The sequence below is a fragment of the Pongo abelii genome, chromosome 4 (assembly GCF_028885655.2).
Source record: "Pongo abelii isolate AG06213 chromosome 4, NHGRI_mPonAbe1-v2.0_pri, whole genome shotgun sequence".
NCBI lineage: Eukaryota > Metazoa > Chordata > Mammalia > Primates > Hominidae > Pongo > Pongo abelii.
Window position 1 is genome coordinate 64157815 of NC_071989.2, and position 141672 is coordinate 64299486.

General features: G+C 40.1%; 3 protein-coding genes across 11 annotated transcripts; 2 read left to right on the forward strand and 1 right to left on the reverse strand.

The window, feature by feature from the left end:
- Positions 1-27235: 27235 nt before the first annotated feature.
- Positions 27236-121393, reverse strand: CDC20B (cell division cycle 20B). Of its 7 annotated transcripts, none has more exons than XR_010139956.1 (15): positions 119457-121393; positions 118680-118698; positions 117311-118078; positions 116962-117024; positions 91225-91453; positions 88175-88305; positions 84954-85047; positions 78092-78208; positions 73107-73303; positions 71950-72044; positions 69507-69732; positions 65146-65271; positions 64535-64640; positions 36106-36384; positions 27236-30262 (listed from the first exon to the last, which is right to left on the reverse strand). XR_010139956.1 is itself a non-coding variant. In XM_063724102.1 (15 exons), the coding sequence occupies exons 4-15, from the start codon at positions 117371-117373 to the stop codon at positions 58570-58572; spliced, it is 1560 nt and encodes a 519-aa protein (XP_063580172.1). In that variant the 5' UTR covers positions 117374-117475; positions 117570-118078; positions 118680-118698; positions 119457-121393; the 3' UTR covers positions 55429-58569. The 7 variants fall into 7 exon arrangements, 5 of the variants coding, with proteins under 5 accessions (XP_063580172.1, XP_063580173.1, XP_024103212.2 ...); XR_010139955.1 differs by having other exon boundaries at positions 64523-64640; XM_063724102.1 differs by lacking the exons at positions 27236-30262; positions 36106-36384 and adding an exon at positions 55429-58670 and having other exon boundaries at positions 64523-64640; positions 117311-117475; positions 117570-118078.
- GZMA (granzyme A) lies at positions 47313-54594 on the forward strand. The gene is made up of 5 exons (XM_002815558.3): positions 47313-47437; positions 50123-50267; positions 52144-52285; positions 52475-52744; positions 54363-54594. The coding sequence occupies exons 1-5, from the start codon at positions 47371-47373 to the stop codon at positions 54522-54524; spliced, it is 786 nt and encodes a 261-aa protein (XP_002815604.2). The 5' UTR covers positions 47313-47370; the 3' UTR covers positions 54525-54594.
- GPX8 (glutathione peroxidase 8 (putative)) lies at positions 104254-109129 on the forward strand. 3 transcript variants are annotated; one of them, XM_002815560.6, is made up of 3 exons: positions 104254-104762; positions 105359-105620; positions 108424-109129. In XM_002815560.6, the coding sequence occupies exons 1-3, from the start codon at positions 104559-104561 to the stop codon at positions 108585-108587; spliced, it is 630 nt and encodes a 209-aa protein (XP_002815606.1). In that variant the 5' UTR covers positions 104254-104558; the 3' UTR covers positions 108588-109129. The 3 variants fall into 3 exon arrangements, with proteins under 3 accessions (XP_002815606.1, XP_002815607.1, XP_024103214.1); XM_002815561.6 differs by having other exon boundaries at positions 104396-104609; XM_024247446.3 differs by lacking the exon at positions 105359-105620 and having other exon boundaries at positions 104517-104762; positions 108424-108492.
- Positions 121394-141672: the final 20279 nt, after the last annotated feature.

The window sequence follows — 141672 nt, forward strand, 5'->3', positions numbered from 1 at the left end:
GGAAAGCTGGGGTTTTCCTGTTTATTTAGTTCTAGGAAGTCAGTGTGAATCGGCCTTAGGTTCCCTGCCTCCAGACCCTATTCTCCTGCCTCACAGAGAGATCACACGAAGCAGGTAGACCCACAAGAATCACGATGGCCAAGTCTCTCAGTCTGACCTACTGGTTATGAACAGAGCCTTTTGTCATTCCTGACCACAGCTTCAATGTGGAGAGGAAACCTCTCTGAGCCAGACAGTCAGCACCAGACAGACTATGCCAGTGACCCAGAAGCAAAACCTCTGTGTGTCTCGGTGTCCTGGGATCCCAGTATGCTGAGGTTTGCAGCCAGTATGCTGGGATCCCAGAATGCTGAGGTTCGCTGCCTTGACCTTCACGATGACCCCCAGATCTCGGTGAAGGTGAGATGGAAGTACAATGCCCTTGAAAGCATAGCAGTCAGTGGTGGGCTGGTAAAATGGTTAGCAACCAGCTCTTGGAAGAAAAAGCCTTGATTTGTATTGTTTGCTGATTTCTGTTGTGTAAATATTCCCACCACAGCCAGTTTCAGGCTACTGATGTGACGTCACTAAATGTGATGCTGGGAAGAGATGCTGAGTAATACAACACTATATAGTGCCGACACAACAGACATAAGTGACCTCAACAGTATAGGTATTAGGAAAATGTGATAAAATAATTAAGAAGTATAGCTGACCCCTGAATAACATGGGAGTTAGGGGCACCAACCCTCTGCAGAGTCAAAAATCTGTGTATAAATTTCAACTCCCTAAAACCTTAACTACTAATAGCCCACTGTTGACAGGAAGCATCACAGATAACACAAACAGCCAATTAACACATATTTTGTATAATATATATATTATGTACTGTATTCTTACAATAAAGTAAACTTGAGAAAAGAAAATGTTATTAAGAAAATCATAAGGGAGGCCGGGCGCGGTGGCTCACGCCTGTAATCCTAGCACTTTGGGAGGCCGAGGCAGGAGGATCACTTGAGGTCAGGAGTTTGAAATAGCCTGGCCAACATGGTGAAACCCTATCTCTACTAAAAAAACAAAAAATTAGCTGGGTGCGGTGGCAGGCACCTGTAATTCCAGCTACTCAGGAGGCTGAGGCAGGAGAATTGCTTGAACCCAGGAGGCAGAGGTTGCAGTGAGCTGAGATCATGCCATTGCACTCCAGCCTGAGCGACAGAGCGAGACTCTGTCTCAAAAAAAAAAAAAGAAAGAAAAGAAAAGAGAAAGAAAGAAAATCATAAGGGAAAAGAAACACAGTCCTGCACTGTATTTCTCAATACTGTAAGTTTATATTGTCGGCTTATAAGATGAATCATGTGTCTGAAATGGTGAGCAAATGCAGCTACAGATCTCATCTATGGTACATATTAAGCAATTTAACTTTTTCTTGTAACGTCATGACTTTTCTTTGCTACTTGGGGGCACTTCCACCATCGTTGGTGACACTTTCTATGGGTCTCATGGTGTTATTCAAGGTTTACAGTATTGCATTAAACACATTGAAAAATATAAGAGAACAACAAAAGATCACTTCTTACTGCAATTTGTAATTTACTGGAGAGATGAACTGCTCACAAGAAGATGATGAGTGGCATATGCATTTTAATATTTATTTATTTATTTATTTTGAGATGGAGTCTCACTCTTTTGCCCAGGCTGGAGTGCAGTGATGTGATCTCGGCTCGCTGCAACCTCTGCCTCCCTGGGTCAAGCAATTCTCCTGCCTCAGCCTCCCAAGTAGCTGGGATTACAGGCGCCCACTACCATGCCAAGCTAATTTGTGTATTTTTAGTAGAGACGGGGTTTCACCGTGTTGGCCATGGCTGGTCTTGAACTCACGACATCAAGTGATCTGCCCGCCTTGGCCTCCCAAAGTGCTGGGATTACAGGCGTAAGCCACCACATCCAGCCAGCACATGCATTTTAAATGGATACTTGCAGCAATTGAAATCACTGCAATTGCAACAGGCGGTGACTACAAAATTATTACAGCAGTACACTGTATAATACAGTTAATTTTATGTAGTTATTATTTAATACTGCACCTTTATGTTTGGTGAAATTTCTGTCGACTGCAAATGGCAACATAAACAGTCTATATTTGCATGCATAAGTTTTGATAAATTTTAACTTTTTATAATATATTTGTGTATATTTTATAGTAGTGAGTGATAAAATAGACTAGTATCTACATATATTTTATGAATTCCTGACTTTTTTTTAACTTTTCAACATTTCTAGGCTATGCAGTTCATCTTTGGATTTTTTCAAATTGTTGCAAATCTCCAAAAAATTGTCCAGTATATTTATTGACAAAAATATGTGTATAACTGGACCCGCAAAGTTCAAACGCATGTTGTTCAAGGGTCAACTGTTGTTTTTATATGATTTATTTAATTGTAAGTTTATCTAACTTAATTTTCAATATTGGCCAAGTAAACAAACAACTGGCTTTCAAAATCCCTAAAAATTTAACAGTTGGCTCTTGTGAGCTAGGACAAGCCAGCTCCAGCACACCTCTGAGCCAGCGTTTTACTTTATGAAGAATTATTGACTAAAAGGTGAACTAAGGAATGGGATTTTTACAAAGGGGCAAGTCATCCAAGGAGGTAACATAAAAAAGTAAAGAAGTTTTAAAGCAATCTTAGAGGGCTTTTTCACTTTCACCTTGTCAGTGTAGGTTTGCAAATTTTTATCAAAATTTGCCATCTATTGGTTTCTTCAATGTTAATAATTTGTTGAATTGCAACTTCTGTTGTATAGTCACCCCTCTATACAATATATTAAAGGTCTAACTCAGTCTTCCCCTGTAATAAAATATAATAGGTATCATTTTTATAGTTGTATCTTCTCAAAAATAAATTTAGTGGGAGACAGAGGGTGGACGGGGGAAGACTGAAGATGAAGAAGATAAATTGGTGATTTAGCACCACTTCACTGTCCACAAACTCATATTACATTTAATACTGCTCCCCAAGATCAAAGAAGCAAATGGATAGGTGAAAATCGGCAGGATGCACTTGAGCATTTAGGATCAAAGATACAGATAATCCCTGCTCTTGAAGATTTTGTTCATCAGGGTTCCCCAGAGCCCACCATGGTATTTGGTATGTGTACAATAGATATCAGGTCCTTATTTATTGACTATTGGTTCCCCCAACCTTCAGAAACAAGCTAAGTGTCCTTGGATGCAGTAAGACCTATCTAAAGAAGAGATTATTAAACAAAATGAATTTACCCTTTCAGAAAATTCAGCTCACCTGCCCAGAGTTCTAAGGAAGAGCCTGTTAGGAATGTTTACCCTGTTGGAAGGTTTACAAGGAGATTTAAGTTGTACACCTCACTTCTAAACAGCCTTGAATTATTAGGGAAGATCAATTTGCTGCCATCTATTTTGTAACAACTAAGTGAACAATGACAGCGAGGTCAGTTTCCCTTAGAATAATAATGGTGTCACCTATGATGGGTTGAGTTTCTCTGAGGAAACTTTCATGTTGGTTTATAGGATTGTTGGCCACAAACTGAGGCTGCCCAGTGCCTGACCCCAAAGTTTTGAGGGAAATTGCATTTTCCCAACAGAAGTTACCTCTTTAGGGCTAACATTTCTCCCTCTGTAAGACCTCTTTCCCTAAGCTCCTGGCTACACATTTCATCTGACATAGATGTTTGTACTGAATCTTCTGTGAAATGTTTAGACTGCCAAAAACACTAAAAACTCAGAAACAACTCCTTGCCCACATACTTTTCATCTTCCACATAAATCCTCACTTAAGAGATACAGAGTATACAACATATGGTGAGTCCTGTTCTCAAATAACCAGAAGTAACTTGAATAGGATCATTAAACTATCTTCCTTTCAGACACTAGTGAAAGTAACATTTGGGAATAGGAAATTCAAAAGAATGATCTATCACAAGAAAACTAAAAATATTTCCTGTTACAATGGCATAGATTTGATTAGGTGAGATTTCCTGAAGTTTTGCAAATGAGATCTATTGGCACAAAAGGAAAAGGAAATAAATATTTGTCTGCATTTGTAAAGCTAAGAGAGTAGGACTTCGAACCCTATTTACCTTTTAAAATTAAGCATAGCTGGAAATAATAATATACCCAGGAGCGAGAAGGAAGCCATCTTTCCACAGTAAGGCACTGTATGAACCAGAAACATGCCGTGTAACTTGAACCATCTGGGAAGGACATGGGTTGTACTCTAAGGATAACAGAGACATGACATTTTCAAATGTATATACAACGATGATCAAAGCCTTGAAATGCTTGAGGAAACTCATTTCTGTTATAATACGTAAATAACTTCACCAGGAAAACACACATAAAATGCCTCCACTGAAAATAAAACCAGTTTACATAAATGTATAGTCAGTTCTGAAGCTTATTTTCACATAAACGTAATTTTAATCTAGATGTAGTCTTTTTTAAATTTAGCATTCTTTTATAACCTCTTTACCATGTAACAAAAAAGTCCACATAGTCATAATCATAACAACTGTCTTGGGTTGGGTCCCTCCAAAAAGCAGGTGCTGAGACATGGATGCGAGTACAAATAGTTTTTTTAGGAGGTAATCCCAAGAAATACTTGCAGAAAACTGGGAAAATGAGGAAACCAGTGAAGGATACGTTATTGGGCAAGTTACCACTGTGAGTCACCAGGGCTCAGTCCCCACTGGGGAGCCCTGGGAGACAGTGTGGAACACACCTTAGAGTTAACCCAACCAAGGGGTGAAGCAGCTGGGGTATTTATTCACTAACTCACATCAGCAAATGGCTGAGAGATGCTTCCAGGGGGAGTTAATCCTCAGCACTTTAAGGCTGCTCTGCTAAGGGGCTCAGAGGGCTTTGGCACTCAGAGAAAGCTCATTGGCAAAGATTTGCAGGTGCTTACAGTTGGAAGTGACTGGATAGCAAGCATATGAATGGGAAGTCCTGAGGTTGTGTGGTTATGGCACAAGTGAATCAGGTGAAATAACTGTATAATATTTCATCATATTACTATACTACCGTTTTTCTATTTGCTTTGAGAACAGACTTTAATTGTCCAAGTTTTAGAAAGAAGTCAGTTAGTATAACACTCATGTGAAACTTAGAATAGGTACCTAAGAGATGTATTAAATTGTTTTATAATTAACATTGTAGAAAGATGAATGCATTGTTTTTGTTCAAAAGTTGTTCATTCACTCTGCACTCATTAAGATGGCTATAATTAAAAGAAAGAAAGTGGCAAGTATTGGGGAAGATGTAGACAGATCAGAACTCTTGCCCACTGTTGAGTGGGAATGTAAATTGTGCAGCCACTGTGGAAAACAGTACAGTAGTTCAGCAAAAAAATTTAAATTGAATTAGCATATGATCCAGCAATTCCCCTCCTGGGTATATACTCAAGAGAATTAAAAGCAGGGACTTAAACAGATAAATATTTGTATTCCCCTGCTAAGAGTAGCTTTATGCACAGTAAACAAAAGATGGAAGCAACCCAAATGTCTATCAATGTGTGAATGGATAAAGTATGGGATGTACATATAATGGAATATTATTCAGCCATAAAAAGGAAATATGGCATATTCTATTACATAGGTAAACCTTGAGGATATTATGCTAAGTGAAATAAGCCAGTCTCAAAAGAACAAATACTGTCTGTATAATTCTACTTATATGAGGTACCTAGAGTAGTCAAATTTATAGAGACAGAAAGAAGAAGGGTAGTTTCCAGGGGCCAAGAGAGTGGGGAATGGAGAGTTATTGTTTAATGAGTATACAGTTTCAATTTTGGAAGATGAAAAAAGCTCTGGAGATGGCTGGTAGCAACGGTTGCCCGACAATGTAAATGGACTTAATGCCATTAAACTGTACACTTAAAAATGGTTAAAATGGTAAATTCCATTTGCATAAGTCTTACTTTAATAAAAAGAATCCTGCAAAAAATTTAAAAATAAAAATAAGCAAATGAACTATTACAGGCCACAACATGAAGTTTTTTAAGCAAAAAAGAAGATGTACATTAATTTCCTCAATATCTGCCATGCTTTACATACTTAGCTTTTTGAAATAGCATCTAGAGCCTGTGAAAATAGCAATAGACATTTTGGGGCTCTCTGATGTTCTTGCCATCCTTACTCTAAATTCATTCACACCCAAAGTCTTCCTCGTGCTAGAATAAAGCCAGCATTTGATCCAAAAATACAACAGTTTGACCTGAGCTCTTCCGCCAAGATACAGTTCACTTGCAGTTGTATGTTTCTAGTGCTGGTGAAGAAAAGCCAGGAGCCTTCAATGTCCAGAAAGAGTTGGCAACACGGGTTGGCCAGTGGTGTCTATGTTGAGAGCTGGTTCACCTGCCCTCTTCAGAATGGTTGTCAAAATCTGTTCAGGAAGCCCTCAAGGAAGGCAGTTTTCAGACTAGCCTATTGGTGCCCCAGAGTATGTTAGTTCAGCATCTTTCTCAGAACAAGAACTCAGTAAATATCTCACAAATTAATGAATAAATAATTAAACCAATGAATAAATAAATGAACTTCTACAAGAAAAGTCCAGCAAGCCTGGAAAAAAGCTGTGTCACCATTAGTTATTCTAATACCCCTGCTCCCCCATCACTGAAGGAAATAGATGCTGCACTGGGAGGACATGTCATCTTCATCAAACCCCTGCCTGGTGGAAACACCAGGCAGGCAATAAGCCCCACAGAGCCCTCTCTCTGCTCACTCCCATCCCTGTGCTTCACAGTCCCTTCTAACATGGGAGCCTGAGGATAGATCACAAACTTCCCAGCTGTTCCCTGGAGCCCTATCACCCAAGAAGGAGAAGGAGCTATGAGGAGGAGGCTGGGGTGGCAAGACTTGGGACCCCCACACGTATACACACATACTCAGTCAGAGCAGCTCTGACTTTCGTCTATTTTATATTTTAGTTTTCCACAGAAGATTCAATGAGGGGGGCAAGTTTCCTCTCAAAAAAAAAAAAAGATATTTGAAAACACTGGTCTAGCCGCATGTTACATGACTATAATCTCCCAGAGGGCAAGAGACTGGAATTGTACCACCATCCCCTAATACCTGGTACAATGCCATGAACTTGATCGGGAAGTGTCTTGGGGCATCAGGCAAGAAGTGCCAATTACTTGGGTCCTAGTCCCAGCTCCAACATAAACCAGCTGGGCAAGCTACATGATAAATACTCTTCCATCTTTACTCTTTAAAATAGTGCCACTCTGGAGATTTTTCTACACTAACATCTCCTCATGAATACCTCATTCACGATTTTATCAGCTTAGTTGAAATGTTTTATTTTAGCTGAAGACATCTGAATCGAGCCTTCACTTTCACATTGGGTCAGCATCCTGCACACATGCATATGCGCACGCTCTCACCCGCTCCATTCCCCAACACCGCAACCCACATCCCACCGCACCCCACATCCCATCCTGCTGCCCAGGGCACCCTAGGACTCCACTGCATCCCTCTCTAGATGCCAATTAAGAAAATAAATAGTTCTCATTATCCACTTACCCTTAAATACCTTCCTTGAGAAGTACTTACATCTTTTTTAATGAAGTGATCTGGTGGACAAAGCAAAAACTATAACCCAAATTGCCAAGTGCCCGGAGAAGTCCCAATAATTAGTTCTATTCTATTCTCCCATAATGTAAGATATGGTTTTTAGCCTCTAAATATTTACTATTTATTATAGTAAGATGTGGTGGTGTATCTAACTCAAACAGCTAGGGAGCTACCACTCTGCCCAACAGCTGTGCTTTCAAGTGGCTCAGTATATAACCACAAACACTGTGGCTGTATTGCTCTCTGTAAACACTATAAAAAGTCAAATATGCCTATATGCTTCTCAAGTTCACTCAGACCAAAAAAAACTCACCTGCCCCATATACTATCAATAAAATAACTCCAAAAAGTCCAAATAAATACAGAATAAACATTTAAAATACTCTAGGCTGGATATCTTTTTACATTGTAATTCACCGTAATTAGTCAAATCCTGTCAGAATGTTGATACAGGATATTTGGTGAACTGGTCAAGTTTAATCATCTCTCTAAATACAAATGGCAAGAATATATTAATATATTACAAGGTCACTCTCCTGTCAAAGGTACAATTAATATAGACAGCACAGGTAAGCCACCAAGGACTCAGTTTTTTAACATCCAAAAGTACAGAGAATAATGTAGAAACCTTTCCATATCTATCAGCCCCTATCACCAGTTAACTATCAAATTTTGCCAATTCAACTACTTTTGAAAGGCCAATTTATAAATGTCTTATACTATAATCTTTTGTATGTGTGTTCACAAAAAAAAATCAAACAGGCATGTGGCTGTTTGGGGGTAGAGAAATTAGAAGAGAGCACTATCCCCTCTGACGGGGCAGGTACTGCCTCATATGTTGCCTTGGGCTAAAACCTTGGGTCTCTAGGTGCTGAGAGAAGCTAGAAGGAAGGATGACAAAGTCTTAACCCCCTGTAATTCCTGGGAAATAAGACAGGCAGCATAGCCCATCCAGGCTCTGACTCACTTGGAGACCTTCTCTCTTCTGACTCCATCCATCCCCCACGTCAATCATAACAAAGACGAAATCAGCTTTGCCCTTGGGGATGTATCTGGCAACAATTATGATTTGGGGATGAGTCCAGGTTTAGTTAGGGTATAGGAGGTGCACTGACATTTGCTGAGTGCCAACTATGTGCCATGCAACACTTTACCTTAGTACTTCTCTACCCTGACAACCAGTTCATCGTCACCTGGAAAACAGGAAGGAAATGTGGGAAGGCCTGGGACCACTCCAAACCAAGTATTTCACAGTCAGAACAATTACTTTACTGTAATCCTCTCAACAGCCTCATAAACTAGGTACTGCTGTGCTCAGATATGACATAGATATTAAACAGTACGGCCAGAATTTAGAGCCATGGCTGTCTTCTTTCTAAAGTCCTACTCTTTTCCCTGACCGCAGCACTAGAGACTAGCTACTCTGGTCCTCATTTAGACCACAAAATCAATTCAGAAAGTAACTAGATACTTCATAGGTATTTTAAATGGAATAAATGAATATATCATGTTCTAAAACTTGAATTAGAAAGGTAAGTTTGTCCAAGTAGATCAGATTAATGAAACAAAGAATCAAACTGCAAATGTAGGCCCAGGTTAACAAAGAAGAGTGCAAAGCCTTTCATTCCTTCACTATGGATAAAATGTTCACTCTATTCATCATCTCTTCAAATATTCTTCAGTCTCCTTGCCTGTTTTCTGACTGGGATTCCAATTACATTACTGTTAGTTTGATATTGTCCCACAGCTCTTGGATAGTCTGCTCTGAGTTTATTTTTGTTTTGTCTTGGTTTTCACTTTTTTTCCTTTGTTCTTCAGTTGGGGCAATTTCTACTGACTTGCCTTCAAGTACCCTACTTCCTCAGCACAGTCATGTCTACTACTGAGAATAACAAAGTTATTAGCTTTCACTGTGTTTTTCATCTCCAGCATTTCCATTTGGTCCCTTTTTGTGGTCTCCATCTCTCTGCCAACACCCTTATATGTTCATCCATGCTATCCCCTTTTTCCACTGGACACTTTAATATATTAATCATTACTACTTAAATTTTCTTTATGATAATTCTAACATCAGAGTCATATCTGAGTCTGATTCTGTTGGTGCAGGACAGGGGCAGCCCTACCCCCTGCATCTGGTGAATGATGTGTAGGAACAGGATTTCCCTGAAGTGGGGTGGGTGGGAGAAAGGTAATTGCAACTTGCTTGATTTTCTGACCTGTGGACTTAGAATGAACTTTGTCATGAGAACAGGCTTTTATGGGTTTCCCACCAAATCTTTCTGGTTGCAATTTGGTCAGTTAGATGTGGTCTAGGACTGGAGGTTCCTATGTGGTGGGTTTTCTACGTAACGAAGCTGCCAGACCATTCTGCCCACCCCTGCTCCCCAGCCCAATGGAAGGTCTGCATCTCATGTCATCCCACGAGGCCACTCACTGCCTCTCACTATTCTGCGCCTCTCGTGATCACTTGCAGTCCCCTCATTTCTTTTTTATTAACCACTTTATTGAGATATAATTTCCATACCATAGAATTTACCATTTAAAAGGTACAGTTCAATGATTTGGGGTATATTACATTATTAATTTGAAAAGTTGTTGTAAATGTAGATAGCGAAATTTGCCATTTTAACCATTTTTAATTGTATAATTCAGTGGCATTAATTATATTCACAGTGTTGTGCAACCATCACTACTATGTATTTCTAAAACTTTTTCATCACCCTAAACAGAAACTCTGTAATCATTAAACAACAACTCCTCATTCCCCTCTCTCTCTAGCCCCTGATAACTTCTAACCTACTTTCTGTCTCCATGGATTTGCCTATTCTAGGTATATTATGTAACTAGAATCATATAATATTTGTCCTTTGATCTGGCTTATTTCACTTAGCACAATGTCTTCAAGGTTTATCACATTGTAGCACGGATCAAATTTTCATCCTTTCCTATGACTGGGTAATATTCCATTGTTTATCCACTCATCTGTTGAAGGACATTTGGGTTATATCCACATTTTGGTTATTGAGAATAATGCTGTACAAGAGTCTGTTCTAGTCCTGGCTTTCAGTCTCTTTGGGTATGTTCCTAGGAGTGAAATTGCTGGGTCATATGGTAATTCTATGCTTAGCTTTTTGAGGAACCCTCTTGTTTTTTGATAATTTAAACCTTAGCTTATTGCTACTTTTTCTATCACTATTTTTGTCTTAATAATTGGTGATTTCAATATCCTTGCAGCATCCTGGCCTTTCAATTCCTTAAACTCTTCTCCTTCACCTCAATAGCTTGTCCTTCACACTATTTCACTTATCTCCTACTCCCCTCCACCCTCTGTGGTCATTCCCTAGACCTGTCATCAGCATTAAGGGCATCTCCGTAATCTCCATTTCAGTCGTCTCTCTAGTACCATGTAGTGCAAATCCTTCAACTCTGCAGGAACTCCAATTCTTTGACCCTACCACCTTTTCACACTTCCTTGGTCTTTTCATGTCTTAACTTCCCCCCACTCACCAAGCTTGAATTCTATAATCACTTATTTTCTTCTTTATTTATTTATTTATTTAGAGATGGAGCCTTGTTCTGTCACCCAGGCTGGAGTGCAGTGGCGCAATCTTGGCTCACGGCAACCTCCACCTTCCAGGTTCAAGCGATTCTCCTGCCTCAGCCTCCCAAGTAGCTGGGATTACAGGCGCCTGCCACCACGCCCAGCTAATTTTTGTACACAATCACTTATTTTCAATCACTGCTGTGCCTACACTTTCAATTCCAGTGTCCCTTTATCACTTGGTTGTGTTTGCTTAGAAAACTACCACCCTAGTTAAAATAAACTCTTCACCTGTAACTCATCATAGGCATCTAAGAAAAATCACACAACTCCTTGGCCTTATCTTAGTAAATGACCATGAACCTCAAATGGGTCTTGAATGCCTCCTGGCAATCAGTATTACATTTCCTTAGTTCTTTCATTTTCCGTGTTCTTCTAAATGACTGTTTCATACTTTCTCCTCTCTCCACAAACCTGCAATATCCACTCCACGTTCTCACTTTGAGCTGATGACCTGGCTCCCTATGCACTGAGGAAATTGAAATAGTCAGAATGGGACTTTTGCAGACTCCCTCCACCACATCCACCCACCTACCACCTACCACGTCTGCACTTGCACACTCCACTTCCCATCTATAACTGTAGATAGACTCTCCGCGCTCCCATCCGGGACCCGCTCCTCCACTTTGCACGGGACCCATCCCCCTCACTTACTTAAGAACATTATACCACCAATTCTTCCTTTTTGTAAACCTATCTCAGTCAAATTTCCCTTTCTATAGAATCAGTCCCTCTAGCATCAAATACACTGTTACTCCTCTCACCTTAAAAATAGCCTCCCCTTGCACTCCAGCCTGGGCGACAGAGCGAGACTCCATCTCAAAACAAACAAAAAAAAGCCTCCCTTGGCCTCACTTTTCTTTCCAATTACTTCCTGCACCATGAGGCAAGACAAGTAGAGAAGCCCACTGCCAGCCCCACACTCCAATCCAGCCCACTCTTTCCTGGCCCTGCCCCCAAATTCCTCTTGTCTCTTTGTGGAAACTCATTATCACTGAACAAACTAATTTTAACCCCTCTTATCTGTTCCTTCCCTTCCATCCCCACAGCCTCTGTTAATTCAGATCTGTTCTATAATCTCCTAACTAATTACCCTGCTCTAGTCTCATTTCCTCCTCCATCACTGGAAACTTTCAGCCTCCCCCTGCTAATATGAGTTTCTGTCATTCCCTCCCATTAAACACTTCCATCCTTAGTAAGCATTCACTCTAGGTTAAAATTGGGTATTGCTATGAAAACACTGCAAGATAATTTCCAAATTCCCCCTTCCAACAGATTGCTGCTCCTTAAACCTCCTAGATACAGACATTCCAGAGCTGCCACTGCCTCCACATTGGCGTCAGAGTGGTCTCTCTAATGAAGACAGAATCCTATGCCTGCTTCAAACTCTTCACTGGCTCCCCATTGTCCTGTGAGATTCTATCTACCTTATCTGCCATGGTGCTGAAAGTTCTCCATAATGTTCCTCTCTCTCTAACCTCATCTCTTACTTCTTCCACACATAGGCTCCTGAAACACTGAGCTAGGTATAGTTCCCAGGTCCTGTATATAATCCAGGTCCTTAGGCCCAGATTTATCTATTCATCCAACACCATACCAGCACATAAGAAGCACCTGAGCAAACACATGCTGAGTGAATACACTTATTGAAATCATATTCTATACCAATTCCATATGTTAGGAAAATTATTCCACATCAGCTTCAAGTGCCCAAGATTCATTGCGATAAGGCAACATCTACTTTTCATGCCTTTTGCAGTTTGGAACACAATAGACCATCATTAAAGACTGAGTGAGTGGGTAGATGGATAGATGGATGGATGGGTGGATGGATGGATGGATGGATGGATGGATGGAGAACTGTGAGAGAAGATAAGTAACATCAGGAGAACTTCCCCTCTCAATGGTGAATTCTTGAGTACAGAGAACATGTCTTAATTCTTTGCATTTTCAATGCTCAAAACACAGTCTAACACAAAAGTTATTAACAAATATGAGAAGAATAAATGAATGTGAAATTACATGAATTATATACATATTATTTCAATTGTAAACCTTAATTTAAGAGATATAGTGTTCGATTAACTATCTTATGTGAAATCATGTTTCAGATATAAAAAGTCCAAATATAGAAATTTGTACTAACTAGAAAAAAGTTTCGATCATTAAAATAAATCTTCACATCTGAAACAACATGTAAATATTATAACTGCTACTGTCACCTATCTTTAGGGGTATCAATACTCTAAAAAAATGGCAAAATAAAGTATACAGTAGATCATATGTAGGAAAAAATTTCATCATTAATATTTCTTAAAAACAAAGTTCTATTATTTTATTAACAATTTTTGTCCTTTAACACATTCATTGTAAAATGTTAAAGCTATAGAACTATAATTAAATAAAAGGAAGAAAATAAACAATCACCCATAATCGCCAGGAATAACTCTTGTTAACATTTGGTATTAAAATATGTTCTGGCATGGACACAGGGAAGGGAAAAAAACACACTGAGGCCTGTCAGTGGCAGCAAGGGGAGGGAGAGCATCAGGATAAGTAGCTAATGCATGCTGGGCTTAGTACCTAGGTGATGGGTTGATAGGTGCAGCAAACCACCATAGCACACTTTTACCTATGTAACAAACCTGCACATCCTGCATGTTGCACATGTATCCCAGAATTTAAAATAAAATAGATTTTTTTAAAGAAGAAAATAAATATGCTCTAGTATTCTTCTTCCTGTGTGTTTAAATGTATATGTGCATGTACATAATATAAACAAAATGAGAATAGTATATAACCTGCTTTTTTTAGCAATTGTTTCTGAAAAGCAAAGCCTGAAGAACAAGCTGAGATGCTACTATTTTATTAAGCACTATGATACCAGAGAAGCAGGACAAAGAAGGAGAGAAGCAGGGAAGAAATCTCTAGAGGGTGCACTGCCATGATGGCTGCCTCTGGTATGAGGTGCAGCGGATGCCTGAACTCATGGAACCACCCTCTGAACTGAGCTGCCCTGTCTCAGTCTAGTCCACCTAGGCAGGCAAAGGGGAATGTTTACACTAGCTTCTGTCTCTCATTGGTCAGCTTTTACCCTGAAGGGCATTTACCGTCCCATCTCCACTTCTGAATTATGTGTGGGCACTAGGAAGACCTTTGGCATCTGACACTCCAGTGGCCATGAGGAAAAGAGGTGGAATATGAGAGATACGTTGTTAGGGCATAAGCTAAGGTGACATTGGGTGATGTCTATGTGAAGTTGGTTGTAGCCCATGCAGCCCAAGGACTAAGTGGCCTAAGAACAGATGAGGCAGAGATCATCTGGTGTATACTTAAAGATGTGGGATATAGATTCATTAGTGCTGTCCCATTACAACTGGCCTCTATAGTAAAATATGACATCTCCATTTTCATGAGAATAGCCCTGTCCTCACTTCTTCCCCACAGAGGTTAGGTTGGGAGTGGAGTCAGCGTCCCCTCCAAGTTGGTGGCCAGCCACAATTTATAAAATAGCTTAAGGCAAGAGTGTTAATGAAAAAAAGCTACAGTCTCTTCTACCACAGTTATTCCCACATTGAAATATGTCATCTCCTTTCTCTGCCACTCATTCCAGAATTTTCTCAACTTTGGCCAGCAATTTGACTGCTCTTGGATTCTCTCCTGGTATAATCACCCACACTTTCTTCCCCAGGGAGCCCAAGCCCTTCATTGCCTTGCCTTTATCAGGTCATGATCGCTGCAACTGCTCATTTACCATTGTCCTTGGGCACAGAAAGTCCAGGCGATACCCAGTGAATCCTCTGGGTTCCATATATACTCCTCCCTGTTCACAGTGTGTGACAACACCCCTAGCTATCCTCTGCTTTCCTTTTGGTAAACAGGGTCAAGTATAATCACCCCATCCCAGTATAATAAGTCTGTTCTTTGCTTTCTGGTCTACTGATATGAGGGACCTAAATTGGCCATATTAGTCCCATCTTCCAGTTGGATGGAACTCTTACTGTCTTACTTTGTTCTGGGAAGAAGCAGTTCCCCACCCTCCCTGATCCTGAACCGAGGCCTCTGTACCCATCAGAACCTAACATTACAGAGATGAAAAGGACAAATTGACAAATTGTACAAAAGAGTCACAGGGAATCTTTGTAAGAGGGACCATTCCTGCTCCTTTGCCCCTGTAGCTTTGCATAATCTGGTTTTGGGAGACACAGCCCCATAATATTGGCCGTTGCTTCAACATCTCAAACCACCAGAAGTTTTTTCTCAACTGCCACCTTTCCTAAGCCTCTGTTAGGCTACTCTGCCCTTCCATTAGGTTGGCTATTTTTTCGGATAATGGATTACATGGGACCCAGTGGTCATTATCCCTGGTTTCACTTCCTCTGGGATAAAATATGTCCCTTGGTCTGAAGCTATGTTGTGTAAACATCATGTCAATGGGTCAATCAATATGTTCCTAGATGCATTGCTAGCAAGGAAGGTAAACCCACATCTGGAGTAGAAATCAATTATAAGAAATGAGGCCTAGTGTGGTGGCTCATGCCTGTAATCTTAGCCCTTTGGGAGGCCGAGGCAGGAGGATCACTTGTGGCCAGGAGTTAGAGACCAGATAGGGCAACATAACAAGACTCCATCTCTACAAAAAATAAATTTTTAAAAAATTAGCTGGGCACAGTGACATGTGCCTGTAGTACCAGCAACTCGGGAGGCTGAGGTGGGAGGATCACTGGAGCCCGGGAGTTGAAGGCTGCAGAGAGCTATCATCACACCACTAGAGCTCAGCCTGAGCTACAGAGCAAGACCCCATCTGTAAAATATATATATACAATTTTTAATTTTAGAAAAAAATAGTTGTTGCCCCTGTCAGGGTGTAATTGAAATGGTGCCATACTAAAAGCTGAGCATGAGTCTCTGCTGCCAGAAAGGGGGCACTCAGCCGTGGTGGTAGCTGGATTGCCTTGGTGATAAGGAGCCCCTACCACCAGGCACCTTGGTCTGAGGACAGGTTGTGTAAATATCATTTCAATAGATCAATCCCTCTCTCGAAGCCTCCAGCCCTACTACATGACCTCTTTGGTCATGGCTCATTGTGTCAGCACTAGAATGGCAAGGAAAGCCTGAATGATAGCCACTTTATGAGTTTCTCTATTCATACATTGGAGAGTGGAGTTTTAAGTTGTGTAAATAGAGGAGAGAGGAGAGAGTGAGAAAGAGTGAAAGGGAGGCATGAGCAATGGTTTCGGTGTCCTGGTGGGATCAAAGGATCAGTAGTTGAAGCTACTAAAGAGAGTGAGCTGGAAATAGGGACAGTAATATAGAAGGATCCATGAAAGTGAGATGAGGGAGGGGGTGCAAATGCTGGAGCTATCGAGGTCTGGGGTATGACCACAGGAATGAGCGGCTGAGGGAGGTTGGATCACCTTGGTCTCAAGGCTAGCACCCTCACGACGCAATTGCACATGTGTTCTCTCAGTTTGGGCTGGTACAAATCTATCAGGTCCTGTAATTCCTTTGGCATATAAGCTACTTCCTCCCAGAGCAACAACCATAGTTCTCCACTCAGGTTATGCTGAGATTTGACTCCAGTTGTCAGTCTGGAGTCAATAGGGGTGGCAAGGGCAGAGCCTTTCAAAAAGAAAACTCCTCCTTCTGCAGATGCATGCACTGCATTGTCTCCAAGCCAAGGAATGCATACAGCCTCTGGGATCTGGAAAGGGCAAGGAAATGGATTCTCCCCAGAGCCCCTAGGAAGGAACACGGTCTTGCCAAGACCTTCATTTTAGCCCAGTGACACCCATGTCAGGTTCCTGACCTACTGAACTGTAAAATAATAAATTTGTGTTTTTTAAGCCACTAAGTTTGTAGTGATTAACAACGGCAGCCATAGGAAACTAATACTCTTAACTAATTCCTTGTTTGGGGGCATTTTGATTATTTTCAACTTTTTTCTCATTATGAACAATAATACAATGAAACTTCTTATAGCTTAGTTCTTTCACATGTCCACAATTTTTCTTAGTTTATAGATATAACTTGTTGGGTCAAAGACTCTATAAAATTTAATAGCCATTTATATGTATTGCCTTCCAGAAAGACAATAGTAGTCTGAAATACCATCAGCTCTTAAGAATTTCCAACCACAGAAAGTGTCCTTCTTTTTGGGTTTTTTTCTTAGCAAGTTGAAAAGCAAAAATAGTACCTAAGTGTTTTAAATTGTATTTTCATTACTGATAAGCTTGTGCTACATGTTTAAGCATTCTTCTATAGAACAGGCACATAGCAGCCATTTTAATTTCTTCTTTTGTAAATTATTTCAAATCCTCCATTCATTTTCTTTTCAGGTGTTCATCTTTTCTTACTGCTTTGTAAAAATATCCATTTATGTCACACATATTGAAAATAGCTTCAATTTGATTTTAATGTTTGATATTTTAAGATACAGAAGTTTTAACTTTTTATAATCAAATCTATCAATCTTTTCCTTTATAATTTCTGCTTTTAATATCACATTTAGAAGTACCTTTCTCATTTCTACATTTGTATAAATATTCATCCGTATCTTCATTTAGTGCTTTTATGGTTGAACGTTGTGAGTTAAGAATCTAACTTCAGTTTTTCCTCAATGATTACGAGTCTCAATAAAGAATGCATCAAATGTCTATCCTTTCTCTACTATAATAGATTTGAAGATGATATTTCAAAACAAATTGATACAGACTTGAATTCTCAGCTTTTAAATAAACTCCTACTTGAAAGTGAAAAAGTTGTCAAAGAAGAGCAATTTATTTTAATGTTTTAGATTCTCCATCTCACAACTTCACATTTACATTTATGTAGCAGACCTCTAACCCCTGAGGAAATGATCTCACTTGTGAAACAAGTAACCACACCACAGACAAAATAGGGTTATATTTTCCAGTAATAAAACACCCAAATCTTCAGCAGCACAGCAGAGAAAGAAAAATCCCACATCCTTTGTGTTTCATTGTATATTACTAATGTCATACCTGAAACTGAAAGATCTCCATATGTGAATCACAGAAGCCAGGAAATTTTTTTGTCCCTTGTCTTTCCCTACTACCATGCTTCTCCTTCTAATTCCTGGAGATAAGACATGTTTTCATAGCTCTTCAGTATTGCTCATGAGAAAGAATTCTGTATTGGCTTAAATAATGTTTCACATCATGTAAAAAGGAAAAAGTAATCATAACTTAATTTCCAATCATTTTTAATGTTACCATTTGTCTTTCTAAAAGGAACATTGGCTTTTTAAGAAGAAAATATGCCCTATGTGTCTACGGCAAAAATATGAAAGCATCGACTATATCTGGTGGCTCTCATAAATTCATGTCAGATCGACAGAGCAAAACCTTTAAGTGAAAAACTGACAAAGCCATTAAATCAGGGATGTATAAATTACTCACTAACTGGATCTTCCAGTTATACAAATCCAACTGAATGGTCATAGTCCTCTATAAATCTTTTAACTTTTGGTTTCATGGCTGGGTGCGGTGGCTCACACTTGTAATCCCAGTACTTTGGGAGGCTGAGGAGGGTGGATCACTTGAGATCAGGAGTTCAAGACCAGCATGGCCAACATGGTGAAACCCCATCTCTACTAAAAATACAAAAGTTAGCCAGGCATGGTAGCACACACCTGTAATCCTAGCTACTTGGGAGGCTGAGGCAGGAGAGTCGCTTGAACCCAGGAGGCAGAGGTTGCAGTGAACCAAGATCACACCACTGTACTCCAGCCTGGGCGACAGAGATTCTGTCTAAAAAAAAAAAACTTTTGGTTTCAGAATTTGTTTTTGACTATTTCCAGTGGTGAAGATGACAAAGAATATAACATCAATGTGCACATGTACCCTAAAACTTAAAGTATAATAATAATAATAATAATAATAATAATAAAATGAACTGTATGTACTATATACCTATATATATTTGCCAACACTTAATAAAACTTTAAAATAGAAGTATTCTAAGTACTTCATATATATTAATTCATTTAATCTTCTTAAGTATTGTTGTTATCAGCCCCATTTCACATGTGAGGAAACTAAGACACAGAGAGGTTAAGTAAATGTAATAAGATTTATCATCTGGTAAGTAGCAGGATTAGTATCTGAGCCCAGAGCTCATATTCTTAACCACACACTGTGATATAATTCAATGATACCTTCAGAGCCAGGGTTGTTCACGTGAGATCCACGAGCTAATTCACAGCCATGGGTGGGCATCAGGAAGTCTGTGAATCTCCCAAAACTGTATGTAAATATTTACATGCACATGTATATCTATACTTCATCAGATTCTCAAAAGGCTCTGTAATTAAAAAAAAAATGTAAAGAGCTACTACTTTAGGAGTCAGTGCTTCATAATGGAAACAGTAGGGGTTTTGCCTGATATGAAACTGGTTAGAACACCACTTTGCCATTTATCAGCTGTGTGAACTAGGACAAGTTAATTGCCCTGTCTAAACTTCATCTTCCTTATCTCTACATGGAAATAATAACACCTACCTTGCATTGTAATAATTAGAGCCAGTGTCTGACACTAACAGGTGCCTGATAAGTCATAGCTGCTTTCATTAGTGTTGTTCCTGTAGTTGTTGACTTTTTCCTTTGATTTTAATACAGCTTACTAAACTATCATCCCACATAATACTCTTGCCATTAAATATTATGAGTTTTTTTTTTTTTTTTGAGACGGAGCTCAGTCTGTCACCCAGGGTGGAGTGTAGTGGCACACTCTTGGCTCACTGCAACCTCCACCTCCCAGGTTTGAGCAATTCTCCTGCCTCAGCTTCCCAAGTAGCTGGGATTACAGGTATGCACCACCATGCTCGTCTCTACTAAAAATACAAATATTATAAGATTTTTAAGGCCCATAACATAGTGTCCAACTGAGATTGAGACAATCCAGTCTAAAGTAGGAAGTGAATCGCAAGGAGTTAGGAGGAGGGGCCCCTTCGCACAATACCCTGTGATGGTGGGTCTCTAATCTTTTCTTTCTTGAGCTTAAAGAAATTTCCTGACATTCCCTAATTCCCAAGGATAAGAAGGAGATATATATTAGAGATATACATTACGTTAAAGGTGCTTTGAACTCTTAGGGAAGAGAAGTACTGTTTAAATTCAAGATACTATTATCCAGAGAGATTATGGAAAATTGTAGAAGCTCAAATAAACTTAACCTGAACAATTGAAGAATGACAGCAAATCAAGTTGGAGCTTAAAAAAATCACTTTGCTAACAGTTAAATTTTATGGACTGTCTGTAAGATACATGTCAAGTCTGCACTTCGAAAGCTTTAAACATAATGAATCATTAAGCTCAATTTAATATTCCTCTGTGGGTGATCCATTTCATTCTCATAACCCTTGACCATATTGCCTTTTTTTTAAATTATACTTTAAGTTTTAGGGTACATGTACACAACGTGCAGGTTTGTTACATATGTATACATGTGCCATGTTGGTGTGCTGCACCCATTAACTCGTCATTTAGCATTAGCTATATCTCCTAATGCTATCCCTCCCCCCTCCCCCCACCCCACAACAGGCCCCGGTGTGTGATGTTCCCCTTCCTCTGTCCATGTGTTCTCATTGTTCAATTCCCACCTATGAGTGAGAACATGAGTGTTTGGTTTTTTGGCCTTGTGATAGTTGGCTGAGAATGATAGTTTCCAGCTTCATCCATGTCCCTACAAAGGACATGAACTCATCATTTTTTATGGCTGCATAGTATTCCATGGTGTATATGTGCCACATTTTCTTCATCCAGACTATCATTGTTGGACATTTGGGTTGGTTCCAAGTCTTTGCTATTGTGAATAGTGCCGCAATAAACATACGTGTGCATGTGTCTTTCTAGCAGCATGATTTATAGTCCTTTGGGTATATACCCAGTAATGGGATGGCTGGGTCAAATGGTATTTCTAGTTCTAGATCCCTGAGGAATTGCCACACCAACTTCCACAATGGTTGAACTAGTTTACAGTCCCACCAACAGTGTAAAAGTGTTCCTATTTTTCCACATCCTCTCCAGCACCTGTTGTTTCCTGACTTTTTAATGATCGCCAGTCTAACTGGTGTGAGATGGTATCTCATTGTAGTTTTGATTTGCATTTCTCTGATGGCTAGTGATGATGAGCATTTTTTCATGTGTTTTTCAGCTGCATAAATGTCTTCTTTTGAGAAGTGTCTGTTCATATCCTTCGCCCACTTTTTGATGGGGTTGTTCGTTTTTTTCTTGTAAATTTGTTTGAGTTCATTGTACATTCTGGATATTAGCCCTTTGTCAGATGAGTAGGTTGCAAAAATTTTCTCCCTTTCTGTAGGTTGCCTGTTCACTCTGATGGTGGTTTCTTTTCCTGTGCAGAAGCTCTTGAGTTTAAATAGATCCCATTTGTCAATTTTGGCTTTTGTTGCCATTGCTTTTGGTGTTTTAGACATGAAGTCCTTGCCCATGCCTATGTCCTGAATGGTATTGCCTAGGTTTTCTTCTAGGGTTTTTATGGTTTTAGGTCTAACATTTAAGTCTTTAATCCATCTTGAATTAATTTTTGTACAAGATGGAAGGAATGGATCCAGTTTCAGCTTTCTGCATATGGCTAGCCAGTTTTCCCAGCACCATTTATTAATAGGGAATACTTTCCCCATTGCTTCTTTTTCTCAGGTTTGTCAAAGATCAGATAGTTGTAGATATGCAGCATTATTTCTGAGGGCTCTGTTCTGTTCCATTGGTCTCTATCTCTGTTTTGGTACCAGTACCATGCTGTTTTGGTTGCTGTAGCCTTGTTGTATAGTTTGAAGTCGGGTAACATGATGCCTCCAGCTTTGTTCTTTTGGCTTAGGATTGAGTTGGCAATACGGGCTCTTTTTGGTTCCATATGAACTTTAAAGTAGTTTTTTCCAATTCTGTGAAGAAAGTCATTGGTAGCTTGATGGGGATGGCATTGAATCTATAAATTACCTTGGGCAGTATGGCCATTTTCATGATATTGATTCTTCCTATCCATGAGCATGGAATGTTCTTCCATTTGTTTGTATCCTCTATTTCATTGAGCAGTGGTTTGTAGTTCTCCTTGAAGAGGTCCTTCACATCCCTTGTAAGTTGGATTCCTAGGTATTTTATTCCTTTGAAGCAATTGTGAATGGGAGTTCACTCATGATTTGGCTCTCTGCTTGTCTGTTATTGGTGTATACGAATGCTTGTGATTTTTGCACATTGATTTTGTATCCTGAGACTTTGCTGAAGTTGCCTATCAGCTTAAGGAGATTTTGGGCTGAGACGATGGGGTTTTCTAGATATACAATCATGTCATCTGCAAACAGAGACAATTTGACTTCCTCTTTTCCTAATTGAATACCCTTTATTTCCTTCTCCTGCCAGATTGCCCTGGCCAGAACTTCCAACACCATGTTGAATAGGAGTTGTGAGAGAGGGCATTCCTGTCTTGTGCCAGTTTTCAAAGGGAATGCTTCCAGTTTTTGTCCATTCAGTATGATATTGGCTGTGGGTTTGTGATAGATAGCTCTTATTATTTTGAGATACATCCCATTAGTACCTAATTTATTGAGAGTTCTTAGCATGAAGAGCTGTTGAATTTTGTCAAAGGCCTTTTCTGCATCTATTGAGATAATCATGTGGTTTTTGTTGTTGGTTCTGTTTATATGCTGGATTACGTTTATTGATTTTCGTATGTTGAACCAGCCTTGCATCCCAGGGATGAAGCCAACTTGATCACAGCAAATAAGCTTTTTGATGTGCTGCTTGATTTGGTTTGCCAGTATTTTATTGAGGATTTTCGCATCGATGTTCATCAGGGATATTGGTCTAAAATTCTCTTTTTTTTGTTGTGTCTCTGCCAGGCTTTGGTATCAGGATGATGCTGGCCTCATAAAATGAGTTAGGGAGGATTCCCTCTTTTTCTAGTGATTGCAATAGTTTCAGAAGGAATGGTACCAGCTCCTCCTCTTTATACATATGGTAGAATTTGGCTGTGAATCCATCTGGTTCTGGACTGTTTTTGGTTGGTAGGCTATTAGTTATTGCCTCAATTTCAGAACCTGTTATTGGTCTATTCAGAGATTCAACTTCTTCCTGGTTTAGTCTTGGGAGGGTGGATGTGTCCAGGAGTTTATCCATTTCTTCTAGATTTTCTAGTTTATTTGCGTAGAGGTGTTTATAGTATTCTCTGATGGTAGTTTGTATTTCTGTGGGATCGGTGGTGATATCCCCTTTATCATTTCTTATTGCATCTATTTGATTCTTCTCTCTTTTCTTCTTTATTAGTCTTGCTAGCAGTCTATCTATTTTGCTGATTTTTTCAAAAAAAACAGCTCCTGGATTCATTGATTTTTTGAAGGGTTTTTTGTGTCTCTATTTCCTTCAGTTCTGCTCTGATTTTAGTTATTTCTTGCCTTCTGCTAGCTTTTGAGTGTATTAGTTCTTGCTTCTCTAGTTCTTTTAATTGTAATGTTAGGGTGTCAATTTTAGATCTTTCCTGCTTTCTCTTGTGGGCATCTAGTGCTATAAATTTCCCCCTACACACTGCTTTGAATGTGTCCCAGAGATTCTGGTGTGTTTTGTCTTTGTTCTCATTGGTTTCAAAGCACATCTTTATTTCTGCCTTCATTTCATTATTTACCCAGTAGTCATTCAGGAGCAGGTTGTTCAGTTTCCATGTAGTTGAGCGGTTTTGAGTGAGTTTCTTAATCCTGAGTTCTAGTTTGATTGCACTGTGATCTGAGAGACAGTTTGTTATAATTTCTGTTCTTTTACATTTGCTGAGGAGTGCTTTACTTCCAACTATGTGGTCAATTTTGGAATAGGTGTGGTGTGGTGCTGAAAAGAATGTATATTCTGTTGATTTGGGGTGGAGAGTTATGTAGATGTCTATTAGGTCCACTTGGTGCAGAGCTGAGTTCAATTCCTGGATATCCTTGTTAATTTTCTGTCTCATTGATCTGTCTAATGTTGACAGTGGGGTGTTAAAGTCTCCCGTTATTACTGTGTGGGAGTCTAAGTCTCTTTGTAGGTCACTAAGGACTTGCTTTATGAATCTGGGTGCTCCTGTATTGGGTGCATATATATATTTAGGATAGTTAGTTCTTCTTGTTGAATTGATCCCTTTACCATTATGTAATGATCTTCTTTGTCTCTTTTGATCTTTGTTGGTTTAAAGTCTGTTTTATCCGAAACTAGGATTACAACCCTGCCTTTTTTTGTTTTCCATTTGCTTGGTAGATCTTCCTCCATCCCTTTATTTTGAGCCTATGTGTGTCTCTGCACGTGAGATGGGTTTCCTGAATACAGCACACTGATGGGTCTTGACTCTTTATCCAATTTGCCAGTCTGTGCCTTTTAACTGGAGCATTTAGTCCATTTACATTTAAGGTTAGTATTGTTATGCATGAATTTGATCCTGTCATTATGATGTTAGCTGGTTATTTTGCTAGTTAGTTGATGCAGTTTCTTCCTAGCCTTGATGGTCTTTACAATTTGTCATGTTTTTGCAGTGGCTGGTACCTTTCCATGTTTAGTGTTCCTTTCCATGTTTAGTGCTTCCTTCAGGAGCTCTTTTAGGTCAGGCCTGGTGGTGACAAAATCTCTAAGCATTTGCTTGTCTGTAAAGTATTTTATTTCTCCTTCACTTATGAAGCTTAGTTTGGCTGGATATGAAATTCTGGGTTGAAAATTCTTTTCTTTAAGAATGTTGAATATTGGCACCCACTCTCTTCTGGCTTGTAGAATTTCTGCCAAGAGATCAGCTGTTAGTCTGATGGGCTTCCCTTTGTGAGTAACCCAACCTTTCTCTCTGGCTGCCCTTAACCTTTTTTCCTTCATTTCTACTTTGGTGAATCTGACAATTATGTGTCTTGGAGGTGCTCTTCTTGAGGAGTATCTTTGTGGCGTTCTCTGTATTTCCTGAATTTGAATGTTAGCCTGCCTTGCTAGATTGGAGAAGTTCTCCTGGATAATATCCTGCAGAGTGTTTTCCAACTTGGTTCCATTCTCCCTGTCATTTTCAGGTACACCAATTAGACATAGATTTGGTCTTTTCACATAGTCCCATATTTCTTGGAGGCTTTGTTCATTTCTTTTTATTATTTTTTCTCTAAACTTCTCTTCACACTTCATTTCATTCATTTCTTCTTCCATCGCTGATACCCTTTCTTCCAGTTGATTGCATTGGTTACTGAGGCTTGTGCATTCATCATGTAGTTCTTGTGCCGTGGTTTTCAGCTCCATCAGGTCCTTTAAGGACTTCTCTGCATTTGTTATTCTAGTTATCCATTCATCTAATTTTTTTTCAAAGTTTTTAACTTCTTTGCCATTGGTTCGAACTTCCTCCTTTAGCTAGGAGTAGTTTGATCTTCTGAAGCCTTCTCTCAACTCGTCAAAGTCATTCTCTGTCCAGCTTTTTTCTGTTGCTGGTGAGGAGCTGTGTTCCTTTGGAGGAGGAGAGGTGCTCTAGTTTTTAGAGTTTCCAGTTTTTCTGCTCTGTTTTTTCCCCATCTTTGTGGTTTTATCTACCTTTCGTCTTTGATGATGGTGACTTACAGATGGTGATGTACAGATGGTGTGGATGTCCTTTCTGTTTGTTAGTTTTCCTTCTAACAGTCAGGACCCTCAGCTGCAGGTCTGTTGGAGTTTACTGGAGGTCCACTCCAGACCCTGTTTGCCTGAGTATCAGCAGTGGTGGCTGCAAAACAGCGGATACTGGTGAACAGCAAATGCTGCTGCCTGATTGTTCCTCTGGAAGTTTTTTCTCAGAGGAGTACCCGGCCATGTGAGGTGTCAGTCCACCCCTACTGGGGGATGCCTCCCAGTTAGGCTACTCGGGGGTCAGGGACCCACTTGAGGAGGCAGTCTGCCCATTCTCAGATCTCAAGCTGCGTTCTGGGAGAACCACTACTCTCTTCAAATCTGTCAGAAAGGGACATTTACGTCTGCAGAGGTTATTGCTGTCTTTTGTTTGTCTGTGCCCTGCCCCCAGAGGTGAAGCCTACAGAGGCAGGCAGGCCTCCTTGAGCTGTGGTGGGCTCCACCCAGTTTGAGCTTCCAGGCCACTTTGTTTACCTACTCAAGCCTGGGCAATGGCGGGCGTCCCTCCCCCATCCTTGCTGCTGCCTTGCAGTTTGCTCTTCGACTGCTGTGCTAGCAATGAGCGAGGCTCCGTGGGCATAGGACCCTCCAAGCCAGGTGCGGGATATAATCTCCTGGTGTGCCATTTGTTAAGCCCATTGGAAAAGCGCAGTATTAGGGTGGGAGTGACCCAATTTTCCAGGTGCCATCTGTCACCCCTTTCTTTGACTAGGAAAGGGAATTCCCTGACCCCTTGCACTTCCTGGGTGAGGTGATGCCTCATTCTGCTTCGGTTCATGCACGGTGAGCTGCAACCACTGTCCTGCACCCACTGTCCAGCACTCCCCAGTGAGATGTACCTCAGTTGGAAATGCAGAAATCACCCGTCTTCTGTGTCACTCACACTGGGAGCTGTAGACTGGAGCTGTTCCTATTTGGCCATCTTGGCTCCACCCCCCCGACCATATTGCCTTTTACTTATACCTAAACTTGAAATCTCCTCTAGCCCCACCTGTTGAAATTTCACACATCCTTCAATCTTTTTCAGGAAAAAAAAGAAATGCCTTCTTCATGAGACTTCAAGACCTCCCTGCCAGCAGCATTTTCTTGTGTCTCTGAATTCCTACAGTTCCTTATTTATGCCCTCTCAAGGCACTTAGCACACTGTTGGCCATTGTTTTCATTTGTGTATCCACAGCTTTGTTCTTTCTATCTTTCTACTACTAAAGCTCTTCGACAGCAAGAACAATGTTTCATTCATCTGTGCATCCATTTTAACAGTAGTTATTCAAAACTAGTTGTGGGATAATTGCATGGAAAAAGTTGAATGAATATAAAAGTTTTTTAGGAAAGAGATTCTATAGTAATTTCAGCCCGGAACTAGAAGCGTAAGCAGAAGTGCAGTTAATGAATTTGCTAATTCTCTTTCCCTATTGGAGACACTCATCAACATTTGTTCTTTAGCTACAACATATACTTTATAGTCTCACCCCTTTTTTTATTTTTTTATTTTTTTTGTTGTTGGCTCACTGCAGGTTCTGCCTCCTGGGTTCACGCCATTCTCCTGCCTCAGCCTCTCTGAGTAGCTGGGACTACAGGCACCCACCATCACGCCTGGCTAATTTTTTGTATTTTTAGTAGAGACGGGGTTTCACTGTGGTCTCAATCTCCTGATCTCATGATCTGCCTGCCTCGGCCTTCTCACCCCTTTTTAAAGCTCATCTACTTTGCCTTACTTTCTGCATAAGTACTAACAAAAAACAAAACAAGATAGAAATAAGTAAAAGCCATTAAATACCTACAACTTTAGTATTTATAAGGTGGACCATTGTATTCAGTGCAGATCCAGATAGCTCAGGAAGCTAGACTAATACTGGCTTCATAAAATCAAGACAATGGGTTGGTTTCTTTATAGACTGATGGCCCCAAAGGACTCTTTCTCTTTTTCAGGTGTTAAGACGCAAAGGTGCCTTTACTTACACAATACATGTTTTACTAATAGGGAATTTTTTCATCTATGACAGTCCAAACAGACTCTCAATGTCCTGTCCTCTGAATCAGAGGGTAGAGAATTAGTACCCATGCAAACTGAGGAGAAAAAGAGTTATATTTGGGAACAAGAGCCAAGTCATGTGTGTCCTGCCAAGAATGCTGCAGCCCCAACCCACCTCATTTCACTGCAGCCCTCAAACCTTTCATCACTTTGTCCTCCTGGCTACCTATTCATACCTCTTACCAAATAACTTACTTCTTGTTTGTAATGCCTGCACAAAGGGGCAAAAATTGGACAAATCACTGCTTTCCTAGACTTGGTCACAGTCTTACAAATCCCACAGATGTTCTGAGGACCACCTGTATCAGAATCACCTGGGGTGCTTATTTGAAATGCAGGTCTCCAGGTTCGAACCAGACCCTCTGGAGAAGGGTCTAGGGTATCTGCATTTTAAGTAAGCACTCTGGGTTATTATTATGACACTAAAGTTTAAGAACCATTGCTCAAAAAAAGAAGCATTCCTACAAATTTATCATTGTTTACCCTAACAATTTCAAAGAGAGGAGAAATTCATTTAGACATGTGGCCAAAAAAAAAAAAAATTCAAAATCTAACATAATAGTAATGTTTGCTTAAAACAAAACTTACCCAAAAACTGAGTACTAAACTCATCATGAGAAAACACCATAAAGCATATAAGTGTTTCAGGGAACATAATTGTAGATGAGAAGGCTGCAGAATGAGGCACAAACCCTGCACCATCTGGACTGCTTCAAGCTACTCTCCCTTGCATGGAGCACATGCCTGTGAACTCATGCTGACTCTTTTCATTATAGTCAAACTTTCTCAGTGTAAAGCGTGACTAGGTAAGATAGGATTTCACTCTGTATCACTCTTTTAGTTTTTCCAGAATCTCGTAGAGGAAATGAAGTGCTACCTCATGCAAGACGCTGCAGGACTCTAACCAAAGGGCTGGAAATCTGTGCAAGGGCCGTTGATGAAATAAAACTGGGCCCTTTTTAATTCACTTTTTAATTTAATGGCTGCTCACTGTGACCTGTAAGTCATTCTCAGCTCCTCTCATTCTCAAGGTTATTTCAGGGAGGTAAAAATGACTACCAAGTCCAAAACCAAAATTAGGTAGGCATGGAAAAGAAAGCAAAAAAAGCACATTCCATGCTATGTTCTAATATGATATTCACCTTATAAGCAAAGGCCAGATCCTATAGAATAAGATTAAAATGCATGATCATTGTCTCATAAAATTTAAAAATCTTTTTCACTATAAATAGCAACATTGTTAACATTTTTAAGAACAGGAAAGGTTAAAAACAAAGAACACTCACAATATCATCAACGCCTCACAATCACTGTTAGTATTTTGGTACATTTTGTTCCAGACTTCTTTCATCAGCATATTTTACAAAATCAATCATTTGAGCATCCTCTGTGATTACCACTGGTTTACATATTATTTTACCAGCAGTATTGTTACATGTTAAATTGTGTCTGGAATTGGTTCCTTTTGGTAGGTTCTTGGTCTTGCTGACTTCAAGAATGAAGCCGCAGACCCTCACAGTGAGTGTTACAGTTCTTAAAGATGGTGTGTCTGGAGTTTGTTCCTTCAGATGTTTAGATTTCTTCAGAGTTTCTTCCTTCCAGTGGGTTCAGGGTCTCACTGACTTCAGGAGTGAAGCTGCAGACCTTCGCAGTGAGTGTTGCAGCTCTTAAAGGTGGTATGACCGGAGTTGTTTATTCCTCCCAGTGGGTTTGTGGTCTTGCTGACTTCAGGAGTGAAGCTGCAGACCTTCACAGTGAGTGTTACAGCTCATAAAGGTAGTGCGGACCCAAAGAGTGAGAAGCAGCAAGATTTACTGTGAAGAGCAAAAGAACAAAGCTTCCACAGCATGGAAGGGGACCTGAGTGGGTTACTGCTGTGGGCTGGAGTGGCCAGCTTTTATTCTCTTATTTGGGCCCACCCACATCCTGCTGACTGGTCCATTTTACAGAGCCCTGATTGGTCCATTTTAAAGAGTGCTGATTGGTCTATTTTACAGAGTGCTGATTGGTGCATTTACAAATGTTTAGCTAGACACAGAGTGCTGATTGGTGCGTTTTTACAGAGTGCGGATTGGTGCATTTACAATCCTTTAGCTAGGCACTGATTGGTGCATTTACAATCCTCTAGCTAGACAGAAAAGTTCTCCAAGTTCCCCCTCAACCCAGGAAGTCCAGCTGGCTTCACCTCTCAATCCCCCTTCTAAACAGTACACCCCAAATGCTGTTGGGAATTGGTCGATGACTGCTCTAGCTAATTCCTGCTGGACAGGCATGAAGAAAGGGCCCTGCAGTGGTAGTGTCCTCCAGAGGGGAACTCTTTAGGCCAGTGAAAGGGCCAGCAGGTCAGTCCAGGGGTCCTCAGTAGAAGTTGTTGAGCTCATTTGGGGTTCCATTTGTAGGACCATCTGTAGCTTGATGGCCTCAATCCTAGAGGAAACAACTTTGACAGGGAGGTTAAAAATACAGGGCCCAAAGGAAAGTAATAGGAAGATGGCTGTCACAGGACCTAGAAAGAGGAGAAGCCATGTCGCCCAACTCCAGAGGTTGGTATAAGAGTTTGAAAGGCATTGTGTGACTTCAGAAGCCTTTTCCTGTAAATGCCAGGTGGCATCTTGTACTATCCTTGACTGGTTAGTGTAAAAACAACACTCTTCCCCTAAGAAGGTGCAGAGTCCTCCTTTCTCAGCAGTAAGGAGTTCTAGGCCTTGGAGGTTTTGGAGAGTCACTGCTGCCAAAGAGTCTATTTGGGATTGTAGAGTAAGGATAGATTTTGTTATTTTTTGCAAACTGAGAGTGTGTGGTAGTAGGATAGTACATGTTACGCTGTTAACTTTTAGCAAACTTTACTATCAGGCCTCTGAGCCCAAACTAAGCCATCATATCCCCTGTGACCTGCACATATACATCCAGATGGCCTGAAGTAACTGAAGAATCACAAAAGAAGTGAAAATGGCATGTTCCTGCCTTAACTGATGACATTACCTTGTGAAATTCCTTTACCTGGCTCATCCTGGCTCGAAAGCTCCCCCACTGAGCACCTTGTGACCCCCCACCACTACCCACCAAAGAACAACCTCCTTTGACTAATTTTCCTTTACCCACTCAAATCCTATAAAACGACCCCACCCCTATCTCCCTTCACTGACTCTCTTTTCAGACTCAGCCCGCCTGCACCCAGGTGAAATAAACAGCCTTTTTGCTCACACAAATCCTGTTTGGTGGTCTCTTCACACGGATGTGAGTGAAATTTACTTTTGTTGAAAACCTTGTAAGTCGGGTATTTTAATTTTTCTTTTCTATTAATAAAACCTCGTTCAGTCCATCCTAACTTAGAATTGGTATAGATGGCTCCTTCCTGATTCTGTAAGTACTTCAAGATTTGGCTGAGTGCCGCAAACTATCGCAAGGACAAAAAACCAAACACCACATGTTCTCACTCATAGGTGGGAATTGAACAATGAGAATACATGGACACAGGAAGAGGAACATCACACTCTGGGGACTGTTGTGGGGTGGGGGGAGGCGGGAGGGATAGCATTAGGAGATATACCTAATGCTAAATGATGAGTTAATGGGTGCAGTACACCAACATGGCACATGTATGCATATGTAACAAACCTGCACATTGTGTACATGTGCCCTAAAACTTAAAGTATAATAATAATAAAAAAAAAGATTTGGCTGAGTGCAAACAGCTACCACGTTTGAGCAGATCAATTATTAGGCAATTTTCCTAACTCTGCTTCTACAAGAGTTTCCTTATCACTTACTGAATACCCATTGTGTCTTTTTCCTTTAATCACCTGGGAGGAACCATCTATCTTCCTGTCCTGAAGGGAGTTCCTCCTAGATCTGGTCAGACCTTTATATGGTAATTAATTAAGATTCAGATCCCCTGTTAGGAAACCTGCTGGGTTAAGTATTTTTGATAGGAAGGCTATGGGTTGTCAGTGGCCTCAGTGCTTTTAGGCTACGCCCTTGTTTACACTGACAACAAGGTGGTATTGGAGTGTTATGGTGTTACAGAGAATACCTTCAATTATCAATTATAGGTTTTAAATTTACCCTGGCTTTTAAAGGAATAGGGTACACTGTTTTTTCTTTACTACTTCTATCTCTCTTTTTCTCTTTGACTTCTTCTTTGTCTCTCTCTTTCTCTGTCTCCCTCTTTGTCTCTTCCTCTCTTTCCTTCTTTGACTTTCTGTCTGTCTCTTCCTCTCTCTGTCTCTCTCTTTGACTCCTTCTTTGTCTCTGTCTCTTCCTCTCTCTTTCCTTTCTGCTGGTCTTTCCCTGCCTCTGCCAGCCACTTATGCTGCTGTTCTCCCCTCTCCTTCCCCTTTTTGATGGCTTTGGCAGTGTAAGACTGCCACCTCCTTGGGTTTTTGCACTGCGTGCAATAACTCCATGATTTCCTTGTGGTATTTAATGGAGGTTCCCCCAGAGGTTAGGAACTCCCTTTCTTTTCATATTGCAGAATGGGCATGTAGGATTAGATAAGCATACTTGCTATCTGTATACACACTTATTCTTCTTCCCTTTCCCAGTTCTAAGGCTTAGGTAAGTGCCACTAGTTCTGCTAATTGCGCACTGGTCCCTGGAGGAAGAGGCTTACTTTCAAGTGCTGTTACTACCTACAGCATAACCTGCCCTTCATATGCCAGTCTCCACAAACTTTCATTGGTATATAGGTTAAGGTCAGGATTAACTAAGGGGACTTCTAAGAGATCCTCTTGGGCAGCATAAGTCTGGACTATGTTTTGTTGGCAGTCATGATCAATTGGTTCCCCATCCTCTGGGAGAAAAGTGGCAGGGTTGAGGGCTGCACATGCGCATATTTGAAGCACCAGTCCCTCAAGGAGTAGTGCCTGGTATCTAAGTAGGTTGTTGTCTGATAGCCATAAACTTCCATTGGCACCTAGTAAGCCATTTACATCATGAGTAGTCCAGACAGTTAGATCCTTTCCTTGCATTATTTTGATAGCCTCTGACACTAAGACAGCCACTGCTGCAACTACCTCTAAACAGTGAGGCCAGCCTTTTGCTACTACATCAATTTCCTTACTTAGGTATGCCACTGGTATGGAGTTGTCCCACGAGTCTGAGTAAGGATTCCAAGAGCTATTCCTGCTCTCCCTGTGACATATAAAGAGAAGTTTTGTCCTGTGGGAAGGCTTAAGGCTGGAGCTTGAGTTTGTTCCTTCCAATGCCCAGACTTCAGGGTTGATTCCCTCATCAAGCAGGGGACAACAAATGAGTAACTTGTTCCCCATATTCGTGTAGATAATAACTCCAGGTTTGGCTAATATATCCCTCCCCAATAAGGGTGTGGGACTTTCAGGCATAACAAGAAAAGCATGTGAAAAGAGCAAAGTCTCCCAATTACAACTGAGGAGGTGGGAGAAATACCTGGTTACAGGCTGTCCCAGGATTCCTCAGATGGTAACGGACCTTGAGGACAGTCGTCCAGGACAGGAGATTAACACTGAGAAGGCCGTGACAGTGTCCAGGTGGAAGTCAATTTCCTGGCCCTCAATGGTTAAATGTACCCGGGGCTCAGTGAGGGTGATGACATGAGCTGGCACTTGCCCCAGGCACCCTCAGTCCTGTTGTTGGATCATCTGGTTGGGGGCTTCTGGCCCAGAAAACCTTTGTCCTCTGGGGCAGTGTACCTTCCAGTGATTGCCTCAGCATAGTGGACATGGGTGAGGGGGCACCTTATTTCTTGTTGGGACAATCTTTTTTAAGATGTCCTTGCAAACCACACTGGTAACAAGCCCTATCAGGTAATTGGCCTGCTCCATTTTCTGTCCTCTCCAAACCACCAAGATTTGTTTGTCTGAGGGCCATGACTAAGGCTGCGGCCTTTCTCTGATCTTGCTTTTCCTTTTTGGCCTGTTCCTCTTGGTCCCTATTATAGAACACTGAGGTTGCCAGGTTTAATAATGCCTCCGGATTTTGTTCAGGGTCCAGGGCTCACTTTTGGAGCTTTCTCCTGATATCTGTGACTGACTGGGTAATAAACTTATCTTTTAGGATCAATTGACCCTTGAGGGAGTTGGGTCACAGGGGAGTATATTTCCTTAAGGCCTCCCATAGCCACTCAAGGAAGACAGAAGGATTTTCTTCCTTTCCCTGAGTTATGGTGGACATCATTAAATAATTCATGGGCTTTTTCCTAATTCTTCTTAGTCCTTCTAGAACACAGGCCAACAGATGTTTGCAACTCCAGTCCTCATGATCTGAGTCGAGGTCCCAGTGGGGATCCATAATGGGGATGGCTTGCTGACTGGTAGGGAATGTGTCCTTTTCTTTGGCTGTCATTCTATCATTTACTTGACTAAGATACCAGGTATCTCCAAACTCTCGGGCTGCAGCTAAAGCCATATTCTTTTCATTAAAGGCCAGGGTTTGATCTAACAATAGCATGACATCTCTCCAAGTGAGATCAAAGCTTTGCCCTAGACCCTGTAGGACATCTGTGTACCTATCAGGATCATCTGAAAACCTCCCCAGGTCTACCTTGATCTGCTTTAAGTCAGAGAGGAAGAAGGGGACATGTACCCAGGTTGGGCCAAATTCCCCTCCCCCTACAGCTTGAAGGGGACATAACTGATAGCCTGGGGGGTTTTGTGGCCCTTTGGAGATTGCTTATTTCCTTCTAGGTGGGGGAGATTAGAGGAGGATTATCATTAATAGGAAGGGGAGCTACAGGGAGGCTAGGATATGGCAGCAAGCTGAGAGGTCCTCCTGTGGGATGTAAATTGCAAGCTTTGCATAGTTGTGTATTCTCCTTCAATGAAAAGAAAGCTTGGACATAAGGTATTTCACTCCATTTGCCTTCCTTCTTACAAAAAAGGTCAAGCCGCAGGATAGTATTGTAATTTAAACTTCCCTCAGGTGGCCATTTTTCCCCATCAGAGAGAGAATACTGGGGCCAAGCTGTAGTGCAGAAAAAAATGAGCCACCTCTTTTTCAGGGTTTGTGGGTCAAATTGGTCCCAGTGGCTTAGGATGCATTTCAAGGGTGAGCCTGTTGATACCTGGGTGTTTCCCATCTGAAAGACAAAACCACCTGCAGTTTTGGTTTGTTTGTTTCTCCCCCAGCCCAAGAACCTGCAAGGATCCCTGGACCCTGCTGATCAGAATAGTTGTGCTCACCAACGCAGCAGCAGAAACACCTCTTGCCCAAGAACCCACAACAGTCCCTGGACCCTGCTGATTGGAATAGTTGTGCTCACCAACACAACAGCAGAAACACTAGTTTTCCTCCTAGACCACAAGGAGGACCAAGGAATGTCAGATTTAGTGGCCCTTACCGACACATTCTTGAAAACCTGCACCCTTGCCTGTCCTCCTAGACCACAAAGAGGACTGAGAAAAATTGGATTTAGTGGCCCTAACCGACACATTCTTGAAAACCTGTTAGAGTTCTAAGCATTCTCCTGTTAGTATTGGGACTTTACTCATGTCCTATAAAGATGTTATGCCCCAAAAATGAAGTGGAGGGCCATACCCTGAGGGAGGGAAGAGATCTCCAGAGTTGGAAGAGTGACACCTTTTGTCCTCACTTGAATAGGAAGGATATCATTTCTGAAGCTCCCCATATCCTAGCCTCAGGAATAGTTTTTGTTAGGCCTGCTAGTCTGAGAAGGGATCCTAAAATTCCAGATAGTCCCCCGCCCCAGCGGGGCTTTGGGCAAAAATTATGTCTTTCTGATTGGTGAGCCTGAGTGCCTAAAGAAGGTAACAGAGTCCTGAAGTTTATACTAGAAATCATTCTTATAGGAGAAACTAGAAAAGCACCAGAGAAAGGGAGTGGTTTTTAGAAGCAGGACTAGCCTCAGAGAAAAGAGGCAAGAGGAAGTTTGTCTGACAGGTGCTAGGACCCAGGAGGCAAGGGTCAGGATAGATAGGATAGATAGGCGAGTCTCACTTGGGCAACATGACTTTGAGAGTTCCACTCATGGCCGCAGGGTCAACAAACTTGTTGTCAGGACCCCAGAGCTGAATGGCTTTCCTCTCTGTCAACCCTCGGCTCAGTCCAGAAGTACAGGAAAAGTGGAAGCTGGTTCCAGGCAAACCAACGCTCCCAACTCCAAAGAGTTGGGGATTGTTAGAGAGCCCTTTCCCAGAAAGCCTGACACCCGTGTCTTTAGTCTGGCAGACGTGCTAGTCGCTTTTAACTGGCTGACAGGTGCCCAGCATTTAGCCCCCAAATTCTAAGGAAAAATAGGATAGAATAGCAAGTGAAAGGGGTCCGATGGTACTCACCACTTGCCAAGCATTGATAGGCAATGGTCCCTTTGTGGTCACCAAAATGTGTCCAGAATTGGTTCCTTCCGGTGGGTTCTTGGTCTCGCTGACTTCAAGAATGAAGCCGCAGGCCTTCACAGTGAGTGTTACAACTCTTAAAGGTGGTGTGATCAGAGTTGTTTGTTCCTTCTGGTGGGTTTGTGATCTTGCTGACCTCAGGAGTGAAGCTGCAGACCTTCACAGTGAGTGTCACAGCTCATAAAGGTAGTGCAGACCCAAAGAGTGAGCAGCAGCAAGCTGTATTGTGAAGAGCAAAAGAACAAAGCTTCCACAGCATGGAAGGGGACCTGAGTGGGTTACTGCTGTGGGCTGGGGTGGCCAGCTTTTATTCTCTTATTTGGCCCCACCCACATCCTGCTGATTGGTCCATTTTACAGAGTGCTGATTGGTTTGTTTTACAGAGTGCTGATTGGTGCGTTTACAAACCTTTAGCTAGACATAGAGCACTGATTGGTGCATTTTTACAGAGTGCGGATTGGTGCATTTACAATCTTTCAGCTAGACACAGAGCACTGATTCGTGCATTTACAATATCTCTAGCTAGACAGAAAAGTTCTCCAAGTCCCCACTCAACCCAGGAAGTCTCATTATTACATATTCGGTTGATCCATAGGAAATTACTACCATTTCACTTTAAAAATAGCAGTTCCTCGTGGTTCAAACTGGTGGTTTTCCTAGTTATTATTCAAAAGGCAGAATAATGTTTATCACATGGATATGCTGCTGTTTGCTTAATCAGTACCTGTTGTTAGCAACCAGTACCTATTATTTCCGTATTCACTTTAACACAGATTGCATGAACAAAAAACAGGCCTAAAAACTAGCTTCTCACAAATATTTGAACATATTTCATTATACTGTTAAATGAAGTAAGAATTTGTCAAATAAGAACTTCAGCACAATTTGCAGTGAAAATAAAGCTAGCCACTGGGATGATTAATTAATGGAACAGCTCAATGCAGTCTGCCCAACAAATCAGAAAATATTTTGCCCTCCTCTCCTAGAATAGCTACATAAGGTGCATAAACTAGATTCAGGGTTAGCCCTAGTTCAGTTGTTTGCACATGCATGAGTGTGAGTGTATATGTGTGTGCGTGTGTATGTGTGTATGTGGAACTGGCTTTAAGACTACACTATAAAACCAAGGTTCATTTCTTCATCTCAACTTTTAAAAGCTTAACTGTGGTCAACTTTTCTCATCTTTGTAGACTTCAGCAAGGCACACTGTTTCCCAGAAGCAAGGGAAAGTATACCTGCTACTTCTCTAGTTCTCAGGTTTGGTCTCTTCCATTAGGTGTCAACAACTGAGAAGGCCACTAGGGAACGGGCTTTACTCCACAAATCCAAAGGAAGTGAAGAAATTGGCAGCTCCCCTTTCGGCAGGTGAATGGCAGAGCCCAGCTCCTTTACCCAGGCAGCCCCAGCTACCACTGGCCCAAGGGAAGCCCCGACTCCAGGTCCCAAGCAGACCTCTCCAGGCCTTTACAAGTCAGTGCTCTTGCCTCTGCCAAAACACTGGGACTCCCTTTCTGTTGCTTCTTCCTTGAAAAGATGTGGTGAAGTTGAAGCAATGTATCATAACACACATCTTGGGTATTTGGGGTAACAGGTGCTAAAACACCAGAGGAAAAAAAAGCTCCCTAAGTTCCTTCTGTCTTGCAGTGCTTGTTTATAAATCAGAAGGCATTTTAAAACACTGACCAGACTTGAGTAAATTAAGCCAATAGTTTAGTTTCATCCATTCTCTTACATAAGTTAGGTGGTGTTTTTTTCCAAGAGGGGCGAACTTCAAATTATTCTTGGGCCCACTCTACATCCCATAAACAGAAACTTGACCAGAAAGTTTCCATTAAAAAGGCAATTTCCTATCCATGCTATGATCCACAGCCATTCATATGGGATCTTTAACTCCTTCAGATAAATACGTAGGGGGGTTTTTATAACTATTTTGAAATAGTAAAAGGTCAGTGCAACCTGAAACTTTTCCTATGTAATTTTTGTCTACATATAAGTAAACCTGCAGAAGTAGCAGGTTTACTTTCCCATGCTTTTGGAAATAGTGTGCCTTGCTGAAGTCTCCAAAGATGAGAAAAGTTGGCCAGAGTCAAGCTTTTAAATGTTGGAATGAAGAAATCAACCTTGATTTTACAGTGTAATCTTAAAGTAGGTTCTACATACACACATACACACACACAGACACACACACACACACGCACTTGTGCTAATGCACAGAGTGGGCTAATGCCTGAAGTCTGGGGGTAGGAAGTACAGCCAGGCCCAGCACTGCTACCACAGATGTCCCTTCCCCCTTGTGAATTCAGTTCGTCAACAGCTGTTCATGAAAGTCCCTCTTGGCAATCTATAGTGGTGATGCCCATAAATACAAGACCGCTGGGAATTCACCTGAAGTCAAACAAATTTATGTTCATTGATGCTGGCTTAGCAAGGGAGACTGCTCACTATGTGAAACCATGGGCTGGCTCAGTGAGAGGCTGTTGGTTGGGGCTTTTCACAAGCTTGGAGCCTGTGTCAGGCAATTTGGGGTAGGATTCAAGGAAGAATAAGTTTGCTGTGAATTGGGTGTTGTCAGCAAGTGGAATAATTCTATGATTCAGTCTCTTAATAAACCTTAATTATCTAGGAGACAGAAAGAATGGAAAGACTCAAACATGATGCCAGAGAGGACTTGTTTTTTTCTCACTTTATTAGAATCACCTGGTCTGACACTGATGCTCCATGAGAGTGTTTATGAGTAGCCAGAAAATTTGAATGCTTAGCTGTTAGTGCCAGCCTGCCAGAAATCAGGACTTGCTCCCAGACAAATAAATCTCCAGCTCTGATCTAGTGGTATTTTGTCCATCAGCTACAGAGATAACTAAGAAGAGGGCTCTATCTTGAGTACATGGGGAAGCTTTCTGGAGAAGGACAGAGTCAGCCAGGAGGAAGGGAGGGAGGGTCCTTACCAGCAGGAAGAAGAGTCTGTACTGGAGGTGTCTTTCTGGACAATGCATTTGGAGGAATTGGGGAGAAAAGGGAGTTAGCATGAGATTTGAGAAAGAGGGGTAGGCAGGACACAGACCACAAAGCCAGGCCTTGCAAACCTTGGTAAGAAGCTTGAGATTTATGGGGAAGGAAATGGTAAAGTGTTTTGAGTAGGGTTGCAACATGATCAGCCTTGTTGTTAAATGATCATTCTGGCTGCCATGCAGAAAGTGGAGTAGGGAAAAATAGGTCTGGAAGAAAGAGTGTAAACAGTTCACACTAGCCCTAAAGGGCTGATGATGATGGTCACCAGCAGGAGTCAGGAAGAAGCCTGGCATCCTGGCATGGTGGCTCATGCCTATAATCCCAGCACTTTGGGAGGACAAGGCGGGAGGATCACTTGAGCCTACGAGCTCAGATCAGCCTGAGCAACATAGTGAGACTCCCATCTCTACAAAAAAATTTAAAAATTAGCCAGGCATGGTGGTGCATGCCTTTAGTCCCAGCTTCTCACGAGGCTGAGGTAGGATGATTGCTGGAGCCCAGGAGTTGGAGGCTGCAGTGAGCTGTGATGGTTCCACTGTACTGCATCCTGGATGAGCTGTGATCACACCATGACTCTTCAGCCTAGATGACAGAGTGAGGCCCTGATTCAAAAAAAGAAAAAAGAGAGACAGAGAAAGCCCAGGGGTTGGCCCACTCCCATCACTGGGAGTAAAGAAAGGCCTTTAGGGTTCTGTGCACTTCTGGCAAAACCTCCATGCTCCTTGCCCCCCACCAGTTACAGCCTGATTCCAACAAGGCGTCCTAGGCCCTGAAGGACACTCCCTTCCCCACCCCTCAGAGGGCACTCCCTGGCCCACTCCCCTGCTACATTTTCCTCCATGGCATCTAACACCCCCGCTATACTTTAGATGGTGTATGTCTGCCTGCCTCCCTCGCTGGAACCTAAGCTCCACGTAAGAGATACTTTTGTCTACTTACTTCTATGACCTCCAATACCTAGAACAACAGTATGTGATACATAATTAGGCCTTCGATAAATATTTCTTGAATAATTTTGAATAAAAGATGGAATTAAGCCAGACAGTGGCAAATGTAATCAAAAGCAGAGAAGGGATTCTAGACTCAGGTTTCAAGCAAGTGGTAGAAGTCAGGTCTCCTTCAGGACCTGAAAATCTTACCTTTAGAAGGGAATGGGGTGGGTATGGGAGGTGAGGGGCCCATACTGTTAGAGCTGGGAAACTCCTTCCCACCTTTGACACTATGGCCAATAGTGTGATGCTGCGAGAGAATCCACAAAGAAGGTGTCAAGACTTCACCAGGGATAGTTAACTCTCCAGGGCTAAAACCTAATTGTGCGGCCATGGTAGTCCTACGTGGTTGACCATAAGAGAGCTTGAATGGGGACTGCTCCTTACAAACATGTGCTCCCAGACTCTGATACACTCATTAAGCCCCAAAGTCCCTTTTGAAGTCTCCCTCCTCCTTGTCCTCAGATAGCAAGCATGCAGGCTGTGAGGAAGCATGAGTGGGTGAGAAGTCGGAAAGTTGCACATGCACATTTCAAGTCCTGTTCTATAGAAAGGCTCTCATCTGTGGCCATTTCACCTCACAGTGTTAGCAAGGTGGGGGGCAGGAGCTCCAATAATCAGAAGGAGCACCGAGGAAGTGGGGACACTCTAATGTCAGGAAGCATCGCCTGAAAGCAATGCAATCATAAGAATGTGACAGTGACCATTGCTGTGGTGCCCCTGTGTTTTTAGCAGTTCCACAATACCAGAAGCCCCTGCAGTTTCAAACTCAGCTTAAGGCAAGAAGAAATGAAAGAACTAGAATCGCCTCCCTCTACCCTCTATGCAACCTGGATCATACTCCATACTCTCCCTGCCTTGACTTTGTGGAAAAAGAGAAATCAAGGTGGTGAGCAAAGAAGAGGACTTAGGGAATGAAAGAAAAGGCAGAGTATAGGTGAGCAACCGATAGCAGGTGAAACCTGCAGGCTGGTTTGCTCATGCTTAGAAGTAGGGAAGACACATTTCCACCAAAATGGAAAATGAGGACACTGGTCCCTTTCGCACCCCGCCCCACTGCACCAGGATCGCGAGTTTTCTTCCACTGGTCACAGTACCAGTCAGTTCACGAATCTAAGACTGCCTGAATAAAAATGTTTGGATTCTCAGCACAGGTTTTCAACCACAGAACTGTCAGCCACCATCATATAATTTTATCACTGACAGGTCAATTGAACTGAAGCTTACCTAGACTAGCCTAGCAAAGCACTTCTGAAAAAAGTGTCCTGTAACTTTTTAAAAATCAATTACGGATTGTCAATACAGGTTGGCACATGTCTTAAGCCATGTCCCTCATAAGACTACAGAAGCAAGTATATATTTCAATCAAGGCTATTTGGTTTTGTTACTGTCATACCTGCCTGCATGCCTTTGCAATCAGTAGACCAGAAAATTCCCTCCCATACCTGGCTTGGTGGGTCCCACACCCACGGAGCCTTGCTCGCTGCTAGAGCAGCAGTCTGAGATCAACCTGCAATGCTACTGCTTGGCAGGGTGAGGGACGTCTGCCATTGCTGAGGCTGGAGTAGGTGGTTTTGTGCTCACAATGTAAACAAAGAGGCCAGGAAACTCAAACTGGGTGGAGCCCACTGCAGCTCAGCAAGGCCTACTGCCTCTCTAGATTCCACTTCTTTGGGCAGGGCATATCAGAACAAAAGGCAGCAGACAGCTTCAGCAGACCTAAATGTCCCTGTCTGACAGCTCCAAAGAGAGCAGTAGTTCTCTTAGCATGACGTTCGAGCTCTGAGAACGGACAGACTGCTTCGTCAAGTGGGTCCCTGACACCCATGTAGCCTGACTGGGAGACACCTCCCAGTAGGGGCTGACAGACGCATCATACAGGCAGGGGGTCCCTCTAGGATGAAGCTTCCGGAGGAAGGATCAGGCAGCAATATTTGCTGTTCTGCAGCCTCCACTAGTGATACCCAGGCAAACAGGGTCTGGAGTGGACCTCCAGCAAACTCCAACAGACCTGCAGCTGAGGGCCCAACAGTTAGAACAAAAACTAACAAACAGAAGAAATGGCATCAACATCAACAAAAAGCACATCCACACCAAAACCCCATCTGTAGGTCACCAACATCAAAGACCAAAGGTAAATAAAACCACAAAGATGGGGAGAAACCAGAGAGCCTCTTCTCCTCCAAAGGATCACAGCTCCTCACCAGCAACGGAGTAAAACTGGACAGAGAACGAGTTTGACAAGTCGACAGAAGTGGGCATGAGAAGGTCAGTAATAACAAACTTCTCTGAGCTAAAGAAGCATGTTCTAACCCATTGCAAGGAAGCTAAAAACCTTGAAAAAAGATTAGACGAATGGCTAACTAGAATAATTAGTGTAGAGAAGATCTTAAATGACCTGATGGAGCTGAAAACCATACCATGAGAACTTCGTAACACATGCAAGTGGAAGAAAGGATATCAGTGATTGAAGATCAAATTAATGATACCAAAGAAGAAGACAAGATTAGAGAAAAAAGAGTGAAAAGAAATGAACAAAGCCTCCAAGAAATATGGGACTATGTGAAAAGACCACTTTGATTTGTGTTCCCGAAAGTGATGGGGAGAATGGATCCAAGTTAGGAAACCTTCAGGATATTATCCAGGAGAATTTCTCCAACCTAGCAAGGCAGGCCAACATTCTACAGAAAACACCATAAAGATACTCCTTGAGAAGAGCAACCCCAAGACACATAATTGTCAGATTCACCAAGGTTGAAATGAAGGAAAAAATGTTAAGGGCAGCCAGATAGAAAGGTCGGGTTACCCACAAGGGGAAGCCCATCAGACTAACAGCAGATCTCTCAGCAGAAAGCCTACAAGCCAGAAGAGAGTGGGGACCAATATTCAACATTCTTAAAGGAAAGAATTTTCAACCCAGAATTTCATTTCCAGCCAAACTAAGCTTACAAGTGAAGGAGAAATAAAATCCTTTCAGACAAGCAAATGCTGAGAAATTTTGTCATCACCAGGCCTGTCTTACAAGAGCTCCTGAAGGAAGTACTAAACATGGAAAGGAACAACTGGTACCAGCCACTGCAAAAACATGCCAAATTGTAAAGAGCATCAATGCTAGGAAGAAACTGCATCAACTAATGAGCAAAATAACCAGCTAGCATCATAATGACAGGACCAAATTCACACATAACAATATTAATCTTAAGTATAAATGGGCTAAATGCCCCAATTAAAAGACACAGACTGACAAATGAGATAAAGACTCTAGACCAATCAGTGTGCTGTATTCAGGAGTCCAATCTCACGTGCAAAGACACACATAGGCTCAAAATAAAGGGATGGAGGAAGATCTACCAAGCAAATGGAAATCAAAAAAAGCAAGGGTTGCAATCCTAGTCTCTGATAAAACAGACTTTAAACCAACAAAGACCAAAAAGGACAAAGAAGGCCATTACATAATGGTAAAGGGATCAATGCAACAAGAAGAGCTAACTATCCTAAATACATATGCACACAATTCAGGAGGACCCAGATTCATAAAGCAAGTCCTTGAAGACCTACAAAGAGACTTAGACTCCCACACAATAATAATGGAAGACTTTAACACCCCACTGTCAATATTAGACAGATCAACAAGGCAGAAGGTTAACAAGGATATCCAGGACTTGAACTCAGTTCTGCACCAAGCAGATCTAATAGACATCTACAAAACTCTCCACCACAAATCAATAGAATATACATTCTTCTCAGCAACGCATCGCACTTAATCTAAAATTGACCACATAATTGGAAGTAAAGCACTCCTCAGCAAATATAAAAGAACAAAAATCACAACAAACTGTCTCTCAGACCACAGTGCAATCAAATTAGAACTCAGGATTAAGAAACTTACTGAAAACCACTCAACTACATGGAAATTGAACAACCTGCTCCTGAATGACTACTGGGTAAATAAAGAAATGCAGGCAGAAATAAAGATGTTCTTTCGAACCAATGAGAACAAAGACACAACGTACCAGAATCTCTGGGACATATTTAAAGGAGTGTGTAGAGAGAAATTTATAGCACTAAATGCCCACAGGAGAAAGCAGGAAAGATCTAAAACCAACACCCTAACATCACAATGCAAAAAACTAGAGAAGCAAGAGCAAACAAATTCAAAAGCTAGCAGAAGGCAAGAAATAATTAAGATCAGAGCAGAACTGAAGGAGATAGAGACACAAAAAACCCTTCAAAACATCAATGAATCCAGGAGGTGGTTTTTTGAAAAGATCAACAAAAATGATAGACTACTAGTAAGACTAATAAAGAAAAAAAGAGAGAAGAATCAAATAGATGCAATAAAAAATGATAAAAGGGGATATCATCACCGATCCCACAGAAATACAAACTACCATCAGAGAATACTATAAACACCTCTACGCAAATAAACTAGAAAATCTAGAAGAAATGGATAAACTCCTGGACACATCCACCCTCCCAAGACTAAACCAGGAAGAAGTTGAATCTCTGAATAGACCAATAACAGGTTCTGAAATTGAGGCAATAACTAATAGCCTACCAACCAAAAACAGTCCAGAACCAGAGGGATTCACAGCCAAATTCTACCATATGTATAAAGAGGAGCTGGTACCATTCCTTCTGAAACTATTGCAATCACTAGAAAAAGAGGGAATCCTCCCTAACTCATTTTATGAAGCCAGCATCATCCTGATACCAAAGCCTGGCAGAGACACAACAAAAAAAAAGAGAATTTTAGACCAATATCCCTGATGAACATCGATGCGAAAATCCTCAATAAAATACTGGCAAACCAAATCAAGCAGCACATCAAAAAGCTTATTTGCTGTGATCAAGTTGGCTTCATCCCTGGGATGCAAGGCTGGTTCAACATATGCAAATCAATAAACATAATCCATCACATAAACAGAACCAACAATAAAAACCACATGATTATCTCAATACATGCAGAAAGGGCCTTCAACAAAATTCAACAACCCTTCATGCTAAAAACTCTCAATAAACTAGGTATTGATGGGACATGTCTCAAAATAATAAGAGCTATTTATGACAAACCCACAGCCAATATCATACTGAATGGACAAAAACTGGAAGCATTCCCTTTGAAAACTGGCACAAGACAAGGATGCCCTCTCTCACCACTCTTATTCAACACAGTGTTGGAAGTTCTGGCTACAGCAATCAGGCAAGAAACAGAAATAAAGTGTATTCAATTAGGAAAAGAGGAAGTCAAATTGTCTCTATTTGCAGATGACATGATTGCATATTTAGAAAACCCCATCATCTCAGCCCAAAATCTCCTTAAGCTGATGCGCAACTTCAGCAAAGTCTCAGGATACAAAATCAATGTGCAAAAATCACAAGCATTCCTATACACCAATAACAGACAAACAGAGATCCAAATCATGAGTGAACTCTCATTCACAATTGCTTCAAAGAGAATAAAATACCTAGGAATCCAACTTACAAGGGATGTGAAGGACCTCTTCAATGAGAGCTACAAACTACTACTCAACGAAATAAAAGAAGACACAAACAAATGGAAAAACATTCCATGCTCATGGATAGGAAGAATCAATATCGTGAAAATGGCCATACTGCCCAAAGTTATTTATGGATTCAATGCCATCCCCATCAAGCTTCCAGTGACTTTCTTCACAGAATTGGAAAAAACTACTTTAAAGTTCATATGGAACCAAAAAAAGAGCCCGCATTGCCAAGACAATCCTAAGCCAAAAGAGCAAAGCTGGAAGCATCATGCTACCTGACTTCAAACTATATTACAAGGCTACAGTAACCAAAACAGCATGGTACTGGTGATGGCTGCACAACTATGCAAATATACTAAAATCCATTGACTCATACACTCTAAATGGGTGACCTTTATGGTGTGTGAATTATGTCTCATAAAGTTGTTAGAAGTCAACATAAATGGAAGAGCAACCATTCACATAAAAATAAACAAAATTGTCAATGTTTTCTTTAAGAATTTTTCAGTAGGTATAGTTAATTACAATTTGACTTTTTAAGTCTGCACTAAAACTACTCACCAAAACCAATAGCAGGGTCCTCATTGCTATTACTGAAAATGATTAACCTTTGATACACTTGTAATATCTGAGAAAAAGAAACGCAGGGGTCTCAGCAGGGCTCCCTTCTAAGGTCACTTGATTTCTAAAGAAGTAACCACTAGGTTTGAAGTCACCAGGATGTTAACTATGGGGATGGTTGGTTCAGTGCCCAACATCCTGACAGCACATCTGACCATGTGTATTGTATCGGAGACCACATCCTCAGCTCAGAAAAAGAGCTGAACTCATTTCAAATAGAAAGCACACTGCATGCTGTTCCTCCAGGGACTGAGGTTGACTCTTCTTAGAGTGAGACATTCCCCAACATTGGAACAAAAATGACTCCCACTTCTTTTCTCAGCTAAACCTGTTCAGAAGAAAGTAAGGAAGAAAGGCAGGAAGCAGGGGTGGGAAGGGGGGAGGGAAACTCAGAGATACTTTCAGTATCTAAAGTTGTGAAACTAGACAATCAGGAACGCATAATCAGAGGGCTGGAAAGGGCCAAGAGCCCCTACCCTTCTCCAGCCCCTGTCCCCACAACTGCCACAGACCAGGCAGGAGCACAATAAACACTCACCACAAAGTGGGGAAGGAAAATCCAGGCAGGAGCCTCTATGTAAATAAATTTCCCTCCTGTCCTCAGCTTGCACTTGGCCTACTAATTCTTATATAACCCAAGGAGACAGGTAGAAAGAAGTTTGATTGGTGACCAATTTTGAGGACTTTTATTAAAATTCTAATTTAAGTCTTCAAGAGTTTTCAGTCATGGATACTGCAGATAATATTGCAGATGATGAAAGCGTCTTCAAAATCGTAGCTGAGACACTTTACAGTCTTCCCTGGTGTACTCTGATGGCAACAGGTCCCTTGCCCCTCTCCCACCCTGTAGAATTCCAGCGCCCCCCTCAGCAGTCCTAGCAAAGGAAAGCATGCCTGCTGGCAGTGAGCCATCATCCACCATTCTCACTTATTTGGATTTGGTTTCCTAATGCTAAACTTTGAAACTTGAAAAAAAAAATGAAAGGAAACCACATCCTTTTTACTCTCAGTATATAGATAGAGGCAGTTAAGAACTGAAAACAGATTTTCAGGTTGATTGATGTGGGACAGCAGCCACAATGAGGAACTCCTATAGATTTCTGGCATCCTCTCTCTCAGTTGTTTTTCTCCTGCTAATTCCTGAAGGTAAGACTGATTCTTCTCATTTCCATTATGACCATGAAGCAAAATGGAGCAGACTTTCAATGAACTTTTGGTAATATTACCTTCCTATACTGAAAGAAGATGTTTTCCCCCAAGCTTTATAATGTTTAGCCAGGCACAATGGCACATGCCTATAGTCCCAGCTACTAGGAACGCTGAGGTGGAAGGATCACTTGAGCGCAGGAGTTTGAGTCCAGGCTGGGCGACATAGTGAGACCCTGTCTCTATTTTTTTTTAAATAGCATTCTTTCTTGGATTTTAAATATTTGTGTATTTTAGAAAAAAAAATACTTTTCTTCTCATAATTATTTTGCAAAAGATAGCAGAACCACCAATGCTTATTGCTGCCAATTTGTAACTTGAAAATTGCCAAAAAGGACAATGTAAAAATGAGTGAACAAAACTCTCTTGTTAGTAAAACAAATAGTACCTTCCAGGAAAGGAATAGTGGCAACTTAGTCAGCTCAGCCTTTCCTGCTGCAGAAAATGCATAGATAAAGACAATTAAGACAAATCTGACCTAGACACCAAAAGTGAATCAGGAATTATTAGAATTTTTATACTTATTTCTCTGGTCTAGAGACTCTTTGGCAATAAATTAAGACATGAGGCCAGTTCCCTCATTAACCCTTTGGGAGTGCTATAGTATTTTTTATTAAGCTAATTTTTTGTCTACCAAATGGTAACCAATATTTCTGCTTTTGTGTGAGTTGTGCATGCATGGGTTAAAATGCTGTATAATTCATGGTATTACCACTGAAAGGGTGACAGCTCTTGGGGAGCTCTAGATTTCCCTTGAAGAACCTGCTAGGAAGTGAGGACTACTCTCAAGCTGTGGCAATATGGAGCCAGCCACGGTTTTTCCCAGGATTCATCAGCTTTTGGAGGCAGGGACTTATGTAATAACTTGCCTTGCCAGGAATTCCCAAAGAACTCTGGTTTATCATGCACCTAAATATGAGAAGACTTTGGGAGGCTGAGGCGGGTGGTTCACAAAGTCAAGAGATCGAGACCATCTTGGCCAACATGGTGAAACCTTGTCTCCACTAAAAATACAAAAATTAGCTGGGTGTGGTGGCACGTGCCTGTAATCCCAGCTATTCAGGAGGCTGAGGCAGGAGAATCGCTTGAACCAGAGAGTCAGAGGCTGCAGTGAGCTGAGATCGCACCACTGCACTCCAGCCTGGTGACAGAGCAAGACTCTGTCTCCAAAAAAAAAAAGAGAGAGAGAAGAAATATAAAAATAACAAGGCTGCAGGACATTTAGGATAAAGGTTGGCTATGTTATAAGCAGGGTATAGTATGACTATATTCAGGCATGTTAAATCCTCCATAACAGAAAAACATAGGGCAGATAAATCCAGCCGTATCTTTTCTTCAAAGGAAAACAACAAAAGCAACCTGCTGTGATCCTCTTTGTTTCCTTTGTTCAGAGAGGGCAGTGTGGGCCCATATAAGGAACAGACAGCAAAGCAAGGCACAGTTGAAATCTATCTGTACATGAATCACCCTAGGAAAATTGGGATTGGGTGAAGGTCTTTTGTTTCTATAAGCTCTTTACCCTTTTGTTTCTGGAGCCTAGAATTTCTTCCTCCCAGTTCCCTTTTTAAAAGCAGACACCTCTGCTTTTTCAAATCACACTAGCCACATTTCATGTGGTCACTCTCCTCCTTGCTCTTACCCTCATCAAATCTTACGAAAGGCTTCTATAGCTGTCATTAATACTTGCCTGTGAATTTGGCAATGACTTAGTCCTAATTATGGAACAAGAGGCACTGTGCCCTATTCAAGAAACCATAAGTCTCGGCAAAAGTATTTTGGGAGAATCCAAGAACATCTGGTGCAGGAGGTGGAGTGCTCAGAGTGTATCACTAAGACATAAGGTTCTCTCTATCAGCATGTATGGTTTGCCTTGTGTTTAGTTCTCACTGTTCCTTAACAATGGGTCTCTACTTCTAGACTATCATCAAGGAAATGTCACTTAGGCAGAATTCTTGGCATATAGTATCTTCTTTCCTCTCTTCCCTATCTCATTGGAAAAGAACTTAGATTAAACCACATGGTTTGGTCTAGAGATTGAAGGGAAGGTGCAATTGATATTATTTTCTTAACTTATGAGTGAGAACAGTGCAGTTTAATAACCAAAAGTCTCATAATGACCAAAGGACTGAGGGGTAGGGTCACAGCTAAACGATGCTAATATTGGTTCATAAGCTGTATTTTTGCAATGGCTTGGGGTTAAAAGGGAAGTTATGAGGCTTCTAAAAGTCTTATCTATTTCCCCCAAATTAATACTTAGCCAAAAAGGGTGGGAGTATTTGAGGTTGTCACTACCACTGGCATTTCCTGCAGCAACTGTTAATGGTAAAGACCAAGGCAGAGCTTTCTGCCCTGGGGCCTGAGGTTGCTGGTTTGTGACATCCAGCCTAATGATCCTGGAACAGTCAATGACCTCGCTTCTGTGGGTGGAAGAGCAGGACCCTAGAGTCCAACAGGAATAGGATTTGCATCAGATGTCTGCGGGTCTACATAGAGTAAAAGCAGGGGAAATGCTCTCATCCAGACTTCCTCTCAGTGCAAAAAGCATGGCTGGTCTTAGAAACATGACTTTGTGTAGGGCCCTTTGGGGTTGAGCAACAATCTGATTTGTCTTTTTCCATTGAACAGATGTCTGTGAAAAAATTATTGGAGGAAATGAAGTAACTCCTCATTCAAGACCCTACATGGTCCTACTTAGTCTTGACAGAAAAACCATCTGTGCTGGGGCGTTGATTGCAAAAGACTGGGTGTTGACTGCAGCTCACTGTAACTTGTAAGTGCCTGGGTTTTTAAAAAACAGTTTGTAAAGATACTCTAATTTGGGGAAACATTAATAAAAAGAGTAGGCCGGGCACAGTGGCTCACGCCTGTAATCCCAGCACTTTGGGAGGCCAAGGCAGGTGGATCACATCAGGTCAGGAGTTTGAGACTAGCCTGGCCAACATGGTGAAACCCCATCTCTACTAAAAATACAAAATTAGCCAGGCATGGTGGCGCATGCCTGTAATCCCAGCTACTTTGGAGGCTGAGGCAGGAGAATTGCTTGAACCTAGGAGGCGGAGGTTGCAGTGAGCCGAGATCGCACCATTGCACTCCAGCCTGGGCAACAAGAGTGAGACTCCGTCTTACTAAACTAAACTAAACTAAACTAAACTAAACTAAACTAAACTAAACTAAACTAAACAACTAAACTAAACTAAACTACTAAAAATAAAATAAAATAAAAGAGTAGATCCCACTGAAGCCATGGGAGGTTCACACGTATCTTCACATCACTTAAGTCTTTAGGCACTTGCTTGAGCCTAAAAGGAAGTTAAGCCCACACTTGCCACAAAGAATCAAACAATGAGGACGCAGCATCTACAAGCTCTTTCTGTACATCTCCACTGAGCCATTGGGTACAGGTGCTGCAGAGCTTTGCTTCTGTCATGACTGCGTGATCAGGTAGAATTAGCCTCAGCACGGAAGGCTGAAACCTTCAGTGCCCCCTCAGAGCCCTGGGTGCAACCGTCAAGTACAGAAAGCTTGTGTCCAATGATCTTCCTGTATGCCTCCGTGAATTCCTCTCACATCTTTGGCCATCTCTTCACTCCTGTTGACCACTACATTCAAACCTCTTCCCAGGCCTGGTCTTTTCCTACTCTCTAAATCAAGCCTCTAAATCTAGGCCATTCAATATGATAGCCACTAGCTACATGTAGCTATGTAAATTTCAATCAATTAAAGTTAAATAAAATCTCAAATTAGTTCCTTAGTTGCACTAGCCACATTTCAAGTCCTCAGTAGCCACATGTGGCTAGTGCAGATTCATAGAACATTTCATCATAAAAATATGCCCTACTGGAAAGCACTGTTCTAAGGTCTTTTTCTTTTATTTTTTAATTATTTACTTTTTATTGACATATAATAGTTGCACATATGTTGGGGATACATGTGATCGTTTAAGTGAGACTAATCTCAGCTGATGTAATGGAAAAGAGGCAGTGTGCACAATCTGGTTGGTGTAGTTTATACTAGGTTATGAATGATAGCCTTAATCATCAGTACATCAGAAAGCATTTTGATTTTGATAATTAAAAGGAAACTTTAAGAGAAAAAAAGACTCCTGGACCCCTCCTTCAGACCACCATCCCTTCAACATACTCAATGCCAAGCAAATAGGGTCCTCCACGGGGCAATCTGTTTCTGAAAGTTTTCCCATTTGAGTTTGTTGTTTTCTTGAAAAGATCCCTTCAGTGCATTACTTTACAACTATTGGCTGCTTTTTGTTTCTGTCTCTGGACTACTGAGATCTTTGCTTCCCATCACAGCTAATAAGTAATTCTCCATCACAACTAAATAAGGCAGGGGTAGAGGGGCAGACAAGCACAAGACTTGGCTTTGCTGCCATGGAATTCTCTTGTTTTTCAATGAACCTAGTTTAGCTTTTTATAAATAAGCTGGTGATGATGATGATGACAATGAATTCATAAACATTCTTTTATTCATAAACATTATTTTATTCTTTAAAGCACACATTTTCTTTCTGAGCCACAAAGAAATCTCCCCACCTCCATATTTACAAATGGGACAATGAAACTGATCAGCATATATGCTCAATTGCTAATACAAAGAATAAATCCAGTAAATAATGTTGTGTCTGTTCTCAGGAACAAAAAGTCCAAGGTCATTCTTGGGGCTCACTCAATAACCAGGGAAGAGCCAAAAAAACAGACAATGCTTGTTAAGAAAGAGTTTCCCTATCCATGCTATGACCCAGCCACACACGAAGGTGATCTTAAACTTTTACAGGTACGTATCTTTGATTATCTTCTCAAAAGTCATAGAACCTTCTACAATCTGGCCACCGATGTGAAAACCTTTCCTTGGTGCCCCTGTTATAAAAACTCATATAAAGAGGATTCTGAAATTTTGGACTATAATTTAAAATGTAAATATTTATCTTATCCCAATTAACACTTTATGTTTTTCTTCCAACAGCTGACGGAAAAAGCAAAAATTAACAAATATGTGACTATCCTTCATCTACCTAAAAAGGGGGATGATGTGAAACCAGGAACCATGTGCCAAGTTGCAGGGTGGGGGAGGACTCACAATAGTGCATCTTGGTCCGATACTCTGAGAGAAGTCAATATCACCATCATAGACAGAAAAGTCTGCAATGATCGAAATCACTATAATTTTAACCCTGTGATTGGAATGAATATGGTTTGTGCTGGAAGCCTCCGAGGTGGAAAAGACTCATGCAATGTAAGTAAAATAAGATCCCACATTTCAGCTATTGACTTAAGTCATGCAGACAGAGAAAATGTAATGTCATGCTTTGTTTTGTCATGGCACTGGCTTCTACAGGATCCTAGAGCTTTTTGAAATAAGTTTAATAAAACCCCAGTCAAATAAATGAATGTTCGCAGCTCAAGTGAGTCATTAATCAAAAATAAGAAGTTCACTGCTAGTGCATGGGGTGACCTACTACATATTTTTGATTTTTTACAAAAATTACTAAGAAGCAATGTTTGGTCTCATTTTTCATATTAACATATGTAGATCTAAACTTGAAGATATACAACACTTATGAGAGCTGGAGTCAGGGTTCCTCAAGGCCATTCAGTACTCTTTCCCCACTTCAGTACATTCCCTCTCCTTCCCCACTACATTCCTATGCCATTTAACGTCGGCATGTCTGAAATGTCTGTCAAGCCTGGCTGAATATTTCCAGCCAGACCCCGTAGCTTCCTAGAGCTTAGTTTAATCCGCAGCAAACTTCAAAGCATGACTCATACCAGAAAATGTGTAAGCTTCCATCCTAGAACCCCCTGAGAAGGGGTGGGATAGGGCCATGCTTAAAGATGAGAATAGAAGAAACATTTTACAGATTTTTAAACTGAGTACTACCTTGCATTTCTCATGTGTCCCAAAGACCCTATAGAGTCTTACCTGAAGAAGGGTGTGCAGTATGCATGGTTTGGCAGTTACCAGAGATTGAGAAATCCAAAGGTCTCTGTCCTTCCCTAGATCTATGTCTTGCCTTCAGAACAAAAGCTAGCCAAATCCCAGGAAAATAAAACATTTGTCTTTAGTACCTGTCCACTTTCTCTTCTCTGCCCTAGTTCCCCCATTCCCTCCCTTGTCCACCACCCTGGGCTCCCAGGAACCCAGAACCTTCATGCTTTTGGAACCCACATGCAGCATCCTAAGGCCACGGCAGCATCCCAAGACACTAGTCCCCATCCCACCAGCCACCCGCCACCACCAAAGCTTGGCAATCCTTGCCTGTTCTCTCAACACCCTGGAATTGGCTATTGATGAATTAAACTTAAGGACTAATTCTGCAAATGCCAGTTACTGTAACAGGCAGGGGAAATAAACCTGCCCGGGGAGGATTCCGGGTTCCAACATGGTTCTTTATTTCATATCTTTCTAAGGCCAACTTTTGCCTGAAAGCGACTGATTTGGTTTTGTTTCTTTTGGAAGGCAATTATCTGCTAGAAGAACCAGAAAACATAGTTTTTATTCTTTGCTTCAATGTACCATCTGCATTTGACTATTTTGCCCCTTGAGTTATTAAGCATTTTGAGAAAATGACAAATAAACAGGAGACTTTCCTTTCCAAAAGCAGAGCAACAGTCTCAAAATTAGTTGATAACATGTACAAGTTTCACTTCGATTTTCACTGGCTTATAAATAAACCAAGTGAACCAATTCAAAAATATTAACATATTTCCAAACATTTTAATTTTTAAGTACTATCTTCAATTAAGTCAAGGTTGATCTTAACTCCATATTAAATGCTGCAGAATTTCTTCCATTTCACTAGTGGTAATGCTGAACATTGACCCCACACCCCACCCCTCTTGTTTTCCTCCAGGGAGATTCTGGAAGCCCTTTGTTGTGCGAGGGTGTTTTCCGAGGGGTCACTTCCTTTGGCCTTGAAAATAAATGCGGAGACCCTCATTGGCCTGGTGTCTATACTCTTCTTTCAAAGAAACACCTCAACTGGATAATTATGACTATCAAGGGAGCAGTTTAAATAACTGTTTCATTTCATTTACTGTGGCTTCTTAATCTTTTCACAAATAAAATCAATTTGCATGACTGTACCTGTTTCTCTCTTGTAACCTTAGTGGGCAAATCTGCACCAGCAAAGTGAAGCAGAGTTACATGGCAGCCTTGTAGATAATGCAAGGATTATGTGATCAATGTCACCAGAGTCATTTGTGCATCAAGTGACATGGGAATGCTTCCTGAATTATTCGTCTCTCTGTCTCAGTGAAATCCAGCAAGAACGACCCTAAGATCAGGTCTAATAACAAATGCAGTAAAGGGCTCCACAATTCCACAGGAAACAGAAATAGCCAGTCTGGAACATTTGTGTTAAAAGGAAATATAGGGCATTGTTCCACATTAACACCTGCTTTTCATGTTATACACAAGAACCTGAGTCTATGGGAGAAAAAGAAACAAGCAATGCCTTACAGTATTTTCCAAATTACATGCCCTTTCCAAAGGGCATACAAATAAAGTGCTTGGGCAGCCAAGAAAATTATACAATAGAGAGTCAGCCTTCTTTCTCAGTGCCTTGCATTTAAGCCTTGGATTACCTAGGTGATTTCTCAGTTCTCTTTGTTCTTGAGACAGGGTAGATCCAATCAACACAGTGGTTACAGTGGCTGCCATCCCATAGTAGGGAGTGAGTGTTGACTTGTATCCAGAAAGTTTTCTTTGGAAAAAACCCTCATAATATTTTTTCAACACAGAGAATTTAGTAGGTAGTCATCAGCCTGCAGTCATCTCAAGATGTGATTATGTGAACAGATTCTTTCAATTTCTATAGTCCCTTTAGTAATATAAATTTTATATATGTATATATTATGTAATACAAATTTCAATATATATATAATATATGTATATACACATACACACATATGTATATACATATACACACACATATATACATGCATAATACATATTCAAACCAATAAGATACAGCAACACTAAGAGACAGGCTCTTAAAAGAAAGTGCAAAAAAAAAAAAAACCAACAACAAAGGAAGGAGCACAGCTCAAAGACTGGCTAAAATAATAGTACACTGGTTTTCAACCATGGTAGTTCATTAGACTCACCAAGCTCTTTAAAATTACCAATGCCCAGGTCCCACCTCTAGAGATTCTGATTTAATTGGTATTTGGTGGGACCCAGGATGTAGTATTCTTTGTATGAGCTCTCCAGTGATTCTAATATGCAGCCAGGGATAAGAACCCTTATACTAGAAAAGGAGACCTGGTGCTACTATATAAAAGAGAGGCTCTGAGAGAGTAACTATGATGATATTTTAAATACTTGCTACAATCCCTCATTGCTAGTTAGGATTTTAACTGCAAAAGGAGGATGGAATATTCCCTACCGTCAATATGTATTACAGATTTTGAACTCTGTTTAAAAAGTGGTTGTATGGAACCCTTGTTAATTGCTGGTAGAAGTGTAAATTAGTACAACTTCATAGGAAAATTGGCCATGTCTACTAAAACTCAACATATATATAAACCTATGACCTAGCAATTCCACTCCTGGGTAGATCCCAAACACACATGAGTGCTTTTATCCACCAAAGATGTGTTCTGGAATGTACATAGCAGCTTTATTCTTGGAAGTCAAAACTAGAAATAACTCAAATATCCACACACAATAAAATGGATAAACAATGTTACACAGGCATACAATAAAATATTACACAGCAATGAAAAAGAACAAACTTCAGTTTTATGCAACACAAATTTAATATTGAGGAAAAGTGGGATAAAAAAGAATATGCATGATGAGATTCCATTTATCTGAAAGTTGGCATAAGGAAAAACTAATCCATGGGGATAGCAGTCAGAAAAATGTAGAGCTGCTAACTAGGAGTGGGTATGAGGGATCCCTTTAGGGTACTAGAGATGTTCATATCTTGATCTAGATGTTGGTTACACAGTTATTTATTCATAAATTTAAAACTCATCAAGCTATAAACTTAAGACATGTGCTTTACTACATGTGAATTATTATTCCATGAAAAAATTTTAATTACAAAATTTTAAAATAAGTTGTAGCCCAGGCTTTTCTGTGCTATCTGAAAGCTTACCTTTTTCTTTATGAAAACCATATTCCAAACTTCCCAACAAAACTAATCGTAGTAACAGATATATTAATATTTTTCTTAAATGAGAGCCTCTTGTTCACATGCCAGTATTAATTGAGAGAAGTGCCCTTTGGCCATGACATAGTGTCATGAGAGTATTAAAACAGAAGTATCCAGAACAGAATGGCAGGGGACACTGGAAATGGTCTAATCATTTTGCTTATTTTCTTCTAAACATTTTCTTACAGTTTATACCTGGCATATTAGGAAGATCAAATTAAAACCATTAAAGAAGAGTGTGCATTGCAGAAAACTATCACTTCTGTGGCTTTCAGTGGCCTAAAATTTCCTAAGGCAAGAATTACTAACATTATCAAACAGATCAAATTTTAAAAACAGGGAAAATAAAAATATATATTGACAAATTAACACTAATTTAACAGAAGAGTCCTAAACTCCCCTGGTATATACTATTCTACTTTTGAATTCTTAAAGTTTTTGTTTTGTTGTGTCAATTTTGGGGGCATAGGGAATAGGTATGTATTAGTAAAAAAATTCATGTCAAAGCAAAAAAAAAAATCAACCAATATTTGATATCTGGCATGTGCAGAACATATGAAGGAGCACCAAAAAATATAACGCATGCTCCCTCAAGCCCTCAATTTAAACTCCTCAGGATGTTAAAACCAAAACAACCAATGATTCAAACAGTAATAAAAGACTTTTTTAAACAGCTATAATAGTATAATAATACCAAATAGATGATACAGGCTAATGCCAAGAACTCAAACCCAGGTAACATCATTTCAAAACACTTCCTGGAGAGGTTAGGACTTGTGTGGGTGTATAAAGGAAAAGGAGAGAGAAGCAAAAATTCAGATTAGAAGAAAAGCTCCAACAAGGCAACAAATCACAAGACTTAGCCAAAGTCTTAATATAGGAGATGAATGGGAATTAACATTCAAAAGACACAACAGTGAACTAATCAAGTTTGAAGGAACCTTAGCAGTGATCAAATCCAAATTCCTATCCTTGCAGATGTTGCAACACATCCAAGGTTACAGGGTGTATTTATGGCAGAGCCAAGGCAAGAACAGATCTCCTAACTTCGAGTCCTGGGCTCAGGACTCCAGAGGTTGAGGTCAAAGGTGTTTGGTAATAGGTTGTCCTTGAGAATTGATGAGCAGAGGACTGAGAGGATCGGCACATGACTTTTAGATGTTCAACCTAGCAGTGGTGTGGAGTCAAGAGGATCAGTTCTAAGACAATGACAGCAGACTGGCTGTCAGGCACACAGGATGTGACTAGGTGAAACAAAAGAAAAGAGAGCAATGTGTGAACTGAGGAAGCACACAGCAGAATAATCAGGAGGTTCCCTGAGTAGGAGACCAGAATAAGGATGAGACCATCAGGAGGGGAAAGGGATTCCTAGAGAACTGATTTTTAGAGAGAGTAATATGCACGCTTAACATACTGCCTAGCATATAGTGAGATTTCAGTAAGTGTTTTTCAAGTGAATGAGTTGTGTTTTCAATGTGTTGAGATTGAGCTAAAGACAGGAAAGTATCTCAAAAAGGAACTATCCTGAGGCAATCAGAAATATGAGGTTTGGAGCTGGGGAGAAAAGTCATACGGGAAAGAAGTAGAAATCTTTGCTATAGATGTTATTCTGAATAAAGTAGTGAAAATGAATCTCTAGAAAGGGGTAAGAATGAGAGGAAGAAGAGGAGGGGGAGGAAGAGGGGCAGAAAGAAGAAAGCAGAGAAGAAAAGAAGTCGATCTCTGGGAAGCAGAGCAAGTAAAGCAATCTGCAAAAGAAGAACAGGAGAACAGGCATTCACATCAAGAAGAGTATTTGAACTTGTTTGATACTCATAAAAACCCCATGGAGAAGACATAGCCAACATCATCATCTTCACTTAGAAATAAGGAAACTGAAACCTAGAGGGGCTGGGTGCTAGTAGCAATTCCATACAGAGGCCGTCCCATCAGCTGCAGCAGAAAACACCCGAGTCTGGTCTGGACTCAAAGCCAGGTGCAGCACTCTGCCCCTGTGGCCTGGGGGAAGAAGGAAAGACAGTTCATACTCCTCCACGTTACATGGGCTGCTGCTCAGGATTGTAGGCAATGTAAGTTGGGGCCATGAGTCCCATCCCAGGATAAAGGGCTTTCCCACATCCCCCAGGTTCAGAGCTGCCACCAACTGAGCCATGCTGGGAGACAGCAGTCAGGGCCGACTGCGACAGTTTTCTCCCTCAGTGCTCTTGCCCTGTATCAGTGTCCTGTGGCTGCCATAACAAATTACCATCCATTGGGTGGCTTAAAACAACAGAAATTGATTCTCACAGTTCTGGAGATGGAAAATCTGAAATCATGGGGTCACAGGGGCTGTGCTCCCTAGGGAGGCTCTTGAGGGGATGCCATGCCTTGCAGCTATTGGCAGTCATTGATTTGTGGCCACATCACTCCAGGCTCTGCCTCTGAGACCACGTCTCCTCCTCTTCTGTGTGTCTTTTCTCCTCTGTGTGTCTCTCACAAGGATACTTGTCATTGGATTTAGGGCCACCTGGATAATCCAGGACGATTTTATTTCAAGATCCTTAATGACATCTCCAAATGCAATATTTCTAAATAGGTCCTAGTCTGAGGTTCCAGAGATTTAGCATGGGTATCCTTTAGGAGACCATTTATCAGCCTACCACACCCTTCATGCCCTATACTGTTGTTAGTTCTGTCTTCTCTAATCCACCCATTCCTATGAATGACAGTGCTATGCTCCTGCCACATATCCCAGCCCTCCCCCAGAAGTATCCCACTGGGCCCCAGGTTTCAATAAACTAATCAGATAAACTGAAGCAGCTTAATGAAAAAGGACCCAAAAAGCTCTCCCACAGAGCATGCATGAGCCGCACTTAGGAAATTCTGGAGACAATACTTCTACTTCTGTTAAATGATTGCACATATACACCATGGAATACTATGCAGCCATAAAAAATGATGAGTTCATGTCCTTTGTAGGGACATGGATGAAATTGGAAATCATCATTCTTAGTAAACTATCGCAAGGACAAAAAACCAAACACCGCATGTTCTCACTTATAGATGGGAATTGAACAATGAGAACACATGGACACAGGAAGGGGAACATCACACTCTGGGGACTGTTGTGGGGTGGGGGGAGGGGGGAGGGATAGCATTAGGAGATATACTTAATGCTAAATGACGAGTTAATGGGTGCAGCACACCAGCATGGCACATGTATACATATGTAACTAACTTGCACATTGTGCACATGTACCCTAAAACTTAAAAGTATAATAATAATAAAAAAAAATGATTATTTGCCAGAGAACATTCTATGGCACAGTAGTCCCATGGGAGGTTAATAGGTATTAAAAATGAAAAGACTGTTTAATGTTCATACTAATTTGGAAGCTTTGAGTTAAGAAAATTAAACATTTCCTTATTTCAGGATTTCTTTATTTTAGGACTACTAGAAGCATTACAAATGTTTTGGAGATGAGGCTATAATAGGCAGTACTTCTCAGACTTATCTGACCACAGAGTTCTTCTAATTTGAGCATCTCAAGGGACTAGTGCTCCTTGGAAAATGCTTTGCAAAATCTGGCCCAATCCAACAGTGACTTTAATGGTCAAAACTTTAGGCCAAAATAGGTGAAGCTGACTCTATGAAAGGAGCCCGAGGCTAGGAGAATGAGGGAGGAAAGGAGGTCAGATATGATTTTGAGTGAGTAGGTATTTGTGGGCACAGCTGAAATCAAACTAGATGGGTGGTCACTGCTCAAAGGACCAGTACTGCCTACGACTCAATGAGAGCTGGAATTTCAGAAATGATCGTGTACTCTGATACAAGGTTCTCAGCAGAAAGGAATGTGAAAACACTATTCCACTCCCAAGAGAGACATATTTAAGATGCTTATTCTTCTACACACATCACTCCCAACACTCTCCTTTGTGCCTGTCCACGTGCATGCGCATGAACACACACACACGCACACACACACCACACACACACACCAGTAAAGGATGCCTCCAAGGGGCCCTGGGTGTGTTGGGACATAAAAAAGTTTACATTTATAAAGACAATGGAGGCCCCTTATTTTATAGGTGAGGGAAAAGATTTGGGGATACCAAATGTGTTGCCCAAGGTCACACAGCTAATTAATGACAGAGCCAGAACTGGGATCCAATTAAATGCTGTGACTATTCAGACCACACTCCAAACCCTGACAAAAGAATCTCTTTTTTTATGGAAGACCACTGTCTATTACTTAAAAAATAATAAACCATATAAATGAAAAGCAACTTGATTTAGTTGTTTTAAAAGGATAAATATAGGAGATGGACACAGTGGCACACGCCTGCAGTCCCAGCTACTCAGGAGGGTCACTTGAAGCAAGGCGTTTGGGGCTACAGCACACCGATGCTCAAGCCTGTGAATAGCCACTGCACTCCAGTCTGGGCAACATAGCAAGAGCCAGCCTCTTAAAAGAAGAGGATAAATATATAATAGAACATTACTGTAATGCTTTTATTTATTTATTTATTTCGAGACAGGGTCTCACTCTGTCACCCAGACTGGAGTGCAGTGGTGCAAACACAGCTCACTGCAGCCTCAACCTCCTGGACTCAAGTGATCCTTCCACCTCAGCCTCTCAAATAGCTGGGACTATAGAGTGTGCTACCACGTCTGGCTAATTTTTGTAATTTTTCTAGAAATGGAGTCTCACCATGTTGTCCAGGCTGCACTAATGCTTTTAAATTAATAAGAAAGAAAAGTCTATTCAATAAATGTAATAGGTAATAAATATACCTTCACCCTTTTGTGTTATGATGAAGAAGAGAAAAAGGGAAAAGGAATAACGGTGGGGGGAAATCCCAGTCTTTTCCAAAGCATGTACTGAAAACTATCTTGACTTAAAAACTGGAAAGCTACTTCTAGAATTTGTTAGGAAAATGGCATTCGGATTGGACGCAAAGACATTCTTGAAGTTTTTCTCTCACATCAGTGACAATCTTAATTTACCAGATAGTGGGAAATGTCATCTTTCTCTCAGACAAAGGTCCTTTTTAGGGTTTATTTTCTCAAGTTCTAAGAATACAGACACTGAAAGCATGAAAATGTTGTCTTCTTTCTGCAACTATAGTCATAAATGAGACCACATATTGATACATGGAATGATGAAACCAAGCCAAAGGCCAGATCTTGTCCTATAAGCTAAAAAGCTACCTACTCCTATTTTAAAGCTTAAAAATTACAACTCTTGAGTAGGTGGAAATAATCATAAGTTACCTTTCTTCTGTAGTCAGGTGGATGAGGTCTCTTTAACTGAAATTTTCCTCCCAAAAAAAATCATGACTATGGTTAACAGGGTAAGGCTTAGTAAAGGTGTGACCAGAATCTAGAACAGTTTTGTTCCAAACTTTGTGACCACAACCCACAGCCAAAACTACATTTTCTGTAGCAACCCCATACACACGCACGTACATGTACTACATAACTATAACAAAAGTTTCATAAAATACTACTTAATTTTCCATTTTCCCATCCTATACTATTCTATTTCACTTTTTATTGCTGATCTTGACTCACTACATTCATAATCCAATGGTCATGACCCCCAGTTTGAAGACCCTGATCCAGATCTCAGTCATCAGGTGTATGTTAAGAGCACTGTTCTTGACCCACAATGGAAACACAGCCTCACAACGAAAGCCATAAAAATTAAATACCTAGGCCAGGGGACACAGCAGTGCTCCCTCAGTGTGTTCATGGAACAAGTACTTCAAGATGCCCCCCACTACAGATTTCTCAAATATGTTTGGGAAACAACAAATGCTATCATCTTCTCTTGGTGATGCACAACACACATAATCTATCCAAGCGTTTGGAAGGTCCTTAAGAAAGAAAACACTGGCCAGGCATGGTGGCTCATACCTGTAATCCCAGCACTTTGGGAGGCTGAGGTGGGTGGATCACCTAAGGTCAGGAGTTCAAGACCAGCTTGGCCAACATGGAGAAACCCCATCTCTACTAAAAATACACACAAAAATTAGCCAGGCGTGGTAGTTGGCGCCTGTAGTCCCAGCTACTTGGGAGGCTGAGGCAGGAGAATCGCTTGAACTTGGGAGGCGGAGGTTGCAGTGAGCCGAGATGGTGTCACTGAACTTCAGCCTGGGCAACAGAGTGAGACTCTGTCTCGAAAAAAATAAATAAAAAGAAAAAGAAAAGGAAAAGAAAAAACTGTTCTAGCTTAACCCCAAATTTCCAAACTTACTGATCACATGGCATGTTTTTGTATTAACAACTTTGTATACATGTTTTGTATAACTGCTAAACACTTTTGAGAAATACTGCATGTAGAAGAAACTAATGGGTTAGAGATGAAAATGAGTGTCTAAGAGCTCAAAAGTAACCTCATCTTCAACTATAAGCATTTTAAGAGAAAAGGTTAAATGCACTCTTGGAAATTCTGTCTAATATTAATGAAAAAATTCGCAAGGAGTTAAAACTGAAGTACTTATAGCTTGTAAGGACCAGAGAAACAAGGAAGTACACCTGGTAAGTACATTCTTTATTCTAAGCATCAGCAAATTGATTTGAATATCCTGTCACATGCCCCCACCTAGCTGAAGGCCCTACCTAGCTGCTGGAATTAGTTTTGTAAACAACCAGGTTTTAAGGCTTGATTTACAATACTTCTCTAATCTGAAAAGGTCCAGGGAATTGCATGTCTTTTGATTAAAAATATGAGGATTGACTCATGCTCTTCCTACGCTTGCACCTGATCACCAAAATGGCTCTGCTAAGAGTTCCCTGTATTCTGATCCAGGCCACAGAGTGTGACAGCTGAAGAATACAAAGGTCATTCTGAGGCTGAGGTCCAGTCGGGCTCATCATCAGAGGCAGGAAGTCTATCTGATAAGGCTGTTTCATTGTTGCCCATTAATATTCTCACAATCTCCAAAGAGAGTCATGGTATTATCACTACCTAACATTGCATATATTTGTTTTCTGCATGTCTCCTCTCACAAAAGTGTAGGCTCCCTGAGGGCAAGGACATTGTCTCTCTTGTTCACCTGTGTATCCCCAGCACCCCAAAAAGTACCTCCCACATAATAGATGCTTCATAAATAAATAATCAATAAGTAAATCCCAGGGATTGGCCAGGAGGCTAGGTGAGTGGAGAGAGGAAAAAGACGGGATATATAATCAGAGTTCTACAAGAGATTGGATGCTGGTGCCCTGTTCTTGCATCAACCACCAGTTTTGTCTTCCTGTTTCCCTGGGCTGGGTAGAGGAGATATTCTACTCACCCTTGAGCCCCCTTTAACATTCTAGATTGCACAAAAGAGGATTTAAGGCCCAGAGGACAGGGCCTGGGTCTTGCTCCCCATCATGGGGTCTTTCTCTCAAGAAGTACCCAGTAAAAGTTTGTAGAACTAAGCTGAGAAGAGTAGTGGTCTACCTTGAAAGAGCAGATGCTCACAAAGGAAGCTCACGGTCATTAGTGGCCTCCTGACACATAATGTCTTGCCCTTTCAGATTGCCTTATCTTCCACCCATTCTACACCGCTGGTTTTTCTTCAAAATAAGATGATTTGTGATGCTAACTCGAGTTCAAAAACTGCCCAAGATCACCACTCCATCATTCATATACATATGCAAGGAGGAGATGACTTAATTTAAAGTGATGAACAATCTTAGTCAAATTCAGAAACATTCAACTATACGCTCTCTGAAGTAGGGTGGATGTAGGACTTTTTCCTCTGATGAAATATGTACTTAGAAAAACCAGAAGGAGAAAATCTTTCATTCAGGGCTTTTCCCCCCAACAACAGTTCACTTTGCTATAGGTGCATGGCATTTTACTCACCCATTTGCTTACCAAAAAACCCACCTGACCTGGACACAGTGGGACAGGTCCACACAGTCACATCATTCTTGGGAGTACCTTGGCCAGTTGCAATCTCCTTTGTCTTAGGTAGCCAGATTAAGGAACAAATCTGCAATAATGATCAAAAATAGAGAATTCTTGCAATTTCTGATTCCTTATGAATATAGTTAAACTGGTTATAGGCAGTATGCACTGTCCACGACCCAATCTCCAGTACAGCTGGGGTAGGATGTTAAAGAAATTACAACCATTCTAGGAAAGTTTATCCCAAGGCAACAAAGGACCAAGTATACAAATAGGCTTAGGTGCAATAAATTGAAGAATTTAAGTGAACTGTGATCATTGGCCAGGAAGAGCCAGACTACTCTCAAAGTTCATGGTCAAAGCAGTGATGGGAAAGAAAGGGAATGTGAAAAAAAGAAAACACAAATTATATTAACTTTGAACTCACAAATGAAGAGGTTTTTACAATAAAAAGAAACTCTTGAGAACTCAAATTCCTTATGGACTCAATAGAGAAAGAGAGCTTGTTGGGGGCATAGCCTCTGTTGTAAACTATTTTCACAAGATTCCAGAAGACCAAAATGAAGATGAAGCCCAGAGGAGATATTAACCTGTGAGTTTGTGCTTGGGGTCTGGATGCTCTTCCCAGCATTTATATCCAAGATGTGTAAGCGTCCATCCTTCATTCCTCCTCCAATGGCAAGGATCCCAGACTGCCAGGGACACCAATCCATGGCCTTTAAAATTTCACATAATAGCACAGACAGGTCAGCTTCAAAGAAGGTGCACTCATGAATGTGATGCACTTATGTAAGCAGCAAGTCCCCAGGTCTGCACCTGTCACAGCTCTCCGGGGCCCGCTATCTAAAGGCAGAAGCAACTGCACCCTCCAGAGATTACTTCTAGGGACTAGCAGTCACTTCTGGAAGGGAAGGTACCTAATACGACTCAAATGATGCTAACAATTGTGGATTTTTTAACATAGACTATGCAATAACAGTTGAAAAACTACATGCAATACATCCTATGGGGCAAAAATCTGCTGCTGGGATAGTTCACATGTGCCCTTGCAAATTGGCTCTGAAAATGCAGGCTTTCTCTGATTTGTCTACCTGTGTCCTTATGTTCCAGGTAGTGATCAGATAAGAGAAAAGAGAACTATATGTGATTGCTCACAACTCAACAGTCTCAAGCACTTCAAATCTTAAGGCAGTTCAGAAAATAAAATTGCCTTCTATTTATTTATAATTATAGTTAATTCTAAAAAATAGGATTTAGTATCACACATTTATATTGATAATTGAAATTACTAATAATAATCACTTTAAAGGACATTTTAACAAATACTATGGTTATATGTATCTGTGTATCCTTATCAATCATCTTGGTAACTACCCTCATTTTTGCATCTTCTCTTCTACACATAAAAATATTTTATAAAGCAGCAAACATCGTGTTTATACTATTTATTTTCTGTTGTTTTCACCTATCATATAAACAGTTTTCCACGTTTTAATATACTTTTCACAATTATAATTTTTAACAATCCCATAATATTCCATCATGTTGTTGTATCCTGATTAATTTTTGTTCTGCTAATGCTGGACCTGTTTTGGTTTTTTGTTGTATTGTGGTTTGATTTGTATTGGGTTGGGTTAATTTTTTTTGGAAAGGAGTTTTTTTGTTTTTGTGCGTGTGTTTTATTTGTTGTTTGTTCTCATAAAGTACACTGTAATGAATATATTCTACATGTCTTTTTTTTCTGATCAATTTTTTAAGTAAATTCCAAGGTTCAAAAGAGTTGACATAAAGTTTTCCAAGCAGTTATAACTTTTTACAGCACCAGCATCCAATGAGTATACTAATTTCACCCTGGCTAAAGGTTATATGAAGTTAAAAATGTTATTTTACATCTAGTGAAATTAAAATAACTATAAAACAGATTATAAGGGTAATTTATTTTCTTCTTAGCAAGAATGAACTTTTTTCTGTGTATTTATGTTCCTCTAACACTTCCCACCATGTGAATTTTTTGCCATTTAAGCACCTACATCTTAATGCTTTTCTTACAAGTTTGAGTCCATTTTTTAAAAACACACATCTGAATATACAATAGTTGCTCTCATTCTTCATTTAACCAACTTGCTAAATTAACCAAAGTTCTCCACTCCTTCTGTAAAACATATTTACTCCTACCCATAGCATCCTAATCTTCTGTTCTCTAGAATGCTCCACACTTCTGCTCCCAATAATTAAGCTGTTGGTTTCTAGAGCCCACTGTGTTTTGCCAAACCTGTTTATGACAGGTGAACTTGTTATTATAACTGTGATTTCATCAAATTACATGTAAAAGTTTAATTAAATCACCTACTTTATTTGGACTAAAGATGATTGTTACTTCTATGAACTAAATTAAACAATTTGGAAGCTTTTTTTTTTTTTTTTTAAGACACAGTCTCACTCTGTTGCCCAGCATGGAGTGCAGTGTCACCACAAGGGGTCACTGAAGCCTCAATCTCCCTGGGGCTCAAGCGATCCACCTACCTCAGCCTCCCAAAGTGCTGGGATTACAGGCATGAGCCACTGCACCCGGCCTCACTCTATTTTAAAGATTCTGCGGCAGATTTATTTTCCAAAGATAGCTACAACACTATCTTTCATCCAACAAGTCCTTCTAAGCCTCACCCATTCCCTCCATCAATAGGTACAACCTAATTCCTCTACCTTTGAATCTGGGAGGACTTGTGACTATCCTGGAACCAATAAATGTGACAAAAGTGACACTGCATGAATTGCAAAATTGGGTTATATTAATAAAAGGTGTTACCGCTTTCACCTTGCTCTCTGAAGCACTGGACCTATTGCCCTGAATCACAGACTCCAACTGGTTTGAGGCAACCATGTTGTGAGGAAACCCAAATCAGCCCACACAACATGAAGATGCTCTGGAATTACAAGAAGGAGCATGCCCAGCCAGCCGGCAAACAAGTGGTCCAGCCCCCTACACTTTTAGCTTCCGATGCTGTCTAACTGCAACCTCATGAGTGATCCTGAGCCAGAACTGCTCAGATGACATTTTCCCAGAATCCTTACCCAGGAAACCATAAAAGATAATGAAATGATTATTGTTTTAAGCCACTAAGTTTTTGAGTAATTTGTTCCACAGCAATAGATAACCAGACAGATACTATAAACAGAAACCTTGAACAATGAAATATGGTTATAGTTCATACAAGAAAGACAATGAGGAATTCTCATCAACCTCCCAACACTCAAAGTAAAGGCCTTGGTCTCACGTGGTGAATTAATGTACAGTTTAATAAATCTGGTGAATGTAATGTTTTCAGTCAAAATAAAATATCTACAATATATATCATAAGTTAAAGTTCCCTGCTTTAATTGTCGTTTTCGAATAACCATTCTCCACCTCTGATTAGGCTGGAGAAGAGGGCTATTTCACAGAACACAAAATTTTGCAATTTCAAGAGGCTCAGAAATTCCCCTGAGCCCATGGACCCCAGTTTTACCATATGATGGATAATAATTTTTTATATTTATTAATAATCATTTTCTTAAATACCCTACACTTCCAGATAGCTTTTATAATAAATATTTTGGTAAAACTAGAAGCTACACCATGAGAGGAATCACGCAGATGTCAACCTGCAAAGTCTACTCCTGCTCCACCAGTTGGTTAGCTGGTGACTGAAGACATGACTGGTGACTGTTCAGTGATTCCCCAGGTGCTGACTGCCAGGAGGCTTGGCTTGCTCTGGTTTCTGGAGACTCTCTCTTAGTGAAAAGGACTCCCATTTAGTAGTTCAGTGCATCAGATTTTTGACAACAAGGCATTTAAAAAGGTAACTTGTCTTGCTTGGCTTGGGTTTTCAACTATTTTTTTGTTTTGTTTTTGTATGTTGTTTTCAGACAGAGTATTTTACATATATTTTGCCTACTTTTTTTCAAGTCATGAATACTGGGAATTTGGACCGATCATCATTCTCAATATCCTGTAGACATGAAAAACCACAAGCCAGGAATATTGGGCCAGCACAACGTAGTGGCAGCAGTCACTATATATTTCATCCTATATTAGGAAGCCCTGTAATAACTTTTAAACCCTCTTGTAATAAATTTGCTTACTGTTAATAAGGTAGAACCATTTCTTTGCTCTGTGAGTGACATATATTCTGGGACTATGTTAAGGTCAAGACATACATCTGTGTCACCAAGTCCTCAAGAAGGAGACTATGGATTTTTTTTTACTAGAAATAAGAATTTAAAAGTCAGAGAAATAAATAATTATGCAGAACATGGTGGGGCATTGATCTAACTCCACAGCACCCTGCCATCTTCTGACAGTGGGTCTCTTTTCTTACATGTGAGCTTGTGACCCAGGCCCGTCAGTGTGCCCATCTCTCTGGCCACAATTATTAATTGAGAGACGAGAATGTGACCAAAGGCAGACTCGAGTCCTCCCTGGCACATTTCTACAAGAGTTATAAGGAAAGATGGCTTCTTATCCAGCACCCATCTGGAAGAATCTGAATCTGAAGCTGCCAAGAGCCATCTTGCCCAGAAAATGAAGTCCGAAGGAAGACTGAAACCAGAGATAAGCAGAGCCAAGAGCTAAAAAGATGGGCCCAAATGACATTACTCAAAGTCTTAGACCCAGCTGATATTTAAAACCAGCTGTATGTACCCAGGACTCCAAAGTTACATGAAAAAAATAGATTCACTTTTTTGCTTAAACTTAAGTTTGACTTTGGTTTCAGTCACCTACAACTAAAAAATCTGACCAGTGGAAAGTATAAATAGGGTTGTCTTTCAGGAGAGTGATGACAAACTCCGAAGCAAATTCTAGAGAAAGAAAAATCTCAAAACATTGGCTTAATGATTTTCTTTTTATATGTGAAGGATACCCAGTGGCCTCTGAGTAACAGGAAACCTAGAAATCTATTGGGTTTCTTACCTTGACTGCTGTAGACTGGGGTATGACTTTCAGCGGTTGGCCCTGTGCACTGGCACCTGGATCGTGGGGCCATATTGTCAGCAGTCCATCACTGCAGCCACTGGAAAGCAGCCTGCCATCCGGTGACCACTTCAGAGCACACACAGCTTGCTTGTGGCGAAGTGTTCCAACATGATGCTGGGCTACCCAAACATCGTGATGATAAACACGCCCCAGTCTTGACCCACTGCAAGTTTACATAACAAAAAAATTAAGCCCTGTTGCTACATAAACATTTGAAAACATGGAGGAAAGCATAGTTCAAAGTAAAACTTCTGAAAGACCCCTAGGACAGATTCAAAACACAGGTGGAGATTCCTTGGGTTAATAAGGATGGAGGGTTCTGCCTAGAGGATTCTTTTCACAAGTGAAATTGATTTGTCTGGCAGAGTTTGAAGTCTACATTTAAAAATATCCTTTGATAGATGTTTCTAATGACTTTAATCTGATGCAGGCAGCGATGGAAAAATAAGCTGAGAAGATTACCAGATTTTCCCAAATAGTAGTTTATATACGGGACCTAGGAAATATTAACACTTTTCTGCAACTTTGAATATTTCAGATTATCTCAACAAAATGGTTTCAGTATGTATTTATAGTAAAATGTTAGACATAGAAAAAGGAAATAAATTTCTAACAGGTAGATTCCTATTAACCTATAGATCCATTCTTAGTTTTGCTAAAGGTACTAATATGTAAAAGAAGTTTAAAACCAATTGAATGTCACAGCAAACTGCAATATGATTCCTAATCAGTGGATAATGTCTCCATTCATGCTCAGTGATGTGAATCTAAACAACTAAAGATCACATCACTTTTTCAAAGATAATGAACTCTTTCTGGATTAATTTAATTTTCTCTAAGGAGTAAGTAAATGATGTTCCACAATTATTTCAGACATTTCTTGAAGTCCAGTGTCACATTGTTTAAAACTATGCAATGCTGAACAGCATTGTGATTAACAGTATGGGCTCCGGAGCCAGACCAGCTGGGTTATTCCAACTCTGTCACTTACTAACCACGTGACTTCAGGCTAGTGTCTTAGTTTAATTTGAAAAAACAAAATTGAGGATAAGAGACCACCTTATCACGTTACTGCAGTGATTAAAATGAAATTACACACATAAAAAGTATAGCACAGTGCCTGGCACAGAGTATTCTGAAAATGTTAGCTGCTATTATTATAAGAAAGGATCTGTTCATTTTCCTCGTGGATAATAAAACTAAATTTTAACAATGCAGATTAGAAAAGGAGCTTGAGTACATAATTGACTGCAATAACTAAGTTGTTTTAAGTCCGGCCAAAAACACAAGATATTCAAGTCTCAAGTTTACATCAAATCACTTACATACATTTTAAAAGTCTTTGGGATGGCCAGGCACAGTGGCTCATGCCTGTAATCCCAGCACTTTGGCAGGCCGAGGCGGGCGGGTCACAAGGTCAGGAGTTCAAGACAATCCTGGCCACCATAGTGAAACCCCATCTCTACTAAAAATACAAAAATTACCCAGGCATGGTGGTGGGCGCCTGTAGTCCCAGCTACTCGGGAGGCGGAGGTTGCAGTGAGCTGAGATCACGCCACTGAACTCCAGCCTAGGTGACAGAGCAAGATTCCATCTCAAAAAAAATAAAAGTCTTTGGGATTTATCTAACTTAAGTCTACCTTAATCTTAAGAACTACAATATGAAAATGAATGGCTATGATTAAAAGCAATATATATTTAGACCAGTTATGTAGGCTTATAGGAAAAAGTCCCTAATTTTTCTGGTTAAAAAGAAGCAGTTAAACTAAATCACTAGTTCTCAAAGGGATGTATCATCAGCATCACTTGGGAAATGAGAAATGCCAATTATCAGCCCCTCAAGACCTAATGAATCTGAAGTCCCTCAAGTGAAGCCAGCAATCTGCATTTTGAGGAGCCCTCCAGGTGATTCTGATGCATGTTCAAGTTTGAGAACTACTGAACAGGATAATCTATGAAGTTCCTTCCGCTCTAATTTCTGTGGGTCTATGAATTGGAAATGTGTCCCAGAGAGCTTAACATATTCCATAGTATAGATACTGATAGCAATAAATACTTGATTTCAGCAAAATATCCCTTTAGTACCTATTACTTAGCACAGAGAAACCTTTTGCTTGAAGGGAGTTTCACATTTTATCTGAACAATTTAGTGAATCCCATGCAGAAGGCACACATGGTACATGTGGCCACCAAGACACTTACATGACCAGCAGATCTGAATACCTGAGAGGGTGGGATCATACCTGTCCATACCATAGTCCAATGGCCTATTTTGTTTTATTTTTGATTGGTTTAGGTTTTGAATATTACAACTGTTTACTCAGGCCCCATAATCAATTGTTAATACAAACATAACTGTCTCCAATAAGACGCTTCTTACCTGCTGAAGATGAAGTTATTCCAGCTCAGAGCGCCAACTACTGACAAATGACCAAGCATATTTCTCAGCCGCTTTTTAGTTACCACATCCCATAACTGAAAAAATGAACAAGGAGAGTTATGTAGCATTGGAGTTTTCACAGCCCACTGTCTTCTCAAAGGCCTGAGAGCCAATTACTGCTGATATTGTTAGTTTTTGTACTAAGTGAAAACCCAGCACCTCTAGCCAGCAGTTCTCAATTCTGACTGTGTATTAGGATCAGCTGGGGAGTCTGTAACACTATGGATGCTGATTTAGTTGGTAGAATAGAGCCTGGGGATATTTGGCAGTTGTTTTAAAGCTCCCCAGGTGAATTCAATGTGCAGCCAAAGGTTGAGAATTATTACCACATTTCTAGCTCCTAAATTGTGAGAATTCCAAATCTGGAAATCTACCCACAGTTACCAACAAATGTATTAATAAGATGTGGGTACCCGGACACTTTCTAGAATCAGTAATTCCACTTACTGCTAAGACACTCCCTTCCTGCCAGCTACAGATAATATTCTGATCCACATGGGGAATGACAACTTTGGTGTAAGAAGAAATCATGACATAGACTTCACAGCATTCATTATCATTGCAGAGATGAGAAAGCAGTGAGAGAGCCATCTGTGGCCCTCCTAAGTCATTTGCACATGAGTGATATTGTTTATTCTATTGGTAATAAACAATAATAATGATACATGAGAAATCAGATAGATTGATGGAAATTTGATAAATCCCCATCTCAAGGAGCCTATCAGAAAAAAAAATTCACTCATTTTCTATAACTGTACTCCTAATCACGGCTTCAGGTGAAAGGGAGAACTGAAAGTATCTTCCTGTCTCCAAAGCTCCAAAACTGGAGATTCTACAAGCCCAACTTTAGTTTCAGAGAAAATGTATTTTTAAATATGACAGAAAGATTGTGGTGGAAACTAACCAGAGTATCCTTACGTTTTCATTAAAAAACCATTCAGTAAAAAAAAAAAAAAAGCAGAATGTCATCTCCTTTTATTCCTGATACTTCAAGAGCCACACCTAGTTTCTCTATTTTACATTAACTTGTTATTAAAAGTCAATTATAGTGTAATAATACACAGAGAACATGATGAGAAAAAAAAACTGGCTAGTACTTGCACTTCTCCCTCGCTGGTGCCAACTGCCAGGCAAGTTCCCTCTTTCATCCAGGACACAGAAGAGATATAGTTACAAGTGAGACTTAAGTCTATGTTTTCAATCCCATTGTGGTTCTCCCCATTCCAGATGTATACAGCAGAGCCCAGGGCTATGACAACAAGATTCTGAAAACTCCAGTCTAGGATATTCAGATCTATAAGAAAAGCACTTCAAATTAGTATAATTATACAGCTAAATGAAAACCTGTTCAAATAAACAACTTTATAGGTAGGGGGAAAAGACTAATACCATCCCCATGGTTAGCTGGAAAATGGAAACATGGAACTAAGAGAATCCTTAAAAGTTCAAAAATGAAAAGTGGAATAGAATCTGGTGTCAACACTAACAGTCTAATAAGCAATAATGCTTATTATTTACACTGAAATATACTTATTTAGAGCGATTTAAAGAACTGGGCAGATTCATCTACCATTGTTAGTACATGTAGACTTTGTTTAACAGATCAGTAAAAATTAAAAGCATATAATTCTTATGGAGACACTCTTGGACCTAGGATATCTATATGGGAGATGCCACCATCATTTCTAACCAAAAACACCACCCAGATAGAAGAGGTAGTGGTTCATGTTTGATACCTACACGTTCTCAACAGTATTCTACAGCTTATACTAATAAGAAACCTCTGACTGCTAAGAGAAAACATATTTGTATGACCATTTATTAAAATATACCCTATCTTATTTCTCATCAGTCAGAAACTCCTGACTGACACGTATCAGTATAAAACTAAGTAGCACACCAGTTCCCCTACAGTAGTTTAAACCTACAATACATTCCCTCCCCATGATAAATATAAACTCTGAATGAAATATAAAAAACAAACACCTGGAGACCCTGGAAAGTAAGGAAAAGCAGTAAACTAAGTAAGGAAGTCAAAATTTGGAGAAGCAACCTGGCGGGGGGTAAGTTTCCCACTTTTCTTCTTTCACACCTTTGCCCTGAGGACAGGCCCCAGTCATGGAGTGCCAGCGAAGACTCTGACAAAAAGGCCACCATCTTTCTGGTCAGAGAAACCATGGAAAAGAGCCTGAGGCATAGAACTGATACCAGTATGAGGGGAAAGTCCTAGACATGGGACAGCCAAAAGAAAGAGATCCTCTGAGTGTGAGTATATTAATTCACACACATCTCAGCCTTACCCCTAAATCATCTACATGCAGAAGAGACTCAAATCAGCTTAGCAAAGGCTTTAAGAAATGAACTGAGATTTGAAACATCCATACAGGTCTCAGCCTAGGCTCTGATCCACATGTATGAGATACAGACCCAAACCAGCATGGTCAAAGTTTAAGAAACTGATCTAAGATTTGAAACACCACCCACAAATGGCAAGACAAAACTTAAAATGTGAACCTAACTAGAACAAAACATCAACCAGAACAAAACATCAACATTCTCCACAGGACCCAGTGACTATGACATAACATCTACAATATCCAGACACAATTCAAAATTACTGGATAAATGTAAAGGCAAAACATAACCAATAGATGAAAACTCCAAGGTGACCTAGGTATAGAAATTACCAAACAAAGACTTTAAAGCAGCCATTATATTCTCCATGAAGTGAAGAAAAACACACATGAAATGAATGAAAATTCATATGAAACTTTATATGAAGCTTTAACAGATAAACAGAAAAATCAAAAGTATTTTCTAAGTAAAGAAAATAGAAACCATAAAGCAAAGCTCTAAAATGGAAATCAAATATACAAAAACCATAAAATACAAACTTTAAAATGGAAAAATATAATATCTGAAAAATTCCTTGGATACACTGAATAGCAGGATAGAGGTGATAGAGGAAAGAGTAAACTTGAATATAGATAATAGAAATTATTCAATCTAAAGAATGTGGAGAAAAAATTTGTTAAAGAATGAAGCCTCAGCGAATTGTGGAATAATATCCAAAAATCTAACATATGTGTAAGTAGAGTCAGGTCTTAGAAGCAGGATAACAAGATGACCATGGGGTTCTCACCAGATACCATGGAGGCCACAGTCAATGGAACAACATCTTTTAAATGCTGGGGGTACGGGGTAGTGGTGGATCTTTCCACCCAGAATTCTATATCCAGCAAAAATCTCATCAACTGGAAGATGGAAAATCTAACAGAAGTCTGTGCCAACAGACCTGATCTGCAAGAACTGCTAAAGGAAGCTCTTCAGGCTAAAGGGACATTATATGAAAGAGAAACTTGGATCTTCAGAAATGAAGGAGAACACTGAAATTGGTAAATATTTGGGTAAACATAGGAGCTATTTTTTCCTCTTAAGCTATTTAAATACTTTTTAAATTTTAAAACGTTTACAATTGAATGGTTTTCAGTGTATGTAAATATAAAACGCACGACAGGCCAGACACAATGTCTCACACCTGTAATCCCAGCACTTTGGGAAGCCAAGGTGGGAGAATCACTTGAGCCCAAGGAGTTCAAGACCAGCCTGGGGAGTAAAGTAAGACCCCATCTCTACAAAAAATCAAAAAATTACCTGGGCATGGTGGTATGTGCCTGTGGGCCCAGCTACTTGGGAGGCTAAGGCAGGAGGATCACTTGAGCCCAGGAGGTAGAGGCTACAGTAAGCCTCTACAGCCTCCAGCCTGAACCACTGCACTCCAGCCTGGGTGACAGAGTGAAACCCTCCCTCAAAAAACAATAACAAAAAAACAAATACATGACAACTACAGTAACCTAAAAAGCAGTGGGGAGTTTGAGAGACCTATGTGATTGCAAGATGTTTATATATTGTGTGAAGTGTACAATAGTAACTCTACATAGACTAAGAAAGTTAAAATTACATTGTAATCCCTAGAACAATGACAACAAAACACAATACAAAGAGATACAGCCAAAAAGCTAAGATCAATTAAAATAGAACAGAAGTAAAAAAAAGAAAAGATGTCCAAGGAATAGGCCTTGGGTACTCCAACATTTAGAGGTCAGGGAAATGGAAGAGAAACACAAATCAACAAAAAAGGATGAGAAAGAGTGAACAAAAAGACACTCTTGGACAAAACCCAAAAGAGTGGGATATCAAGAAGGAGGGATTGATCAGCTGTCTCAAATATAGTTGTTAGGGTTCAGTATGAAGTCTAAGAAGTAACTGTTGGATTTAACAATGAGGAGTTCTTTGGTAATGTTTGGAAGAGTAGTTTCAATTGAATGATGAGACTTAAAACTTGATTAGAGTGGATTTGAGACAATATGGGGAGAGAAATAGAAAATTATAAGTATAAAGATCTTTTTAAAGTTTTACTGTCAAAAGGAGGAAAGAAAGAGGGCTGTGCGTCTGGGTATGGTGGCTCATGCCTGTAATGCCAGCACTTTGGGAGGCCAAGGCAGGCGGATCACTTGAGGTCAGAAGTTCGAGACTAGCCTGGCCAATATGTGAAACCCCGTCTCTACTAAAAATACAAAAATTAGCCAGGCATGGTGCACATGCCTGTAGCTACACGCACAGCTACTCAAGAGGCTGAGGCACGAGAATCGCTTAAATCCAGGAGGCGGAGGCTGCAGTGAGCCACTGCACTCCAGCCTGGGTGACAAAGCAAGACTCTGTTTCAAAAAAAAAGAAAGAAAGAAAAAGGGCTGTGGCTTAAAGGAAAAATGGGAACAAACATTGTTTCTTTTTAATATGAGTATAATGGTTTTTTAACATTTTTTGAAAATGCATCCTTCTTAGTTGGTCATGACAATACATTCTCTTGGAGAAGGAGCCGAAGGAATAGGGAGATAGAGAACTGTTTCCCTTCAGGGATTTTGCTTTTTCCAGCTCATGCCTCTTTGTAGATATTCCATGGAGCCCAGGCCCCTTCCCTCTGCTCCTCTCTCCCTCATCTAGGGAGCTTACACTGGTTCCTGGATTCAATCATAATCATCTGACCTACAGGCTAGTCCATCCTCTTTCAACTACCAGCATTCATTTCAAATAACCTGCCAAACTTCTTCTATGTCTGATTGTCTCCTTTAAAATAATATTCAAGCATAGTCTTTCCTCTCCAAATCACCTCCTCTGCCAATCTGTCTTCTCAGTGACACCACTCTTCTCCTGCTTCAAAAACTTTGAATAATCATGAATTCATTTCTCATCCCATTTCTTTTCTTCATGGAGGAAAAATAAGCCTTTACTCTTTGGCAGCTCTTTCCTACTAAGTGCATTCTGCATACTCTGCCATGAATTTTCCTTTGATGTTTCTCTTAGTCAACAACTCCCAAAACAAATCTAAATTTCTGAATTTGAATTTTTCTCCATAATCGTACCCACCTATTCACCAGTCCCCAATGTATCTTCTTCATTGCCATTAAATATCTTAATTACCAATATCCTGCCTTCTTCATGCTGTTAACAATACCAAAAATGGTCCTTCTCCTCTATACCTTTCCAAGTTCTAACGATCTTTCAAGACCCAGCTTATGTATAAATATCTCCACAACATCTTTCTGGACAACACCGAAGCTCACTAAGCTCCTTCTAGTCTTTATAGCTCCTTATATCCCATGATTTATTATTTATAATCTACCTTGGCATATGGTATCAGTTCCGTGTCAGTTAGTCCTGTCCTCCAAACTAGATTACAAGCTGGGCACATAAAAAGTAGACCCAATGCAGTTGTTTGACTGATTCGATTTACCCATATTTAAAATACATACATAAGAATAGACCATCATTAGTACAATTCTTTCTAATACAGTAACATAAAATGTATATTTCCCACACCATGTCAACATTAACAATACCCATCCCTGAATATGAAAGTTGCACAAGGAAAAGCCAAGTATATTAGCCATATCTGGATGTTACACTATTTGGATATGAGGCATGAAGGCCATCTGGTTTAATCAAATTTCACGTTTATACCACAGCACAGGATGCATTTTGTCATTTCAACTTTTAATTCCCAATCTAAATGATAACTTACAGTAGTCATTTCGAAGACCAGTAAGATGAATCTTCACCTCTGGTTGGAGTATGGAATCATTTATATCACCGGACCTTTTAAGATGGAAGGATTCATCTCTGACTCCATCTTTGCAGCCTACAAGAAACAAACACTTCTACACAGCTCTAAGATCCTGAAAATATAATATTTATTCTTGTGGGTATTAAGAAATAACATTAAGTGGAAAAGCTTAATTAAGTGGAAAATAAGTAGTCATCATGATAAAACTACAGTACAAAGAGCCGGGGAAGGAAGGAAATGAAGAGCACTTCAGTATTAATTTAAACAAGAAGATTAAAATTTTTTTCAATGACACTTTCTACTAAAAAGCACATGCATACAGACCTGAATGTAGAAGATAGATCTTGTGAGGAGTACACAGAGATACTACATCGTGCTTTGAATATTTATTCTGTTATTTGGGATTTTAAAACCAAAGTGAATTTTGCTTTTCCACACCAAGACTTACCTGGTACACCTATGCCCTACTCTGAGACTTCATCAATAAATATTTATTGATTTGTTGATTTTAGCTCTTTCTCTCAATATTTCAGTATCGGAGCACACAGACTTACTACTTTTGGTTAATTTTACCCATGACTATCTAAGGTCAGTATTCTATCTTTTGTTCAGTTCTCATCAAAAGACCATACTAAGTTCAAACCACAGGCCGCTGTCTTTTCATCTCCAACCACTCAGCTTGTGATCAAACTGAGAATGATAAAATCAAAAGAAACCAAGACCACCCAGGTGACTTGTGGTGTCTATGACCAGATGGCTTCTGATAAAAGCATGAGAGCTTCACAATGCTACACCAAGAAACCAAATTGTTACTCATAAATTCCTGCTTCCGTGTTAGCTATGAAAACCTGTAGTTGAGGGCAAAACTGCAAGATTACTAAAAATACTTAGGCTTGCTGATAAAGTGTCAATAAGGTTAAAAAAAATCAATACCCAAAGAATGAACAAAAAAACTCCTGGGGTTGGGCACGGTGGCTCACGCCTGTAATCTCAGCACTTTAGGAGATGAGGCAGGCAGATTGCCTGAGCCCAGGAGTTTGAGACCCACCTGGGCAACACGGCAAAACCCTGTCTCTACAAAAAAATACAGAAATTAGCCAGGCATGCTGGTACATGCCTGTAGTCCCAGCCACTTGGGTGGCTTAGGTGGGAGGATCACTTGAGCCAGGAGGTCAGTGCTACCATGGCTGCACCACTCCACATCAGCCTGGATGACAGAGTGAGGTTCTGCGTCTAAAAAAAATAAAAAATAAGACATGAAGAAACCTTAAATGCATATTACTAAGTGAAAGAAGACAATCTGAAAAAACTAAATATTGTATGATTCCAACTATATGACATTCTGGAAAAGGAAAAACTATAGATACAGTAAAAAGGTTTCTATGGGAAGGGGAGAGACAGATGAATAGACAAAGCAGTGAGCATTTTTAGGGAAATGAAACTATTCTGTATACTATAATAGTGATACATGTCATTATACATTGGTCAAACCCATAGAATACATAACATCAAGAATGAACTCTAATGTAAACTATGGACTTTGGGTGACAATGATGTGTCAATGTAGGTTCATTGATTGTAACAAATGTACCCCTCTGGTGGGAGACGTTGATAACAAAGGAGGCTGTGCATGTGTGGTGACAAGGGATATAAGGGAACCTGCACCTTCTGCCTAACTTTGCTGTGAACCTAAAACAAATCTAAATAATAAAGTGTATGTGTATGTGTGTGTGTGTGTCTATATAGAATAGAGAGAGAGAAAGAAAGAGAGAGAGAGGGAGAGAGAGAGAGAGAGACTCCTAAAATATCAGAATAATATAGGTACATTATCTCTGGCTTCATAGAACATATATTTTTTATTCTAAACCAAATACTCAGCACCTTACAGAAACAAAAACTTGTTGCTGTTTAGGACAAAAGAAGATGAGAGAGCTGAGGAAAGACATGTCCCCACATATTTTATTTTGCTTTTAAGAAAATATCATTCTAAGGAAAAGACAAAGTTCACACTCTCATCCCAACCACATATTCCCAAACCCCCAAAAGAACATTTAGAAGACCTGAAATTCTGTGCCTATTTTTATGCATCTAACTCAATTTTTTTCCCCTTTTTACTGCTGGGAAACAGACGCTTGAGGAATAAACATGCACAAAGTTCTAGATAGAAGCTTCTCCAATCTACAGCCCACAGGGCACATGCAGCCCAGGAGGGCTTTGAATGCAGCCCAACACAAATTTGTAAACTTTGTAAAAACACTATGAGATTTTTTTGTGATTTTTTTTTTTTTTTTTTAGCTCATCAGCTATCTTTAGTATTAGTGTATTCTACATGTGGCCCAAGACAATCCTTCTTCCAATGTGGCCCAGGGAAGCCAAAAGATTGGACACCCCTGTATTTAGAAGTTGAAAGTGTGTATCTATGTGTTATCTACATAATTTTTAAAAGAAAATTTCCAAAAAAAAAATTTTTTTTTTTTTTGAGACAGAGTCTCACTCTGTCACCCAAGTTAGAGAGCAGTGGCACGGTCTCTGCTCACTGCAACCTCCACCTCCCGGGTTCAAGCAATTCTCCTGCCTCAGCCTCCCGAGTAGCTGGGACTACAGGCACCCGCCACCACACCCGGCTAATTTTTGTGTGTATTTTTAGTAGAGACAGGGTTTCACTATGTTGGCCAGGCTGGTCTTGAACTCCTGACCTCGTGATCCACCTGCCTCAGCCTCCCAAAGTGCTGGGATTATAGGTGTGAACCACCGTGCCCAGCCCCAAAAAATATTTTTAATAAAAAATTGGGACACGACAGGTGCAGTGGTTCACACCTGTAATCCCAGCACTTTGGGAGGCCAAGGTGGGTGGATCATTTGTGGCCAGAGTTCAAGACCGGCCTGGGCAACATGGTGAAACCCTGTCTCTACTAAAAGTAGAAAAATTGGCCAGGTGTGGTAGCACAGGCCTGTAATCCCCACTATTCAGGAAGCTGAGGCAGGAGAATTGCTTCAACCTGGGAGGTGGAGGTTGCCAAGATCACACTACTGCACTCCAGCCTGGATGATAGAGCAAGACTTCATCTCAAAAAAAAAAAAAAAAATTAGGACAAGCCATAAAAACAGAAGTCTACTTTAGCATTGAGGATTTCTGTCTCCTTGTTCACATTTATATTTGAGACCTTGCCAAAGCACCCCGTGGATATGCTTACCAGAACTTATTCCAGAGGGAAATGTAGCAGGCAAGTTTCCTCGGCATTTATGAAATGAACCACACTAGTTCTCTCAAGAGGATTCTCACACAGAATTCTGGCTCCCAAACAATTATTTTCCAGCCATGACAATAATCTCATGAATAACACAAAAATGTCCATGCATGGAATGAAAACACATGGCGCTCAGGGTCAAAAGACTTTGGGAGGCCAAGCATGGTGGCTCACGCCTATAATCTCAGCATTTTGGAAGGCTGAGGCAGGTGGAGCATCTGAGGTCAGGAGTTGGAGACCAGTCTGGCCAACATGGTGAAACCCCTTCTCTATTAAAAATACAAAAATTAGCTGGGCATGGTGGTGTGTGCCTGTAATCCCAAGCTGAGACAGGAGAATCGCTTGAACCCGGGGGACAGAGGTTGCAGTGAACTGAGATCGCGCCACTGCACTCCAGCTTGGGCAACAGAGCGAGACTCTGTCTCAAAAAAAAAAAAAAAGAAAGAAAGAAAGCACTGAGAGCTCCAAATGTAGCATGGAACAGGACCTTCTAGAAATTGCCACAGGCAATTATCTCCCCACTGCATGGCTACAGAGCTTCCCTGATACACTCACAACACCACTATCCAAAGTTTCCTACCAGCTTTGGGCAAAGAGGTACACCTGAAAGTTTACAGGGGCTGCCTGCTGTAAGGTTTCAGAGTCATTAGATATGGTCAAGGCATAAATAATTGCTTTATATACACAGCACCTGGATAACATTTGTCCCCGTGATCCACTGATGAGCAATTACTTGGCTTATGTGGGATCTGTTTCATGGTTTAAGTTCCCTTAAAAGAATCAACAACAGAGCCTTGCATGGAATATTCAGAGGGCCTCTCAATTAGTCTTTGCCACCAACATCCTCCTGTTCAAATCGTTTCTTCATGCTGCCACTAAAGTGATCTATGGGAAGGGGAGAGACATAGGTCAGTCAAGTCAAGTTGGAGGAATGGCCATGTAAGTTTATTTCCTCTGCCTCCTATTTTCAACCTAAGTACAGCAAATGACTTTTTTAAGGGGTGAAGACACAAGAACAAACACTGTGGGAGTGAATATAGCAGTGGGCAAGAGAGCACAATAATTTTCTAGACAGTGGATAAAGGATTAATAACTGACCAAGAAGAGCATAAGAAAATACCCCCGTCAAGTGCCTGCAAAGGGAGACAGTGAAGAGAAACAAGCTGATTTGCCTTGCAAAATCCCACAAGGGCTCCGAGGCACAGAGAAGACTGAGAGGTGGGTTAGTTAAAAGACTGTCAAGTTCCCAACATACACACACACCCTGCCCAACCAAGTAAATACATACACACATATATGCATATACCAGAAGAAACCAGATGTTTATTCTCTGGATAAATAAAAATGACAATTTTTTAATTCAATAGCACCAGGCACCATGGAGATGTATGAAACAAAAAAATAGATTTTGAGTTTAAAAAAAAAAAAAAAAAAAAGACAGAGCTCACTCTATCGCCCAGGCTGGAGTGCAGTGGCGTGATTTCGGCTCACTACAACCTCCGCCTCCCAGGTTCAAGTGATTCTCCTGCCTCAATCTCCCAAGTAGCTGGGATTACAGGCGTTAGCCACTATGCTCAGCTAATTTTTGTGTTTTTAGTAGAGATGGGGTCTCACCATGTTGGCCCGGCTGGTCTCGAACTCCTGGTTTCAAGTGATCCACCGCCTCGGCCTCCCAAAGTGCTAGGATTGCAGGCTTGACCCACCGTGCCTATACTAAAATCTTTATACTGAATTTACCCTGGTACTCTTTAACCTAGGAAAGGAGAACTAAGCTCTTTACCCTAGTACTATTTTTAAAACAGCACACCTTTCAGGAAAGTTTTCACTCTGAAAGAGAGAAGCCAAAGTAAATGGGGGGTTGGAGGGAGAGAAAACCAAAGCAAAGGAAAACAACACAGAGAGCACAGAAGTACTTCCAAAAATCTATAAAATAATATTGTCAGAGATATAGGAGAAGATAGTATATCCATGAAGCATGAACAGGATGCTGTAAAAAAAAAAAAAAAAGGAACAGAGTACAGAAATTGCTTTTAAAAAATTAAAAGCAGGATATCCAAAATAAAAAGTTTCATAGTGAGGTTGGTGAACAGAGTTGAGGAAATCACCCAAAAGGTTAAAAAATAAAAAAGTGAGATGAAAAATAGAAGATAAAAGGTAAGAGAATTGGAGAGTCAATCCAGGATATTTCATAAAGAAGGAAAAAATAAACGACAATGAAAAAAATTATTAAAAAATAATTCAAGCAACTTTCCAAAAACTATAGGATATGGATCTCCAAGAATGAAAATATCCACCAATGGGCTTTTGATTTACAATGAGTTTTTTTTCTAATGCCAAGCTTTATCATCATGAAATCTTAGAACACTGGTGATAAAAGACTTTTCTAAGAGCATCAAGAGAGAAAAAGCAAAGTTCAAGTCAAATTAACACATGACTTCTCAACAGCAACAGTGGATACTAGAAAACCATAAAGCAATATTGTCAAAATTCTGAGTGAGACTAGAATTTATAGCCAGCCAAACTATGAATCAAGCATAAAAGAAGAATAAGGACATTTTCAGACCAGCAAACCCAGAAAGAGCACAACACAGCTGCCCAAAAATAGTGGATCTAATATTGATGAAAAGTCCCAGAAGACAACTGTGCAACTGGCCAAGAAAGCAGCCTGTTCAGCAGGCTCTGAAAGGGAGGACATCAGGGAAAAGAAGAAACTGGAGTGAGTGAGTGCATGGAAAATATTATTGACAGCTACAGAATAAAACATTGGAGCATTTAGAGGAAATATTAATAGTGTCATAGTTATCTAGTAAATGAAAAATAAGGCAACTTTTAATACTCAGCAAAAGTTATACTAGAAAAGAAGCATAATTATACTATTTGGCTTGATAGTGAATAATAGTTGTGTAGTAATATGATGTAAACATTAACTACTAATTTTAGTTTTTTAAAGTGTGATATAAGCATGTTGAGAAACTGATGAAACTGAATGAGGCAGGAAGAGAACTAAATTCTTATCTACTATGCCTGTAATCCCAGCACTTTGGGAGGCTGAGGCAGGAGGATCACTTGCGGCCAGGAGTTCGAGACCAGCCATGGCCAACGTGGTGAAACCCAACTCTACTAAAAATACAAAAAAATTAACCAGGCATGGTGGTGCATGCCTATAATCCCAGCTACTCAGGAAGCTGAGGCATGAGAATCCTTTGAACCCGGACGGCAAAGGTTGCAGTAGCCGAGATCGCACCACTGCACTCCAGCCTGAGCAACACCAAAAACAAAAAAGTCATGATCAAGTCTAAAATCACAAGAAATAGCAGTTTACCAATATTATTTAAAAAATAGATGTAAATACCAGGAGGACAGCTGGAAGAGCTAAAGGTGGTCGCCTATATAGAATGGGACTTGGAGGTAGGGGTAGCTAGAACAGAAGATTATGAGAATTATTCAAATTTTACAATTAGGTTGATTTAGTCTAGTAAATATTAAAAATAATATATTTTAAGATTAGGAAGAAATGAAGGAGGCAGAGAGAGAGGAGCACAGGAAAGAAGGACAATATCTTGACCCTGTACCTTTCCAAACACATTGGGATTGCTCACAGAGCTGCATTTTTCCATTAGCCTGCTGAACCACTTTCTGGGTTACAAAGAGTTGTTTTAGGCATTTCTGAAAATAAACACACATAAGGAGAATACTTCTTTAAAAACATATATGTACAACTAAAATGTAATGTATAATATAGAATTACAACTGGTAATTCACTAAGGAGTTCAAAGATTCCACATTGTCAAAGCCAACACCACAATAATCGCAATTATTTATTAACTAAACAATATATTATGAACAGTGCTGAGCATTTTACATATATTATTTCTCCTGCTCTATGGAGTTGTTGAACTATGGAGTTTAACAACTCCATAGAGCAGGTATTTTTTGGTTAGAATAAAATCTTTTTTTATTCTTCTAGCCTAAAAATCTGTTTAGCCTATACACCATAGGCCAGTGATATCAGCAAAGCCTCCCACAGCTGAACGGCCATCTTAAGGTCCTTTTTTGTTAACACCTTCACAGAGCTCTTAAGTAACTTTACTAAAATTCCATGTGCACAAAAATCTGGGTCCCATCTCTTTGGGCCAATATATAAAGAGCACTTCTGACACTCTTGCATCCAACTTCAGTCAAAAACACCTGGGAAAATTAGTAATAAGTGGAAAGAAAAATAACTGTTGGAATTTCCTAAACACATAGTGAGAAATGATTAACGCAGAGAAGATTCTGTTTTGCTTCTTCACAACAAAATATTTGCTCTCCCAAATATGACAAACACTGTGTCAGGGTCACAACTGCGCCAAAGGTCATGTTGAGGTCTGGAGGCAGTGGGTGGGCGAGCAGAAAGAACACTTGGGGGGGCCGTAGGCAGGTGAATGATTTTATTCAGCAGCAGCTCTCATCAACAGCTTTCTTACACTAGCTCTCTACACTGTTCACCTTTATCTCGGCTGCTTAGTTGACGACCCACACACACAGCTGCAGGACTGGCTCTCCCTTGCCTTCAGCTTAACACTTTCTTTCTCTGGGCATGGGCAAGCCAAGCTGTGTCCTGGCTCCCCTCATCCATCTGCAAAGACGGACAGCTCTGGCTTTCTCTTTCTCCAGGCGCCAGCTCCTGCACAGTGTCAACAGGGCAATTATACCTTTTACAGTCAATAGTGGCTTAGAGCCAAGTGATGGCCTTCCTGGTGTTATAACTATAGTGGTGAGCTTCTCTATGTTGTGTCTACATGGCTATGATAACAAGTGGAGTTATACGCCTGTGGTCTAGACTCACTGAGTCATGAAGAATGTAAACATCCTACCTCGGCCTATCCTTGACCAAAGCACAGCCATGTTCCTTACACTCTGGGTCCCCACAGTTCAGACAGAAGTCTCTCTGACAGACAACATTTTGGTATTTTGTTTTTCTTCCTTGATGTTATGTCACATAATTGGCATTGCTGTCAAAGAATCGTGGTTTTTAGTTATTCAAGGTAGAACAACTAACTAGAAAGCAGGGTTTCCCAATCTTGGCACTATGGGCATTTGGCAGCCAATAATTCATTGTTGTGGGAGCTGTTCTGTGCATTGTAGGATGTTTAGCAGTAACCCAGGCCTTCACCCACAAGATGCTCTCCCCCTGAGTTGTAACAATGAAATGTCTTTAGATATTGCCAAATGCCCCTTGATGAGTAAAATCACCCTGAGTTGAGAACCATTAGTATAAAATAATATTCCTAAAATGGCCTGCTCATCAGTAGTTCAATGAACACTTCACAGACTCACTTCTTCAGAATCCCACAGTTACTACAAAGCTGATCACAGCAAGGTTTAGCAGGCGCTTCTGTTCCGTGGGTGCAGGGGTGCTCTTTCCTAGATGAGATCTACTTACTACTTTAATTAGCAACTTAATATGGAGCTCCTGGAAGATGAATTCTGAAAGTCTCCACGGCTATGCGGGCCCTCGTTGTGGAAACACCCTCCAGATGATCAGTGAGGACCACATGAAGACACACGTTTACTCTACAGGGGAAAGACCTCGCTTTGTGTCCTCACCACTCTCAACGCTATTTGACTTCTAACTAATCATGACAAAAAATGTTCTCCTTAACACCATAGAACAGCTTCCATTATCCCCTGCCCAGGTTCTTCAGTGATGCTGGGGTGATGTTCCAGCTGGCATAACAATTGCTAAGGAGTATCTTGCCAACACCATCATGAGCCCACAGATGGAGCCACTAACCTTGCTGCCACCAGTTACCAGAAAGGATAAGAGGAAGGAAAAGGAAGTCCTAAGGGGTAGGGCAGCAAAAACTCCAGTCAGCAGTAGAGGGTGGAAAAAACAGGAGTGTTAATAATCTGGCCCAGGTTTGAGGCCACCAGTGCCCCCTAATTATCTCAGTAGAACTCCCCGGCCATTCCCTATCCCCCAAACCCATATCCAACAATAAAGCACACATCAAAATACCTGCCCTAAAACATTCACTTCCAATTGCATATGAGTTCAGAGAACTAAAATTTATATGTACACTATTTTATTATTCTTCTAGCAAAATAGCCAAGCACAGAAAAAGGCATACACTGAATAAGTAATTTTGCCTAAATTGAGAATTTATGACTTTTCTAGTTCAAAGCTTTCAAACTGAAACATGGATTCCTTCAAAGACTCTTCATTGGATTTGATAAATTCAAAAACACGCTATTGATATTTAATGTGCCCAAAAGATTTATGTCAGACTCCTAAGATCTTAAAACTATAATAAATAAGAGATGCCTAAATGTAATAAATGTACTTAACCAAGAAAAGAAACAAACAACAAGAAAGGCTTAAGGGAAATATTTAAAAGACCATCATATACAGCAATAATTCAACTTTTCCTAAGAGACCCCAAAGGACAGATCACATCATCAAATAGTTGGAAATGATGACAGCAAGAGATCCTTAGGCTAAGAGGAAGCATACCGTAATAAGTATAATTTCATTATATTTTTAACCTTTACCTGTTTGTAAAGATAAAATATTCTCATTTTCACTTTTTTAATTAATCCCAACTCAACATTTTCTCATATATTTGGGGGATATCTTCTTTCTTTTACAAAGTGGCTCTATTCATATCCTTCAATTATTCATTTCTTATCAGGAATGCATCATTTTCTTATTGATTGGTAAGAGAACTAAGCAACTCTTTCCTTACATTTGCAACTAAGTTGTCTGAGCTTCTCTAGACGTGGGATCTTCAGTTTTTTTTTCTTTACCTACCTGCCCTTTTGAGGCAACATTTTCTTTCCAGTCTCTGTCCATTGCATGAGGTGCCTTGCAAAAATGGAGAGCAGAGTTACTTGTTTCATAAATGCCTTTGCTGGGGGTCTTCAGTGGTTCTTTGCAGGATCCTACAAGAAAGACATTTATCTTTGAATTTGGTTTTTAAAACAAGATAATCACTTTGATTGTAGGTCTGGCTGTGGCATCTTTCACATTAGGACAGAGTGAAAAAGCCCAGGCTCTCGTCGCTCCAAAGTCCATTGCAGAGAGCAGGACAGAATCTTATCCAGACTGCTGACTTCATAAGGTTGTCATTCAATGAGAAAGCTGTCTCAGTGGCCTCTAGAATGAGGAAGAGGTGCCAAGATTAAAGACCTGACTTCATTTGCAGGAGCAGCAGTGTGAATGCTTTATCTCTGTATGGGAAAAAAAAAAACAGATTTGCATATTTGAAGAATGGATAGAAACAGTTCCATAGTTTTAAATGACAGTGGAAAGAGTATCTGGTTTGCCCGAGCTGTGGTCATCCTGCAAGGAAAACATTATGGGATGCTTGCTTTGCCAGTATTGACATTCACTACATAATCATGAGCAAATCACTTTGCCTGTCTCCCCCTTTCTATTGCAGAAAGATGTTTTAAAGATAGTTTAAGATGGCATCAGTGAAATACTTTCTAAGTTAAAGTAATAGAAGAGTCAGTGTTACTTGCATCAATATTATTCCTATCTACTCTCTTCTCAAGACTAAGAAAGCCCTTTACCAGACTTTCAACTGCCCTGGAAACCTGTCAAGTCATTCTCTAAAACTAAATATCTGCCATATCACTTGTTCATCACAGGAGCCAAGGGACCATTGGAAAATCTTGGCCTTTTGCCATGTGACAATCTCTTCTTCATTTGGACAAACATGGACTTGATAAATTCTCACTAATGTTCCTAGAGCCTAGTACCTCAAGTACTGGGACATTCAAAATTTAAGCAATATATATTACATTTAGGGAGAAGAAGGATAAAAATATGAAATGTTGGTCAAAGTTTTAGATCTTGCTCTTTATCCTGAGAAATTATGCATGCTTGCTTTCTCGTGCTATTTGTAAAAGAGTACAGGGGAGAAAAAGCCAGCTCTCAGAACTTCAAATGAGAAAGAAAAAGTTGCAGTCAGAGGCTAGTACTGACAATCACCCCAGTTATATACAAAGAGGTCAGGTCCATCAGCCTAAGAAAGAAGGGACCTCTCAGGTTCTGTCCACTGAGCATGACTGAAAATGAACCTCTCTGTAAATGTCCCTTTGGAATGGGAGGATCTTCAGTATCTGCTCTTCTAAAACAAAAAGAAAGAAACCCCACTAGCAAAGCACTGAGGAACCAATAGATCTGATTAATCTCCAGTATTAACTTCAGTAGAAAATAAAATGGCCTTTCTTGTAAAATCCTTTTGGTTAATATCTGATTTCTGAATTTCTCACACAATGTCATACTTTTTTTAAAAATTAATAAATTAATTTAGAGCCTAGAAAGTAAAAGGGAGCCCCTAATTTTAGCCAGAAATTCTTCCAAAAACAATCAGCATCAAAACTGTCCCTCAATTGCAATGAGATACAAAAGATTTCTTTCAGAAAATAGTCATAACAATGACGATTTTCCACAACCCCTTATCTCCTACTGCTTCCCTCCTCGGTTATTAAATACTTTCAGTATTAACGCCTGTCGTTACATGGGAATTTCATTGATTTGAAAAAAATCTGGGCTCCCTTTCAATCTGCAGAACTGCAATGCATCGTGTCTGATGTCATTGAAGAGTTGGCACTTCTATTAACATTTGTCTTAATAAATACGCTGATAGTCAAAAGAATTATGTTGCCTAGGATTCTCAAAAGAAAGAATGGGAATTACATCAGCTGATGATAGGTGGCAAATTTTGCTTCTGAAGGATGGGAATGAAAATGGCTGTGCCCAAATGAGAATTACATATTTCAGAAAGAGAGTTTGTGTTTCGGGCTCTGGCAGGTTGATCATGGATCCTGCCCATGGTGGTTTGGAACCCACTCCCCCATCTCTGCCCTAACATAGGCATCAGACTGTCTCTTACTCACCTTTCCTTCCCTCTTCTTCTTCCCTGCTACTCTTGGAGGTTCTTTCTTCTTTCTTCCTCCTCTTCCTCCTCCTCCTCCTCTGTCTCCTTCTCCTCTCTTCTTTCTCTTTGTCTCTCTCCCCCCATCCATCCCCTCATCCCTCTCTCTTGCTTCCTTCCTCTTACTTTCTCTTCCTCTCATTCTCTCCTGCTTCTGTCTTTTTCTTCTATTTCACATCTGATTATTCCATTACTAACGCATAATTTTTTCTGACTCTGTATACCAGTAACCTTACCAGTCATTAAAATTCTATACTTTGCAAAACAAAACACATACATATGTGTGCGTACATATACATATATACATATACATTCATACATACAATCTTTACAAAAGTAATTATCTAACCAATGCAAGTCTCAAAAACATATTAAAATTAAGCTAAATTTGGCCTGAGGATGTAGGATGAGTCCCTACATCTTAAACTGCAACCTAACTTGGGATGTAAACTAACTAAAAGCCTAACTTAGCTGAGTCTCCGCCAGTCACAGAAGCTGAGCTTCAGTCAATCACATGCGGCCAACTATTCAGACCACGTGCAAATAAGGCGAACTGAGCTGTAGCCAATCAGGCCGGCTCCTATGCACTTCCAATTCCTGTCCATAAATGCTGCCCGCCCCCACATGGAGCGGCTCTCTGGTTTCCCATTGGCCAACGGTTCTTTGCACAATTAACTTTGTAAAATTTAATTTGTCTAAAGTTTTATTTTTGTTTTTCTTTTTAAACACATACAGTACCTTTCCTTTGTTTTTGTGTCATTTCTCTCCACCTTGGAAATTTCTTATTCAAAGGGAGAAAAAGAGAAAAGAGTTGACTCAATGTGACACTCCTTAGTTCTACAAGACAAAGATTCTCTCAGGAATATATCTCTTATCCACGTTGCAGAACGGGGCTGTGGCGTTTGGGGCACCTCACCTAGAGTCAAGGTCTCTTTCTCAGGCGTTGTCTTCAGCACTGATCCAGAAGCTTCTGGGAGGTAGGTGGTTGACTGCTCTTCCCCAAAGGAATCAGAGGACAGAGCCCTAGTTTGACTTTGCTGCCACCTTGTGGTAATGGGGCTGCTCGCAACAGGAACCTCTGCGGACAGCCTCTTCGCAAAGTTGCTCTTAAAGTCAGAATACGTAGCATTAACTGAATCAAGTACCTGTTTAACAACAAAAACAGCTGTAACTCCATTGGCCTCAGTGATGCAAAAGTAAAAATTCCCTATAAGAGAATTACAAATGACTCATCTAGTACAACACCGATAAAATATATATAATGAGATTTTTTTAATTTTTGTAACTTGGATGTTATTTTATGTATTTATATTTTTTTGTATATAGTTATACATAAAATGTTATATTTTATATTTATATATTATATAAACATAAATATGTCATGTTTTATATATTTATATATTATATAAATATAAATATGTTATGTTTTATATATTTATATTTATATATAATATGTTATGTTTTATATATTTTTATATTGATATTTATATACAAAAGTTATATTTTGTGTTTATATTTATAAAACATGTTATTTATATGTATTTATATATAAAAATGTTACATATTTTTATATATTTATGTGTAAATTGTTACATTTTTATATGTATTTATGTATAAAATGTTATTTTTTTATGTTTATATGTGAAATATATTATTTTATATGTAAAATAGATATATATTTTTTCTATCTGAAAAACACCAAAATGCCACTACTTACTTAGAGCCTCTTCTCAAGGGTCTGTAGATATACCAATGTAGTTTAGGGAGTAAATACATTTATAAATATTACCATTATATATCAGTGTAAAATATGACATATGATATAACACTATGTACTGAACATGCAAGATGTTTGTATGAAATGATAAAATTTCAAATCTGGATATAAACAGCAATTTTCTAGTCCAAACCCTTCATTTCACAGATGGGGAAGCTGAGGCCTAGAGAAAGTAAGTGATTTGCTCAACATCTGTCCATCCTCTCTAAGAAACACCAGGAGTCTGATATTTATAGAGCCTGTAGTAGTGAACCATCCCATGTAGCCATGTGAAATTAAAATGCAAGTGACAAACTAGAATTATCTTTTAATAAAATGACAGACAAGTTAGATTAAAATCCTAGTCATAAAGAGCTCTTATAGAAATTGACAAGTTTACCAACTCAACAGAAAAACTGGGCAACAGGACATTAAAAAGGCAACTCATAAAAGAGATGTATAAATGCCCAAAAGATATTTAACCTCACTAGCAATCAAAGAAATGCACATTTAAAACAGCAATGAGATGTTAACAATAATTTTTTGTGACAATCCCTGGTGTCGAAGGTGCCAAAAACAAACACTGGCATACACTGCTGTGGAGGTTAAATTAGTATCTGGAAAGGACTTTTGGACACTGTGCGTCAAAAGCCTTCAAATATGTGCATAACTTCTACTGACCCAGCAATACCACCTCTAAGAATTTAAAAAAGAAATCAGCCGGCCGTGGCAGCTCATGCTTGAAATTGTAGCTCTTTGTGAGGCTGAGGCAGGCAGATTGCTTGAGCCCAGGTGTTCGGGACCAGCCTGGACAACAAGGCAAAACCCTGTCTCTACAAAAAATAGAAGAATAAGTCGAGCGTGGTGGTGTGTACTTGTAGTCCTAGCTACTTGATGGGGCTGGGGCAGGAGGATTGCTTGCTGCAGTGAGCCGCGTTGGCGCTGCTGCACTCCAGCCGGGGCAACAAAGTGAGACCCTGTCTCAAAATAAAAACAAAAAAAGAAAAAAGAAATCTTAAGATATGAGCCAAGATGGAGAAAACATCCAGCATTTATTGAGTGGTTACTATGTATGAACCCATATGTACAGGGTTTTACACATGTTTGTATTTAATCCTAAGAAACATCTGTGAAGCAGATCTTATTTACGTCCGTTTTATCAGTGAAGAAACTGAGGCTTAGAGGTCAAGTGAATTGCCCAAGACTACACAGTAAGTGGAGATGCCACACCTGAGGCTCACCTGTCTGACCCCAGAGTCCAGGCTCTCAACTGAGAACATGAGGGTGTGTACTGCATTTTACATGTTTGTAAGTACAAAAAGATGTGAGACAGAGACTAAATGTTTACCAGTGGAGAACTGACTAGGCAAACTAACAGGACATCTCTAAGAGGGACTGCTCTGCTGCCATCAGAAACGACATACATTAGGGAAATGTAAACTAAACCACACCAAAGTACCACTTCACACCCACGAGGATGGCTAGAATTTTTTTAATGGAAACTAATAAGCATTGGTAAGGATGCGAAGAAACTGGAAGCTTTGTATATTGCAAGTGTACAGAATGTGAAAGGATGCAGTCACTGTGGAAGATTAGTTTGGTGATCCCTCAAAAAGATAAACCTAGAATTACCACATGACCAAGCAAGTCCACTAGTAGGTACATGTACTGAAACTCAAATTCATGTGCACATATGTTCATAGTAGCACTAATCACAATAAGAAGGTGCAGACAGCCCAAACGCTCATCAACAGATGAATGCATAAACAAATCATGGGAAGTATCTACATATGCAAGTGATCTACAAATCACTCCCAAGAGGAATGAGTTGCTGATACATGTCATAATGTGCATAAGCCTTGAAAGCATTATGCTAAGTGAAAGAAGCCAGACAGGAAAGGTCACGTATTGTCTGATTCCATCTATATGAAATAGTCAGCATAGGAAAATCCATAGGCAGAGAACACAGATTGGTCATTGTCAGGGATTAGGGGAGGAGGAAATGGGGAGCAACTGCTTAATGGGTATGGAGTTTTCTTTTGAGGTGATGAAAGCATTTTGGAACAAGAGAGAAGTGGTGGTTCCAGAACATTGGAAATACACTTAAGACCACTGAATTGGTGACTTAAAAGGTTATTTTTGGCCAGGTGCAGTGGCTCACACCTGTAATCCCAACACTTTGGGAGACTGAGGTGGTGAATCACCTGAGGTCAGGAGTTCGAGACCAGCCTGACCAATATGATGAAACCCCATCTCTACTAAAAATACAAAAATTAGCCAGGTGTGGTGGCATGTGCCTGTAATCCCAGCTACTTGGGAGGCTGAGACAAGAGAATTGCTTGAACCCAGGAGGCAGAGGTTGCAGTGAGCCGAGATCGCATCATTGCACTCCAGCCTGGGCAACAAGAGTGAAACTCCGTCTCAAAAAAAAAAAAATTAAATTAAATAAAAAGGTTATTTTTAATATGTGCATTTCACTTCAATAAAAGAAATCTTTTTAAAAATGGTAACATAGGATAATAGTGAATAAAACATGCAAATGCTTACAATATATTGCTAGCTGTAAAACAGGGACTATAAAATAATATTCCAATACAGTCCCACTTCCTAGATCTAAATGAAAGATAGGAAGGGAATATGCTAGAATGTTGAAGCAGTAAGCATTGGTTCAGTTTGAGTTTTTTACTAAGCATGTGCGAGGGTGCTGGCCCACCCTGCCTGCAGCCTCCAGGGGGCGAGGCCAGCTGTCTCTCCACTGCTGCTCTGTGCTCTCCCCACCAACTGACGGAAGAGAACATCTTTCGCAGGAGACAGGAGTCAAGAGGCTGAGGCCACAGCTGTTGCAAAGTGTTGTTGGGGGTCAGTTTTTCTGTCTTGTAGTTCTTGGTTTTTGAGTAGGAATGGGAAAGATGAAAAGAAGCTGTACATGTCAATCAGGCACCTCAATCTCAGAAACCTTGACTGGGGGCAGCAGGTAAGGTGATGAGTAATGCCAGCCTGGATGAGAAGCATGGCCCACTCCGGCCTTCTTTTTTGTTTTGCTTTGTTATTTTGAGGCAGTCTCACTCTGTCACCTAGGCTGGAGTGCAGCGGCACAATTATGGCTCACCGCAGTCTCGACCTCCCAGAGCTCAAGCGATCCTCCTGCCTCAAGCTCACCAGTAGCTGGGACTACAGGTGTGCACCACCACACCTGGCTAATTTTTGTATTTTTTGGAGAGATGGGGTTTCACCATGTCACACAGGCTGGTCTTTAACTCCTGGGCTCAAGCAATCCTCCCACCTAAGCCCTCCAGAGTGCTAGGATTACAAGCACAAGCCCCCTCACAGGGCCACTCGGACTTTCATTTCCCCACTTTTTTTATTTCTCTCCACTAAGAAAAAAACCACAGTACCAGCTCAGAGGCTATGGGGTCTCAGCCCCAGAAACTGAGGGAATCTCTCAAACTTTAATGCTTGTGTTTTAGCCACAGCAAGAACACATTGAGACACATTGTCTCATTTCATAAAAGATGTTAGAAATTTAGACTTTTCATATGAATTTTCCCACTTTTTAAAGTGTTCAACTGATTCTAATTTTTCAAAAAGACTGGAGGACTGAGCAGAGCATGTCTGTGGGCCACATTCAGTGGGCTACGTTTGCAACGGCTCCACTATGTCCAGGTAGCCCTTACCCTCAAGCCCTTACCAAGAAAGGGAGGAGACGTCGCATTGGAAGATAAACTTAGTTTGCAGAAAACATGGCAAAGGACAGAGACGCTTGCTCAAAAGTTTCCTTGGAGCCAAATTCCAAGGAAATTCTAAACTTTAAATATACATTTTTAAAATTCTGAGTTTAAAAGAGGAAATTAAAGAATAAAAATTTGATGCTATGTCAGCTATGTCCGCGAAAACGACTGAGAAGTTGCACATTGACAATATCCTACTGCCTTAGCAGGTCTGAGTTTCTGTGATTCGTCTACCATCACTCCATCCACCCCGAATGTTTCCCACTTGGGATGTTCATCCCCAGTTTTCTGCCAGGGTAACTCCCAGCCACCTTCACTTCTGGGCTCAGCCATCAACTCCTTCAGGAAGGTGTCTCTGACATTCCCTTCCTCCCGATTCCAAACTAGGTTAGGCAGTCAATGGTAGCTAAATAATGGTCCCCAGAGATATCCGGATCCTAACTCCTGGAACCTACAAATGTTACTTCATATGGCAAAGGGGCTATGCAGATGTAAGTTCAGGATGAAGTTAAGTTGAGGTAAGGAGACTATCGTGAATTGTCAGGATGAGCTCTAAATGCAATCACATGTATCCCTGTAAGAGAAAGGCAGAGGGAGATGTGACTGCACACAGAAAAGGAGAAGCAATGTGACCAAAGAGGCAGTGACCAGAGTGATAGGGCCACAGGCCAAGAAATGCTGGCAGCCACCAGAAACCAGAAGAGGCAAGGAATGGATTCTCCACTAGAGCCTCTGGAGGAGGCCAGGCCCTGCTGACACCCTGGCTTCTGCCCAGTGAAACTGAGTTTGGACCTCTGGCCTCCGTAACTAGAAGAGAATATGTATGTCTAAGCCATAAAGTTTGTGGTAATTTGTTGCAGCAGCCCTAGGGAACAAATACTCAGCCCTGTGCTTCCACACTCACTGTGCGTGCTCCAGCATGACCACCTTGTGTTAATAACATTTACCAAACACTTAATCCGTGCCAAGCCCTGGGATATATGAATTAGAGGGAGTGTTTATTTTAGTTTCATCACAATCCTCTGAAATAGGTACTAGTATTATTTCAGAATACAGAGTTGGAAGACAAATCTTAATGGGTTTAAGTAATTTGAGCAAGGATATAGAGCTAATAGGCAGCTGTATACTACGTACAGCTGTATAGATCATTGTCTCTATGAATGGCACCCTCTGGAATATGCAGTGCACAACCCTCACAACCAACCAGAGCAATCCTGCCACGGTTTGAACTCTGACAAATCAATCTAGTCTAATCCCTATGCTAAAAAGCAGGTCTGCTCATATTCCACTTTTTTACTTTCTCTCCTGCTATATCATACACTCCTTAAGACCAGGGACTTTGTCTTTTATCTTACTATCCTCGGGACACTGGTATCTAGGAACCCCATAATGAATAAATAGATGAATCTCTTCTCCTAGAGGCAGTTAGTACTAAAAAGGCACAAGGGATTTGAGAAAGAATCCAGCGACAAGGAAATAAGCTGTTTTCATCCTTCTCCATTAAGGAGAACAATTCTCAGCCCGGGCAAGGTGGCTCATGCCTATAATCCCAGCACTTGGGGAGGCCAAGGCAGGTGGATGGCTTGAGCTTAGGAGTTCAAGACCAGCCTCAACAATGTGGCAAAACCCCATCTGAACAAAAAATATGAAAATTAGCCGGGCATGGTGGTGCGTGCCTATAGTCCCAGCTGCTCAGGAGGCTGACGTGGGAGGATGGCTTGAGCCCAGGAGGCAGAGGTTGCAGTGAGCCAAGATCGTGCCACTGCACTCCAACCTGGGCAATACACCCAGACCTTGTCTCATAAAAAAAAAGAGAGAACAATTTTCAAATTGTACAGAGTAAAATAAACATTTCTGCAGAAATTAGAGAATGAGATAAATGAAACAACAAAAGTGCATCTGGGCTTTTAAAACAAGTTCAAGTCTGTAGGGCCAAATAAGTAAAACCCAGAGTAATGACAGCACTTTCAGAACCAATACTTGTTAATGATCTATGAGCAAAACATGACAAATAAGAAAAATACATGCCCCTTGATAGATACATGTATTATTTTTCGTGGTTCTCCAATAGGAGGAGCAAGTAACTAGTAATAAATTTGCTGCCAGTGCCCTAGATGGCACAAGTCAGCAGATGCACGTCAGCCTGAATAAATCCCCCCGGGGTGGACTGAAGGGTTTAGTCTCTGGCCTTCTGCTATTCAACTTGTTATCAGCAGCTTGAATGGAGATTTATTTATCAAAATTGTTGATTACTCTAAGCTGAAAATATAGTTAAAATACTAAAGGACAGAATAGAATTCAGAATAAAGTCTGGGACAAGGGCCAAGGCAGCAAAATTTAATTCAATAAAATTGCATGAACGATATTCTTATTTAGATTTTTTTTCTTCATTGCACAGGAAGAAATGTGCAATGAAGAAAATAAGATGGAAGAGAATTGACATGCAGTGAAAAAGACTGGCAGTGTTAGGTAGACCCCACTACAATATGAGTGAACAGTATGGTGAAATTATTGTAAAAAATCAGTACGATTTTAGGTCCCATTAACAGAAAAATAGTGTCCACAACAGGAGCAATCTAATCTCTGTGTCTCTGCACCACTCAGAATGCATCTGAAGAACCACGTCCAGTCCCAGAACTGTTCTTCAAGAAGGGAGATGGACAAGTCAGGATTCAAACCCTGAGTTCATTTGGAGGAAAGAGACCACAGTGACAGGGGTCAGGGTAAACACTGTAATGGGGCAACACCTCAGCACATCCAAGGGTGGAAACCTGGGGTGCTTAGTCTAGAAGAAAGAAGACTCAAAAGGGTTTGGCGCAGTGGCTTACACCTGTACTCCAAGCACTTTGGGGGGCCAGTGCAGAGGGAGAATCACTTGAGGCCAGGAGTTCCAGACCAGCCTCGGCAAGTGAGACCCCATCTCTAAAAGAAAAATCAAAAAACTAGCTGGGCATGGTGGCACGCACCTGTGGCCCAGCTACTTGGGAGGCTAAGGTGGGAGGATCGCTTGATCCTGGGAGGTCGACGCTGCAGTGAGCCATGATCATGCCACTGAGCTGCAGCCTGGGTGACAGAGTGAGACCCTGTCTCAAATTACAAAAAAAAAAAAAAAAAGAAAGAAAGAAAAAAGAGGAAAACCCAAAAGGAAATGTCTTCAAATATTTAAAGGGATGCAATTTATGAATAAAAGAAAAACTTACTTTATATTGCTCCCTGTGATACAACCAGGACCCATGAAGGGGTAAATTCAATTCAGAGAACTTTGAAAGAGAGAACAGTTTGAATATAAAGTAAAATTCTGTCAGTCCCTGCACTAGGGACATATGGTTGATAGTGGTATAGATGAACACTAATAATTATGTATTTAATGTCATTTTACAATTTTTCAGTTTTGATGTAAAGTTTTCCTTATAAAAAATTAATTTTAGAAAAATAAATTGTATTTAAATACTCATTTGTTAGTATGAGTATTAAAATGTTAAGCAAATAACGATATACAGATATGGCAAAATCACAGAGGCGGTATTCCTTCAATGACTGCAGTGAAGGAAACACTGCTGCAGATTGTGCTATTTCATCTTCAGTATTTTTAAACTTCTGTTCCAGGATCTATCTCCTGCTGAGGAAATGCCTGTCGCATAGTTTTGAATGACTCAAGTATTTATTAATAGAAAGGAAGAGGAAGATAAGAAAAGTAACACAAAGAAGGGAAAAGGGATGAATGACTCGGTACTCCAAGCACATCAGTTCAGCTTGTTTACCTGTAGAGTTCACATCATAGTGACATTAAACCAGGAGGAATTCAGAGCACCAGTGCCAAAAATAATTAGAAAAGAACCCAGAGGGGTTAAAAATAAGGTCAGGAAGTAGCAGAATGAAACAACTGAGAAAATAGAAACAAATATGTCTACTGACAAATAATTTGACACACAAATATCCAGTGGGTGGGGAAAACCTAGACATGCCAGAAAAGACCTGCTGGCGATGCCAGTCTTGCTAGAACCTCAAGACAAAGGTAAAAGTAGCAAAGACAGCCCAGGTAGCTCTGAAGCCTACCCCAACCCCATTCCTTAACCTCTGAGTGTGTGCCGCTCCCACCCACCACCAGCCCAACGCAGCAGCATTCTGTCCACAAGATGTTTCAAATGTAGTGTCTCAATACTATTTCAAATTAGTCATGAAGACCAAAATGTTCATCTTCTCATGTTTGAACCTTCAATGCCCTCCCATCCTAGTAGGCAATATGACCCACACACTGTCAAGGTCATTTTCAGGTAAACATCATCCTTTATCTCCATCGCCAGCAGCTGCCTGCGGGGTCTACAGAGCATCTTTAGCACCCACCCCCTTCCTTCCATCGTGCTGGCCAAGGCTACCTTCACTAAGACTCTTCGTCTATCATCTGGACCTGCTGCTCTGCAGACCTCCCGTGGCCCCTTCCAGATAACTTCAGTACACACAGACAAGTCTTTTGGTGGTGTTCTCCATGCCCTCTCCTTTTTGGGTGCTTATACGGTGATTTTTTATAAAACAAAATGCCTCCTGATGAATGAAACCCCTTGTATTAGTCTGTTCTCACGCTACTAATAAAGACATACCTGAGACTGGGTAATTTATACAGGAAAGAGATTTAATGGACTCACAGTTCCACATGGCTAGGGAGTCCTCACAATCATGGCAGAAGGTGAATGAGGAGCAAAGTCATGTCTTACATGGCAGCAGGCAAAAGCTTGTGCAAGAGAACTCCCATTTACAAAATCATCAGATCTCCTGAGACTTACTACCACAAGAACAGTATAGGGGAAACCACCCCCATGATTTAGTTATCTCCATCTGGCCCCACCCTTCACATGTGGGGATTATTACAATTCAAGGTGAGACTTGGGTGAGGACACAGCCAAACCATATGACCCCTCCACCAGAGTACTACAGCCATCTCACCTACAATGTTTTCTTCTAAATAAATTTATTTACCTATTACACAGAAACAGTTTCATGAAGTTGAAATAATTTTGGTTATGAAGTCGAAAGTTCAAAACTCTATTCTTCATTGTTTCATTCACTAATTCTGTGATCTTGGCTGAGTTAACTGCTCCCTATTTCAAAGAATTATTGTGCAGAAAATAATGTGTATACTAAAGAAGATTGTGTGCAGTATAAAGCTCTCTAAAAACATAAGTCATTGGCCAGGCGTGGTGGCTCACACCTGTAATCCCAGCACTTTGGGAGGCCGAGGCGGGCAGCTCACGAGGTCAGGAGTTCATGACCGGCCTGACTAATGTGGTGAAACCCCATCACTATTAAAAATACAAAAATTAGCCGGGCGTTTTGGCGCATGCCTTTAGTCCCAGCTACTTGGGAGGCTGAGGCCGGAGAATCACTTGAACCCAGGAGGTGGAGGTTGCAGTGAGCCGAGGTTGCACCACTGCACTCCAGCCTAGCCGACAGAGTGAGATTCTGTCTCAAAAAAAAAAAAAAAAGTCATTTATTTAGCACTCAGTTATTCGCTGCCTTGTAATCCTTCCATTTCATGTGTGTTCTCATATTTCCAAAATTGATTTTACATTTGCATGAGGCTGGCTCCTTCCCTTGCACCTTATTTGTGTCCTTTCCAGTGCTTGAGTTGGTTGATAACTGAGTCAACTGCTTTATCCCCTTCTTGACCCAGTAGCTTCCTCCTGCCTTCACCATGAACTCATCAATCTCTTCCCCTCCTGTAGAAGTCTTCTTTCATTTACTGAAAGAGTGCTGGTGGTTTTTCTAACATACTACCCCTTACGCAGAGAAATGTGCCATTCTGATATATCTATAGTCTGAGAATAGAGTTAGTATAGACAGAACATGAAAACAATGATGGCAGATCCCCAGAAGGCTGAGAGATGATGTCATCAAAATGTGTGCAGAGAAAGACTGCCAAAACAACAAAGAAGAGGTGTGCCAGGGCAAAAATCTGTGTTCATCCAATGCTGTCCAGTGCAAGAGTTCTCCAAAGTGCTGTCTGAATGTTTGGTTAATGGGCCAGTATGCAAATTTATATATCGTGCCTTCATTATTTGAAGGTTTTAAGCCTTAGGAACATTAAATTAACAAACTGGCTCTGATTTCATCCTGGACAGGAGACATACATGTAAGTTTTCAATGTTGTATTCATATAATATGGAATTTTGTGGTCAAACCAACCTCAACATCAGGCCTGCATAATGTTTTATTTCTGGTGTAAAAACTGGCTTATTCAGCAATCACATGCAAGTTTGTAACAGCATAATTTTGGCCTTTTCAAATCCATTCATCTCTGGATCACTTGATAAGAGTTTCTGTACTTATAATACAATGGACTAGAAACTATCACAGTGATTTTATCAAAATAATATCACCCTATGGGGCCCTGCCTAAGTGGTGGTCAGTCAACATCCCTGCCAAAGATAAATCACTCTCTTTCCACCTCAAAACACAGTTATAATGAGTTGGGTTTACACGGCTCAAATTATAGCAGGTATTCTATGAATTAATTTTAAAATGCATGTTCCTGAGCCATTTGCTTGTACAGCCTGAGGAGTTAAAATATCTCATGTATTCATAGAGACATGAAACACATCCACTATGGAAAACAAAGACAAACCAAAGACTCTTGTTGCTCTGAAACCAAAAAAAGGTTGAGGTCTAAAGGTTCTCAAACTTAAACGTGCATATGTGTCATGAGGAGATCTTGTAAAAGTACAGATTCTGATTCAGGAAGTCTGGGGTGGGGCCCAAGATGCTGTGTTTCTAACAAATGCCCAGGTGATGGTACTGTGGAAGGTCCCAGATCCCACTTAGAGAGCAAGGCCAGAGAGCTTAAGTAACATAGCAGTGTTCATGTCATATAAACACAGGGACTTTGACATTTTAAACACTTCAGCCAGAGAACACCAAAGTAAAATTATCAGGAAGTGATACAACACATCTTACGTACATTTTTGTTCTTTACTAGGAATTATGTTTAAAAGGGAATACTTTCTGCATAATCATTGCTTTTTCTACTATATCCATTCTTACTGGGCCACGAGAGTAGGAGTCGAGTGGTTCCTCTCACAAGTTTTTCACAGTAGGCTATGGGCTTTGCTCAGCCACCCGAAAACACACATGCCACAGAGTGGGCACCAGAAGAGCAGGCAGCGCCCTGAGCACCCTCTCTGAAGCTCCACAAGCTAACAGTGACAGGAAGGGCACTCCACAAGCATCTCAGCTCATTCCCTGCACTTTCTGGAAACACATCATGATCAAATGGCATAATGCCCCTTCATCCAGATCTTGCTGTGAGTCTTAAACAGAGCAGAATTGAAAGTGAATGGCTTTTAGGATATACAGCCCTCACTTGCCTCCCCATACCCACCCCTAAAATTCATGACCGTTAGCAACAGCAAAGTTAGGCCTCCTGTGCCAGGCAACAGCCAGTGGAGGGAAATAAAGAGAAAAAACGAAGCAATTAGATGATGTGCCCAAGTAGAGGTGGGTTTTGCGGGGTTTGTTTGTTTTCAGGGTTTTTTTTTTGGCTGCCTTATTTAACTGTTAAATTACTACTTTATTATGGAGTTCAATTTTTGCTTTGTTCCCTCTTCTTCTTTTGTGCTGATTTTAAGACAGTCTCACTCTGTCACCCAGGCTGCAGTCTACAAACACGACTCACTGCAGCCTCAACCCCCTGGGATCAAGCGATCCTCCCACCTTAGCCACCTGTATAACTGGGACCACAGGCATGGACCACCACAAACAGCTAATTAAAAAAAATTTTTTTTTAGAGACAGGGGTATTGCTTTCTTGCCCAAGTTGGTCTTGAACTCATGGGCTCAAGTGATCCTCCCATCTAGGCCTCCCAAAGTGCTGGGATTACAGGCGTGAGCCACCATGCCCAGCCTCAGTTTTTTCCATCTACAGGTTGTAGTGCACTGGAGAATGATGAAATCATTTTGATAGGTCAGAACTGGGTTGTTTAAAAATGCAACAGGTGGGGGTGCATCAAGTTCAAAGGAAAAGTGTTGTTCATCAGTTGTGTGTTGTTTGTACCCAGTTACGTTGTAAAGTGCACTGCTGACTGGGGGTCATGATTAGAAATTTGAAAAACACTGGACTATAGTTTGCTTTATGATAGAGAAGGGTTTAACACCTTCACTGTTTTTAACATATTTATTTTGACTGTATTCACCTGGTATTTGATTGCCTTAGCTAGATCAATCAGGGTAAATAGCCTTTTCAGATATTTCACTGCTCTTTCCACTACAAATTTCCTGAATTCATATAGCATGTTTAATCCATACATGTAATAGTAACATCCTTCAGGCTATACATCATATGAGTAGGTCACATTTAATCTACATTCTAAACTATTGCTGAGCATTGTACTCCATCCTCTGCATCCAAACAGTTGCTCAATAAATACACAGGATGCTTTGAATGGGAATGAGCCCTCCATAGCTTTCAAGTTACAAGAGCACCATCTTCTGGCGAAATATTTTCTTTGTAGGGAGAATGTCAAAGACCTACCAAAAATGTCCTGATTTTTCTAGCAAAAATTATCATTACATCACAAATACTTTGAAATTCTGTAGAGCTCCTTGCTTCATTCAGGAGTTTCGCTTCATTTCCCTTCTGAGAAGGGGTCTTTCTGTTCCTTAGCAGTGAAAGCAGTCAGTCTGTCCTTCCTGGTTTTCCGTTAAACTAAGCCGGTTTCAAGTTTCAGCTCCTCCTTGAATTCCAGGCTGCTGAGACTTCCCTCTAGAATCCTCCAACATGGAGCCTCTTGCAGCTTACCCGCTAAAATGTTCCGGGCCCAGAGCAAAGGTATTTGCAGTTTTGCTGTCTATGGTTCTATGCACAGTAACGCTATTTCTTCTACAACTAAAATTCCTCAAACCTAAAATCAACAGCTTTTATGCCTTTGAAGTGAAGGATGCAAAAGGAAGAACTGTTTCTCTGGAAAAGTATAAAGGCAAAGTAAGTTGCATCATCTGATTTTTATTGTTATCGTTTTTCCTTGTCTCTATTTATTCCTCTTAATAAAATCATTTTTTTGCTGTTACATGGTCATAAGTTGGAATTTAGTCTTCAGAGTAATGGTATTAGTACATCACTTTAGTTATTAGAGTTCTGATAGTTTGCTTCTAAATAATAAACTCCGATTATCTCGTTATCTTTAAAATGCTTTAATTTTGTGCTGAAGTGATATGTAAAGTTGTTTGGAAAATGCTTATAGTTAGTAATGTGAACATGATGACATTTATTAATAAAAGTATTGGTTCTATAATCTAATAACTTTAAAAAGCACTTATCAAGGATCATAGTTTTACCTTTAATTTAAAAATAAACTTTCATGAGTACCTAATGCTTTTTTAATGGCAGTACTATTTCAGGGCCTTAACCCAGGCATCTAGGTTACAGTTTTCAATAGAACTGTGTATGTCCAAAAATATGAAAAAAACATCAATCAGAGGTTATAGTCCCCTCACATTGTTTAGGATTTTAACTACTTGCAGAATTTTTAAAAATCTTTTGCTTCACTTTCCGGTTGGATTCTTTTCTTTTTCCGGGAGGTTTCACTAGTTGTAAACGTGGCCAGTGACTGCCAACTCACAGACAGAAATTACTTAGCCCTGAAGGAACTGCACAAAGAGTTTGGACCATCCCACTTCAGCGTGTTGGCTTTTCCCTGCAATCAGTTTGGAGAATCGGAGCCCCGCCCAAGCAAGGAAGTAGAATCTTTTGCAAGAAAAAACTACGGAGTAACATTCCCCATCTTCCACAAGATTAAGATTCTAGGATCTGAAGGAGAACCTGCATTTAGATTTCTTGTTGGTAAATATCTGCCTTGCATATATTGTTTTAAATTGCTTTTCATTTTTAAACAATTATACCAGGACAATACTTTCCTATTTCATTTGAAACGTTGTATCGGGAAAGCTTCATAAAACTATCAAAGAGCCAGAATCTCACCCTTTGTAACTTCTAGGAGTTATGCTCCCCTGAAATCAATGTTTTAGCTTCTTAGATGGTAAAAGAATTCTATTCCAATGTATTTTATTCCTTATTACCATCTTCCTGAAGAATTTACTTAAAGTGTGCCCATGGCTATTTTCACAAAATATCTTAATTCTCCTCTCTTGTAACTAGCATCTGGAGAAATGTCCCTTCCCGTCGTTATAGCCACACAGCTCTCATGAATAGTGCTGGGCATTATTAGTTAACATATGTTTGTGGCTAATTTTATGTTGCCTTTCTTATCTGAAACAATATTCTCAAGGATGAATATGTCAGCTTACCAGGTTTTTGCTAAAATCCAAAAACATGTAACTTGATTTTTTCAGAGGGCAGTAGTGTTAGGCTATTTCTCCAATTAAGCTAGCTACAGAAATCTGTTTAAAGACTTGCCAAGGTCACTTAGCACAAAGGTCATGAGACATAGTGACAGCATAGGCTTTGGCCTCAAGCTACCTGGGTTCAAACCCCTGCTCTTTTGTTTTTGCTATGTGGCTTCTTAACTTCTCTGTGCCTGTTTCTCATTTGTAAAATGGGCTATCAATAGTACCGACTTCTTAAGATTGTTTGGAATTAAGTGTGTTAATAGTAAAAATAAAGTACTTCTATACTGCCTGCTCTGTGCCAGACACTGTTCTAAACCATATTAGTCAAAAAAAAAAAAAAAAAAAAAAAAGGCCGGACGCGGTGGCTCAAACCTGTAATCCCAGCACTTTGGGAGGCCAAGGCAGGCAGATCACTTGAGGTCAGGAGTTACAGACTAGCCTGGCCAATATGGTGAAACCCCGTCTCTATTAATAATACAAAAATTAGCCAGGTGTGATGGTGGGCGCCTGTAATCCCAGCTATTCAGGAGGCCGAGGCAGGAGAATCGCTTGAACCCAGGGGCAGAGGTTGCAGTGAGCTGAAATCGCGACACTGCACTCCAGCCTGGGCGACAGAGCAAGCCTGCATCTTAAATAAATAAATAAATAAAGGACATTAGCTAATGTTCTCTCATCTAACTTATTCTGATGACATCTTCAGTCCTATTTTCACTGTAAATAGGTTGAGTTTTGATCAAACTATTACCCCACTCAGGCAATCAAGCTTCTAATCCAACAAACCAAATAGTGATCTATAATATTTCACATAAATGTGAAGTCAGAATCTTCTAAAAACATTATATTTAATTTCTAGGGAAAGTTGATATAATGCCTAACGCCATAAATGGCAACCACAGTGAGGTCTTTATTCCTCTTATTTTGAGGGTCCACTGAGGAAAGAAAAGCCCAAGCACATGCCATTGAACTAATCATTCTTCAGTTACAGCAGCCAGTTACATGGGTGTAATAGCTCATAGGTTATTTCTCTTTATCACTACAAACCTTCTAAAACCCTTCTTAGCCTGTGTAATCAAAAAGGTAACAGTGAGTTAAGGTTTCATTCCACTTAGTTAGGGAGGATCATAGAGCCCAAAGGTTAAGAGCATGAGCTCTGGAGTAAAAAGGCCGGTATATCAGTCCTGGCTCAACCACTCATTAGCCACGTGACCTTGTGTCTAGGCCTCCATTTATCTCATCTGCAAAATGGGGATGATAATAATACCCACCTCATAGGGTCCCTGTAAGATTAAATGAGAGGATCAATTTGAAGCACCGAGCATACACTACTGGGCACATAGTAAGCACTTCATAAATTTTAGTTATAATTATTATATTTTTTCTCATGTTAGTCAATAAAATGAACATAAATCTTGCGTGGTATAAATAGAAAAAACATCTACATTTCTTGCATAAATTAAGATTTATCAAAAGGATATCATGGCTGGGTATGGTAGCTCATGCCTATAATCCCAGCACTTTGGGAGGCCAAGACAGGAGGATCACTTTAGTGCCCAGGAGTTCAAGCCCAGCCCAGGCAACACAGCGAGACCCTGCCAAAAAAAAAGTTATTGCTTTTCAAAATAAGGTGATTATTCACTTTGGGAGGCCAAAACCCTATCTCTACTCAAAATACAAAAATTTGCCTGGTGTGGTGGCACACACCTGTAATCCCAGCAATTTGGGATTACAACTTTGCTTCATTTTTTTTTTGGCTTTTAATTTTATTTGACACAGAGTTTTGCTCTTGTCCCCCAGGCTGGAGGGCAGTGGTGTGGTCTCAGCTCACTGCAACCTCCGCCTTCCAGGTTCAAGTGATTCTACTATCTCAGCCTCCTGAGTAGCTGGGATTACAGGTGCACACCACCACACCCGGCTAATTTTTTGTATTTTTAGTAGAGATGGGGTTTCACCATGTTGGGCAGGCTGGTCTTGAACTCCTGATCTTAGGTGATCCACCCGCCTCAGCCTCCCAAAGTGCTGGGATTACAGGCTGAGCCACCACTCCTGGCCTACTTTGCTTCATTTCATGATACTAAGATCACATACTAGATGAGTAGACTCATAGTTGAAGTCATCAAGTATATTGAAATCTGGTTACTCTAACCTTGAATTTCACTTTGTTTGGGTGTTTTGTTTTTGATATTATGACAATCCTAGAACTTGATACTAAAATTGTCATTTATGCAGATACTAATAGAAGTGAAAATCTTGACAAAGAATAAAATTATGCTCATGAAAATATGTTCTGGATATTTTAGATTCTTCAAAGAAGGAACCAAGGTGGAATTTTTGGAAGTATCTTGTCAACCCTGAGGGTCAAGTTGTGAAGTTCTGGAGGCCAGAGGAGCCCATTGAAGTCATCAGGCCTGACATAGCCGCTCTGGTTAGACAAGTGATCATAAAAAAGAAAGAGGATCTATGAGAATGCCATTGTCTTTCTAATAGAACAGAGAAATGTCTCCATGAGGGTTTGATCTCATTTTAAACATTTTTTTTTTGGAGACAGTGTCTCACTCTGTCGCCCAGGCTGGAGTGCAGTGGTGCATTCTCAGCTCATTGCAACCTCTGCCTCTTTAAACATGCTATTAAATGTGGCAATGAAGGATTTTTTTTTAATGTTATCTTGCTATTAAGTGGTAATGAATGTTCCCAGGATGAGGATGTTACCCAAAGCAAAAATCAAGAGTAGCCAAAGAATCAACATGAAATATATTAACTACTTCCTCTGACCATACTAAAGAATTCAGAATACACAGTGACCAATGTGCCTCAATATCTTATTGTTCAACTTGACATTTTCTAGGACTGTACTTGATGAAAATGCCAACACACTAGACCACTCTTTGGATTCAAGAGCACTGTGTATGACTGAAATTTCTGGAATAACTGTAAATGGTTATGTTAATGTAACAAAACACAAATGTTGCAAAATGTAAAATATATATACATAGATTCAAATCCTTATATATGTGTGCTTGTTTTGTGTACAGGATTTTGTTTTTTCTTTTTATGTACAGGTTCCTAGTGTTTTACTGTAACTGTCACTATGTATGTAACTGACATATATAAATAGTCATTTATAAATGACCGTATTATAACATTTGAAAAAGTCTTCATCATTTTCAGTATTTCTCTCTGCATTATTTTTTAGAAGCAACTCAAATTCTGTAATCATAATATTACCAAGTAAGTCAGTCTTTATTTTTGTGTGAAAATCCCAAGTGTAGAAAAAAGGACATGAGTATAAGATCATTTAACTTGATTCCTTATAGGCTGATTTGGGTTGCTAATGTATTCGTACTAGATTAGCCACTTGGAAGGAATTCAATGCTGCATCATTCTGATAGCTGAAATGGTAAAAGTCAACTCCAAACAGCCTAAACTCTAGTATAAAAAGGGGGTGATCATACAAGTCCTAAAGTGTAGATCAGCAGTCACTGAACCTCTTAGAGTCACAAGGCATTTCTTCTCCCAAAGTCATGACCTTTATATTTTGTTAGCCTTATAATTGACTAACAAAGCAACCTGCCAAGTTGGTGAAGGTTAATTATTGCCTCATGAAATATACATTCATCGCATACAAGAATTAAATAGGAAGATGGCCAAAAATGTAAAAAAGTCATATAAATTTGTCTAAGAAGAAAAAGACCCAATTTAAGTAGTCTGTGACTTGACTCCCAAATTCTGACCTGATGGATGAAAGTGAAGATGTTTCTTATGGCGAATTCAGTAATGCTACCTCAGTATATAGTTCTGTATACGTATTTGGACCAAAGTTCTTAGATAAACCAAAAATATTTCATGAAGCATCTTCTGCTTCAGAGGACATATCCAGCCACCCAGCTATGAATGTATTTAGAAAGATATTTGGTGGAGGTGGAATTTCTACCAGAGGTCAAGAGGATTTGTAAGGATAGCCTCAAGAATGCCAGATAAGTGTGTCAGCAAGCCTGCTCCTACCTCTCACCAGCTGCGTGACTTTAGGCAAGTCACTTAAGTACCTTATTTCAGTTTCCTCACCTGTAAATTGAACAGGCGTTGAATGTAATAAAAAGCCCTTTGCAACTCTAAAAGTCAATTAACACACTTACTTAGGTGTTTTAAGTGACCAGGAAGGAAATCAGAACTAACCTGGATTGTTAGCGAAGAAAACAGAAGCCACAAACAAGTCTATCTGTCCTTTGCAATTTTGCCCCAAGAGCCTATTAGCAATTTAAATTCTGAGCCTCTAAGAAAACTTTTGTTCAGGCGGCCCCTCCAAGTGTTGCTGCCAGAGCACTCTTGCCTTGTATCCCCACCTACGCCTTCCATGAGCTCATAGCAGTGCTGTGGCACTGCAGGGGTGTTTTATGCGTTCACGTTAGGGGCATGAGCAGAACTGCATATGCCAGCACCACATGGGCAACAGAGACTCCCCACTGCCAGATGGATGATAATGGAGCTGCACTGGGAACAACCAGGACTGTCCCAGTCAACATGATACAGATGAACATCCTGCCTTAAGTCACTAGTTCTCTCCAAAGCCAGATAAAGTGGGTTTCTTCACTTACATCTCTCTAATCTTGGTTGCCTTATTCAACCTACAGACTGTGTCAGTGCTGGATTTTCTCCCTTTGCCCTTTAGGTAAGCAGAGTAGGCAGGAGGGGATTTGAAAGCGTGTCATACATATTGCCTTGAAAGAAAGGACATTCAGGTGTCCCTTTGGGGTTCTGTAACAATTAGGCTATGTGTGCTGAGAGAGGGAGTGGAGTCATTTGCCGATGTGCTGCTACCTGTAACTCAAATGCCTCATAGGAATACCAGCGGACAAACACACAGAGGAAAAGTTGAATCTTTCCTATATTGGACAATCTTCCTTCAGTCTTGTTTCTGCATCAAAAAGTCTGGGACACAGAGTGCTACAGGATGCCTGGGCTAAGGACTGTAACAGAAAAATATCAACATCAGAGCCTGGCGCAGTGGCTCACACCTGTAATCCCAGCACTTTGGGAGGCCGACGTGGGTAGATCACTTGAGGTCAGGAGTTCGAGACCATCCTGGCCAACATGGTGAAACCCCCATCTCTACTAAAAATACAAAAATTAGCCAGGCATGGTGGCATGTGCCTGTAATCCCAGCTACTTGGGAGGCTGAGGCAGAAAAATCACTTGAAAACAGGAGGCTGAGGTTGCAATGAGCCAAGATCGCACCACTGCACTCCAACCTGGGCAACAGAGCGAGACCCCATCTCAAAGACCCTGTCTCAAAAAAAAGAGAAAAAGAAAAAGAAAAATATCAGGCATCATATGAAAGAGTATTCAGCTGTTGTTCTTGTGAAAAAGGAAAAGGACAAAATCAAATGCATTTTAACTGTGGTAACTAATTCACTGACTTGAAGTTTGCTTTGTTTGTTTTCTTTGGTGCATAGAGAAGAATACTTCATACTAACTCCTGATCATCTTACAGCAGACATAACAACAGAGCGTTAGAGATTGGAATAAATATGAATTTGGCTGAAATGTGCCCTGAAAGTTGTATTTCATTTTTTTAAATGTTTAACAATTACACTGTATCAATAGTATGTATACATGTACATATATATAATTCTTAATAACTGCAGTGTATCTAGCATATATATAATGGTGGCTGGTACATGTTTAATAGCAGACTCTGGAGGAGGAATCCTGACATACAGCATTTGCCAGCTCAATGTAAATGCTCATGCTCCCTCATGGTCAATTTCAATCTACCAATGGTTTAGTAACTAGGATGCAAAATTTCTAAAAACGTGACAATTGGCGATGGGCATGATGGCTCAGGCCTGTAATATCAGCACTTTAAGCAGCTGAGGTGGGAGGATCACTTGAGCCCAGGAGTTAGATACCAGCCTGGGGCAACATGGCAAAACCCTGTCTCCACAAAAAAATCAAAAAATTAGCTGAGTGTAGTGGCATATGCCTCAGGTCCCAGCTACATAGGAGGCTGAGGTGGAAGGATTGCTTGAGCCCAAAGAGGTCAAGGCTGCAGTGAGCCGACGTGGCTCCACTAAACTCCAGGCTGGGCAACAGAGCAAGACCCTGTCTCTACAAAAAAAAATTTTTTAATTAGCCAGGTGCGGTAGCACACACCTGTGGTTCCAGCTACTCAGGAGGCTGAGGTGAGAGGATTGCTTAAGCCCAGGAGGTAGAGGCTGCAGTGAGCCATGATTGCACCACATTGATTTGTGGTGTTCCTTTGAAAGAAAAATGACATGTTTGGGTGGAGCTGATATGAGGACACTATCCATATTTAGTCCTCTGCTTGATTTTATCTTTCCCATCAAATAAAATTCTAATAATTGTTATGCCTAGAAACTAATCCATCACACTCCTTTCCACTCTTCCCCTCCCCTCATCCAGCTGAACTGTTAAGGCTGTCTCTTGCAGAGCAGTGCAGGGGAATAAAAAGCAGCAGAGAGAGAAATTAGGAAGCTATCACTATAATAGTGACAGGTTCAGAGGGCAGCGATGGGAAGTAGTGACATTCCCAGCACCAGCGAACAGCCAAGAGACTGCCCCAAGAGAAAACACCTGGGAGAAAATACTTTGCCATCAGCAGAGCCTCCCCCGTCTTTTTACGATCCCTTTTCCCTCTGCTTGACCCTTGACATCCCAGTGTATATCCCTTTCTTTCCCTCTCCCACCTATGGAAACATTTTCTCTTTTAATTTATATCTTCACTTTCCTCCTAACCCATTCATCTCTTTAACATATTTTTTATTTCTTTAACATATTATTATTTCATTCCATTCCTTCCCTCTTTTCTCATCATCTCAATAATATGAGACTAAACCACAACTTTAAATGTCTTCTGTTTATTGAATATAAAGTTGGTTTCCCTACAGAATCAACAGTTCTAAAAAAGAAAACTTTAAAAAAATTTAAGTTGGCATTTTCAGAAACAGAAAATCAATTACAGCATGTTCTCACTTCTAAGTGGGAGCTAAACAATGGGTACACATGGACATGAAGATGGAAACAGTAGACACTGGGGACTCCAGAAGGGGTAGAAGGAAGGAACACAAGGACCGAAAAACTACCTATTGGGTACAATGTTCACTATTTGGGTGATAGGTTCACTAGAAGCCCAAACCCCAGCATCACCTGTTATATTCATGTAACAAACCTGCACATGTACCCCCGGATCTAAAATAAAATAAAGTTGGCATTTTATGTCTTGCTCTTTAATTTAAAAAAACTAAAACACAAAAGCCAAGCTTTCTAAATTTAGTAGGTTTTATTTTTATCACCAGGTCAGTGATTCTCTATAGAAAATAACATGTTGAAATTTAACCTTTAAAAAAGACAAGATGAAAACAGTATTTACATGGAAGATATACTTAAACATAAATCTCCTGAAAGTGAATAACACTGGGCAACATCAAAAAGAAGATGTGATTTGAAAGTAGTAAAATGCATAAGAATCAAATTATAGATATCTATTTAACCCATGTTCTAGAAATATGTTTAAATAAGGAAAGCATAAAAATTATTTTACCAATAACTTATAATCCAGTACAGTAGAGAATGCTAAATATTTCTTATAGCTCATCTATGGCTTAACTAACTGATGGCACCACCAAAGTCAGTTCCACTAACTGGCTGCAAATGTCCACACAAGAATACAACATGTCTGGAAGCCAGCACATATCTATGCTGCTTCATGGGTCAAAATGCCTCCAAGGGAATGAGAATATATTTAAGGTCATATTTTATGGTCAGTTCTTCCCACTTCACAAGTTGTTAGATCTCATGCTGTCTTCCAAATATTTCATGAACCTGTGATTTTACAGAAAATGAAGTGAAAGGATTGAGGTAGATCTTCCAAAAAAATTTAAACCATTCCCCACCCAAAAAAATTCCCCAATATTCTTGATATTTCAAGTGAAAAATGTTTTAGTTGACTGACTCATCTGGAAAATTACCTCAACTTTCCCTTCAGCTGGTACACACACAGTCATGGCTATAGAAACCAATTCTAATGCTGTATTCAGAGACTAATGATGCAGAGGCCGGGCGCGGTGGCTCACGCCTGTAATCCCAGCAGTTTGGGAGGCCGAGGCGTGTGGATCACGAGGTCAGGAGATCGAGACCATCCCAGCTAACACAGTGAAACCCCGTCTCTACTAAAAATACAAAAAAATTAGCCGGGCATGGTAGCAGGCGCCTGTAGTCCCAGCTACTCGGGAGGCTGAGGCAGGAGAACGGCGTGAACCCGGGAGGCGGAGCTTGCAGTGAGCGGAGATCGCGCCACTGTAGTTCAGCCTGGGCGACAGAGCGAGACTCCGTCTCAAAAAAAAAAGAAAGAAAGAAACTAATGATGCAGAAAGAATCATAAAGACTTCACTGAAAATTTGGGGACACATTGTAGGTCCATTCCACATTGTTATTACATTCTAAACCTTATAGTTAAAAACATATAATTTCACAAATACTTAAACACTGTCTACTCCGAAAGACTCCAAAGACTCCAAAAATATTTCTTAAAAATTTTTAGTTACGGAAAAGCAGGCATAAGTAAATTTTTCTTAAAAGGAAAAAAATTTAAGTAATTGTAGTACTTTCCTTACCATTATAAAGCTGTCCATTGTATTATAAGTATTACTGTATTATAAGTTAATGGCAATAATATATTATGGTAAATAGTGGCTTGCTTCATAGCAGAAAGTACACATAAACACACACTAATTACAGATTCAGTTACACTCTGATGTTCATTGTATATGCAATAAGACAGCAGTTGCACGTTAGCCGATGCCATTCACATATTCAACCAGCTAACAATACACTGCCAGCTCATCACACACAGGTATCCAGAGCACTTCATTGACAAGAAGAATTTATCCAGAAGCAAGTGGCAGGGTAGTTGTGGCTGCTGACTTGACCAAAGCAGCCAGCTAACAATACACTGCCTACCTGATTCAGGTCACTGCCGATTCTCGTGGCCCAGGCAGTCACTGAGGCTAAATTTGTAACATGAAACATAGTGGCAGAACTCTAATCTTAATAGTCACATTAAAGAAAACTTATACACAAAATGTATTGCTTCAAGACTATAAGAAATAAAATCAATATTTGCTTGAATCTAGTCAAAAACATAAAAGTTAAACAAAAACTTTAAAACTTTCAGAATACTTACACTTAGGTTTCCCAAATTAAATGCTTGGATAAAGATATGTTACTACAGTACAAATGAATTTTAAAAGTTACTTAACTGTAGACTGGGCGCAGTGGCTTACGCCTGTAATCCCAGCACTTTGGGAGGCCAAGGTTGACTGATCCCCTAAGGTCACAAGTTCGAGACCAGACTGGCCAACATGGTGAAACCCCGTCTCTATTAAAAATACAAAAATTAGCCCGGTGTGGTGGTGCTGCCTGTAATCCCAGCTACTCGGGAGGCTGAGACACGAGAATCACTTGAACCTGGGAGCTGGAGTTTGCAGTGAGCCAAGATTGCACCACTGCACTCCAACCTGGGCAACAAAGTGAGACTCTGTCTCAAAAAAATAAATAAAAAGTTACTTAACTATAGCTTTTCAAATCACTTCTATTTACTGATCCAAAGATTACTTGTCTGTATTAGACAGTAAAATATCTAGGAGTCGTGATAATACATAAGCTGTGCATGACACAAAACTGCAGCAGTGTTTGGGGGAAAAAATCAACATTAAAGTATTTAAGAAATGTAAGGGCTTAAATGTAATTAGTTTTCTCCTACTAGAAATGACATTAGTAATTGAGTTCTGAAAATGCAATTATGTATTCAATATAGGATGTTACCACTTGAATATCGAATTTTTTTTTTTAAGAGGCAGGGTCTGGCTCTGTCCTCCAGGCTGGAGTGCAGTGGTGCATTCATAGCTCACTGCAGCCTTGAACTCCTGGGCTCAAGCGAACCTCCTGCCTCAGGCTCCCAAGTAGCTGGGACTACAGGCACATGTGATCATGCCCAGCTAATTTCTGCAGTTTTTTTTATAAAGACAAGGTCTCCCTGTGTTGTCCAGGCTGCTCTTGAAGTCTTGGCCTCAAGTGATCCTCCTGCCTCAGCATCCCAAAGTGCTGGGATTGCAGGCATGAGCCACAGTACCTAGTTGCAAAATTTATATAAGATCTAGAAAAATCTATTAAAATGGTGGTGGATTTGGAACTAGAATCTATGAGTACAGGTCAAAGGAAGATCAACTATTGAGCCTAGAGAGAAGCATGGTAAATGGTGACAGAGATTTAAAGCAGATGAAGGCTGTTTATGAAACACACTTATAAAACCATTTAAATTTGTTTCCTTTTACACTGATTACAAGAGACACTAAAGACCTATGGGTTTGGTCTTTCAAGGAGAACAGGTACTACATTGGATCAACTTTAAATCGCTCACGTTAAGAACCATGGTTTATGCCACTTCTCCATATTGTCCACAAGATGGCACCATTTCCATTTCTTTGGGGGGCGTGCTTCTGAATGCAACAGAGAGTGCAACTAGCAACTGTTAAAATTTTATTAACAGCCGCTAGCAATACACTGCCTACCTGACACATCCCAGCTTTATCCATTGCTGTGGAGGCAAAAACTAGAAAGTACGATTCAGATGCAAATGATTGCATTATTTGTCTGGGATCTTCAGTTTCATAAATTTTTTTTAGTATGTAATAAGATACTGTACTTAAATTCTCATATTTTCAGACCAGCTCAAACTTCCTACAAATACATTATTTACCAAGAATTCGTTTGTTCAAGATCAGAGTTAAAACAGAGAACAAGAACAAGCCCTGGACACTCACCTTGGCGGAGTCTTGACTTCTCTTCTGCTTCAAGTCTTTGGAGAGCACACGCATTATGCTTTCCTTTGAAAACACAGATAACATATTGAGAGAGAAACTATTTAGGAAAATCATAATTTCAGGTGTGGAATTTTTCTAGATCCTGTGCTTGTCAGATTACACTTTTTTTTTTTTTTTTTTTTTTTTTGGCAACTAGGCACCTTCAGAATATAACTAAATTACATCACTCAAATTTACGACCAGGGCTTAGAGTTTCGTACCACCTCTTGGTCCTAAACAGATATTACGAACGAGGCCTTCGGCCCCGCATTAGAGAGTTAGGGAGAATGCAGAAAAGGGTGTTACTCACCCACAGCATCTCCTCTTCCGTGCGGACTTTCCGAGGCGCCGTGCGCTCCAGTTTCCACTCCATCTCCGGCTGACTTCGCCCTGCCTGGCGTTTGGCCTCTCTGCTCGACTGCCTCTGGTTTTCTTCCCAGGTCTAAGTCAGTCTTGACGCCTAATCGTCAAACCCCTGGAGTCCCGTCCCCCAGGACCATTCTATTTCACCACCTCCCTCCAGGTGCCTCACTCCTCCCAGCGCCGCTGCAAGGTGTTCCCCAGGGTACCATTTAAAAAGCCGGCGGGGCGGCAGTTGGCGCGGGAATCCCCCTCGACGGCTTCTTATTGGCCGGCGCCGCTGTGACGTCATAGCCCGGGTGGGATTTCCCCGGCGCGCGCCGCGGCCCCGCCCCTGCCGGCCTTCTCTGGGCCCCGCCCCGCCACCGCCTCCGGCCGAGGCGCGCACCCGGGCGCCAAGCTTTGCCGCGAGCCGTGGCGGGCCTGCGGCTGGGCCTGGCGCCGGGGGCTGCCATCGCGGCAGGAGGCGGAGGGGTTGGCGGGCGAAGAAGCGGGTTCTGGGAGTTCACGATCTTTCCATTTTCAGAAACAAGAATGTTTCGTTATAACGGCCCTGATCCCTGTTCTCCCACTTCTCTTTCTCCAACCACACCCTGCCTTTGCAGGGTCGGAGCGTGCACAGCTCTCTGTCCGTTGGTAATCGCTGTATCAGCTATAGACGTGAGGCGTGTTCGTCAGCTCTTCGTTTTCAGACAGGCAAGAAAACGTGGCAAGATTTCTATGCCGATCAAAAGGGAGAGCGTTGACATATTTATGCAATAAGTTATTCCCTTATTGCATATCCCTGCTCTATACATTGGGAAGTGGTCAGGTCCTCTCACTCGGGCTTCTGAGCCCTGTTTCTAAGCAGGAGGTCGGTGAGAGAGGTGAAGAGGTAGTGAAAGAACCAGTGACAGGCAGGACCTCATAAGGCGTGAAGAGGGGGCCAGAAAGCTGAGCACACTGGGGACTCCGTGATAAAGGGGGAGAGGAAGATATTGAGGGTTGAGGAAGAGGTCTGGCGGAAAATGACAGGGAACCAGATGGGCTGTGCAGCCTTAGCTGCCCATCTGAGCTGCCAAGAGAGCCGAGTTGTGCCATATGGCAGGAGGGGACACTGCATCTGGGAAGCCTCTGACAGCCTGGCAGCCTGTTTGTCCCTCCCTTGCTAACCCTCCAACCATTTTTGACATTGGATTGTATTTTGCTCTAAGGCAATGTGAGTTTGTGTGTTTTTCTGGGGAAACAGTTCATAGATAGCAGATACTCAAAACGGTCAGTGATCCAAAAAAAACAACAACAACAAAACAAACAAAACAAAAACAAAAACTAAAACTCACTCCTCTTCTTTTCTTCATACTGAAAGCAAGAAAAAGTGGCATTAGAACTAAGACCCAAACTTAGACCAGTTTTCTATGTACAATAATAATGCTGCATAGGGTAACTTAATCTTCAAATGACATATATCAAAATGTTTGATAGTCAAATAACCAGTGGATTAAAAGAGCTCTAAGTTTCACCCACAAGAAGTCTATTTTCCTTGCAGTGGAGTACTCATTCCAAATTCCAGTAAATCCTTTCAGCAAACATTAAGACTAAATAAAAGTAAACTATTATTGGATGAGAGTTACATGCATTGTTAATTTAAATGATCAGTTTTGCAAATGCCAACTAAAACTCAAAGTATATTGGAAATAATATGAAGGGCATTTATCTTTGTTCTATTTTTAAATATAGTTTACATTTAACCGTTTTGTATAAACACAGAATAAAAGCAATTCAACTAATAAGCTCATAAATCCATGTAAATTGGGATTTTTAGAATCCAATTTCTTACAAGTACTAAGAATAGTGAATTATTCATTTAGAATCCAATTATCTGTAAAAAATACATTTATAAATTCCATTCTAGCCATTAATTCCACAGCATACATATACACAGCCTCCAAATGCCTTTTTTTCCCCTAGTGTGAAGTAGAAAAGTATTAGTCAAATATCTTTAGGAAGTTATTATGCAGTTGAATATTCAGATTAAAACTTAACTTCAGAATGATGGAAACAGTAACTCACCACTTGGCAAATATTACAGTAATAACTGTCAAGAATACTAAAATTACCTTGCATATGATGAGAACACTTCCCCCTATAATTAAACACAAAAATTAAAATCACAACTTTTCACCGACCAAAACTGGCAGAGACCACCTTAACCAAGTGATCAAAGTTAACATCACCATTAGTGAGACATGTTGACATACTGTGCCTCATGAGAAGGACACATCACTTCTGTGATATTTTTGCCCCACAAAATGCATAACCTTAATAGTGAGAAAATACTAGACAAGCCCAAATTAAAAGACATTCCACAAAATTGGCCAGTACTTTTCAAAAGTATCATAGTCATCAATAAAGAAAAACTAAGAAACTGTCACAGATTAAAAGAAACAAGACACGCCAACCAAATGCACTGCGACGTCCTGGATTGAATCCTGGACCACAAAAAAGAAGATATTGGTTAGATAGCTGTAGAAATTTGAATTGATCCATATCTGCAGATTAGTTAATAGAGTAGTAGTAATGCTGATTTCCTAGTTATGATTATTGTACTATGGCTATGTAAAATGTTAAGATTTGTGAACGCTGAGTGAAGGATATAATGGAATTATTTGTACTATTTTTGTAACTTTTTTCTAAGCCTGAAATTATTTCAAAATGAAAAAATATTTAACATCATGTGGTCATTCTAATAAGAAGCACTTTGGTAAGACTGGGGAAAACAGAAACATCCTGTAAACATATTATCTTAATTTTTATCAAATATGGTTTAGGAACAATGTCTAATTCAAATATTTATGCGCCTGAGAGTAGCTTTACTATCTTTCAAATGTTTCCTCTTTGAGAATAGGTTTTGCAGGGAGAATGTGACAATGAGAAAGGCTGTGAGGAAGACTCCTCGACAAAGGCCAGTTCTAAGGATTTTGAGGAAAGAAAGGCGACGGGAGCGAGCGGAGGTGGAGTAGTGGAGGAAGGGAGAGAAAGAATTTGGAAAAGCTTCCGTTAACTCTCAAAGTCGCCGGTGCTCTGAGAATCTGAGTAGGTCCCTATCAATGGGAAGCAAGAGGATATTCAAGCTTCGCAAATGCGATCTCTTTTTTTTTTTTCTATTACACTTTCATTCTAAACATCAAGAATGTTAAATATCTCAGAAATATGCCATATACATGGGCTCGCTTCAGCGGCATATGCGCTGAATGTGCAATATACCAAGTACACTCCCTTCAATCAGCTCTCCCAACCTCCTCCTTCCCCCAGCTTCGTCAGACCCTTTTCAATGTATTTGCACGTGCACACATAGAGTCTGGCCCCGTGGATCTTCCCCCACAAATGAGATCTCATTATACTTATCATTTTTCAACTTGTTTTCTCTAATTCACTGTATTCAACTAATTTCCGAGCAGTGCAAACCGGAGAGCTCCCCATCCCCAGCGCCAGCGGCAGGTTTGCGCGCCCCTCCGGCCCGCGGTTCCTCCCCGCCCGGCTCCAGGCTGGGCTACGCCCGCGCCTGCTCCCGCCCCTAGCTTCTGCGCGCCGCCCGGCAGCACCTGCGCGCGCCTACTGGGCCAAAGGGACGGTTGGGAGTTCGCTCCAACCGTCCCTGGGGCACGCGTTCCCCGCCCAGCAGGGGTTGGGGAGCGCGAGCTGGGAGTGTGAGGGAAAGCGCCACGCCAGTGGGGGCTGATACAGCTCCAGCCTGTGCGGGGCAGGTGTTAGACTGCAGAAGGGGAGAGCTTAGGATAACCGCACTCTGGTGGCGCAAGGAAGTCAGCCACGAAGCGAAACAAAGGGAAGGAAAAACATCGCCCCAGACTGATAAACTCTCTGCTCCCCGGTGTAACGTGGCTCAGTATAGCGCATGGGTGGACGAATGAAGCCCTCATGATGCAGACTATCCAAAAATTTAATTTACAAAGGGCTCCAAAAGTTTAAATTGCAAAGGTTCCAGCAGTGTAAAAGCCTCAGTCAGAAGAGTGGTCAATAAAGTAGCACATTACCTCTGGTTACATGGCTTATTATTTTTTCGATTACAAGTAGTTCGCGTATATGCATATTTTTCTATTACTGCCTGATTTCTAAGTACAGTACAGGGTCTGTCCTTTAAAATTATTTCTCCATTCATACCCCAGTTAACAAGGATAGAGGGAAAGGTTTGCCCAGCTTCACTGCATGAAAATCTTAAGATCACCTCCAACCACTTATTTCCTTTAAAACATTTTTCCTTTCACTTCCTCCTTAGGGTCGTTCTTGCATAGGGTAACTGCCCAAATAAGGTAGTTCCCTACCATTTTAAGGCAATGCAAAGAAAATTTTAAAATGAAATTAATTCAAATCTGTATAAAACAATGGATGAAATCAGGCATATGAAAATGATCCCCTCTCAAAGAAAAGCTGGTTCACGAATGCTCTAGACCTGAAAATCTGTTTTCACTAGATATTCTTCCAGAACTTCAAATGCAACATAATCCAAAACAGAATTGAGAATCTTTCCTTATTCCCATTCTGCCCAGACCATCTATCTATTCCTCCCTCTGTGTGCCCTGTTGCCAGTATCACCATCTTCCTGGTGGAGCAGAGGCAAAGTCAGCTTTCCTTAACTCTTTCCCTTCCCCATGTGCCCAAATCCACCTGTCAAAGATAGTCATTTTCCCCTCTGCTGTGTTGATTACACCTGCCCTCTTCTTAAAAATAATAACGTGATAACCTCCATCTATTCTTTCTCCAGTCCGTTCATTTAACATATGTCTTTGCACCCAGCAAGTGTCATGCACTATGCAAAGAAGTAGAGATCCAATAATAAAACCATAAAAGGCAATAAGCATTATCTTAAGCTGATCATATTTCTCCCCTGCCCCAAGTCCCTTGAAAGACCTTCTTAACACATAGAATTAAGTTCTAAGTTCTCTAATTCACATAAAACCCCTTTAGGACTTAACTTCTCTCTGCCTTTCTCTCATAATCTCCCACAACACCACCAACACCTCCTATCTTCAGATATACTTGATACTAGCACTCTCTTGCCTTCAGGTCTTTGTTGAGGCTGCCTTACTTTTGGATTGTCTTTTTTCTTATCTCTTCCTGGCAAATTCTTACTCTTAAATTTCAGCCACCTTTTCCAAAGAGCCTTCTCAAATCAAATCGTGCTACTTAGAATTTCTTTATCTTCCCTCTGCTTCCATACCATATTGTTTGTACTTCTAGTCTGCTTACTTCCAGATTTTGTGTGTGTGTTATATACATTCTCCACTATACTGTAAGCTCCAAGAATACAAGAATCTTGTGTTTTTCATCTTGGTTTCCTCTTCAGAGATCGGCTCAGTGCTTTGCACATAGTAAGCTTTGCACTTGGTTGGTGATCAATAATTTGTTCACTGAACCAATTTGTAAATGAGATTAGAACCTTTTCCAAATCATGGAAGTGGCAATATAGAATCACAAAAGAAAGACTTTCACATGCCGCATTTGGAATGTGATAAACTCAGTTTTAAGAAATATGTGAGTTAAAAAGTATGCAGGTCCTAGGCCTGACACCTGCTAATTGTATAACTTGAAACATGTTATTCTACTCCTTTAAGTCTCAGGCTCCTCAACTGTAAAATAGGATCATTATTACCTACTGTACAGATTTATGATGAGGATCAAGAGAGAAAATACAAAGCTTCTAAAAGTATACATTTCTTTCTTTGAGAATGAAGTGGTGGAACTTAGATGACTAAGTAAAATGAGTATTTGGATAATAAATATGTCTTTATAAAGCACTTCCAGAAGACACTATCCTTAGGTCCAGAGCCATATACTAGGTACGTGGCACATAGTAGGTGGTCAATAAATACAATATGAGTGAATTCTAAACCTCCAACTCAGTTCCTTAACTAGTAATATACTAAATCAAGAGAAATCCATACGGCTAATCTAGTTAGATGTTTATGTCACCAGAGAATAAACATTTGCATTTAAATGTATTCCAATTCTGTGCTCACCAGGCAACCACTTGATTTATGACTTAAGGTTAAGTCTGGGAAGACTTGCTTCTGAAAGGGAAGGGTCCTGATTCTAGATAGCTACATACCTCCAATTGTAAGTGAATTGGATTCTGGCTTACCTACCAGACTTGAGCTTAGTTAGTGTAAGTCAGTATCCCATGATTGCTATGTCTCGTTAACAGTTCTGGAGAAGTAGATTTGAACCAGAGTGGTGAATTAAACAATGGGGTTCTCTCCAGACCAGATATTCTTGCTCTGCCATTAACTTGCAGTATAATTTTGGTCAAGTTACTCTTCCCCAGTAGTCTGGTTACTTATAAAATGAAGACATTAAACAGAGGAAGGTCTAATATTCTTTCTACCTCTGTATCATTATAGTTCACGAATTACCAACCAGAGTGACCTCAGCACGGAACTTCCCGACTGGGAAGCTATCTGGAATCACAGCCAATCAGCCACTCAACATGTCTGTTCATGGCAACACTAAAGCCCACAGAAAGAGTACCCACCAACACGTGAGAAGTTAGTTTTCTAGAGCTTAACATGCAGTGAAGCACAGCAACACCAAGGGGCAATTTGGAGTTTTAAGCCCTAAAACCAGGGCTCCTTTCCAGAGGGTGAAATGTTGGAGAAACAGTTTAGATAAACTCATACACAAAAAAGTTGACTAATTTAAAGATCAATACTTGTCCTTTTTTAACTTATTTTATGATTGCTTTTATGCCTTCTTTTTCCAAGTTTTCCAGGGACTACTGATACTTTAGATATAAATTTTTGGATCAGGGAATTTCATTTTCTTCTATCTACAGTCTAATAAGTTAGCCTATTACTGTTTTGTGGATGCTGTTAATAGCAGAAGACACAAGACTCCTGGATCAGACAAAAGACTTTATTACAACACAGCTACCTGAATGGGCATATTTACATCAATTCGCCTTGCCCCCAAATCTCGTTGGGTGACAGAGAGAGCCCATATTGATCCCTGCACCTGTAATGGGTTGCGTTAGAGGAGAGAAAGGCTTAGCTTGAAGAAACTTCTGCTTTTACAGTAAGCAAAAGCAAGGTTGCTCTTTGTCGCAGATTACCTCAACCTGTAAAATGCATGCTGCAAACCAATTCTGAGCCCAGATAAAGAGTCATGAAGATCTCACATTTTTAGCATGTCCAGCAAGACATGTAGGAACATGAGAGACCATGGAGGAGAGTCTTCCAAAACAAATGTTACGGCTGCTGCCCCTAGTGAATTTTACTTTTAGTGATTTTTAGCTCCTCTAAACTCAGAATGACATAAAATATGCACCCTCTTGCCCCTTTGCTTCTTTGTAGCACAGAGCTGTGGGAAGAACACAGGCTTTAGAGTCAGAGAACCTGTTGGAATCCTAGCTTTTCCATGTACTAGCTGTGTGGACTTGGCCAAGTCATTAACACTCCCTTCCAGAGCCTCAGCTTCCTCATCTGCAAAATACTAATAATATCTATTTCATATGTTGCTGTGAAGACCAGATGAAAAAGAAATTGAGGCCAGGAGCGGTGGCTCACGCCTGTAATCTCAGCACTTTGGGAGGCCAAGGCCGGCGGATCACCTGAGGTCAGGAATTCGAAACCAGCCTGGCCAACATGGCAAAATCCCTTCTCTACTGAAAATACAAAAAGTAGCCAGGCATGGTGGTGTGCACCTATAATCCCAGCTACTCGGGAGGCTGAGGCACAAGAATCACTTGAACCCAGGAGGTGGAGGTTGCAGTAAGCCGAGATTGCGCCACTGCACTCCATCCTAGGTAAGAGCAACGCTCCATCTCTAAAAAATAAAAAATAGAAAGAAATTGAGAGAAAACTTTGTAAAAGGCAAGAAGCAATCACTAAGAACTGGAAACAACCCGAACCCACCAAAATGCCTTTCATTTGGTGGATGAATAAGCAAACTATAGTAAATCCACACAATGGATTCAACAATACAAAAGAATGAACTATTCATACAAGCAACATCATGGATGTATTGGGAATGCAATATGCTCATTGAAAGAACCAGACTCAAAAGGCTACATATTATATGCTTCAATTTATACGATAATCTGGAATAGACAAAACTATGGGGACAGGAATTAGATAAGTGATTGTCAGGGAGGAGCTAACTACAAAGGAGCATAGGGAATTTTTTTAAATGATGGAACTGTTCTATATCTTGATTGTGGGGTGGTTATAGAACTGTAGGCGTTACTCTACACTCATAAAACTATTCACTAAAAACGAGTAAATTTTACTCTATGTAAATTATACCATTATTTTTAAATGGTTTTTTAAAAGGAAGAATCATACCAAAATTTGTTGTGTTTCTGCAATTTCTTACACTCTACACACATGTTCTATATTCTGATATTTATTTCAGTATTCGAGACCAATGAATGAAATATTTGAGACAAAATAGAAGAAAACAACAGCTGAATTGCTGTAAGAATGCCCGTGCTAACTTTGCCATATACACTGCTTACTGGTGCCATATTCCAGAACTATGTTGTAAAGCCCCAAGACACACAGTCTATTTATAGAGCTCTATATGCAATCACAGAGGGCCATTGCCCCACATGAGTACATCGGTGGATGATGTTCCCTCCATGTTTCAAGAGACTATTCTCTATGTAATTCTCTCCTTTTACCACATCAACACCCAAATTACACATTTTAGGGAGAAAATTCAATTCAACATACCATGACATAATCAGTTCCCACTTATCTGCTAATAGAGGAAAATTGCTTTAGATATTATATACAAGCAATCCTGAAATCTCATTTAAGCAATAGTTTCAGCCATGTCATCATTCTACCATCATTTGTCAGAATTCCAAGTGCAGTTGATATCTTTTGTATAATTTTGCCTTTACCTTCTCCCTTGTTCATCTTGTTCATGATTTTTTTGGATGCACCAAAGAACAATAAAACACTAGACAGGAGGCATCAAAAGAGAAGCAGATCTGTTTATAGCCCACAATAGATAAACCCACTGGTACTTAAGAATTTACACTAGCAAGTAGACTTACGAGCTTCAGCACTGCCCTGAACAGATACCTTCATTTCCTCATGATTCTACAATTTCCCCTCAGGTCGAAAAAGTCAGTGCATGATGTTCTTTTAGTTATTTTTAAATGGGACACTGTTTAAAGAAAAACATACTCAAGAGATTCTCACAAGTCTGGGATTTTTAAATTTAGTAACCAAGGATGAATTTTCTCTCTTTAACTCTTCATATTGTCTTCGTATTCTATTATTGGATATTTGCTAAATGACCACAATGTACTTAGTAATGTGCCAAACATAAAAGCTTTATAATCTAACTTCTGACTTATCAACTCAGTGCAATTTATTATTGACTTTTTTATTTTTATTTTTTACCTTTTATATTTATTTTTGTTTAGACCCATCAGCAGGAGGCAGCTCAGTGCAATTTAATGGAGCAAGTGTAGGCCAGCTGAAGCCCTAACTTTTCCTGTATGACTTTAGGCAAGTTTCCTCATCGGGAGGGATTAAATGGCCCATATAGTTATGAAGTTCTGAGACTAACTCTGTCATATGAGGGGTTCGTGAAAGAGGGATAGCCAATGATTCCAACATGAATCTCAAGAGTTAAAATAAGTCAGAGTTGAATAGTGGTCTTCAGATTTTCTAAGGTACAAAAGAGGCTACTATTACTTCATTATATTTTAGTCCTTTTATTTTATTTAGTCCTTTCTCAATCCTCTTCAAATTGAATCTTTAAAGAAAAGATGCTAGACCATTTGGGGTTCCCATAGACCAGTACACAATAATAGTGGCAGCTTCTATACAAGAAAGTGGTGTCATTTCTTGCAAATAGTGTAGAAAGTATTTGTGTCAGTATATCACCAATATGAAGAAACAAAGTTTTATAGGTAAATTGGAAATACTGTATTGTTCATATCTATAGGGAAAATATTTTGCTTTTTTGGTTGATTCCAGGTTTTTAACTCTGTTAAAAATGATATAAGTAAATATGTACAGAGGCATATATGACATATATATACACACACATATGTATAAACATCTGTTGCTGGTGTTAATATTACAATGAAAAGAGTGACTTTCAAAATAGCTTAGGAATTAGCTCTGATTTTAAGAGATGACAGTTAATTTATTATTTAAATAAATTGGGCAATGCCTATAAATATAAATTTAAACTAAAACTCTGCTTCTTCTGGTGCTTATTAATCACTTCTGCATCCATAACTAAAATACCAAAATAAGAGTAAAGAGATTCAGGGGGTCAAAATGGCTTATTGCAGTTTAATATTAACATTTATTTTGCTCTCAAAGAATCTTTTCCTAATTAGTCTGTTTATGCTGCTATAACAAAATACCATAAACAGGGTAGTTTATGAACAACAGAAATATCTTTCTAACAGTCTGGAGCCCAGAAAGCCCAAGATCGAGTTGCTAGCAGATTCAGTGTCTAGTGAGGGCATTTCATGGTCTCAGGTGGTGCCTTCTTGCTGCATCCTCACATGGTGGAAGTGACAAGGGGCCCCTTTTATAAGGGCACTAATCCCATTCATGAGGGCTCCACCCTTATGACCTAATCATCTCTCAGTGGTCCCACCTCCTAATACTATCACCTTGGGGGTTAGGATTTCAACATGTGAATTTTGGGAGAATCTACACATTCAGAACATAGCACTAATGTAACTTTTATTTCAATGCTACTAGAAATATAGTACAATTAAGAATTTTTGACTTATGTGAATGATTCTCTTCCCACACTCCAGTTTGTTAAAACAAAAACTGAGACACAATGAAATTTTAAAGAGTTTATTTGAACAAATAACAATTATTGATTGGGATAATCAATATCTCAAATTTCACCTTTGAAAAAGTAAAGGCAGTGTTATTATAGAGTCCACTTATTAAAGACTTTCTTCACTAGCCCATTAGCTATTATGGGCTTATCATTTGTATTTTGTAGTTGTATTAGTTGCTTTTAAGATATCTTTCCATCATCTAAAATACTCAAAAGATTTGAAAAAGATTCAACATGTCTGTAAGCATTAATTCCATGGTATCAAAATCCAAGATTACCTCTACAGGTTATAACAATGCATCAATTACCAAAATAATACTTCATTAGACTACATGTAAAATCTATGCATATTCTAAAAGCAAAAACCCACAAGCTAACAAAAATCGTATATTCCAAGTGAAGGATGGTTATAGTGGAGTGGGAAAAGTGATGATTAAAAAGGACAACCGGCTGGGCGCAGTGGCTCACACCTGTAATCCCAGCACTTTGGGAGGCCGAGGCTGGCGGATCATGAGGTCAAGAGATCGAGACCATTCTGGCCAACAGGGTGAAACCCCGTCTCTACTAGAAATACAAAAAGTAGCTGGGCATGGTGGCACGCACCTGTAGTCCCAGCTACTCGGGAGGCTGAGGCAGGAGAATCGCTTGAAGGTTGCAGTGAACCGAGATTGTGCCACTGCACTCCAACGTGGCGACAGAGCTAGACTCCTTCTCAGAAAAAAAAAAAAAAGGACCACCATAAAATAAAGAATTGGGAGTTTTAATTTACTGCAAGCTAGTATGAGTCAATAGGATGATGTTGATAAAACTACCACAAAAATTTTAGACTTTATTAATAGAAATGTAATGTCCCCAAAAGAGAAACGATTTTTCTTCCTTTGTACTGGACAGACCCTAACTGTAGATATTACACTTGAGTATAATACTTTATAATGATATTGAGAATTTCATCCAGAGAAACCTCACAAGTATATTAAAGTATCTAAAGGTCATGTCAGAAAAAATAAATTATATTAACCAGGAAAAAAATCATATTAACTAGACAGCAAATCTCCCATCCAAGTACTAACCAGGCCCAACCCTGCTTAGCTTCTGAGATCAGATGAGATTGGGCACATTCAGGGTGGCATGGCTATAGACTAGAAAGCAAATCTGAAGAAAATAAACCCAAGTCTGATTGCTGGGCAACCAAACCTGTAACACCATCCTTCTGCACTTCTTCCTCTGCAATAGAGAAGATACCCCTCCTCCTAAGGTTAATTTCTCCAAGAACTTAATCATTTTCTCACGGTCCATGCTGTAGTAGTACCCTCTATCTCTCCTCATCTGCAAGCTCTCCCTCTTTATTGGATTCTTCCAATAAGCACTTAAATGTCTTCAAATCTCCAACTATTGTTCCAGGCTATCCTTTCCACAGCTAAGATTCTCAAAAGATTTGTCTACATGCACAATCTCAATTTCTTAACTTTAGCTAACTCCTCAATCTATTCACCATCATTTCCCCATTGCTACCTCCAAAAGGTCTCATTTTTCATCTTACTTGATGAAAAAGGAATATTGCTCAGGAGAGAAATGATTTTTCTTCCTTTGTACTAGACAGACCCTATCTGTACATATCACACTTGAGTGTCATACTTCATAATGGATATCAAGAATCTCGTCCAGAGAAACATCACAAGTATATTAAAGGAATTCATCATCTTCCTTGATGAAAAGGAACATTGCTTCCTCCAAAGGAGGAATTCACCGCTTCTTCCTGCTTAAAATTTTTTCTGTCTTTTAAATCAACACTACACATTCCTAGTTTTCCTCCTTTTCAGTAATCATTACTGGTTTATCCTTCTTGCTAGGCTTTGGAAATGTTTAAGTTTTAAGTGGTATGCTGGTAAAACAGCTTTGGGGCACCAGGTTAGGCGGGAGGAGGAAGACCTGATTTGAAGCAATTGACAATTTCTGTGGTGTAAATACTCCCACCATAGCTGATTTCAAACTCCCAACATGATATCACTGAACAGAGTTGGGAAGAGAAGAGCCGAATTGGCTCGTGGAACGGTACAAACCAGCTACAGCTCACCGCTAGAGGGCTGCTTCTTTTTTTTTTTTTTTTTTTTTGAGACGGAGTCTCGCTCTGTCTCCCAGGCTGGAGTGCAGTGGCGCGATCTCAGCTCACTGCAAGCTCCACCTCCCGGGTTCACACTATTCTCCTGCCTCAGCCTCCCGAGTAGCTGGGACTACAGGCGCCCGCCACCGCGCCCGGCTAATTTTTTGTATTTTTAGTAGAGACGGGGTTTCACCGTGTTAGCCAGGATGGTCTCGATCTCCTGACCTTGTGATCCGCCCGCCTCGGCCTCCCAAAGTGCTGGGATTACAGGCGTGAGCCACCGCGCCCGGCCCGAGGGCTTCTTCTAACACTGTACTCCATAAGCAGTCTCAACCTGGTGCATAGTGTCTGTGATCCATACCTAATCCAGACCAGTAGGCTTCCCAGGCACCTCAAATTTCTACCCACACTGAACCTTCCTCCCAAATCTTGGCCTCTAATGTCATCCAAGCTGGAGTACGGTGGTGTAATCATAACTAACTACAGCCTCGACCTCTTAGGCTCAAGCAATTCTCCAGCCTCTACCTCCCAAAGTGCTGGGATCACAGGCTTGAGCCACTGCATCCGGCCATAAAGCTTTCTTAAGAGCGCCTAGTACAATACCAGACACGTGGTATGTGCTTAGTAATCTATGATTATCATGGGGGCCGCTTCCACTATAATTTGTATGCCCTAAAGCATAACTGCCCAATAGAAGTATAATGCAAGCCACATAAGTAATCTTTTAAACTTTCTAGTAGCCACAGTAAGAAAATTAAAAATAAATAGGTAAAATTAATTTAAATAATATATTTAATGTAACATATATGAAATATTATAATTTCCACATATAATCAATATAAAAAATATGGAGATATTTTATGATTTTTTGGCATTAGGTCTTTAAAATCCTTTATGTGTTCTACATTTATAGCAAATCCCAATTTGTACTAATCTGTATCTCAAGTGCTCAACAGCCACATTAACTAGTGGCTACCTAAGACAATGTAAGCCCTAGAGAGTTCTAGGAGCTAGGAGCTCTTCCCCTCCTCTTCCCAAGGTTGTTTAATCTGACCCACGCTGACTTCCTATACCAGTTGTTCATCCGTTGGGTACTATTTCAAGTACAGAATTTATTGTTTAGTCCCATTTTTAATTCAATATAGTGGATAATTTTCTTATAAGATTGGTTAAAAGAACCAATTATCAAAGGAGATTGTTAAACCTCTTGGAGATATATAAAAATTCCATAATTTACATATGATGATCTAAGTATGGTGTTGCAAAACAGAATAAATAGGAATTTATATGTATTTCATTTCTAATCAAATTTTTAATGCCCTATTTCAAAATTTAAAGGCTAGCAGTTTGTCTTCTGCTTTGAACACAACCAGGCAGAAATCACAGTAAACATGCTCATGACAATCAATTAAACTTAAACATCGTCATTATCACACCTGATCTTTAGGTACTTGGCCCAACCTTCTCCAATACAGATGCATTTGCACTAAATTAAAACGAACACTTTCTTTCCTGAAGGTGGCACTGTGAACATGGAAAGTAATTAGCTCTCTTCATTTAACTTTATCCAGGATTGTGGGACTATTTTATCAGAATGAAAAAAAAAATGCAAAATAGGCCAAGCACAGTGGCTCACATCTGTAATCCCAGCACTTTGAGAGGCCAAGGCAGGAGGATGGTTTGAAGTCAGGAGTTCAAGACTAGTCTGGGCAACAGAGTGGGACATCATGTCTACGAAAAATGTAAATGAAAAAATGAGCCAGGTGCAGTGGTACATGCCTGTAGTCCCAGCTACTTGGGAGGCTGAGGTGAGAGGATCACGACCCTGTCTCAAAAAAAAGAAAAAAACAAATTATATACATCTCAGTTATTCTGATGTCCTTGATAATTTAAATTGCTATTTTCCTTTCATTTTGATTCTTCTTCCTTCCTTTTTGAGATCAAATTTATTGTCTATACTAACTGTGCCCATTGACTTTTTGAGTGAGTTTTTATATTAAGATGTTGTTTTCTTTTTTTTTTTTTTAAAAAAAACCTAACAGCTAAAATTTATTGAATGCTGTTTTCAACCACAATACTAAGCACTTTAAATATTTTATAGCATTTTTGTACTTCAGTGGCAAAATGAAGGCAGGAACTATTTTAAAAGAGTAGTTAATTCCCACAACCCCAACTGACATGATTTTGCTAGGAAAATTTCGAGTTTATAAGCTTGTTTCTCTGTTTTTTTTCTGGGACAGCATATTGGGAGACAAGATATGATGTTTGTCTTTATTAACTAGAGACTTGACTAAGAGCTTTTATTTTGTTACCTGCTACAAAAAAAAAAAAAAAGAAGAAGAAGAAGAAGAAGAAGAAAAAGAAGAAAAGGAAAAGAAAGAAAGAAATGAAGATCTAATTGGGACATTTTCTGTTTTTTTTTGTTAACAAACACATACCACCAACCCTCACCAGAATCAGATCTAGTTTAGGAAGGCACAAGCCAACTAAAATATTTTGTCATCAACTGTGGGAAGTTATGACTCAAACAACCTAAAAGTTTGCAGTGACCTTACTGCTCAATAGGCTAAAATCTTACAACATCCCTCAAAGGTTGAGACCGCATAATTTGAATGCATGAATTTGGTGTGCGCCAAAAGTGTGCTATCATTCTCAACTTTCCTATAGAGATTCTACAACTTTATCGCCTAAATGTTGAGTAAAAAGCAAAACAAAACAAAATAGAAAACTTGAATCGCATCACTATTATGGAAAACTTACCCAACAGCTGCACCGCCAAATTGTCAGCTCATCATATTTAAACGAAACACTTCCAACTGTGCTTACCCAGTAAGCAAACATACCTGTGTAAATACAGAAGCATTTAGCTAACATTTCATACAGTTCAACTTAGCCAGTGGGACATAATTTCAACACAATTATGTTTACATTTTAGTAATAGGTTACACAAGGACCTGATTTACTAGAGTAAGACAGTGAGGAAAAGCCCTTAAATTCTTCTTTATAAGAAGAAGAAACAAACAGTAGCATACTAGTAAAATGGATAGAATCACATGGTTGTTAATTCCTTTAGAAGTTTATAAAAATGATCATAGTGACTATAGACAGGACTAAACTATCCCGGTCTGCTCTCTCCTCTTTTGAAATGTCGTGATTATATTCAACTTCAGTTCAGAAAACATTTTTTCTTTACACAGCACACACGACTGGGGAAATAGATCAATTAGATAACTTCCTCTGGGAGCTCTCAGGCTAGATGGGAAGAGGAGACATATACAATAATGATTCTGACACTGACACACTATGAGAGTGATATCATGAAAACACAAGGTCCTATAGGATATTCTTTCTATGTAAATAAACATAAATGTAGCCATTCTTAAGCTTTCTCTTCTTAAGTTTAAATAATTTCAATTCCTATTTCCCAATGCTTTGTTTATTGTACGCCTCTGAATCCTCAGGTTTCAATATTTATCTTAGATTATAGAACTCAAAACTGTACCACCATTATAAATGCCCAAAGGCTGAATTTGGGAAGAAATGCCTTACTTCCTTTAGTTTCCTAGCATTTTCTTCACTTTTGAAATAATTGTAGGGAAAGTTAATGATCCAGTGCATATTTGTTAAATCTCCAACCACGAGGTATTGGTTAAATAAATTATTCTGTGTCTATATAATGAAATCAAGTCATTAAAATATTTCAGAAATAAAAATCATAAAAGAATCATAAATACTATTAATTAGAAGAAAAAGGAGGCACATATCAAGTTATAATTATTATTTTAAGTATATATTTGTCTGAATATATATATATATGTATATATACACAAAGGAGCCTGGATATTCCCATCAAAGTGGGAGAAATATGGGTGTTTTATGTACACTTTTGCTTGCAGTTACTGATTTTGTAGCAAGAAAAAAAATAAGATGCTTTACTTTGTAATATAATTATCAAAATTAAAGCAAATTTTAGAATCTCAGTTTATTAGCGTAAGAGATTTCATCTAATAAATGAATAATAAATGAAGTATAAATTGTGTATATGAGAGTATTCTTATATTCTTAGGACTTTTTTTTTTTTTTTTTTTTTTTGAGATGGAGTTTCACTCTTGTTGCCCAGGCTGGAGTGCAATGGTGCAATCTTGGCTCACTGCAACTTCCGCCTCCCGGGTTCAAGCGATTCTCCTGCCTCAGCCTCCTGAGCAGCTGGGGCTACAGGTGCGCGCCACCATGCCCAGCTAATTTTTGTATTTTTAGTAGAGACGGGGTTTCACTATGTTGGCCAGGCTGGTCTCAAACTCCTGACCCCGTGATCCACCTGCCTCGGCCTCCCAAAGTGCTGGGATTACAGGCGTGAGCCACCGCACTGGGCCCATTTTTAGGACTTTTAAGCTAATTTTAGAAAAAACAAAATGTACATGCTAAATCATAGGCTAATCATCACAAAAATCAGAACCTAGTCTATGGAGTAAGAAGGATGGGCTGTCTCCTAAATGGTGTGATTGGAGATTTGCCAGTCCTTTGGATTCTACAGACCCTTTTGGTTTTTAAGATTTCTCTTTTAACATGGACATTTTCTTGGCTGGGTCCCATTTTTAAGTGTTATTTATTGGCATCTTAGCAGAAATTAGGTAAAAGCAAGAATCAAATAATGATAAACCCTGGGTATTATGGAGTGGAGGAGAGGTAGAGAGAGTAACAAATACGAGGAGGGTTTCGAGGGCCAAAAACAAGCTGCTCAAAACTTTACCGAGGCAGAAGGAATAAAAATTTCCCAAGTACTTCTGTTATCAAGTGAGAAAATGTGTGTAAGAGTACTTTAAAAATGTTAGAGCGCTCTACAAATAATAGCTAACATTTATTAAACTCTACCCATGAATGTACATGGGCTCATTCACTAATGCAGTTATGCATAAAGCCTATGTACATGTGCCTATGAATGAAGTAGGTTCTGCCAGTATCTTCATTTTCCAAAGAGGAAACTGAGGCACAGAGAGGCTTAATAACATACCCACATCCCGCAGCTAGTAGATGGCGGACCTAGCATGAAAACCCAGTGGTCCGCGCCAGAGCATCTCTTAACCACTCGGATACTTTTTATTGAATGCTGCTGTTAACTAGGTTTTCTTGTCGCTTTCTTCAAAGGCACTAGGTTTTTTAAACAGCTTTATTGAGATGTAATTCACAGAGCATAAAATTCACACTTTTAAAGTGTACATTTTAATTATTTTTAGTACATTCATAGTTATCCAACCACCACCACAATTAATTTTAGAATATTTTGATCACCCTAAAAGGAAACCCCTTACCCTTTAGCAGTCACTCTCCATTCTCCCCTCTCCCTATCCCTAGGCAACCACTAATTTATTTTCTGTCTCTATAAATTTGTCTATTCTGCAACAGTTCACATAAATAGAATTATGCAATATGTGGTCTTTTGTGACTGACTCATTTAGCATAATATTTCCAAAGTTCATTCGTGCTGCATCCAATACTTCATTCCTTTTTATTGCTGAGTAACATTCTACTGTATGGACATACTACATTTTATTTATCCATCAGTTGATGAAGATTTTAGTTGTTTCCACCTTTTGGCTAGTATGAATAATCTTCCTGTGAATACTGTGCAAAAGCTTTTTTGTGGACTTATGTTTTCATTTCTCTCGGCTAGATACCTAGGAGTAAAATTGCTGGATCATATGGTGATTCTGTTCAACCTGTTATGGAACTGCCAAGCTGTTTTCCAAAGTAGCGGCACCATTTTGTCTTCCCACCAGCAGCGTATGAGGATTCTAATTTCCTTGTATCTTGTCAACACTTGTAATTATCTCTTTATTGTAGCCATTCCAGTGGGTATGAAGTGGTATCTTGCTGTGGTTTTGATTTGCGTTTTCCTGATACCTAATGATGTTGAGCATCTGCTGTGGTTTAAATGTGTCCCCAAAATTCATGTGCTGGAAACTTAATTCTCAATCAACGTTATTGGTAGGTGGAGCCTTTTGGGAGGTGTTTAGGGCATGAGGGCTCCACCCTTATGAACGGATTAATGCTGCTTTAATAAGGGGTTACAGGGGCAGTGAGCTCTCTCTCTCTCTCTTCTCTTTTGCCATGTGAGGACACAATGTTCTTCCTCTCTGAAAGACAGAGAACCAAAGTGGCACCTGTGAGCCAGAGACCGAACCTACTAGCACCTTGATCTTGAGCTTCCCCAGCCTCAGAACTGTGAGAGAATAAATTTCTGCCCTTTATAAATTACCCAGTTTGTAGTATTCTGTTAATGCAGCATAAAATGAATGAAAACAGCATCTTTTTCAAAGACAGTATGTTTTGGTTATTTCCAAAACATGGCAAACAAAACGTGAACGGATAATAATATGGGAAAGACCCTAACCTAGGAAAGATCACGTTCCTGACACTAGGATCCTGATCTCATTCATCTTGGAGACATTCTCAGCACAAAGCACCATTTATACACAGTAAAGTTAGTTATTCCATGTTTGTTGAATTACACCCCTGATGTTCTTTTGTAAGTCAATTGCACTTTCCTACACAGTTCATTTTAAGTAGTACTTAACTTCTGAAATTAGTCCACAAAAGCCTTTTCAACCTATTATGTAGCAGAGCCATAGTTTTAGTAACACAAGTCTGAGTCCTAGGTCCTATTAACAGAGCAATGCAGTATAGGAGAGTGCAGGAGAAGGAGAACTTTTTCAAACCTCTCCTACCTTGGGCAAAGGGCCAACCCTAAGGGGAAATACTTTGACTTTTTTACTGATGCATAAAATACATAAAGTGCACTAATCTTAAGTGTATAGCCTGGTGAATTTTTCATATGAATACACCTGTGTAATCATCATCCAAATAAAGACATAGAACATTTCCACCACCCCAGAGAGTTTCCTCATTCTCTTTTCCCAGTCACTACCTCTCACCATAGGTCACGCGACTCTGAGCTCAACACCCCAGCGAAAACTTTATATATCATTTATTTTTGCCACCCTCCCACCTCTGCTTCTGGACCCCTTTCTGTTGTTATCTTGGAGGATAGAATTGTCATGTTTTTCACAGCTCTGTCCCGACTTGTCCTGTCTCCCAAAGTACTTCAGGGACCAAGTGTCCCGTTTCCCTTCCCTTTAGTCAAAACTCTCATCCTTTTGGTGATACAGTTTTTCCCAAGCAGACTGTGAGCTCCTCAGGGCCAGGGACTCTACTTTCCCTGACTTTAGGCACAAACTTGTTTAATGTGCCTATCAAATAAATAAACAAATGCCTATGACCTTGGGTAGGTAGAAGCAGGAAAGCAACCCAGCATATCAAAATTGCACTGAATCCTGAATGCTACACTGTCCTATATTCATCTCAGAAATCATCAAAGAAGCTGCTTATTCATTGGGAGGGAGTTCACGCTGAATAAGTGGAATAAAGGAGTCAAATGCTATGGACTGGATGATTATAACTATGAGAAAAATTAAACCAAAGGTTATAGAAAAGCAGAATAAATCCCCCAAAATATGAACAATGGAATATTTGGAAGGTAAAACTACAGGTAATTTCTCATTTTCTAAAACTATATTAAATAATGAACACTTACAACTGTTATAATAGGAAAAAAACATATTGTAAATGAAGCTACTTATTAACCCAAAGTATTCTCTAATCAAAGGAAGGTCAGACCATGTATCTAAGTGAAAAGAAAAGATTTGGGGGAAGACATAGGAGTAGGGCAGGAGACTTCCCTGGCTTGCATCAGCTCTCATAATCTAATTCTGTTTTTTACAATTCTTTGCCCAATTCCATTTTTAAATCTGAAAATGACCAAATGCCCACCTGTTTCTGCACATGAATTCACTTTACAAGTTGAAGATGCCCTGGGCTATAGTAATAATAGAGATATTCTATACTTTTATTTAAAAGATAAAATTAGGGCCTGGTGTGGTGGCTCACGCCTTTAATCCCTACACTTTGGGAGGTTGACGGGGGCAGATCACATGAGGTCAGGAGTTCAAGACCAGCCTGGCCTACATGGGGAAACCCGGTCTCTACTAAAAATACAAAAATAAGCCGGGCATGGTGGCGCATGCCTGTAATCCCAGCTACTAGGAAGGCTGAGGCAGGAGAATCGCTTGAACCTGGGAGGCAGAGGTTGTAGTGAGCTGAGATCATGCCACTGCACTCCAGCCTGGGTGACAGCAAGATTTCATCTTAAAAAAAAAAAAAAAAAAGAAAGAGAGAGAGAGATAAAATTAGAATAAATAAGTTAAAATCCATTTTAATACCTTAGATGTTCTCTTTGTATAGAAAGTTAGAGGGATCACTAAAGCAATTTTCAGAATTTTGTACATCAAAAATTGCTTTTACTGGAAACATCCAGAAAACAAATTGCCTCAATTCTCAATTTCACTTTGCATGCAAATAGTCTTAGTCTGTCCAATTTTACATTTTTTTTTCTTAGACAGGGTCTTGCTCTGTCACCCAGGTTAGAGTGCAGTGGTGCGATCTCAGCTCACTAAACCCTCGACCTCCCAGACTCAAATGATCCTCCTGCCTCACTTGCTTCCATCAGTTATTCTAGTGCACAAAAATAAAATTGCCTATTTTGAAAATAATAATAAAATCTTAAAATAAAACCAAGATAACCACGTATTTTCAAATGTCTTTTTACTTACATACTTATAGTGATCATTAGTTTGCTTTGAAAGAAAAAGAAAATGTTTTCTGCTTTCCAATAACCCTACCCTCTTTTAGATTCATAAGGATTTTCTATGAATTTATCTATGATCATAGAAAATGTAAGCCTAGAAGGGCCCAGCCTCTTTCTGTTCTTTCAGAGGGAACAAACCCAAAGAAGGAGTTTACTAAAGTACATGATCTCCTAAATAATAAAAAAGAATATTTCAGGTAATGTTGAGCCTGAAAGATTCTGTTTTTCTGAACTAAAGCCAAGACAATTTATAAAACTTCTTGTCATGCAGCAGTGATAATATACTAAGGATTGTGTTATAGAAGATATGCATAAATATTAATAAGTACTTCCAGATAGAATACAATTAAAGGATTGGGAGGCTGAGGTGGGAGGATTGCCTAAGCCCAGGAGTTCAAGGCTGCAGTGAGTTATGATGGCACCACTGCACTACAGCCTGGGTGACAGAGCAAGACTCTGTCTCTGAAAAAAAAATTGATTAATTAATTAAAGGAGAATTACATCACCTAAATGTCCTACATCATACCAATTTACATAATGGAAAGTGAGAACAGAAACAGCCCACACCACAGATTATAACTAATGGAGTCTCCCTAGTTGAGGTGGAAAGTCTGTATTTGAAAGACTGAACCATAGAGCAACTGTCCACAGACCAAAAATCCAGCAATTGGCCTATCAATTCAGACACAAATAACTAGTCAATTTCAAATGATCTATCAGAGAATATAGAAATAGGCCAGGGAATGGTATTAACTAAAGAAATGTTTTAAAGAAGAGGATCGATCAAGAGCAGGTGATATTCAGCAGTTCTGGTCCAGGGCTTTGTCATCACCCTCATGGGAAATAACTGGTTAAATAACTGCAAACACACACTGAGGCTATCAGCCCTTCTTCATCTGCTGTATTCATGCATCTACTTGTTTGTAAATTATACATGATTTATTTTATAGAGTGTTATTTTCCAGTCAATCAGCCTTCTTTATAATCTGTCAAGGGAAAACAATCTCTTCAGGTATTTTTAAGGAGACGCATTTGAAACGAGTTGACTCAACAAGTATATCCTAGGCAAGACCTTATGTCAAAATCTTCCCACTGTAACTGTACCTCCAAAAATTAATTAACCTAAGCTGAGAGACTGTTAGACCTCTTAATAAACCACTAGTTACCCAATTAATTTAAAAATCACCTGTCAACAATACAATAGATTCCATAAACTGGTCTGATAAAAATGCGACATCAGTAAATATAATACATTTTGTTTGTTTGTTTTTTGAGACAGGGTCTCCCACTGTTGCCAAGGCTGGAGTGCAGTGGCGGGATCATGGCTCACTGCAGCTTCAACCTCTTGGGATCAAGCAGTTCTCCCACTTCAGGCTCCCCAGTAGCTGGGGCCACAGGTGCGTGCCACTATACCCCACTAATTTTTGTGTTTTTTTGTAGAGACGGGGCCTCACTGTATTGCCCAGGCTGGTCTCAAACTCCTAGGCTCAAGCGATCCTCCCACCTTGGCCTCTCAAATTGCTGGGATTATAGGCATGGGCCACTGCACCCAACAAATATAATACATTTACTAGGATAAGGACATTATTGTTTCTATAACAAAAACTAGTTCACATTTTTACATTTTGACAGTGTGATACTGATGTTTTAATTTGACATTCTTCTTTGATCTAGTTCCATTTAGTTGATGGTTTTTCAATCTAGCTATAAAATTTTTACCTATTAAATCTTTCTGGGCCGGGCATGGTCGCTCACGCCTGTAATTCCAGCACTTTGGGAGGCCAAGGCAGGCAGATCACGAGGTCAGGAATTCGAGACCAGCCTGGCCAACATGGCAAAACCCTGTCTCTACTAAAAATACAAAAATTAGCCTGGCATGGTGGCACGGGCCTGTAATCTCCAGCTACTCGGGAGGCTGAGGCAGGAGAATTGCTTGAACACGGGAGAGAAGGTTGCAGTGCACCAAGATAGTGCCACTGCACTCCAGCCTGGGCAACAGAGCAAGACTCCATCTCAAAAAAAAAAAAAAAAAAAAATCTGTGCCTTCACAGATCTAGCTTTAGGGTACTTTACATTCTTTGTTCAAAAGATAAAATGCTTCTTGGGTAAATAATTTTCTACACTAAATTCAGTTACAAATGTCATTCTCCTGTTATACATGTGGCTTTAGGTGTTCAAATTTATTCATATCACAGTTACATAAAACACTTTTTAAAAATGTGTAGGCCGGGCACGGTGGCTTACTCCTGTAATCCCAACACCTTGGGAGGCCAAGGCAGGCAGATCACTTGAGGTCAGGAGTTCGAGAACAGCCTGGCCACATTGTGAAACCCCGTCTCTACTAAAAATACAAAAATCGGCCAGGCATAGTGGCACGCGCCCGTGATCCCAGCTCCTCAGGAGGCTGAGGCCAGAGAATCATTTGAACCTGGGAGGTGGAGGTTGCAGTGAGCCGAGATCGAGGTCGCGCCATTGCACTCCAGCCTGGGTGATAGAGCAAGACTCCATCTAAAAAAAAAAAAAAAAAAAAAAAAAAAGCTGTTTTCATTATTCATTTAACAACTTTGAATTCATTTAAAATTCCCATAGTAGTAAGTTTGACACATAGCTCCATTTCTTCAACCTTCCTTTTTACCCCAGCTCCTCTGCCACTTGCACTTTTCTCTCCCTCCTCTCCATGTAGCAGAGT

Excerpts from the sequence above, each read along its gene's own strand:
- GZMA (XM_002815558.3), top strand. The coding sequence starts at position 47,371 with ATGAGGAACTCCTATAGATTTCTGGCATCCTCTCTCTCAGTTGTTTTT. Across the intron at positions 47,438-50,122 it reads TCTCCTGCTAATTCCTGAAG|ATGTCTGTGAAAAAATTATT; the intron begins GTAAGACTGATT and ends TCCATTGAACAG. Across the intron at positions 52,745-54,362 it reads GTGGAAAAGACTCATGCAAT|GGAGATTCTGGAAGCCCTTT; the intron begins GTAAGTAAAATA and ends GTTTTCCTCCAG.
- GPX8 (XM_002815560.6), top strand. The coding sequence starts at position 104,559 with ATGGAGCCTCTTGCAGCTTACCCGCTAAAATGTTCCGGGCCCAGAGCA. Across the intron at positions 104,763-105,358 it reads TGGAAAAGTATAAAGGCAAA|GTTTCACTAGTTGTAAACGT; the intron begins GTAAGTTGCATC and ends TTTTTCCGGGAG. Across the intron at positions 105,621-108,423 it reads TGCATTTAGATTTCTTGTTG|ATTCTTCAAAGAAGGAACCA; the intron begins GTAAATATCTGC and ends TGGATATTTTAG.
- CDC20B (XM_063724103.1), bottom strand. The coding sequence starts at position 117,373 with ATGGAGTGGAAACTGGAGCGCACGGCGCCTCGGAAAGTCCGCACGGAA. Across the intron at positions 88,306-91,224 it reads GAAAGAGACCTTGACTCTAG|GATCCTGCAAAGAACCACTG; the intron begins GTGAGGTGCCCC and ends TCTTTCTTGTAG. Across the intron at positions 85,048-88,174 it reads ATGTTGCCTCAAAAGGGCAG|AAATGCCTAAAACAACTCTT; the intron begins GTAGGTAAAGAA and ends GTTTATTTTCAG.